The 144,179-nt window shown below is 43.1% G+C and overlaps 5 protein-coding genes and 2 non-coding genes across 11 annotated transcripts in view; 4 read left to right on the forward strand and 3 right to left on the reverse strand.

Annotated features, from left to right (window-relative positions):
* ncoa4 (nuclear receptor coactivator 4) overlaps positions 1-3,127 on the reverse strand; it is a 19,668-nt gene extending 16,541 nt beyond the window's left edge. The window contains exon 1 of one of the 2 annotated variants that reach the window (XM_023970409.2): positions 2,828-3,127. In XM_023970409.2, coding sequence (XP_023826177.1) covers positions 2,828-2,865 — 38 coding nt within the window. In that variant the 5' untranslated portion in view covers positions 2,866-3,127. Of the gene's footprint in view, positions 1-1,770; positions 2,119-2,827 lie in introns of those variants that run through there. The other variant, XM_070434888.1, reaches the window with a different exon arrangement.
* trnat-ugu (transfer RNA threonine (anticodon UGU)) lies at positions 1,419-1,491 on the forward strand. Its single transcript has one exon. It is a non-coding gene; the product is annotated as a tRNA-Thr (tRNA).
* Positions 3,128-8,715: 5,588 nt separating the features above from the next.
* Positions 8,716-10,992, forward strand: LOC111951698 (protein YIPF3). The gene is made up of 8 exons (XM_023969909.2): positions 8,716-8,975; positions 9,340-9,549; positions 9,765-9,871; positions 9,980-10,025; positions 10,158-10,250; positions 10,530-10,661; positions 10,769-10,885; positions 10,987-10,992. The coding sequence occupies exons 1-8, from the start codon at positions 8,904-8,906 to the stop codon at positions 10,990-10,992; spliced, it is 783 nt and encodes a 260-aa protein (XP_023825677.1). The 5' UTR covers positions 8,716-8,903.
* Positions 10,993-11,174: 182 nt separating this feature from the next.
* On the forward strand, positions 11,175-18,881 carry LOC111951909 (protein YIPF3-like). The gene is made up of 8 exons (XM_023970247.2): positions 11,175-11,409; positions 11,625-11,731; positions 11,840-11,885; positions 12,018-12,110; positions 12,390-12,521; positions 12,629-12,742; positions 13,327-13,450; positions 17,921-18,881. Exons 1-8 carry the CDS (start codon positions 11,224-11,226, stop codon positions 18,058-18,060), a joined length of 942 nt encoding a protein of 313 aa, XP_023826015.1. The 5' UTR covers positions 11,175-11,223; the 3' UTR covers positions 18,061-18,881.
* Positions 18,882-25,639: 6,758 nt separating this feature from the next.
* Positions 25,640-34,882, forward strand: lrrc73 (leucine rich repeat containing 73). Its single transcript, XM_023970471.2, has 6 exons — positions 25,640-26,734; positions 27,114-27,274; positions 27,754-27,876; positions 30,576-30,676; positions 33,890-34,088; positions 34,459-34,882. The coding sequence occupies exons 1-6, from the start codon at positions 26,463-26,465 to the stop codon at positions 34,527-34,529; spliced, it is 927 nt and encodes a 308-aa protein (XP_023826239.1). The 5' UTR covers positions 25,640-26,462; the 3' UTR covers positions 34,530-34,882.
* A 9,392-nt stretch (positions 34,883-44,274) lies between these two features.
* tjap1 (tight junction associated protein 1 (peripheral)) lies at positions 44,275-117,976 on the reverse strand. Of its 4 annotated transcripts, XM_070434886.1 has the most exons (11): positions 117,624-117,976; positions 82,450-82,582; positions 78,775-78,833; positions 73,150-73,286; positions 68,693-68,885; positions 66,134-66,162; positions 61,164-61,325; positions 57,059-57,125; positions 51,943-52,050; positions 51,601-51,684; positions 44,275-46,346 (listed from the first exon to the last, which is right to left on the reverse strand). In XM_070434886.1, exons 5-11 carry the CDS (start codon positions 68,849-68,851, stop codon positions 44,856-44,858), a joined length of 2,100 nt encoding a protein of 699 aa, XP_070290987.1. In that variant the 5' UTR covers positions 68,852-68,885; positions 73,150-73,286; positions 78,775-78,833; positions 82,450-82,582; positions 117,624-117,976; the 3' UTR covers positions 44,275-44,855. The 4 variants fall into 4 exon arrangements, with proteins under 4 accessions (XP_070290987.1, XP_023826307.1, XP_070290988.1 ...); XM_023970539.1 differs by lacking the exon at positions 73,150-73,286; XM_070434887.1 differs by lacking the exons at positions 73,150-73,286; positions 78,775-78,833.
* trnav-uac (transfer RNA valine (anticodon UAC)) lies at positions 58,614-58,690 on the reverse strand. The gene has a single exon. It is a non-coding gene; the product is annotated as a tRNA-Val (tRNA).
* Positions 117,977-144,179: the final 26,203 nt, after the last annotated feature.

Here is a 144,179-nt window from a genome sequence, read left to right on the forward strand (position 1 = left end):
GGTAGCGGTCCTGCTGCTGGGTTGTTGCCCTCCTACGGCCTCCTCCACGTCTCCTGATGTACTGGCCTGTCTCCTGGTAGCGCCTCCATGCTCTGGACACTACGCTGACAGACACAGCAAACCTTCTTGCCACAGCTCGCATTGATGTGCCATCCTGGATGAGCTGCACTACCTGAGCCACTTGTGTGGGTTGTAGACTCCGTCTCATGCTACCACTAGAGTGAAAACACCGCCAGCATTCAAAAGTGACCAAAACATCAGCCAGGAAGCATAGGAACTGAGAAGTGGTCTGTGGTCACCACCTGCAGAACCACTCCTTTATTGGGGGTGTCTTGCTAATTGCCTATAATTTCCACCTGTTGTCTATTCCATTTGCACAACAGCATGTGAAATTTATTGTCAATCAGTGTTGCTTCCTAAGTGGACAGTTTGATTTCACAGAAGTGTGATTGACTTGGAGTTACATTGTGTTGTTTAAGTGTTCCCTTTATTTTTTTGAGCAGTGTAGTAAAGCTGCATTTGGCTTCATAATTTCACCCGATCACTTCTCTGTTGCYGTCTGTTGGGTTCTAACTTGAAATATCCTTATTCATGTTAACATATTAGAACTGGCTATATGCAAATTTACTGAGTGAGAAAGGGGAGTGCAGAAAGTTTACATTCTGTCAGAACATGTTATGGTTAAATCTCATGTACCCTATGGAGTGGAGAAGGGCAACATCTGGTTTCAGTCACTGATAATGTATGACAGCTGTGAGTTAGGGAGGAGTGAGGAATGTGGGTCGAGGTCAGGTCAGATATTGTGAGGAGGAACAGTCCTATGACATACACACATAGGAGCCAGGGCCATGCCTACACCAATGAGAGGAACCAGTTCCAGTTCCTGCCTAGCAACATGGCTGTCTAGATGTGCAAGGAGTTGACTCTGACCAGTAGAGTGTGGAAATATGTGTGGAAACATGTTGAACAGTTTACTCAAGCCATTTCAGCTTTTGATTTTGAATTAATTTGTAAAAATTTCAAAAAACAGATTTACACTTAGACGTTATGGGTTATTGTCCATAGGACAGTCAATCTACTTCGAATTCAGGCTGTAACAACAAAATGTGGGAAAAAGTAAATGGATATGAATACTTAGTGAAGGCACTGTATAACAATCAAGCTGATATAGTGTATAGCTAGATAGCGATGTGCCCATGTGCCGCATACCCCTTTTCCCATTTTGTTTGACACCAGGCCTCAAACGATACCCCGATAAAGTTTTTTGGCTAATACTTTAGGTTATTACCCGCATGTYTTAGCTAGCTAGTATAATTAAACAAATGTAGTCTCCTGACTGCTTCATATCTCTTGAGTTTGTTCAATGAAGTATGAATACTTTTACCTACTAGCTAGCATTAGCGTAACAACAAGATAAGTCCCGTGTGGCTCAGTTGGTAGAGCATGGCGCTTGTAACGCCAGGGTTGTGGGTTCATTCCCCACGGGGGGACCAGGATGAATATGTATGAACTTTCCAATTTGTAAGTCGCTCTGGATAAGAGCGTCTGCTAAATGACTTAAATGTAAATGTAATAAGTATCTTCCGTAGGAAGGCGGAGGGGGGCAATTCATGAGTCTCGACATAGAACCCGTCGGGTGATTGGTTGAGCCTTCTTGAGTGCGTGACGTCTCACACATGCGCTATAGAGCCATCTGTTAAGCTAGCTCGCAATGCCGGTATGAGCAGTTAGCACCAGCCAAACAACAAGCCCACCAATTGTTATTTTTACCTTACGGTTGTGTTGCTTGGCGCAGCGGTCTAAGGCACTGGATCTCAGTGCTAGAGGCGTCACTACAGACCCTGGTTCAATTCCAGGCTGTATCACAACCAACCGTGATTGTGAGTCCCATAGGGGGGCGCACAATTGGCCCAGCGTTGTCCGGGTTAGGCCATCATTGTAAATAAGAATTCGTTCTAACTGACTTGCCTAGTTAAAAAAAAAAAAAAGTGAGCAAGTTAACCCAAATGTTTCAAAGCATAGGTCATGCGTCCACTGCCTGGCCAGTGATCTAGCTAGTTACACTTCAGTAATTAGTTATCCTCCTAAATACGGTCACTGGATACACTAGCTGAGTTGAACACATTTGGCTGAACACAAACTAGTAGCCAGTTGTTGCTGCCCATGGTGGAATCATATCTAACCCATTGGCTCCTGGATACTATGCTATGTCCACYTGGTCTCATWACTARGRGTATGTGACCAATACAATTGGATGAGCTCCTGAGTCTAGCTAACGTCGCGAATTAGCATTTTGCTAGCTGAGCTGTTTTATAAGAAAAACGGATGATATGAATTAATTAGTACAAATTTCAAAAAATAGAATTACACTTAGACGTTAGCTAGCACGCTCTCCTCTGCGATAATATATTAATGTCAGATTCGTATTATAATTAATGTTAACTGTAATTGAAGATGGTGGTTACTACTGGATTCAGATCCGATGGAGATAAATTGTCCGCCATGTTTTGGAAAGGGCTCAGCCTCAAAGAAGGTCAACCAATCACCCGACGGGTTCTATATCGACACTCATGAAACTCCCCCTGGTCATGGCTTTTGACAAATTAACGCCAGATTTGACTTTTTGTAGCAGGTTAGGAGAATAAGCTTAAAGCTAGGAGAAGGGTCAAATCTACTTCTGACGTTAATATGATAAAAGCTGGATCCCATCTAGGCATGAACATAACTTTCGTGCGCTAACGTGGTTAGCTAGCGGAGCTAACGTTAGCCAACTGAATATTTTCTAAACCTTTTAGCTAAATGTTCACATGCCACCGACCACACCTACCTTTTCCCCTTGTATTGCACTCTTGACTTCGAAGACATCGACGTGTACAGCTAAGTTAGTTAGCTGTTTTAAAATATAATTTTAAAAAAACCTAGTCAACTGCCCTTCTTCTCCCCGGATAAACCGTCCCGTGTCAGTGTCGTAACTAGTTAGAACAGCAACAAAGTCATACACCCAGCTATTTATACAATGTATCTTCTTAAAATCTGATTTTAAAACTAACATTAACCCTTACCATAACCACACTGCTGACCTGAACCTAAATTTAGACAAAACAACAAAAAAAGGTGTTTTCCTGAATTTAAATTTGGACTTTGTGGCTGTACTATCTAGTGGAAACCTAATGTCTGGGACAAAACGACAGGTTGTCTCGCACGGAAATCTCTCGCGATAGTTGTTCCACTACAAATAAGTGTTTATGCTTTGCTGCTATCTAGAGGTCATTTTTTAAAATTTAATATCTCTGCATTAGATCAATAAGTAGGGCAGGCTGACACGAATGAAAGCACTGAGCTACTACTATATAATAAAAACATCATAATATTTGCTGGACTATTGTATGTACCGGTATGTATGACATTGATAGTTATTTTTTTTGCCAATTGTCAGCCACTTCACCGAAATGCATTTGTGGAGATTATTATATGGATGAGGGTGGGATTATAMWAAGGATATAAGAAAAMAAAATACAATTTTATTTGTCACATGTGCTGAATACAACAGGTGTGGATTTAACCCCCTAGAATCTATGCCTGGTTCTACTAAGCTAACATATGGAATTGTTTTAAAATAGTCATAGACAAAGGAGATTATTGTGGACTACAGGAAAAGGAGCAAACCACCATTCTCATCGACAGGGCTGCAGTGGAGCAGGTTTAGAGCTTCAAGTTCCTTGGTGTCCACATCACCAACAAACTAACATGGTCCAAGCACACCAAGACAGTCGTGAAGAGGGCACAACAAAACCTATCCCCCTCAGGAGACTGAAAAGATTTGGCATGGTTTTTCAGGTCCTCAAAAGGTTCTACCGCTGCACCATCGAGAGRATCCTGACTGGTTGCATCACTGCCTGGTATGGCAACTGCTCGGCTTCCGACCGCAAGGCACTACAGAGGGTAGTGTGAACGGCCCAGTACATCACTGGGCCAAGCTTTCTGCCATCCAGGACCTCTATACCAGGCGGTGTCAGAGGAAGGTCCAAAAAAAATTCAAAGACTCCAGCCACCCTAGTCATAGACTGTTCTCTCTGCTACCGCACGGCAAGCGGTACCAGAGCGCCAAGTCTAGGTCCAAGAGGATTCTAAACAGCTTCTACCCCCAAGTCATGACACTCCTGAACACCGAAACAAATGGCTACCCAGACTATTTGCATTGACCCCCCTATTTTACACCGCTGCTACACTCTGTTGTTATCATCTATGCATAGTCACTTTAATAACCCCAAATGTACACTACCTTTCAAAAGTTTGGGGTCACTTAGAAATGTCCTTGTTTTTGATATAAAAGCACATTTTTTGTCCATTAAAATAATATCAAGTTGATCAGAAATACAGTGTAGACATTGTTAATGTTGTAAATGACTATTGTAGCTGGAAACGGCTGATTTTTAATGGAATATCTACATAGGCATACTGTACACTACATTGAAAGGTAGTGTACAGGAGTGATGGTTGCTGCACATTATCAGCAACCATCACTCCTGTGTTCCATTGGCACGTTGTGTTAGCTAATCCAAGTTTATAATTTTAAAAGGCTAATTGATCATTAGAAAACCCTTTRGCAATTAAGATCTCGCTTTTCTTTAAAAAATATGGACATTTTTAAGTGAACCCAAACTTTTGAACGGTAGTGTACATATTACCTCAACTAACCGGTTGAGTAATATATTTTACTACTGCTCTTTAATTACTTGTTACTTTTATTACTTATTCTTATCCGTATTTTTTAAACTGCATTGTTGGTTAGGGGCTTGTAAGTAAGCARTTCACTGTAAGGTAATACAGGTAATACCTGTTGTATTTGGCGCATGTGACTAATACAATTTGATTTGATTTGATACCAAGGATCATTTAGCCAGTGGCATAAAGTATTTAAGTAAAAATACTTTCAAGTACTACTTAAGTCGTTTTTGGGGGTATATGTACTTTAATATTTCTATTTTTGACTACTTTCACTTCACTACATTCCTAAAAAWAAAAAWAAACTTTTTACTCKATACATTTTCCTTGACACTCAAAAGTACTCGTTACATTTTGAATACTTAGCAGGACAGGAAAATTGTCAAATCACACACTTATCAAGAGAACATCCCTGGTGTCTCTGATCAATAAACACAAATGCTTAGTTTGTAAAGATGTCCATTTGGAAAATCTGACCATAATTCTATCCTCCTGATTCCTGCTTACAAACAAAAACTAAAGCAGGAAGCACCAGTAACTCGGTCAATAAGAAAGTGGTCAGATGACAGAGATGCTAAGCCACAGGATTGTTTTGCCAGCACAGAGTGGAGTATGTTCAGGGATTCTTCCGATAGCATTGAGGAGTACACCACATCAGTCACTGGCTTCATCAATAAGTGCATCGATGACATCATCCCCACAGTGACCGTACGTACATACCCCAACCAGAAGCCATGGATTACAGGCAACATCTGCACTGAGCTAAAGGGTAGAGCAGCCTCTTTCAAGGATTTGGGACTCTAACCCGGAAGCTTATAAGAAATCCCGCTATGCTCTCCGCCAAACCATCAAACAGGCAAAGTGTCAATACAGGACTAAGATTAAATCGTACTACACCGGCTCCGACTCTCATCGGATGTGGCAGGGCTTGCAAACTATTACAGACTACAAAGGGAAGCACAGCCACGAGCTTCCCAGTGACACGAGCCTACCAGACAAGCTAAATTACTGCTATGCTGGCTTTGAGGTAAGTAACACTGAAGCTCCATGAGAGCATCAGCTTGTCCTGGACGACTGTATGATCACGCTCTCCGTAGCCGATGTGAGTAAGACCTTTAAACAGGTCAACATTCACAAGGCCGCAGGGCCAAACGGATTACCAGGGCGTGTACTCTGAGCATGCGCTGACCAACTGGCATGTGTCTTCACTGACATTTTCAACCTGTCCCTGACTGAGTCTGTAATAACAACATGTTTCAAGCAGACCACCATAGTCCCTGTGCCCAAGAACACTAACCTAACCTGCCTAAATGACTACAGACCCATAGCACGCATGACTGTAACCATAAAGTGCTTTGAAAGGCTGGTCATGGCTCACATCAACACCATTATCCCAGAAACCCGAGACCCACTCCAAATTGCATACCGCCCCAACAGATCCACCGATCATGCAATCTCTATTGCACTCAACACTGCCCTTTCCCACCTGGACAAAAGGAACACCTATGTGAGAATGCTGTTCATTTACTACAGCTCAGCATTCAATACCATAGTGCCCACAAAGATCATCACTAAGCTAAGGACCCTGGGATTAAACACCTCTCTCTGCGACTGGATACTGGACTTCCTGACGGGCCACCCCCAGGTGGTAAGGGTAGGCAACAACACATCTGCCACGCTGATCCTCAACACTGGGGCCCCTCGAGTGTGTACTTAGTCCCCTCCTGTACTCCCTGTTCACCCACGAATGCGTGGCCAAGCACGACTCCAACACCATCATTAAGTTTGCTGTCGAAACAACAGTGGTAGGCCTGATCACTGACAACGATGAGACAGCCTATAGGGAYGAGGTCAGAGAACTGGCAGTGTGGTGCCAACCTCTCCCTCAATGTGAGCAAGACAAGGAGCTGATTGTAGACTACAGGAAAAGGCGGCCCGAACAGGCCCCCATTAACATCAATGGGGCAATAGTGGAGCGAGTCGAGAGTTTCAAGTTCCTTGGTGTCCACATCACCAATGAACTATCATGGTCCAAACACACCAAGACAGTCGTGAAGAGGGCACAACAAAATATTTCCCCCCTCAGGAGACTGAAAAGATTTGGCATGGGTTCTCAGATCCTCAAAAAGTTCTACAGCTGCACCATTGAGAGTATCCTGGGCGGTTGTATCACCGCCTGGTATGGCAACTGCTCGGCATCTGACCGTAAGACGCTACAGAGGGTAGTGCGTATGGCCCAGTACATCACCGGGGTCAAGCGTCCTGCCATTCAGGACCTATATAATGGGCAGAGGAATGCCCATAAAACTGTCAGAGACTCCATTCACTCAAGTCATAGACAAGTCATGTTTTATCTACTACTGCATGGCAATCGGTACCGGAGCGCCAAGTCTTGGACCAAAAGGCTCCTTAACAGTTTCTACCCCCAAGCCATAAGACTGCTGAAAATTTCATCAAATGGGCACCGGACTCTTTACATTGACATCCCCCCCATCCATTTGTTTTGTACACTGCTGCTACTCGCTGTTTATTATCAATGCATAGTCACTTCAACCCTACCTACATGTACAAATTACCTCTAACTAACTAACCTGTACCCCAGCACACTGACTCGGTACCTGTACCCCCTGCATGTAGCCTCATTATTGTTATTTTATTGTGTTACTTTTTATTATTTTTTACTTTTGTTTATTTGGTAAATATTTTCTTAACCAACAGTGCAGTTCAAGAAGAGTTAAGGGCTTGTAAGTAAGCATTTCACAGTGAGGTCTACACTTGTATTCAGCGCATGTGACAAATAATGTTTGATTTGATTAGGGATGGTGCCAGGTTTCCTCCAGCCGTGACGTTTGGCATTCAGGCCAAATAGTTCAATCTTGGTTTCATCAGACCAGAGAATCTTGTTTCTCATAGTCTGAGAGTCCTTTAGGCAAACTCCAAGCAGGCTGTCATTTAAAATGTTTAAATTGAACCTTTATTTAACTAGGCAAGTCAGTTAAGTTAAATTTCGAGTCTCATAGCAAAGGGTCTGAATACTTATGTAAATAAGGTATTTCTGTTATTTTTTTAAATAAAAATGTGCTAAGAAAATTGMTTTTCGCTTTGTCATTATGGGGTATTGTGTGTAGATTGTTGAGGAAAAACATTAATTTAATACAATTTAGAATAAGGCTATAACGTAACAAAATGTGGGAAAAATCAAGGGGTCTGAATATTTTCCAAATGCACTGTATATATACCTTATTTACATAAGTATTCAGACCTTTTGCTATGAGACTCGAAATTGATCTCAGATGTCTACCCTTACTAAGCACTTAAACTTGGCAATGACGTACTGTCCCCATGAGTGACAATACATTGCGCCAATTACGGCGCAATGCTCCTATTCTCTGCTGGTTCACCCCACCACCACAGAAATCACTGAGCTAGGCTGAAACACCTGCATTTTGGAGCGGCCTTATTCAAGAAAACAAAAAAGAGACCATGTGTGTATGCAGCTTTATTAACTGAATGATATATATTTTCTACATTGCTTGCAAACTAATATGTGACACGTATTAATGCCAAAATAACAATTTATTTATTTATTTTCTACGAAAATGTGGGTCTCAAAACAGCCCCACCTGCACTGAATGACYGATCGCCACTGGATGTTACCCACTGACGTATGATTCAAAATTCAAAAGGCACTCGCACATCCGAGCTATCTTTTTTGCAGGTGCATGGCAACAGTTGAATAAAATGAAAAAAATAAGAAACAGCAGCGTGCGGGTTTCTTCTTTTTTACCCAATGACATGAAAACTCTGAACACAAACCAGTCCAAACCAACTCTAAGCATACACCATATGCYCCTATGTGAACTAAGATCTGAAACGATTTGGTCACTTTGATTTGGAGCAAAGATATTTTTGCTAATTGTTTTGAGCTACATGCGATGCTTTCCATTACAAAGTCGCGCGATATGTTATGTTTACACGTAGTACGCACGACGTGTTACGCGTTGAGTCTGAGTGACGCACCCCCATCTGATTAGGRAGTGTAATGCATTTTTGGGAACAAATATTTATATTTAAAGCGCCCCTGATGCGGTAGTTGACACTTCATTGGTTGTATGTGAGATTGAAAGTGCAGTTTTCTTTTTAAAAGGGATCAAGAACACGTTCACCTGCTCTAAAAGATGGCTTCGTCTGATGGAAACAAAAACACGAACACGGAACCATGGGGCGGTTTTGAGGACAACATTATCCAGGTAACGTTAGCTAGCGAGCTAGCTAGGTAGCGATAGCCAAGAAAARWATTGCAATGTGTATATACTATTATTTTCCTAGCTACATCGCGGTATTGTTCTTTAGTGTTATTCATCTTCTTTAGTGTTGCCAAACTAATTTTTTTCTGTGCAGAGATAGCTAACGTTAAAGTTTGTCCGACAACAATGTTATGCTAGCTAGCTAGCTAATCATAAACTAAGAAACAGTTTTTTATTTTCTTAGCTAGCTAACTTAATTAATTTCACAGGTTGTGACTGTCTGATGAAAACAACATGAACAATTTGCGCGTGAAACAAATTTCACATACAAGGATGTACAGTAATGTAATAAACGATCTATTACTAGGGCACTGGGTCAGCAGTGATTGACATGGAAAACATGGATGACACATCAGGCTCCAGCTTTGAGGACATGGGGGAGATGCACCAGCGCATGAAGGAGGAGGAAGAGGTGGCAGAGGAGGCTGAAGCAACTGAAGAGGAGACTGGAGAGGATGGCGAGTTTCTGGGCATGAAGGGTATCAAGGGCCAGCTGAGGAGACAGGTGGCAGATGAGGTGAGCTGAGAAAGCTTTGTGATGCTGATGGGCAACAACTTGTCACACACAACATTACCTTTGTTATAAAAAGGGCTTTGCCGTTACCCAATATTGTAATTTCTATCTCAATAGCATTTCTATCTCAATTGTCTGGTTAATGTTGCTGTCATAACTTTGACTTTCATCACACCTTTGTCAGCTGATTTATAATGAACGTTCCCTCATCCTCTTAGGTGTGGCAAGCAGGAAAGCGGCAGGCTTCCAAGGCTTTCAACCTATATGCCAACATAGACATTCTCCGGCCGTACTTTGATGTGGAGCCTATGCAAGTTAGGAACAGGTGAGTCAGTACAAATGTGTTTTGTAATCACGACTTGTAGTCCTAACATGTATAGCATTTACATTTTATGACACTCTTCCTAACATGTACGCCTCTTTTCTACCCAAGGTTGATTGAATCAATGATACCCATCCGCATGATCAATTTTCCACAGGTGAGTGGGATTTTCTTTTCCCATACTATTTTCACAGGCTGGGGAAAGATTTAAATCTAGAAGTTTTCAGAGCTTACCTGGCCAATTAAAGGAAATATAAATGTTTTCACTGCTCTTCTTTTCCAACTGTAGAAGATTGCTGGGGAGCTGTATGGGCCAATGATGCTGGTGTTCACGCTGGTGGCCATCCTCCTGCACGGAATGAAGACATCAGGAACCGTTATTGTAAGAGAGCCCAACTTATACTGGCTTCATAAATGCATGTTAATATGCAGTATACAGATGGATATGGTGTATTAGGTGTAATGAACACTTTTCTACATACAACTGTAGTTGAAGGTAGCATCAACTCAACCATTTTGACATTAAGAAAGCAAAAAGCATCTGTTCAGAGTCTCAGACATTAGGTACTGCTTATTTAGTACTCTGTTCTGTTCATCCTGTATTGTTAGTTGTCTATCTGAACTTGATTAGGCCTAATAAATGTTTTTCCTCCCTGGACAGAGAGAGGGTACTCTGATGGGAACAGCCATAGGGACATGCTTTGGTTACTGGCTGGGAGTTTCCTCCTTCATCTATTTCCTGGCGTACCTATGCAATGCCCAGATCACCATGCTCCAGATGCTGTCTCTGCTGGTGAGTCAACAGTGACCATAACTCTCCTCACAGCATCCCTGTGTAATCCGTTTGCTATAAAAGCAGTGTGAAATCTCACCGTCTGTTCTACTATGTGCCCCCAACAGGGTTATGGTCTTTTCGGGCACTGCGTGGTTCTCTTCGTCACCTACAACGTCCACTTCCACTCCCTGTTCTACATCCTGTGGCTGGTCGTAGGAGGGCTCTCCACACTGCGGATNATTGCAATGTGTATATACTATTATTTTCCTAGCTACATCGCGGTATTGTTCTTTAGTGTTATTCATCTTCTTTAGTGTTGCCAAACTAATTTTTTTCTGTGCAGAGATAGCTAACGTTAAAGTTTGTCCGACAACAATGTTATGCTAGCTAGCTAGCTAATCATAAACTAAGAAACAGTTTTTTATTTTCTTAGCTAGCTAACTTAATTAATTTCACAGGTTGTGACTGTCTGATGAAAACAACATGAACAATTTGCGCGTGAAACAAATTTCACATACAAGGATGTACAGTAATGTAATAAACGATCTATTACTAGGGCACTGGGTCAGCAGTGATTGACATGGAAAACATGGATGACACATCAGGCTCCAGCTTTGAGGACATGGGGGAGATGCACCAGCGCATGAAGGAGGAGGAAGAGGTGGCAGAGGAGGCTGAAGCAACTGAAGAGGAGACTGGAGAGGATGGCGAGTTTCTGGGCATGAAGGGTATCAAGGGCCAGCTGAGGAGACAGGTGGCAGATGAGGTGAGCTGAGAAAGCTTTGTGATGCTGATGGGCAACAACTTGTCACACACAACATTACCTTTGTTATAAAAAGGGCTTTGCCGTTACCCAATATTGTAATTTCTATCTCAATAGCATTTCTATCTCAATTGTCTGGTTAATGTTGCTGTCATAACTTTGACTTTCATCACACCTTTGTCAGCTGATTTATAATGAACGTTCCCTCATCCTCTTAGGTGTGGCAAGCAGGAAAGCGGCAGGCTTCCAAGGCTTTCAACCTATATGCCAACATAGACATTCTCCGGCCGTACTTTGATGTGGAGCCTATGCAAGTTAGGAACAGGTGAGTCAGTACAAATGTGTTTTGTAATCACGACTTGTAGTCCTAACATGTATAGCATTTACATTTTATGACACTCTTCCTAACATGTACGCCTCTTTTCTACCCAAGGTTGATTGAATCAATGATACCCATCCGCATGATCAATTTTCCACAGGTGAGTGGGATTTTCTTTTCCCATACTATTTTCACAGGCTGGGGAAAGATTTAAATCTAGAAGTTTTCAGAGCTTACCTGGCCAATTAAAGGAAATATAAATGTTTTCACTGCTCTTCTTTTCCAACTGTAGAAGATTGCTGGGGAGCTGTATGGGCCAATGATGCTGGTGTTCACGCTGGTGGCCATCCTCCTGCACGGAATGAAGACATCAGGAACCGTTATTGTAAGAGAGCCCAACTTATACTGGCTTCATAAATGCATGTTAATATGCAGTATACAGATGGATATGGTGTATTAGGTGTAATGAACACTTTTCTACATACAACTGTAGTTGAAGGTAGCATCAACTCAACCATTTTGACATTAAGAAAGCAAAAAGCATCTGTTCAGAGTCTCAGACATTAGGTACTGCTTATTTAGTACTCTGTTCTGTTCATCCTGTATTGTTAGTTGTCTATCTGAACTTGATTAGGCCTAATAAATGTTTTTCCTCCCTGGACAGAGAGAGGGTACTCTGATGGGAACAGCCATAGGGACATGCTTTGGTTACTGGCTGGGAGTTTCCTCCTTCATCTATTTCCTGGCGTACCTATGCAATGCCCAGATCACCATGCTCCAGATGCTGTCTCTGCTGGTGAGTCAACAGTGACCATAACTCTCCTCACAGCATCCCTGTGTAATCCGTTTGCTATAAAAGCAGTGTGAAATCTCACCGTCTGTTCTACTATGTGCCCCCAACAGGGTTATGGTCTTTTCGGGCACTGCGTGGTTCTCTTCGTCACCTACAACGTCCACTTCCACTCCCTGTTCTACATCCTGTGGCTGGTCGTAGGAGGGCTCTCCACACTGCGGATGGTAAATAGGCAGATTAATTACTTAAAATCCAAAGAGCCCTTTGACACTCACTGTCTGCGTTTTGCGTGGTAAGGCTAAAGCAACTGACTAGACGAACGTCGAGGAGTGAAGTCYGACACTAATGTGGTTTTCCAACAGCAAGGCTCAGATTAACATGGCAGTGATGCCATTGTTTCTAAAAGTTCTTCTTTATAATGTTGAAATAAATATGTCAAACTGAAATCATATGTGTGTAGATTGTTCAATCAAATAGTGAGAGCCTAAAATATCACATTCATTTGTATATATCCACTGTATAGGCCTATATGAATCGRGGCAAAGTTGGTTCCTGTCTCAGTCATTTCTTTGCGTGGGTCAAACAAAAACACCCACATGACTGGTTGATAATAGAGCCTCCCACAATGCAGGCGAAGGCTGCAGGATGAAGTTGGTGAAGAGCAACTGTAGGTGCAAGTCAGACAATTTTTATCCCCATAATGCAACACACTTTGAAAGCCCTAGACAAAATATATCCGCTCGAATGCGCCCACTATGTCAGTGATAGTCAGTCTCTCCCCCTGGCTCACCTTCTCCCTCTCTCTCAGGTGGCTGCTGTTATRTCTCGGACCGTGGGCCAGACCCCACGCCTCATCCTCTGTGGAACACTGGCTGCTCTGCATATGCTCTTTCTGCTCTACCTGCACTTCGCTTATCACAAGATTGTTGAAGGTAAGATTCCCCGGAAGGCAAACCAGGACTCGTCTTCACAAAGCGTCTCAGAGTAGGAATGCTGATCTACACTGAGCAAAAATATKAAARGTAACATGGAACAATTTCAAAGATTTTACTGAATTACAGTTCATATAAGGAAATCAGTCAATTTAAATAAATTCATTAGGCCCTAATCTATGGATTTCACATGAATGGGAATACATATATGTATCTGTTGACCACAGATAACTTAAAACCAGTCAGTATCGTGTGTGACCACCATTTGCCTCATGCAGCGCAACACATCTCCTTCGCATAGAGTTGATCAGGCTGTTGATTTTGGCCTGTGGAATGTTGTCCCATTCCACTTTAATGGCTGTGCGAAGTTACTGGATATTGGCGGGTACTGGAACACGCTGTGTACCACTTCGATCTATAGCATCCCAAACATGCTCAATGGGTGACATGTCTGGTGATTATGCAGGCCATGGAAGAACTGGGACATTTTCAGCTTCCAGGAATTGTGTACAGATCCTTTGATATGGGGCCGTGCATTTCATGAAACATGAGGTAACCGGCGGAAGAATGGCACGACAATGGGCCTCAGGATCTCGTCACAGTATCTCTGTGCATTCAAATTTCCGTCGATAAAATGCAGTTGTGTTTGCTGTCTAGCTTATGCCTGCCCATACCATAACCCCACCACCATGGGGCACTCTGTTCACAACATTGACATCAGCAAACCGCTCGCCCCCACACGACAGACGTCTGCCATCTGCCTGGTACAGTTGAAACTGGGATTCATTCGTTGAAGAGCAGACTTCTCCAGCATGCCAGTGGACATCAAGAGGTGAGCGTTTGCCCACAGAAGTTGGTTACGACTACGAAATGCGTCTAATACCCTGGTGAGGACGAGAGCACGCAGCTTCCTTGAGACGGTTTCTTACAGTTTGAAATTCTTCAGTTGTGCAAACCCATAGTTTTACCAGCTGTCCAGGTTGCTGTTCTCAGACAATCCCGCAGGTGACGAAGCCGGATGTGGAGGTCCTGGGCTGACATGATTACACGTAGTCTGCGGTTGTGAGGCCGGTTGGACGTACTGCAAAATTCTCTAAAATAGTGTTGGAGGCGGCTTATGATGGAGATCTGAACATTAAATTCTCTGGCAATTGCAAGCCCCTCAACTTGAGACATCTGTGACATTGTGTTGAGTGGCTTTTTATTGTCCCTAATACAAGGTGCACCTGTGTAATGATCATGTTGTTTAATCACCTTGATTGCCACACCTGTCAGGTAGATGGATCGTCTTGGCAAAGGAGAAATGCTCACTAACAGGGGTGTAAACAAATTTGTGCATAACGTTTGAGAGAAATAAGCTTTTTGTGCCTATAGAAAAATTTGGGATATTTTATTTCAGCTCATGAAACATGGGACCAACACTTTACATGTTGCGATTATATTTTAGTTCAATGTAAGATCATTTTTGCCTTTTTAAATCTTTAATGAAGGGTGGGGTGACCAAGATCAGCACTCCTACTTTGAGACGCTTAATGAATACAGGCTCCCCTTGTCCAATTATAAACACATTTTAATTGCTTCTATTCAATGATCCTCCAAGTTAGGCTTGGGCAGTGTACCGTGGTATTTTTAAATACGTATAGTATGATTTTTCAATACCGTCAAAATAAATCATGTATAATAACCTCTGAGGTAGGGATAGGCATTTTAAATAATTTCACTATTCAAACAGTATCATACATTTTTGTCAGATATCCGGACATTCAAAATACACGTTTTCTTCACTGCTGCGCGTTGGAGAGGCTGGCGCTCTATTGCTGCAGCTACAGAGGGCTGTGTGTGTGGCAGTGAGCAGACAGAGGAGAGACGCAGTAGCTGACTCGGCCACATCCACGACTAGCTAACTTGTAGGAGCCACAATGTTATTTARCATCCCATACAGTGCATTCGGAAAGTATTCAGACCCCTTCCCTTTTTCCACATTTTGTTACGTTACAGCCTTATTCTAAAATGGATTAAATAAAACARAATCCACATCAATCTACACACAATGTCTCATAATGACAAAACAATTATTTATTTATTTTAAATTTTTGCTAATAYAAAAACCTTATTTACGTAAGTATTCAGAGCCTTTTGTTCTGAGACTCGAAATTGAGCTCAGGTGTATCCTGTTTCCATTGATCATCCTTGAGGTGTTTCTACAACTTGATTWGAGTCCACCTGTGGAAAATTCAATTGATTGGACATGATTTGGAAAGGCACACACCTGTCTATATAAGATCCCACAGTTGACAGTGCATGTCAGAGCAAAAACAAAGCCATGAGGTCAAAGGATTTGTCCGTAGAGCTCCGAGACAGGATTGTGTCGAGGCACAGATCTGGTGAAGTGTACCAAAACATTTCTGCAGTATTGAAGGTACCCAAGAACACAGTCGCCTCCATCGAAGTTTGTAACCACCCAAGACTCTTACTAGAGCTGGCTGCTCGGCTAATCTGAGCAATCGGGGAGAAGGGCCTTGGTCAGGAAGGTGACCAAGAACCCGGTGTTCACTCTGACAGAGATCCAGGTTCACCTTCCAGCAGGACAACGACTCTAAGCACACAGCTGAGACAACGCGGGAGTGGCTTTCGGGACAAGTCTCTGAATGTCCTTGAGTGGCCCAGCCAGAGCCCAGACTTGAACCCGGTCGAACATCTCTGAAGAGACCTGAACATATCTGTGCAGCAACGATCCCCGTTCAACCTGACAGAGCTTGAGAGGATCTGCAGAGAAGAATGGGAGAAACTCCCCAAATACAGGTGTGCCAAGCTTGTAGCGTCATACCCAAGAAGATGTGAGGCTGTAATCACTGCCAAAGGTGCTTCAACAAAGTACTGAGTAAAGAGTCTGAATAAGGATGTAAATGTTTTTTTATTTTTTGTACATTTTATAAAAATGTCTCAACCTGTTTTTGCTTTATCATTATGGGGTATTGTATGTAGGTTGATGAGGGATTAAAACAATTTCATCAATTTTAGGATAAGGTTGTAACGCAACAAAATGTGTAAAAAGTAAAGGGATTTGAATACTTTCAGAATGCACTGTATAACAGTGCCTGTCTTGACTGGCGTAGCCTAGAGAACCTAGCCAGCTATAGCTAGCTAGGCTAATTGAGGCCACYTTCTGCGCTTTCTCCCCAACCCCATTAGGATAAACAGCCTACCTGTTGGTTGCTCATTGTAGACTACTCCTTCTCATTTTGCTAACTTTTTAATTCCATAAACTTGCATCGCATTAGTGACCTGTCACTCCACTTGCTACACATTGAGCCMCTTTGATTGGCCAACCTAAACTTCAAGCTACACACCTGAAGGCTACCGGTCTTTTTATGGGCCGCACGTCATAAAAAAGTCATTGGAAAGTTTGTTTTATTATATTAGTAGTTTGAAACATCATGGTGTATATATATATATATACCCTTGTATGTAACAATGTCACATGGATATTTTAATTAAATTTTCCAGTGTTAAATAGAATACCCACACACAATACTCAGTATTGGAATACTATTGTCCGTTCAAATATTCAAATATCTGTGCACATCTCTACTCGGGGGCACACCTGCTTTGAAGGAACACGCCACTGCTGATAACTATAAGGTAACTATCTAAGGTGACAAATAAATGATCTCCAGCTCAGGGCTCCAGCTAGGCATTTGGTTTGCTAACTTGCTAGCTAAGTGGCTAGCTTGCAATACCAAGCTTCTTGGTTACAGCAGAGACAATCAATCAACTCCTGGATCAAGATCCCTGCTGCCTAAATTTGTTTTGTACGTCAATGTGTTTTGTGCTGGAGTTTTTTTTGTTTGGGAAGGAATAGCGCCCCTTGTGTGCCTGTAATACCGTATATCCTGGTATGGTACAGGGACGGTATGAAAATCTGGATACCGCCCAACCCTACGCCAAGGTATATTCCTAAAAGTCCAATGCAGAGGTTTTTTATCTCAATATCAAATCATTTCTGGGTAACAATGAAGTATCTTACTGTGATTGTTTTAAGTTAAAATGGTATAAAAATAAAGTAGCTTTTTAGCAAAAAGCTATTTCTCAAGCAATCAATTTTCTAGGATTGTCTTGGAGTGGTCTGAGGGAGCTAATTGGAGGGATATGTAATTTGAACTAGATGTTATTAGCAGAGAGGTTTGAAACTCTTTGTAATTGGTCTATTAACTTATGCCACCTGGTGATATCGCAGGACAAAACTCAATCCTACCAAAACAGGCTGAAATTCCATGTGTTTTTTTCCCAAACAGCTCTTGTACTAAAAGGTAGTTATCATAATTGTCACAATATTATTTCAACCTCAGAGTGGAAATACCATATAAAACACTGGAAACACTGGTTTTTGACTCCACTGACCTTTTAAACTGGGTCTTGAATTTGATTAAATAAAAATGAGACATTTGTTTTGCATTTTTTTGTCTGAAGGTATCCTGGACACATTGGAAGGACCCAACATGCCCCCCATCCAGAGAGTGGCCAGAGATTTGCCTGTGGTGGCCACCGCTGCTATGAATGCTGTGAATGCCACAGTGAAGACCCTTGGTGTTATCCTGCAGTCACAGTGATGGTGTGTCCAACATCAACGATGAGACCATAGGCTCATGAGAACCTGAATTCCATGGTGGTGGTGTTGTGTAGATAATACAGACTGATGTGAAGGTCAAAGACCATGGTGGTTACTGGTTATAGTTGACATTCATCATGATACATGAACATTGTCTCAACAAACAAATCATCATCAGTTCACAACAACTATTGGTTGTTTATATTGAACTAAATCAAAAAACTACATGGGAGTGAATCATGTTTGTGCTCTTCAAATGATTGACTCCCTTTTTCATAGGGATCTTGTATTTGTTAAAGCAGCTTGAGTGCATTAAGATTCCCAGCTGTTTGCATTTGTTCTCATGTTTAGACAAATTAATATTCAACTCGACACTCCTTTTTGTAGGCTTTGTTACACAGGTTTTGGTGATTCTCTAAAATTCTAGACGTTCAATGGGAGGACGGTTCCCTAAGGCTGTGTGGTGCCTTCTATAGTTTCTTCAAAGAAATTATTATTATTATTATCATGTATGATACGGGGTAAATTTAGAGTTTTATCTAGCTTGTTTTACACAATGCACCTCTCTTGTCTGATAACCTAATGAGAAAATAACCAGATATGCAGTTGGTATGTCATATGAGATACTGCATTAACTTATGAATATTGTTCCTTCTAATCAGCTTTTGTTTCACCCAGTCATTTGTGTTGTGCATTATTTGTACTTCCTAACATTTGGGTGGGATGCAAGGTAACCTCTCCTCCTTTTTATTTAAATGTGAAATTGTATTTATAGGGTTATTGTACAAAAAGATACAATGGAAATAAACTTTACGGACCTAAGACATAGTCTTCTGAAAAAAATCAAGAAGTTCTGCAATTAGATCCTAATATATGAATTTCACATGCTTGGGAATACAGATATGCATCTGTTTGTCACAGATACCTTAAAAAAAACAGTATCTGGTGTAACCACCATTTGTCTCATGCAGTGCAACACATCTCCATTGTATAGAGTTAATCAGGCTGTTGATTGTGGCCTGTGGAATGTTGGCCAACTCTTCAATGGCTGTGCGAAGTTGCTGGATATTGGCGGGAACTGGAACATGCTGTCGTACACATCGATCCAGAACATCCCAAACATGCTCAATGGATGACATGTCTGGTGATTATGCGGGCCATTGAAGAACTGGGACATTTTCAGCTTCCAGGAATTGTGTACAGATCCTTGTGACACGGTGCCGTGCCTTATCATGCTGAAAAATTAGGTGATGGCGGTAGATGAATGGCATGACAACGTGCCTCAGGATCTCGTCATGATATACTGTGCATTTAAATTGCCATCGATAAAATGCAATCGTGTTTGTTGTCCGTAGCTTATGCCTGCCCATACCATAACCCCACCMCCACTATGGGGCACTCAGCAAAGGTTGACATCAGCAACCCGCTCACCAACAAGGCATCATACACGCTCTGCCATCTGCCCGCTACAGCTGAAACCGGGATTKATCCGTGAAGAGCAGACTTCTCCAGTGTGCCAGTGGTCATTAAAGATGAGCATTTGCCCACTGAAGTCGGTTACGACGCCAAACTGCCYTCAGGTCAAGACCCTGGTGAGGACAACAAGATGASCTTCCCTGATACGGTTTCTGACAAGTTTGTGCAGAAAATCTTTGTTTGTGCAAACCCACAGTTTCATCAGCTGTCCAGGTGGCTGGTCTCAGACGATCCCGCAGGTGAAGAAGCCGGTTTTGGAGGTCCTGGGCTGGCGTGGTTACACCTGGTCTGTGGTTGTGAGGTCAGTTGGACATACTGCAAAATTCTCTAAAACGACGTTGGAGGTGGCTTATGGTAGAGATCTGAACATTAATATCTGGCAACAGCACTGGTGGACATACCCGCAGTCAGCATCTCAATTGCACTCTCCCTCAAAACTTGAGACATCGATGACATTGTGTTGTGTGACAAAACTSCATATTTTAGAGTCGCCTTTTATTGTCCCCAGCAAATCAAATCAAATGTATTGGTCACATACACTAATTTAGCAGATGTTATTGCGGGTATAGCTAAATTCTTGTGTTCCTAGCTCTAACAGTGCAGTAGTACAGTGGGGCAAAAAAGTATTTAGTCAGCCACCAATTGTGCAAGTTCTCCCACTTAAAAAGATGAGAGAGGCCTGTAATTTTCATCATAGGTACACTTCAACTATGACAGACAAATGAGAAGAAAAAAAATCCAGAAAATCACATTGTAGGATTTTTTATGAATTTATTTGCAAATCTTGGTGGAAATAAGTATTTGGTCATACAACAAAAGTTTCTCAATACTTTGTTTATTACCCTTTGTTGGCAATGACAGAGGTCAAACGTTTTCTGTAAGTCTTCACAAGGTTTTTTCACACCTGTTGCTGGTATTTTTGGCCCATTCTCCATGCAGATCTCCTCTAGAGCAGTGATGTTTTGGGGCTGTTGCTGGGCAACAACGGACTTTCAACTCCCTCCAAAGATTTTCTATGGGGTTGAGATCTGGAGACTGGCTAGGCCACTCCAGACCTTGACAATGCTTCTTACGAAGCCACTCGCTTCGTTGCCCGGGCGGTGTGTTTGGGATCCATATGTCATGCTGAAAAGACCCATCCACGTTTCATCTTCAATGCCCCTTGCTGCATGGAAGGAGGTTGTTCACCCTCAAAAATCTCACGATACATGGCCCCATTCATTCTTTCGTTTACACGGATCAGTCGTCCTGGTCCCTTTGCAGAAAAACCAGCCCAAAGCATGATGTTTCCACCCCCATGCTTCACAGTAGGTTGGTGTTCTTTGGATGCAACTCAGCATTCTTTGTCCTCCAAACACGACGAGTTGGAGTTTTTACTCAAAAATGTTATATTTTGGTTCATCCTGACCATATGACCTTCTCACCAATCTTCTTCTGGATATCCAAATGCTCTCTAGCAAACTTCAGAGCGGGCCTGGACATGTACTGGCTTTAAGCCAGGGGGACACGTCTGGCACTGGCAGGATTTGAAGTCCCCTGGCAGGCATAGTGTGTTACTGATGGTAGGCTTTGTTACTATTTGTCCCAGCTCTTCTGCAGGTCATTCACTAGGTCCCCCCGTGTGGTTCTGGGATTTTTGCTCACCGTTCTTGTGATCATTTTGACCCCACGGTGGTGAAGATCTTGCGTGGAGCCCAGATGGAGGGAGATTATCAAGTGGTCTTGTATGTCTTCCATTTCCTAATAATTGCTCCCACAGTTGATTTCTTCAACCAAGCTGCTTACCTATTGCAGATTCAGTCTTCCCAGCCTGGTGCATGGTCTACAATTTTGTTTCTGGTGTCCTTTGCCAGCTCTTTGGTCTTGGTCATAGTGGAGTTTGGAGTTTGACTGTTTGAGGTTGTGTACAGGTGTCTTTTATACTGATAACAAGTTCAAAACAGGTGCCATTAATAACAGGTAACGAGTGGAGGACAGAGGAGCTCTTAAAGAAGAAGTTACCAGGTCTGTGAGAGCCAGAAATCTTGCTTGTTTGTAGGTGACAAAAAACCTATTTTCACCATAATTTGCAAATAAATTAATATTACAAATCCTACATAAGTGATTTTCTGGAATTTTTTTTTCTCATTTTGTCTGTCAAATAGCTTGAAGTGTACTAACTGATGAAAATTACAGGCCTCTCTCATCTTTTTAAGTGGGAGAACTTGCACAATTGGTGGCTGACTAAATACTTTTTTGCCCCACTGTACACTATATGATACATTTATTAAACAAGAATGAGGTTGAGTTGTCATCACCACCCGGCTCGTGGGAAGTGACAAAGAGCTCTTATAGGACCAGGGCACAAARAATAATAATCAATCATTTTGCTCTTTATTTAGCCATCTTACATATAAAACCTTATTTGTTCATCAAATTGTGAATAACTCGCCACAGGTTAATGAGAAGGGTGTGCTTGAAAGGATGCACATAACTCCGCAATGTTGGGTTGTATTGGAGAGAGTCTCAGTCTTAAATACATTTCCACACAGTCTGTGCCTGTATTTAGTTTTCATGCTAGTGAGAGCAGAAAATCCACTCTCACATAAGTATGTGGTTGCAAAGGGCATCAGTGTGTTAACAGCACGATTTGCCAAGGCAGGATACTCTGAGTGCAGCCCTATCCAGAAATCTGGCAGTGGCTTCTGATTAAATTACATTTTCACAGAACCGCTTGTTTCAATGAGGCTCTCTTATTCAGATATTGGTAAGTGGACTGGAGGCAGTCTCTCAATTCATAAAAACATAAAATACTTTGCCCCTTGATAACCAGCGCACTTCTGTATGTTGTAAAAGCGTTACATGGTCACTGCCCATATCATTGCATAATGCAGAAAATACACGAGAGTTCAGGGGCCTAAGTTAACCATAAGTTAACCATTAACTAAGTTAACCATATTCACTGTAGTGTCCAAAATGTCTTTCAAGCTGGCAGGCATTCCCTTGGCAGCAAGAGCCTCTCGGTGGATGCTGCAGTGTACCCAAGTGGCGTCGGGCCATCAGTACAGATACCAACACATCTTGACCACCAAAGTCCATTTGATGTCACAAAGCTGTCCAGTACTTTAAAAAATATCCTATTCTGTTATCCTGGTTTCCAGAAGAGGATGTCTTCCTTAATTGACCCTCCATAAACGTAACGGGCATAGCTGGGCTAGCAACAAATGATGCTAGCATTGGATGTGCTTGTGGAAGCAGAACAACTTGTGTCGTCGACAGGTGCAGGTGTAGTACTGCTGGTAGTAGCAGTGCAACCAGTAGAGKTGGTATGTGTCTCTATGGACGCGGGCCTCACTTTTTTTGGACCATTTATCAATTTTCAAGCAAACGGAATGAGCAGCAGCTACGTTTGTCTACATACGGATCATTAGTGGAAATCCGCCGAGAGAGTAACGGTTAATGTGATTGGACGTTAATTATTTGACTAGGCTACCTGTATTTGACCTTGTGTTGTTGTTTCACTGAACACTAGATGCTTTAATTTTATTTTTGGCAGTGAAATGTGGCTACTCGGGCGAGAAAAAAACATCACCCAAATGTATAGCCCCGTTGGAAAATCTAAATGGACTGTTTGAAAATGTGAATCATATATTTATTTGGCATACCCCTGGGTATACCCAGTTTGGGCATAGCCGCCCTAAGCCTATGTGTTCTCTCTTTTTTGTTAAATTGAAACAATAGCTATGGATGACTTTGCAAATGCTTTATACTGTAGTCCTAAATAGCTAAATTGAGGATATATGAATGATAAAGTATGGTCAGATTTCATTTGCTCTGTTAAACCTACACTTTGGAATGACTTTGATAGCAACAGTAAATCTATTTAGCTTTTAAGTGGAGATCGCTCAACAATCATTCTCACGATAGCACATTGGTAATAGTCAGTGATAAATATCATAGCTAAGCTGGGCTGGGCTTGGCTATAACCTTGCTGCCCAGCCTATTGAATTTTATTCWGATAGTGGATCTAATGTTGTTTTAAAGGTACAAATTCAACATATTTTAGACAAACCTTGTATATGTTGAAATGTGGCTACCATGATGACAAAAACCTGTGGTTGAAATTTTACCCTCAAAACAACAGTTTATGTTGATTACTTTTTTCAAATCCAATGTATTTTCCACATAGATTTCACGTCACAATACGGTGAAAATTTTGGTTGAAAAGACGTTGATTCAACCACTTTGTTCCCAGTAGGAAGCGACGGAAAATATGCTTCAAATGAAAACCGAGATAACTGCGTTACAATTTAAACAGCAGGCTATAGACCTATTTCAATCATATTAAAATACATTTAATGTTCAATCAATTGAGTTGTATTTTGTTACTTGTAGGCTACTATCTGTAATTTGTCTCAATATATTTGATGATGCGTGTCCTAACATATGCACAATGATGTGCCGAATCAGTGATTAAGTGTATTTTTATTGGGTAAGCATTTAAATAAGCAGCCTCAATATTTGCAACCGTAGGTGGTAATATCTATCTAGGAGCAGATGGTTGTCAGTATTGTGAAATGTTAAGAAAAGATTTCAATGGAGACAGCTGATCTGAGAGTAGAGCTCCCTTTCTTTCGATGCTCCAACGCACTTAACGGCCGTTCTCTCTGCGTGGTGTTTGAGAAACGCATGTTACATCTTCGGTCATTGTAGGAAATATGCATTGTTAAAACACTCCTATCGCTATCGGGAAACCGGGCCCAGATCAAAGAAGTGGGGAATACTGAGCTGCTTCACAGCAGTAGCCTAKTTTTAATAAAGGACTTTTTTTTATAAAGAAACACTGCCCAGTCCAGGTGTTTTACCGTACTTTGTCAGTGGAGAAATACATTTCGGTGTTTGACTGTAGAATGTGGATCTAAATGTGAAGCATTTCCCATATTGAACTGAACAATGGAGACTTGAACGCAGCATAGCTATGCCCTCCACTAGTCCTCTCCTTTCACTCTCCGCTCACTAGGGGAACTATGGGATGTGACTGCAGTCTGCAACGAGACATGAGATAGGCACAGTGGAAGGATACTCAGCTGTCACACCCTCAACCTGGGTGACTACCAATGTGCTCGAGGCTATGGTTATTCAGTAATCATATATATATATAGAGTACCAGTCAAAAGTTTGCACACACAAACTCAAAGATTTTTCTTTATTTTTACTATTTTCTACATTGTAGAATTATAGTTAAGACATCAAAACTATGAAATAACACATATGGAATCATGTAGTAACCAAAAAAGTGTTAAACAAATCAAAATATATTTTATATTTGAGATTCTTCAAAGTAGCTACCCTTTGCCTTGATGACAGCTTTGCACACTTTTGGCATTCTCTCAACCAGCTTCATGAAGTAGTCACCTGGAATGTATTTCTATTAACAGGTATGTCTTGTAAAAAGTTAATTTGTGGAATTTCTTTCCTTCTTAATGCGTTTGAGCCAATCAGTTGTGTTGTGACAAAGTTACATTATTCAAGAATCAATGGCTATATATTAATACATTAAAAGTCCCTTTAATGGATTTAATAGAATTAATTCAATCTGATGCCAACCAGATGCCATCAAACAGGCACCAATTCACATCAACAAAACTCTCCAATCCATTAATATAGAACAATATCAACACAAACTCTCCTCGCACGCACACAAATACATGATTCATGTGATACAGATAGCCTAAACATATCTCATAACAATGTCTTACTATCTAATTATTAACAAGTTACTATCTCATAATAATGTCTTACTATCTCATAACTCTTAGTCGGATTTTATTGTTTAGTTGGCGGGAACGAGCTTCCATAATAGTGTGTTTGACCCAGAGAACAGTGTAATGGGAAGGTTAAGGTTCTCATGAGAGTTTATTCTAGGCCTATTGATTATGATGCTTTTTATTTCAAAACGTTTTTATAGGGAATAGTTATATAACAGGTCTATCTATTTGGTGATCATGTTAGATTATGCACTTACATTAATTTGAGGGGGAAAAATGTAAAGGCCAAGTGCTATCTATCTATGGGTGTGGTATAGACAGGTCAGGTGATGTATTTGGGCAGGGCTAGACCAGCACAGCCCCGGTCAGACCAACGCCAGCACTGCACGTGATCAATAGCAATAACCTACTCTGTACTGAGACCACAGCTATATATATATTCGCCCTCGACTTGCATTTTTTTTCTCCTGAAGAAACAGTTGCTCAGACCTGCAATATTTCCCGACGTCTGCAGCCACACATATTCTTCGAGGAGGCTGCACGCGCCCTTGACGACTAAGGAAAACGAGCATTAGTAAACTAATTAGAGGGCAACATGTGACAGTCAGAAAACGACTGATTGCAAAGATGTTTCTGATGACATTGAGAAGAGGGTGTCCATAGTAACCGATACCTGCTGCAAAAGGGGCAAACAAACGATCGCCTTTGCTCCAGTGCCAAGCTCAAAACATGACTGGAATGCAACCCGTTTGTTCTGCATGAGGACCTGGAAAACTGCACGACATTCGATTGTATTGGAGCCTGGCTAATATGTATCGACGAATGTATCCATTCATGGCCTGTGTAAGAAGAATCGCTAAGGGTTTAGCGAGCTACGTTGTAGCAGGAGGTTATGTCAGCGCTTGAAACGGCGCAAGGGGGTTTAGGAACGATTTAACTTCAGAACACCTTACCTCGTGTGCTCTTTTCCTATGCATAGCCTAATAAGAAATGCTCAATTAAACCAGCTACAATACAGACAGCCTCGCAAATATCGGATATCGTAAATAGCCTATTGAATTTGAAATGTAATTTAACAGCCTACCGACGTTGGATAATTGTATGCCTACAATGCATGTCCATCTCTGCTGGGCACAAACCTTGAATGTAATGTAGGCCTAGTAGACAAACATTTACCAAAATGCTACCAGGTTCTATTCAAATAACGGGAGAGGCACTGTCGGGAGCTGAGATCAAGGATATTTGTGAAAGCCTGAAAGAGAACAGTGTGAGGCTTTTGTCTATCAGGGGATGTCAGCTTTCAGACCGAGACTTCGGACGGGTGTGTCGCGGAGTGACGGAGTCCCACTCACTGGCGCAACTCAACCTGAACCTCGGTGTGGTCTCCACCATCACRCGAACCAAGCATCTCGCCGATGCACTCAAGACCAACAGATCGATCCAGACCCTTTTGTAAGTAGTATATCACAATTAATAAGTTGTCTGTCTGATTGAATGATTGATTGGTCTTAGTGGTTGATAATGATATGGCTACTGTCTATTCACTCATTGTAATCAGCATGGGTCCCTCAATTTGGGATCCAGTAAGCGCTGTTGCATGTTTTCACCATGGCATCACATGGGGGACCGGACCCTAATTACCATGAGGATGAGCATGAACTCAAGTCTATGTCAAGTTGATGCTTTATGTAGCTTGAAAGCGGTGCTCTGCATTAGGCTATATGTGTAAACATGAGTGAATGAATTGGATGGTCTTCACTGGCACTTTCATATGGAATGATATTCTGCATTTTTTTCCTCTTTCTCTCCTCCCATCTCTCATATGCCACAGTCTCCATGGAAGTCCCCTCCTGGATGCAGGATTGGTGACACTTAACACTGCTCTTTCCACTCACCCTTTACTGGTGTCTCTGGACCTGGGGGACTGTATGCTGGGGGACGAGGCACTGCGGCTAATCTGTGGCATGCTGCCTCCGGACGGGGCCAAATCAGGTAGAGCCACGCAACACTGCCCTCACTTTTACTGGAGGTATCGGACTCTGAACCTGCTTGGCCGGCCGAGGGACTGGGGCCTGGAAACAGTAGGCTAGTGTAGAGGTCCTCTCTTGTTAGTGTGTGTGTGTAGGGAAAATGGACGCAGAGAGATAAACACATATTTTAGTATAGAAAATACAGTCCAGACAAATTGCCACTTCTATAGGCTTTATAGAGCATTCATAAAGTTGTTATTAACACTACATAGCTCTGTCACAATTATCTTTTTCCATCCTATATGTAGCATGACATTAGCTTATGAGTGATTTCTGAAGCATCTTTATAGGCTTTATGAAGGCATTATGTTTACAATTAGACTCATTTGACATAATGGAGAAAACACACACTAGCTAGTCAGTGCCTTTACTATATGGCTATATTCGGCTCTGGCTATAGCTAGTTGGTCATTTGATGGTGATAGACTGCCTGTCCCACAGGTCTTAGGGAGCTGACTCTGAGTGCAAACCCCAGCATCACCACAAAGGGCTGGGCCCGCTTGGCCATCGCTGTGGCCCACAGCTCCCAGCTCCGAGTCCTCAACCTGGACTACAACCCCCTGGGTAAGAACCAATCACGAGGACACAAAACCAATTACAGTACTTTATATCAGGGAATTTCTTTATATGGAATCAAGTTCTTAACATTTTAAAGGAATATTGCACTCAACCCAAAGTGCTGCAATAAAAATACTTCAATATTAACTATTGTGAACTTCAAGTGTTGGAACAACATGAATGTGTCATCATGCGTAATGGGCCTGTTTCAGAGGTGAAGCACTCTTGAGTTACCGATGATGTCCATTTTATGGGCCAGTTGCCTCCTGCATTACCCAATAATATTTGTTATCTCCATGACATCCACCTGGCTGCTTGCACTAGAGAGAAAGAGAAATAGGAAAGGAGGTCATCTGAAGAACATAATGTCCCAAGTTAACTTAAGGTTACATTTTAGAGGGCATAGGCCTACTTGATACACAATTATAGGGCTATGGTCATTTTGGGTTATACAGGGTATAACATTTGGGTTCCATTTCATCCATCTGAATTATGGAGATCAATGACACTCCTAATGACTGGCACATCAAAATCAATCAAATGTATTTATAAAGCCCTTCTTACATCAGCTGATGTCACAAAGTGCTGTACAGAAACCCAGCTTTAAACCCCAAACAGCAAGCAATGCAGGTGTAGAAGCACGGTGGCTAGGAAATGCTGTAGCAAATTGTAGGGGTAGCCCAGACCAGGACTCAAACCTAGGTTCAGTGACTGTCAGCCCAACACCTTAGCTGTTACGCCAAGAGATCTGAATCCCTTGACGAGGTGTTGGGTTAAGGTGGTTACACTATAGCAAGTCCCTCGTGTGAACTGCCCCTCCCCCCGCCTCACGGGCGCTATCCCACTTCTGACACCAATGTAGTGAACACCGTGGGTAGCCCCAACTGGGACTTGTTTGGGCTCCCGAGTGGCGCAGCAGTATAAGGCAGTGCATTTCAGTGCATTTCAGTGCTAGAGGCGTCACTACAGACCCTGGTTTGGTCACGGGCTGTATCACAACCGGCCGTGATCGGGAGTCCCATAGGGCGGCGCACATTTGGCCCAGTGTCGTCCTGGTTAGGGGAGGGTTTGGCCGGGGTAGTCTGTCATTGTAAAATAAGATTTTTTTCCTTAACTGACTTGCCTAGTTAAATAAAGACAAGAGATCTAAACCCCTTTATGATGTCGCTAGGTGTTGGGTTAAGGTCACAATACTTATACTGTTGAAAAGATGTGCATACGCCTGATGGTGAAAGCCGAACCGTACACTCAGTGGTCAGTTTATTAGGTACACCCATCTAGTACTGGGTCGGACCCCCCTGTAGCCATGAAGGGATGCACCTGGTCAGCAACAATGTTCAGATACGCTTTGGCGTTCAAATGTTGCTCAGTTGGTATCAAGGGACCTAACGTGTGCCAGGAAAATATTCTCCACACCATTGGCCTGTACCGTTGACACCAGGCAGGATGGGGCCATTGACTCATGCAGCTTAAGCCAAATCCTGACTCTGCCATCAGCATGACGCAACAGGAACCAGGATTCGTCGGCCCAGGCAATGTTTTTCCACTCCTCAATTGTCCCGTGTTGGTGATCGCGTGCCCACTGGATAGGAGTGGAACCTGGTGTGGTCGTCTGCTGTAATAGCCCATCCGTGACAAGGGCCGACGAGTTGTGCGTTCTGAGATGCTGTCCAAATTTTTTTTGTTGCCCTTTTTCTCCTCAATTTCGTGATATTCAATTGGAAGTTAGTCTTGTCCAATCGCTGCAACGCCCGTACGTAATCGGGAGAGGCGAAGGTCGAAAGCCATGCTTCCTCCAAAACACGAACCTGCCAAGCAGCACTGCTTCTTGACACACTGCTCGCTWAACCCGGATGCCAGCCGCACCAATGTGTCGGAAACACCGTACACCTGGCAACTGAAGTCAGCGTGCGTGTGCCCGGCCCGCCACAAGGAGTCGCTAGAGAGCGATGGGGCAAGGACATCCCGGCCGACCAAACCCTCCCCTAACCTGAACGACGCTGAGCCAATTGGGTCTCCCCCGGCTGCGACACAGCCTGGGGTTAACCCTGGGTCTGTAGTGATGCCTCTAACACTGCAATGCAGTGCCTTAGACCTCTGCGCCACTCGGGAGGCCTGAGATGCCGTTCTGCACATCACTGTTGTACTGCACCGTTATTTGCCTGTTTGTGGCCCGCCTGTTAGCTTGCATGATTCTTACCATTCTTATCAACAAGCTGTTTTCTCCCACAGGACTGGCTCTGACTAGATGGTTTTTGTTTATCGCACCATTCTCTATAAACCCTAGACACGGTCGTGCGTGAAAAGTCCAGGAGGCAGGCTATTTCTGAGATACTGGAACCGGCGCGTCTGGCACCCACGATCATACCACGCTAAAAGTTGCTTAGGTCACTCGTTTTGCCCATTCTAACATTCAATCGAACAGTAACCAAATGCCTCGATGTCTGTCTAGCTGCTTTATATAGCAAGCCACGGCCACATGACCTACTTTCTGTAGGAGCGAACCATTTTCATGAACGTGGTGTACCTAATTAACTGTATATCAGTTTATGCTGTTGGAATAAATTAACTATTTATGCAAATACTAATGTGTGTGGTCCTAATCTGTTGTTCTGAGTCAATGGCACCAATCAGATTTCTGTAATTCTCAAATGACAAACTCACCTTCTGAATTCACTCACGTTTTGGCTGTGTTGGGATTCCAGGGGACCAGATTGCTGGTATGCTAGCAGTGGCTGTGGCGTCCAGCAGAACTCTGGAGGTGTTAGATCTGGAGGGAACAGGACTCACAAACCAGTCAGCACAGGTCTGTAGTGTCACCAACATCACCACTAGAGCATAGTCATCTGCACCACTGAGTGTGTGGAAAAACATTACAAAGAAAGTGAGAAGAAATCTGATGAATACTGAACAAAAATATAAACGCAACATGTAAAGTATAAGCTTATTTCCCTCAAATGTTGTGCACAAATGTGTTTACGTCGCTGTTGGTGAGCGTTTCTCCTTTGCCAAGATAATCCATCCACCTGACAGGTGTGCCATATCAAGAAGCTGATTAAACAGCATGATCATTACACAGTGCTGGGGACAATAAAAGGCCACTCTAAAATGTGCAGTTTTGTCACACAACGCTACAGATGTTGAGGTAGCGTGCAATTGGCATGCTGACTGCAGGAATGTCCACCAGAGCTATTGCCAGATAATTTAGAGAATTTGGCAGTACGTCCAACCTGCCTCACTACCGAAGACCACGTGTAACCACGCCAGCCCAGGACCTCCACATCCGGCTTCTTCACCTGCGGGATTGTCAGAGACCAGCCACCCGGACAGTTTATGAAACTGATGAGTAGTATTTCTGTCTGTAATAAAGGCCTTTTTGTTTGGAAAATCTCATTCTGATTGGCTGGGCCTATGCCGTCCCAGGCCCACCCATGGCTGCACCCCTGCCCAGTCATGTAAAATCATTAGGGCCTAATGGATTTTTCAATTAATTGATTTCCATATATGAACTGTAACTCAGTAAAATTGTTTATTTTTGTTCAGCAGTTTCATTATGATTTAAAGCTTCCACCCCTGAAATGAAACATTTTGGTCATTTAGCATACACTCTTATCCAGAGCGGCTTACAGGAGTAATTAGGGGTCAGTGGCATGCTCAAGGACACAGACTGATTTTTCAGCTAGTCGGATAGGGGATTTGAACCAGGGACCTTTCGGTTACTGGCCCAACGCTCTTATCCGCTAGGCTACCTGTCGCCTTGTCATGTGAAAATGTGTATTTCATATCATTGGAAAAGACACCGGATTCACATGGATTTGCACCAAGTGAGCAGTTCGGATGTCACTTCAAGCCCAAATATCATACTTTGACTAAAACGATGACTTGACCTAAATCGTTGCGCAACATCATGGGTAAGCTCTGGCCATCGTCTTTCAGCTCGAAAAAGGATTTCTACTGGTGTGGCCATTTGACTTCCATGCCTCTTCTCAAAATGTGGTGCCCATTTCCAGCATTACTAATGCCAATCATCAATTGAAAAATAACTCATTTATTTTCATTTAATGTTATGGAGGTAGCTTTTCACATCCCTTATGGTTCCATTATATTTAATGACCTTTAATGTGAATGTAACATTGTTCTATTTCAATCCCACCTATTCTGTAGATTGTAAATTGATTTTATGGTTATATCCACTAGGTGGGGCTGCTGTATATCAAATCTCCCAATTTAACTGTCATCATACCAAAGCCCTGTTCCTCTCATGGTCTAATTTCAAAGTCAGTCTGTTTTCTTAGGAGACGAAGGGGCTTTCATGTGCATGCATATGAGTGTGGAACAACAAGGGTGGGAGTGCTGAACAGAGCCTTGGGCTAGCATACCAAAGTCACCGTCTGGTGGCTGCGAGGCCTCCCTCAGTCTTTGATCAAAGTAAACTTCATCTGGACAGGCAGCTCCTTCTGGTATTGACCCATAACCCTGAGTCTAATTTGCTGTGAAGATGTGCTTACCACACTCAGTGTGTTGTGAGAAAAGACTTCGCCAGCTGTGGCCTGGCAAGTGCAAATGAAAAGTGCTCAAGGCTTTTGGACAATTTATCAATTTCAACAGACTTTCAATTCATTTTCTAGCTACTATGTCTCTCTCCTGTCTAAAGCTAACTGATTTATAGAGACTAGCCTTGACATGCACTTCACACTAAGAAGAAACTTCACTGCTTTTGAGACGAAATACTATAAATCTGAAATATTTTTTGTTACGTGCCGAAGTAAAAAACAAAACCACATACTGAACAAAAATAATCGCAACAATTTCAAAGATTTTATTGAGTTAGAGTTCATTTAAGGACATGTAAATTAATTAATTTGGCCCTAATCTATGGATTTTACATGGGAATGCAGATATTCATCTGTTGCTCACAGATACCTTTAAAAAAAGTAGGGCATGGATCAGAAAACCAGTCAGTATCTGGTATGACCACCATTTGCCTCATGCAGCGAAACACATCTCCTTCGCATAGAGTTGATCAGGCTGTGGAATGTTGTCCCACTCCTCTTCTTCAATGGCTGTGTGAAGTTGCTGGATATTCGCGGGAACTGGAACACGCTGTCGTACACATCGATCCAGAGCATCCCAAACATGTTCAATGGGTGACATGTCTGGTGAGTATGCAGGCCATGGAAGAACTGGGACCTTTTCAGCTTCCAGGAATTGTGTACAGATCCTTTCGACATGGAGCCGTGCATTATCATGCTGAAACATGAGATGGTGATGTCGGATGAATGGCACGACAATGGGCCTCAGGATCTCGTCATGGTATCTCTGTGCATTGAAATTGCCAACGATAAAATGCAATTGTGTTCGTTGTCTGTAGCTTATGGCTGCCAATACCACCATTGGGCACTCAGTTGACATCAGCAAACCGCTCACCCACACGACGCTATACACGTGGTCTGAGGTTGCGAGCCCGGTTGGACGTACTGCGATATTCTCTAAAACGACGTTGGAGGCTTATGGTAGAGAAATTAACATTTCAGTTCTTTGGCAACAGCTCTGGTGGACATTTTTTGCAGTCAGCATGCCAATTGCACACTCCCTCAACTTTAAACTTCTTTGGCATTGTGTTGTGACAACTGCACATTTTAGTGGCCTTTTGTCCCCAGCACAAGGTGCACCTGCGTAATGATCATGCTGTTTAATCCGCTTCTTGATGTGCCACATCTGTCAGGTGGATGGATTAACGCTCACTAACAGTGACGTGCACAAATTTGTTTACAACATTTGAGAGAAATAAGCTTTTTGTACGCACGGAACATTTCTGGGGTCTTATTTCAGCTAACGGAAATTGTGACTAACACTTTACATGTTGCGTTTTCATATTTTTGTTCAGTGTAAACGTACGTTCGCAACCTAGAATAAAAATCCCCACTGGCATGCAGAACTCTACCTACAAAGTCCTCTTATCAACCTCTACTGTAGCCTATCAGTGCTCCATGACAGCCTCCCTCCCCTGTGCCCCCAGGTATTCCTGGACGTGGTGGAGAACTACCCCACCTGTCTGCGCGTGCTGGTCCTGGCTGAGAACGCCATCAACCCCGAGCTGCAGCAGAAGATCTCAGACCTGCTCTCCGAGGGAGAGGAGGACGACGACAAAGAGAGCGAGGCACGATGCAGCGCTGGCATCCCCACCAGGGAGAAAACCACCTGGGTCCCCCACAGTAGTAAGGGCTGACCTGGCCAACCAAAACACTCTCCTTCCCTGTCCCTTCTTAGTCATAGTCTAGACAGTTCCACTGGGGTGTTCTGTTCAAAATAAATCATTTTCWATAATAAGCTGCTATAAACCCGAAACGTCGGTATAAGTGATGACCTAAAATAACTCTACTAACTAACCATTTTGCTGAAGAATGAGGCCTGTTCCCGTTTCCGGAGTGCTTTAGAGTAGACTGGTAGTCAGATCTGTTTGTGCTTTGGCCAACTTGTTCATTGTCTTTCCGTCTAAGGCTAAAGCACCCTACAGATGTGGCGACCAGGCTAGCTGTGGTGTTATAGAAGTCCTAAACCCGTTTCCGTTGTCTCTGCCCCTTGCAGACTCCCACCCCCAGAGGGTCCTGCTGACGTCAGGTCTAGGCGAGAGCCTACTAGCTGAGACTGAGATGTGATTCCACAGCCTTCCTACCTTTTTAGTTTTTACCTCTTTTCTTTTTGCTAGTCTGCACATCATTGCGTTTAAGATCACCTAGTAGCCTGCAACCAATTACACTTTTTGCATGACCTGTAGCACTTTTACATGACAGAATACATTTTGGAGCAGGCACAAAATCCTTAAAACCCACACCAAGTGACTTATAGGCAATAGTGAATTATTTATTTTAAACATGCACAGTCTATTTATAGTTCCGATTTTGAAGGTTATGTAACCAATACAAGTCCGTATGCTCTGATATATCGACTATATATGATTGTTGTGATGGTCTGATGTCAGAATAAATCTGTTTGTTTACATCTTCTTAAAGACGTTTGGATTCGTGTTTCCTGATTGGAATAGCTTACTTAATAGTGTACAATAGCTCACTGAACACGGGTTTCCTTTGATCTTAATGTACTTTTCTCTCTACTAAATGGTTTACTAATGTTTCATATGAACATTTATTTTGAAATTGTAGTAATAGCCCTAATAACAGGATGATCCTGGGGTCAGCACTTAAACGTCACATACAAAATTATCTGTAACGAGCATGTGGTAATTCAGTATCACACTATGACAATGCAGCAGTGTTTCATCATCCCTGTATACAGTGAGCCCTACCCCCACCACCATCATCATCATCCCCCACAACCGCCAGTCAAAGCTGATTACTATGGAGGAAAGGCATTATCCCCATCAAATCCCCTTGTTTYAYGCCTTTGTGCCTAAATGAATTTCTAACTGGGCTATATCCATCCATGTTATGACATTCTATTGAGAATTTTTTGCAAACCTCCACATCAATACATTTTAACGCCTCTCCAGTGTGCTTAGGGATGTTATGGACAGAGTACCAACCAACATTATCCATATTGTGACATTCTATAGGACATTCTTTCTAACCTTGTCTTAACGCCTCTTTCTTTGTGATGTTGTGGATTGAGGGTACAACAAGCCAACGTTAAAGGCACAAAGTCTTAGCCACAGAATCTCTGCATGACATGTCACAGAACGAAAAATAGAGAGCAGGAATTAATGCCCATTCCGGACCAGCACATTCTCATGTACGGTAAGCATAAACCAATCACTCGTACAATTCACATTCAGTTTCGTTGGTAATCAGTTTCCAAGGAGACCATAATCTTATCTCTCACTGATCTGAGTAATCCAGTGAGGCAGGTTTCTGATGTTGGGGTGCATAAATGAAAACAGACATTTACTGTTACCCCCTTTCAGTGCTCCATTCCCATAGGACAGCTAAATAATGAGTGGAACCAGGGATGGATATCGCGATCAATCTCCCGAGTTGCTAAGTGACAGGGACAACAGAAGCCTGTTTTTCCAGTGTATCTCCTACATCTACTCCTGTTACACTTGAACCCCTTGCTGGATATATACTTTGAGGGCATGAAACAATAGTTTAGGGCACAGTCCGTTTCAATGTTGATTAAATGAATTATATCATTGTGACGGCAACTGTAAGTAGGCTACTTACACTTTTCATAAGCAGATTGCTGACCCTGTTAGTCATCATTGGATGCCACAGAGGACAATGGAATGCAGGCTGGTGGACCATGCCAAACGAACGCTGCATTGCTGGCAATGATAACATCTCGTCTGCTATGCAATCCGATGACGTAGAGAATCTCTAATGCCGGCATCTAATTCAATTAGGGTTCCTTTTTTAATCGCCGTCCCCTTTCTCTGGCAATGAAGGCATTTCAGCCATGAAAATCTAATTTGAGCTGCAACAGGATCTTTCGATGGAGCTCCAATTTCCTAGGTTTTACTATTGTGAGAACATTGGGTGGTGTGATATTGAAAAGGAATTGTGCATACCTCATGGAAAAGTACTTTCAATGATTGTCAACGTCCACCAAATGAATACATTAAATCATTCACAAATGTAAAAGTATTTAGGCTTTTCTGTTTGTATTCATATCAGTTAATCATTGGAGGGGAAAACTCGAGGTGGACTAACATTTTAAAAATGATCCTGAACTGCAAGTCCAGGATGAGTCTTATCAGTAGGGGGAACCCTTAGGTAAGAGCTACTGTTCTAATCTTCCAAGGTAAATGTGGCTGAATGTTTAAAACGGAGCTGAACTTCCTGATTTAGCCTCGTTTTCCGGCTCGTTCATTAAGAAATGCAGCTTGTTTGACATCAAATAGCCCATCTCTGTAATTTGTTGGTCCCTAACTAGCCCCAATGTAAATGGGACACTATTTTAATGTTGCACATCTTTTAGTTGTCTCATACAAGTATTTATTATGAATTTCTACAATTTATAGTTGGTTTGAGGTTAATTCGTTGAAGTTTGGAACTATAACGTTAGGTGGGTTGGTTGTTTAGCAACAAAACCAACGCGTGTGCATCTTTGGGGCAAAACAGACAGGGTTGGCTTGGATGGTTGACAACATGTAAACGATACTTAGTCTCCAATGTTTATTGAAAACAAATACATTTGCACAATGAGGAATTGTCTCATACATCGTTGCAGTTGTTAGTTAGCTAGCTAGCAAATGTTAACCATATTAGCATTGACGTGACAAAACACCTCAACTACATGGTATCAAGAACAAGATAAAAACTAGCTTAAACGAGCCACCTACGATTCCCCACATTGCCGCTTCTTTTCATTGTTGCTGGATATCTGGCCATCTAGTCACAACACAGACTTCTGCCCCATTGAAGCGTGCGCATCGTTTGTGACGTTGTCAGCTAACCAGTCTACGGACATTTTGAAGGATTGGCCCATTTACTGATGGTCCCTAACTAGCCCCATAGGGATACCAAATTGACCATTGTCCTGACGATAGGGTCGCGAGCAGCTGCACTGCAGCTTGGGTTATATGGGCAGGTTTGAAATCTACCCAACCCAAGGAAAACTGTTTCAGTACCCTTCATTCACTGAAATAATTTTTTCCCCTATCTCGCAAATCTCTGTTTTGGACGAGACTAACATCAATTATCGTATTTACACTTTGTAGTCAATTTTGTCACTAGAATACATGTTTGACTCGGATGCCATATAGGCCGTTTTCAAAACAAGAAGTTTATTTTTAGGGGCAGTCGCTCTTTAACCTCTTATAAAAGGAACAAACCAAGTAAAAATGTTGAGGTAACATTGCTACATAACCAGACCACAAATTAAGTTTAAAATATTTAATTTGTTTTAAAATATACATCAGTTAAATTCAGAAAAAAATGTTCAGTTTTAACAGTCTTTTGTATAATTCTGTCCAAGTAATTTTTCTGAAGAAAAAAAAATCACATGATACATATACATGACCATGGAAGCATACACTTACATACAAATCAAAGGAAATCTACAAAGCTACGAATGAACAGACACTACATCAGGAGAGCGATAATATGCAACCAAAGAACTCAACGGAGCACACTTTTCTTAGTATGAGAAAATAATCTGATTGACACTCTTAACTCCATGCAAGACTGGTAGACAGGGTTTGGTTTGGGACCAACAGTTTCCTCGTAATGGAAAACATCAGGTACCACAGACTGCAGTGTGTCCCCTAGAATCAAATTATAGGTATAACAGTATTAATCCCCAATAAGCACACCATATATTTTAAATGGCACCTGCAGCCAAATAAAAGTCCTGAATTAGGCATGTGTATTTGAGAGTATTTAACATGTATTTCATTCATGTCAAAGGGATCATTTGACAACTGAACACCATAAAAGGAGACGTGGTGAATAATAAACAGCAATGGATGCATACGTTGATGTGWCAAGACAGCATCTTTATTAGTATTCATGAACCATCTCATTGCAATAACACCACCCTTGGGCAGGGACTGGCTTTGTCACCTGGCAGAAATGAATGCTGAGAGCACAAATGCAGCTCAGAATGTATGATTACACTATAAAACCTGCTTCTGTATTCATATGTAGAGCCGGTGTTTTCTAATTGCATAATGTAATACTTTACGCTCCAGTTAGTCAAATATCAATATTTCCAATAAACCCTTGGCACTGTGTAAATATTGCATTGGAGACAAGGCTCCTATGAACAACTGTGACTGGCTGTTTAAGTCATGCTCTGACTAAAATTAACTGTGAGCTACCTGTTAACGGTTACCGTCACAGAGGGATTATCAGTGTGTTTATTCCACCGCATCAGATAGAAGAGGAGCGACGAAGCTGACATTTTTCAACATTTCAGACTAAATTTTAAAAAGCTCCACATGACTGGAGCATCCTGGGAAGGTGACCTTGGATCAAAGAAGAGATGTGTCGGACGGAGATGTGTTCAATTATATTCTTGAAAGAGGAGTCATTAAAGTTGCAGGAGACCAGATGTAAAGGCCTATTTATAATGCTGGGTACATTAGAGCCCCGCACATTTTATCCTCCCCCCCRCCCCCCATTTGAATTTTTGTATTTGCACAAAACCTTGTCTACAGCACATCTGATGAGACCATTAAATATTAAAAATGTACATTTCCAGTTTCAAGACCATGACAGACTACCATTCCTCCTTTCTCTTTTTGAAGTATTAGAGACCTATTTCTGAGTGTAATAAAACATGAATAATTTAGCCAAGGGTTGTTACAACTATTAATTACGGGCTATTAACAGCACATCTAGACATAACGGAAAGACCAATAAGCAGACTAGGCAAAATCAAATAGCTAAAATAAAAAATAAAATAAATGTTTAAGGCTGTAAATGGGTGGTGACATGAACTGTGTGGATTTGTGAGCCCTCAGTCCCACGTCCCGGCCCGTCACACAACAAAATGGAGTTGAATTATTCAGGGTTCAGGAGTGAAAGCTTCCAACATATTGGATACATTATGTGGAGAGCCTTTTATACCGGAATATGGGGACTCATCTCACTCAGGAGGGAATACAGCTCTCAAATATGACCCCAGTGACTGGCAGCGGCACAGTACTATACAGAACAATGTTACCATTTCCTTGATATGTTATGTACTTCTTGGTCTAAGAACATAGATTTTAGGGGGGACTGAAACTCACATCTACAGGTACAGGGAGATGGCAGGCTCAAGAGACATCAAGGAGGAATCTTTTTCCCCCAGGTGGTTTCTGTGTTCCAGCATGCACTGCCTGCCAATGGACTTGAAATGATATTACACCATCATCAGCCCATAGACGGTGGCATGAACATATAATACCAGACGGATTAGAGTCTGACTGACACCATGTGGACACAAGAGCATGTCTGAGGGTTGAGAACACTGCACCAGGCGTGCAACTGTATCCTGGATTACTGCCTTATAACGAATGCAACTGCAGAGCTCCCACTGTGAGCGGTCAATCTAGGATCAATAAAACAACAGGACTGTATCATAGACTTCATAACCACACAATCAAAGAGCTGTTAGAAAGGTCAACAAAAATATATCACTTTTTTTCCCATCAGTAAATCATCCTTGTGTACTAAAGCTACATAGTTGAGTGTCTGATGCTGAACAAATGGAATTAAAATGAACACATTAATTCAACATGGCTGAATGCAGAACGCTAAGTCAATTGAATATAATGGACCCAAATGAAAAAGAAAAAAAAAAGTACACAAAATCAATTCATAAAATCACAAAAATAATAAATCTCTTGATGAATGAATAAATATTCCCTATCCATATAAAAGCATGTGGATGAAAAAGTAACTACAGTGAAAGTAAACATTACATACTGCATGCCATTTATCAAATCCAGTTACAAGTATGACATCCTCGGTGAACTCCCACAATGGAGACTGAGTAATACACCAATCAAAATACTTTCCTGGTTAGGATATTGTCAACGGTAGAATTACCTCAAATCTCATCAACCAGCTGTCATACCTTTTGCCTTTGATTATTCCTTGTCACTTAGATGTTCTGGACACATGTACTGTAGCTGTATGAGATACAAATACAGTTGGGCAAAAAAGTATTTTAGTCAGCACCATTGTGCAAGTTCTCCCACTTAAATAAAAGATGAGAGGCCTGTAATTTTCATCATAGGTACACTTCAACTATGACAGACAAAATGAGAAAAAAAAATCCAGAAAATCAACATTGTAGGATTTTTATGAATTTATTTGCAAATTATGGTGGAAATAAGTATTTGGTCACCTACAAACAAGCAAGATTTCTCGGCTCTCACAGACCTGTAACTTCTTCTTTAAGAGGCTCCGCTGTCCTCCACTCGTTACCTGTATTAATGGTACCTGTTTGAACTTGTGCAGTATAAAAGACACCTGTCCAAACCTCAATTCAGTCACATCCCAAACTCCACTATGGCCAAGACCAAAGAAGCTGTCAAAAGACACCAGAAAACAAAATTGTAGACCTGCACCAGGCTGGGAAGACTGAATCTGCAATAGGTAAGCACTTGGTTTGAAGAAATCAACTGTGGGAGCAATTATTAGGAATGGAAAGACATACAAGACACTGATAATCTCCTTCGATCTGGGGCTCCACGCAAAGATCTCACCCCGTGGGGTCAACTGATCAGCAAGAACGGTGAGCAAAAATCCCAGAACACCACGGGGGGACCTAGTGAATGACCCTGCAGAGAGCTGGGACCAAGTAACAAAAGCCCTACCATCAGTAACACACTACGCCGCCAGGGACTCAATCCTGCAGTGCAAGACGTGTCCCCCTGCTTAAGCCAGTATATGTCCAGCCCGTCTGAAGTTTGCTAGAGAGCATTTGGATGATCCAGAAGAAGATTGGGAAGATGTCATATGGTCAGATGAACCAAAATAGAACTTTTTGGTAAAAAACTCAACTCGTCGTGTTGTGGAGGACAAAAGATGCTGAGTTGCATCCAAAGAACACCATATCTACTGTGAAGCATGGGGTGGAAACATCATGCGTTGGGGCTGTTTTTCTGCAAAGGGACCAGGACGCCTGATCGTGTAAAGGAAAGATGAATGGGGCCATGTATCGTGAGATTTTGAGTGAAAACCTCCTTCCATCAGCAAGGGCATTGGAAGATGAAACGTGGCTGGGTCCTTTCATAGCATGACAATAGATCCCACACACACGCCGCGGGCAACGAAGGAAGTGCGCTTCGTAAGAAGCATTTCAAGGTCCTGGAGTGGCCTAGCCAGTTCGCAGATCTCAACCCCATAGCGAAATCCTTTGGAGGCGAGTTGAAAGTACCGTGTTTGCCCAGCAACAGCCCCAAAACCATCACTGCTCTAGAGGGATCTGCATGGAGTATTTGGGCCCAACAATACCAGCAACAGTCTGTTGAAAAACCCTTTTGGTTTTGGGAAGAACCCCCTTTAACAAGAAAACACCTGTTGACCTCTGTCATTGCCAACAAAGGGTATATAACAAAGTATTGAGAGAACTTTTGTTATTGACCAATTACTTATTTTCCACCATAATTTGCAAAAAATTCATAAAAAATCCTACAATGTGATTTTCTTGGATTTTTTTTTTCTCATTTTGTCTGTCATAGTTGAAGTGTACCTATGATGAAAATTACAGGCCTCTCTCATCTTTTTAAGTGGGAGAACTTGCACAATTGTGGCTGACTAAATACTTTTTTGCCCGCACTGTACGTTACCAACAGAAGTGGTACACAATGAGAATTGAAGGCATCTTCAAAGAGAATTACTTTCACCCAGAGCCCAATGAATACTTGAAAAACACATCCACAAAAATGCCTGGAGATGGATGTCTTGGTTCTTCCAAAAAATACTGATGCCATATGGGTCTTCCATTGTAATACCCCATGTACAGTAGAGTTACCAATAGTACTACCGGCCTGTTTGTTTCTTGAAATGAAAATACAGCGTTGACAAAATCGAATGACAGAACAAAAGTGAAATGATCTTCGATTATAGAGCCAATGTTATTTCTCCATTACTAGTTATGCAAATAATATTTACACACAATGACATAAGTTGCACTCTGAARACAGAGCTTCAGGTTATAGGGGTGTAACGGTTCACCAAACCCAAGGTTTGGTACGTATTGCCGTTTTGGGGTCATGGTTCGGTTTTACAGCGGGGAAATGAAATCAATTGTTTATTTAAGAAAATATAAAGTTTTGGTATTCCTGATTCCATATATGATCATGAGTCATAATACCTAATGAGAGCACAATCAGGAATAACACTTTGTATTTTCTTAAATGAAAACACACGATTACTCATCAACACTAAAATAAAGTGCAATATGCATGTAAAATCAATATGTAAACATGGCTCAGACATTGTATAGGCCTATGCTATAAGGTTTTCTTACAAAGAGAAAAATATGAACACTTGTGTGACTCTCATAAAGGAGGGCCTGTCTGTAGCACGGTACTTGTCATTTGCCACTCCGGGGTAATGTGATGGGCTGTCACTTTATAAGTAGCGCTCTGTAGCCCTGGAGGTCCCTCAATCTGTAGTAAGCGCAACACAGGGTGGATTGACCAATTCATTTACAACTTCGGTTTTAGCTTGCTTATATAGAGCGGGTACTAACTACCTGTTTGCTGAAATGGGTACGAGAGGGCGAAGATCGTAACGTTGCTCTTGCACTTTTACAAGGTGCTGAAACCCCTAATTTCCTCAACCACCGAAAATGGGCGCATATCCGCGGCTATAAACATACCTATCGCCCTTGTAGTTTCTTTGGCCGGTCAGAATCAGCTGTGAAGGGTTTCTTGAATGTAGAGGGGAGACAAAGTTTTTTTTTTTGTGGGGGGGGGGGGCGTTTCCGTCTTGCTCCGGTGGTAGGAATACTGGAGTGATGTTGGCATAAATGTGTCAACATGTTTGAGACGTTGGCAGCTGCATAGGCTCTTCTCGTTGAGCAGTGGCGACATACTCTCCCTGTCCATCGCTGTTGTAATCTACTAGGAAGCAAACATTTTCCAAAACTGGAGATTTAAAGGATGGAGAATCCTCTTGGTTTATCGACCACACCACTCGCCATACAGAACTAGTTCCCGGCTGCGCCTCACAAAAGGATGGTTTGAAATGCAAATTAAGATAAGAATTTTGATTGCAATTTTGAGATATAATATATATATATACAGTATATATATWTTTTTTTAAATGTATTCATTTGTGTACACAGTGCGGATCGAACCCAGGTCCCCGTACCAACCGGTTCAGTACAAATACGTGTACCGTTACACCACTAGTAGGTCACTCTAGCTCAGAGAACACAAATACATTGTCTGTTCTAGATTATCATTGTCATAATATCTCTATAAATAGTTGAATTAACACCTCTGGCATAAAATGGTTGCTTAAAAATAAAAAGGCCAAAATGTAAATGATTTGAATGAAGAAGTGATTGAAGAAATAATAAAAGTGAACACTTTAGGATAATAGAAAGACAACAAAAAAATCTATGAAAACTGTATTTTTGTTATCTAGAAAATAAACTTTGGAGTGAGACCTAGAATTCCTGGAATCAAGGGTGACCTTCCTAGTTGTTGTGTGGTGGACCAATTCCAGAGAAGAGAGCCCTTAAGAGTGGGTGCTCAACAAACCAGTGCACACTGCAGGAGCTTCAGAGGGGGATCAGAACAGATCCTTTCTAGGCATTGGGGGGGTTACAAACCCCTCAGACAGAGAGGGATAGGCACTGAGAGTCTGTGTGGGGGTCCGGGCCACCATCCACACCAGACAACAGCATGCACTTGCAAGTGCTCATCCTCTCCCCCATTCATCGATGGAGGAAAAGTTCACATGTTATCAGATGCCTGCATGACATAACATGGGGGGGGGGGGGGGGGGATTCAGAGCAAAAGAGAACAAAGGAGGGAGAAGGCAACGACTCCATCCATACTGTCTGTTTTCCAGTCCTGCATATCAACGATCATCTCAAATGATGAGCTGAATCGTAGCTCCATCTGGGCTGTTCCATGAAAACACACTGGCTGGATGTTTACACACAGGAAATGACACGGTATGGCTATATCCTGGAGTCGCCCTTCTCCTCCGGCAACAGTTCGGAGTGTTTGAGACAGAAAAACTAACCCTCTGTAGGACCCTTTGTTCTGCTACTGGAGGGGTTTGCAGCTCACAGTGGCAAGAGAAGAAACGCTATGAACTTTGCCGTTCAACTGGCAGGCAGGCATTGCACAGATCTCCAAAGAATCAGCTCTTGAATGTGGTTATTAGAGAATGTGCATATTTCCTGACGAAACTCATGAGAGACAGCAGCACGGACAAAGGTAGGACCAACACGTAGGTATGTTGGTCGACTCGAATCATCCTTCCTTGCTGGTAAGATAGAGTCCACAGAGCAGAGAAGAGTTAGTCTGTCAGACGACATATGAAGTGAGAGGAAAAAGTCCCCTAGTCTCAGTCCAGCAGGTTACCATGCTCCTGTGCCCGGGTCAGGCTGTCTTTGCGGTGCAAGTGGTGGACTCCCATCCTCTTTGGGCTTTTCAGGGGTCGGCCGGGGGTGGTAGTGGAGGAGTTGCCGGGGAGGGGAGGGGTGTTCTCTGTGTAGTCCTCTAGCCCTGCCAGGACCCTGGGTACTATGACAGGGAAGTCCTGGGGCAGGATGTCTCTCTCCTCTGCAGAGCTGCCTACAGACCCTGTCTCTTCCACAAACTCATTCATCTTGGCCTCCGCCAGGCTGGTCTCCACAGTGATGGCTGTTGACACGGTGTCGCCACTGGCGTGGTCTTGGTCGTTGTCCAGGGCCATCAGCAGCTGCTCGCTCTCCTCTGTAGAGAAGTCTGCTCCGTAATGCCCCCTCCTGGTGCGGAGGTCAGCCATGCTGCTGGTGTCAGTGTCCAGGCTGGACTCTCGGCTAGCAGTCCAGCTGCGAGTGGAGGACCCCTCCTCCCCGTCCGAGTAGGCTCCCCGTAGTGCCCCCCTGTGGGATCCCCCGCCCCCTGGCTTGCTGGTCCGGGTCCTCTCCAGGTCCTTGACCGTCTCGCTGCTGAAGGAAGTGCGGTTGACCAGGGTGCCCTCAGAGGATGGTGCCATCTTCTCCACAAACATGCGCTGCCAGTTGGCCAGCAGGTCCTCCTCAGAGCTGCCTGAGCTGGCGAAGGCGCTGGGGGGCTGAGGGGGGCTGCTGAAGGGGCTGGACTGACTGGAAATGGGGTCTCCTGTGTCCAGCTGAGTAGGTGTGCGGCAGGGGTCACGCTGCCCCCCTCCCCCTGAGGAGGAGGAAGCCCCAGAGCGCCAGCCCCCGTCCGACACAGCGGGGCTGTTGGGCACAGTGCGCTGGCGCTCGTTCTCCTCGTCGTTTTGCACCAGGCTGAGGGAGATGGCCTGGCGCGTTGCGTAGGTGCAGTTGGGCAGGGGGCTGTTCTTGGGGATCTTCACCTTGTCGTCCGAGGAGAACTCGATCACCTTGCGGCCGGGGTAGAGGGGATGGGGCGGAGGGGGGGCTGGGTAGGGGTTGAGCTTCTCAAAGGCCCCACCACCCTCCTCTCCTGGCTGGGCATCTGCTGACAGGCTGCTCTGGCTCCGACACATTCCGTTCTGCTGGAGGAGCTCTTGTGCCTGGTTGCTTTGGGCTGGGACTCTGCTGCTGTGGCGGGGACCCCCATTCTCTCGACCCCCTCTTCCTGCCTCGGCCTGGGGCCCCGTCATGTCCACATGCACAAACACATCCTCTGCCTGGGGTCGGCCTGCGCTGCTGCTGGACTGGGCAGAGTTGAGCACCAGAGGCTCAGGCTTCTCCAGTACACGGGCGATGACGGAGGTGGGCACCACATCGGCAGGCGTCAGGCTCATGGTGTCGGAGTCCTGGCCCTGGGCCCCCTGGGAACTCTTATCCGGCAGACTGGCCTTCATGTGCTTGTTCACCATGTCCTGCAGCTCATAGGGCAGCTGGAAGACAGAGGAGACACAAACATAAAAACGTGACATGTTCCACAGACAGGCAAAAAAGACCATGTCAAAATCAAAAAGTTGAAGGCTATTTTAAACTAGAGTCCTGTGGTACACTAAAGTACTACATATTACAGACGTAACTTGTATAAAAAACATGGTAACAAATAATGAGAACAACTCCCAACTGCAGTATCTCCCAATTCCCTCCATTAAGTGGAACGACTTTAAAAACCTGCATCTCACAAGGGCTGACAAATCTTTCTCGACTTGCGCTTTTAAAACAGCCTGTGAAGCCACTAAGAACTCACAGTGGGAGTATTTACAACCTCATGTCAAATGCAATAAGCCTTAAAACTTTTCCTAATAACCGAGTAGCAAAAACGTAGCACTCATATCCCTCCTATGCAGGGACTTTGTGCTCCGATCCAAATTAGAAAGCGGCACATCTCAGTAGCATACGAGTGGAGTCAGTATTGTCAATAGTTCCAGATTATTTATAAAAGAGCTGCTATGATCCTGTAGTGGATCAGTCTCCCTGTGTAAAAGCAGTGAGTGACACTAACACATGGCAGCCAGATCAGACATGACACTGGGCTGTCTGATGCCGAATATGTGAATGGAAGAGAACGATCTATCTGGTGGGTTACCTTCAGAGAGGACTATCTCAACCTCAATCAGCGCTGTGAAGGAGACTGTCTCCTGTTGCCTTTCTTCCCTGGCCACCAAATGTCTCCTTGTCCCCGACTCCCCATTCACAGGAAATGAATAGCAGAAAGAATGAAAAAAAAAAAAAAATCTCTCACCTCTAATGAGATAACTGAAGGGTGGCGAGAAAGAAAGAGAAAGTGAGTAGAGAGAGTAAAGGAAAAAAAAGGCAGGCATCTAGGGCCCTTCTATCACGSTAATACTGGGTGTGAAGAGGCAGGGCAGAGATATTGATTTGTGGAAAATGGGCAGAGAGAAGAGGTGATTCCACAGCACCCACTGCCTGATGCCCTAACGATCCTGGTGAGCAACGATCGGACAGCCCGCCCTCCTCCCGTTCACTTCCTCTGGTCACCCGGTCGGGGCCGGATCAATAAAACAGCACAGGGCTGCCAGGATGACCCCTGAATTTTATATGACATACCCCTGACCTCTGGGCCAATTACGTATAGAGAGCTAACAGGCTGCCTAGAGTTACAGGTCATAACCAATGATGTATATACACTAGATGACTGACAAGGAGCGCTGTGTTGAAGCCACTGCGCCTCCATCTTGGCACTCACATTTGTAAAAAAAAAAAAAAAAAAAAAAAAAAACATTTTGGAAGGTATAGAAATGCATTTATTAATGTTTACATTTGTTTTTCCCACGTTTATTGTAATAGACACATTAATGCATACTTTCAAATTTTATAGTTTGAGCTAAACATATACAGTGCATTCGGGAAGTATTCAGACCCCTCTACTTTTTCCACATTTTGTTACCTTACAGCCTTATTCTAAAATGGATGAAATTGGTTTTTCCCCCTCATCAATTCACACACAATTCCCCAAAATGACAAAGCTAAAAAAGTTTATATAAAAAATAAATAATTAGATGTCACATTTACTTAAGTTTCAGACCCTTTACTCAGTACTTTGTTGATGGGGAGCATCACTTCAGTTATTTTCAGTTCTCTCCAGAGATGTTCGATCAGGTTAAAGTCCGGGCTCTGGCTGGGCCACTCAAGAACATTCAGAGACTTGTCCCGAAGCCACTCCTGCATTGTCTTGGTTGTGTGCTTAGTGTTGTTMTCCTGTTGGAAGGTGAACCTTTCCAAATCATGTCTAATCAATTGAATTTACCACCAGGTGGACTCCAATCAAGTTGTAGAAACATCAAGGATGATCAATGGAAACAGGATACACCTGAGCTCAATTTCAAGTCTAATAGAAAAGGGTCTGAATGCTTATGTAAATAAGGTCTGTTTTTTTATTTGTAATAAATGTGCACAAAAATTAAAAACCTGTTTTCACTTTGTCATTATTGGGTATAGTGTGTAGGTTGATGAGGATTTTTTAAATTTATTTAATCAATTTTCTAATAAGGCTGTAATGTAACAAAATGTGGAAAAAGTCAAGGTGTCTGAATACTTTCAGAATGCACTGTATGTAAAAAAGATTATCCTAAAAGTATACTTTTTCCAAAGGTTCTAATGTTAATGTCTCCACTACAACAACAAATACGTTTGTCCTTTAAACATTTCATTGAAATACTGTTGATTTACGTTAATTCTTATGCTGTTCCTTCTGGGGAGTGACAATATGGCCGACCGGTGGCTTCAAAGCCTCATTGGCCAATACATAGCATCAGCAATCCAAGGTTTATATACAGTACCAGTCAAACGTAAGGAAACACCTACTCATTCTGGGGTTTTTCTTTGTTTTTACTCATTTCTACATTGTAGATTAATAGTGAAGACATAAAAACTATGAAATAACACATATGGAATCATATAGTAACCAAAAAAGTGATAAAACAAATCAAAATATATTTAAAATTCTTCAAAGTAGCCACCCTTCGCCTTGATGACAGCTTTGATTTGTTTAACACTTTTTTGGTGACTACATGATTCCATAGTTGTTGTCTTCACTATTATTCTACAATGTAGAAAATAGTAAAAATAAAGAAAAACCCTGGAATGAGTAGGTGTTTCCTAACGTTTGACTGGTACTGTACATCACTGGTCATGACGAGCTAACAAGCAGCTACGCATCACGTCCATGGTACTGTGTTTTAGAGCCTTAACTAAAGACACGCAATAGCTGTAGCAAAAAGTGTTACATTATTCAGTGAGTTAGAGACCTTTTTAGAGACCATTCTTTCCTATAGAACACTGGCTGTATTATTACAGGCACTGCAGGCAATCACCGTGACGTAAATCCACACGGGCCCATTGATGGCCACAGTCATGGTCATTTTACATGCTTTTGTATTAACTGCTTGTGCGCTGAAAATGTTATCAATTAGCATAAACGCATCAATAGAGGGCCAGTTTGAGGCAAAGTGGGCATACTATATATGGCATAATGCCTGGGTAGACAAAAGCTGAGCTTTCTCATAGAACAATTACATGTGCWGCAGTGTGAATTGGTGCTCACAGACAGCCAATCCACTCTAGCGAGTAGCCTCAGGACTGGGCTGCTGGGCAACTTCTGCAATGCTGTATAATTGACTTGTTTCCTTAGGCAATCTTCAGAATTCATTAAATCTCCCACAGATGGCTGCTGCCCGCCTGATAAGATGATTTGTATACACAGCTTCGTTTCAGACCACCTCCCAGGGAGCAGCGCATCTGGACACAGGATAACTCAATGCTGTCTGTCTGCCCTCCTGTCTGTCTCCTTGCCTGTCCTTGTCCATTCTGCAGGATCTTTTCCCAGGAGGACGCCGTAACCATGGTTATCCATGTTGCCCTTTGGTGTGCTTTTATCGGCTGGTGTCATGCTTCCTCTCCCCCTTTCTGATTCTCTCCTAATGGATGATGACTGTCAAGGGGAGGTTCCCTAATGGTTAATGCTTTGATTTTCGAAAATGCGTCCTCGTCTTCCAAGGCACTTTACTTGTTTTGCGAAAAAGAGTTTGCTGCAACAATTAGACTTAGATCTCAGTCGGTAGACCCAGTACAAGAACTACCAAGTTCTGCTCACTAGTTTCTTATAAGTCCTAAGTAGCTAAGTTGGTCAGAGGGTGATGCTGGAAACACCAAGATATTTGAAATTCCAAGATGCTTCAAATGTATGCACTCATTGTACCTTAAGTCGCATGTGGGGGGGTGGGGGGCATCTGCTATGTGGCATATAAATACACAAAATCAGTCTCGCAAGCTCAGACAAAACATGGGGGGGAAATTGCTGGCTCACTAAGGGAAGTCCATAAAATCAACAAGTGTTTGAACAGGCTGCACAACGTGGATGCCTTTGACTACTTGAGCAGTTTAAAAAAGATCATGTGAAATGTGTGTTTAAGTACTAAAGTTACCTTTGGTATAGAACCACCAGGTAAGCAAAACACTCACTCTTTCAATTAACACATGACAAATATAGGAGAGCATAAAATAGTTCCCTCAAAGCACAAATAAGCTGATCACAAAACAAGGGAATAAAATCAGGCGTGTGAACAGATCTGCAGTTTGAGGCAGGGTGTTACGTTCCCCAGCAGTAATACTGGCTGCCACACATCCTGTAATGAATTACGGCAGGACTGGGAGATATATTTCTGCTCAGATGAATTATACTTCTCCTAAAAATAGCCCTGGCTCCTGGCTGCCTGTCACGGCCCTGCGGCGACAACCTGGCTGGCGCATCGGTAGTAATAGTCCTCCGGAGACCAGAGTATCAGTTTATTCATCTACAGTGCTGTCTTAATTCCTAACTGAAGGTGTTCGAGCCGGCAGGTAGCCCTGTGCATCAAATGGACTGGAGAAAAGACCCTAAAGTCACTAAGCCGCACCTCCAAACACTGTCTCTCATTTAATAAGGGATTGGATTGTTAGAGCACAGGTAGTGTTGGACTTTGGCACTAAAAGGGAAGCTGCTCATACTAAATGTATTTATTCAAGAGTCTCAGGGAGTGAAATAGGAATCTAATGGATTGTACACCTGAGAAAAACTTCATCTAAGAGAAATTCATAGCACAACACTGATTGAGATGGATTTGTTTATTCATACTGACTTCAAGTCCGTTGTTAGCTGATGTGTTGATTACCCAGCAGTCTGTGGTTTAATAGCTCTGATGAAGCCAGTGTTGAACTCAGTGGCTCTTGATTTAGTGGAGAGACATCACTGATCACATTATGGGCCAGAACCCAGAGGTGAGAACAGCGACTGAGGTGCTTCAACTTTTCATTGAAGTCAATGGCAGGTCCAAACTAAGAAGGTATTTCTGGTACTGTATATCGTCCACCTCATAGAGTTTGATTGGTCAACACTCAAAAAACACACAAAGGCCAGGAGCTGTGATAAAGCGGCCAGGCAAAACTCTGTTTTCTTTTACCCTCTCCCTCTTTCTACTCTCTTTGTTTCTCTCTCTGCCTAGTCCTTTCTGACGCCAGGGTCAGACAAGTCACCCAGGCGACCGTTCTCTCCCACTCTTTCTCTCTCCCATGTCCAAGAGTGTCACTGCGGAGGGCAAAACACAAAGATCTAACAGTGCCACCATGACAAGTGAAAGGCGTTGCATATATGAGACGTAATCATTCACATCATACGATCAGAGCTGTACTTACATCTGCAAACTTGTGGTTTCTGAAATGGGACTTATTGCACTTCAAAAGCTGCACGGCCAAATTGCAATCTTGCCGATAGCGCTCCTGTCAGGGAGAAGAATAGAACAAAGGGGTGAAAGGGTCGGGGGTATAGAGAGAGAAAAGGATAAAAAAGACAAAATGTTAGAGGTATACTGGAAACGTCCATTTCTCACAAAGCACTTGGACTTTGATTCTCAGAACTGTGGTTGATCTGTTCAAGGTCTCAATCTTACACCCCCCCCCCACACACTGTGGTTCTATACATCTAACTTCATATCTGGTATGAGATAACTCAAAGAGGGACAGTGTGACAACACCCACGTTCAACTCCTCCAGCTTGTCGATGGTGTTCTTGGCGTCCAGGAGTTTGTTGGTGAGCTCCACTATCTCCTGGTCCGTGGTCTTCTTGTCCCTCTCCACCTTACGGAGCTGCAGACGGATAATGGTGGTGGGATGCATAACATTAGAGAAGCAGCGCCATGCATCACTGGCGGATGGATAACCATAGCCAGCACTAGCTGCAGGACTCTATGTTTAAGTAAGCACACATAGGGATTTCCTTATTGATTACAGCTAATGCCTGTCACCTCCTCCAAAGGCTGTTGCTAGCCACTCAGCTCAGCGGTGTGTTGAGAGAGAAAAACCCCCCAAAAAAGTACAGCCGCAGAAAATGTCATAAAAAACGATCGATGGCACATTATGAAGTGACAAAGTGTGAGCTCAAAAAGGACTCTGGGTCTGAGTCTGTGCCGAGTCACCCTAATAATGCGGTTACTCCCTCTCGCACTCACGCCATACGTTTGGGGAATACAATAACCTAGAACTGCAGTCAAACAGCTGGGCAGGTGACACGCTGTTGTATCGTTAAGAGAGCCAGTGAATCGCTTCAGTTAACATCCAGCTATGTGAGTAACACTAACAACAGGACAGATGGGTTATGCAAAAATCCATAATAGGCAACAATTGATCAAATACTCTGTAGCTTCAGCACTAATATTATCTGATGCATCACTATAAATCAGGATTAAAGGGATTTTCTAATATAACAAGATGTCTCGGATTCCAGGGGTACCACAGGAATAGCTTGTGGTCCTGATTGGCTATGGTGACTGTTTTTTTAAGTAACCATGACTTAGCCAACAAATTGGGATTGCTACAGTAGGGACTTCACACTATACGTGCAATATTTCTCAAGTTTTAACAGGGGAAGGGGGAAAAAAACAGTTTCTCTGGGCTTCGGTACGTTCTCTCGCAGAAAACAATCCCTAAACCGCTGAGCTGGAGAACTTCCAGACCAATTAATAGTGCGTGCGGAACCAGATGCTGTGACTCCTCTGTGTGTGTGTGTGTGTGTGTGTGTGTGTGTGTGTGTGTGTGTGTGTGTGTGTGTGTGTTAGCGAGCAAGCACAGGCCCAGATCGGTGCATTAATATTCACCACAGGCTCATTATTTGTTATTTTTTAATTGAACCTTTATTTAACTAGGCAAGTCAGTTAAGAACAAAGTCTTATTTACAACGACGGCCTACCGGGGAACAGACTGCCTTGTTCAGGGGCAGGACGACAGATTTTTACCTCGTCAGCACGGAGATTCGATCGAGCAAACTTTTAGTTCCTGGCCCAACGCTCAAACCACTAGGCTACCCGCCCCCCCATTAGAGCCTCCAGTGAGCCCACTGCGTGGGGTTTGGATCTGCACTGTCACCCTGTGAACAGCTGAGAGAGGCCTGGACCACGGCTGCTGTTCTGACCATCTGCTAACACAATATCAACATCATTATTGGTGAACACACCAAGCACAATGTCTTAATCTGGGGGGGTGGTCCTCCCTGCATCTTCTATCTGACATTGTCCATTTACGAGCTAGATGTTAACTGAAGCCTGCACGGAAGTCAGCACTGAGCAGCTCTGTCCAGTTGTTTTAGAGGTCGTGATCGATCGCGCAACATGATTGGACTATGAAAATAGCAAGATCCAATCCTCAGAGGGAGAGGGTGTGGTCACCACCGCTAAATCACACCTGGTAGAAAAGAGGAACCGTCATCCTTCTGTCCATAGAGAATCAGTGAGAAAGGGAGTTACTCAGAGACGTATAGACAGAATGGGACCCAGACTATCTCCTGCTCCACTGGCTGCCGTGTCAATAATTAACCAATTCGCTTTATATATGCTAAACTGAGGAGGCTTAGGAGGAGAAATACAAAATGCACACAGAAATAAGCCAGCCAGCCATTGTGATGCAGAGAGACAGTTTGACTGGGCAATGCCACATCCATAAAACACCATAGTGATCTCTTCTACAGCACTTGTGCTGCAGAGCGTAACACGCCTATGGTAAAGGGGATATACAGTCTACACCGTCCTAATATTGAGTTGCACCACCTTTTGCCCTCGGAACAGCCTCAATTCGTCGGGGCATGCACTCTACAATGTGTCGAAAGCTAATCAACAGGGATGCTGGCCCACGTTGACTCCAATGCTTCCCACAGCTGTGTCAAGTAGGCTGGATGTCCTTTGGATAGTGGACCATTCTTGATACACACGGGAAACTGTTGAGCGTGAAAAAACCATCAGCGTTTCAGTTTATGACACACCGGTGTGCCTGGCACCTACTACATTACCCCGTTAACAAGGCACAAGTCTTTCGTCTTGACCTCTGCATGGCACACATACGCAATCCATGTCTCAATTGTCTCAAGGCTTAAAAATCATTTTTTAACCTGTCTCCTTCCCTTCATCTACACTGATTGAAGTGGATTTAACAAGTGACATCAATAAGGGATCATAGCTTTCACCTGGTCAGTCTATGTCATGGAAACAGTTCCTAATGTTTTGTACACTAAGCGCACAGAGAGGTGGGGGACTTGAAAACTAAAAGTTTCAATCACTGGGCACACCCAGAGATACACATATCGCCCAGCCCCTCATGCCCAACGCAACCCCCATGCATAGGGACCATAGCAGAGCTACACAGACAGGATGATCGACTGCAGGACATCTAGAGCAGTTTGCCAGGACAAGACAAGAGGATGGAGAGACTTTCCTAGTTCAGAGGCGACAAGCAGAGCAGTAATGAACATGACAACTGCAATAAATGCTCAGGGGGAGGATGGAGGGAGGGAGACGGGAGAGAAATAGAAATGATAACGCAACTGCGTAGACCCAGGTTTGACTGATAGCAGCCTGATGATGATGAGACAGCCCGTCACGAAGCAGCAGCATGAGAGAGAGGGAGCGAATGAGAGAAACAGACAGAGAGAGAGGGGGGGGGGGAAAGAAAAGAGACGGATGGTGAGAACAAAGACAACACAGAACATTTTGGTCTCTTCTTTTGGACACTTGGCGAGATCTCCCGTGCGTCATCGGCTAATATGGTTTCTGATTGCGAACTCCTCTAACGCAGCACGTCAGAATAGGTTGAAACAGGCCTGTCATTTAAGCCTCGACTGTTAGACAGTGGTCCATAGGCCTATTCCCAAGTCACACAATCAACAGAACCGGGAAAATTGCATCAATTTAGGCTTAACACAAAAATAATGGAATCAACAGGGATGAGGAAGGATTTGAAAGCTGTGTGCTAGGGATGGCGGCGAGTACGCGATAATTTGATTCAAGGTTTGCAATTCATTTAATAATTGAATCCAAAAATGTACAAATGCAACCATTGTGCAGGTTAAATTAAGCAGTGACCGACAAAAATGTCTAACTGTCAAATGCTGTGAAAACGCGTAAAGTTTTGTTTTCCGTTGTGCATCAGAACAACCAGTAATTGGAACAATTACCGCAAACTTTTCCCCTTCAACCCCGTTTCACGCTAAGATGCGAGTATTCAAAATTATTTTAGGCCAGCAACACAAAACACCGATACTCTTTCAACTGCCCATCCCCTGGCTAAAGGCCACCTTTGACCGAGTGAGTGTGGGGACAGAGCATGTTTTGGGCAGAGTAATCCTCTGGCCAGTTAAAAGAGATTACCTCACATCAGGGCCAGCCACACACACACACACACACACACACACACACACACACACACACACACACACACACACACACAACACACCACCTGTGCCCAAACACAAAGCTCCAACTGGCCCATCAGTCCTCGATCGTCTGTTTTCCTAAAGCTACCTCCTCTACAATGACAATTAACAGGGCTGGACTGAAGTCAGAATTAGACAGTAGAATGTTTGTAGATAATTCCACAGTACATCTGTGGTGTGAATCCAGTCTGGGGAGGGCTAGCCTGTGGGTAATGGGCAGTCAAGGGGGGTGGCTTGTAGTTGTGCTCAGATCACTTGCCAGGCGGAGAGTTGGCAGTTACACACTACACCAAGCAACATCCTTTATTTCCCTGTCAGTGTAAAACAGAGCAGCTTGAACTTTGATTTTGTCACACAGCTATCACATAGGGCAGGGGATCGTACCACAGCCACCAGCAAAGGATCACAGCGAACTATTTCGACATTAGTCAATCTACATATTTATGGGAAATTAATATTTGGCCAGTGGGAATGTTTTCTTTGACTAAACGTGATTGGATTAGAAAGAATAGACACAGTATGCACACGCAAACACATACCACCAACATACACACACAGAGACGGGCTAATCAAACAAACATCACGCATGTGTAAACAGCAGCATACATAGAGAGAACATAGATGCATACTTGATGTCCTGACACACAATATCTGATTGGTGGTTGTTAGGTTGTATGGTTGATGAGTCGTATTATAATCATCCAATAAATGTACAGCATCATACATAGTAACCTATGTTTTAAAAAGGGACAGTCTGGGATTTGACATTGTGGGAAAAGAGTCTCTTTGCACATAAAACCCCTGGTTGTCACCTAGTGTGGTTGGGGAGCGTGTGTGAGCTCGCGCACACAGACACACGTTTGCCTGGCGTGCTACCTGGGGGAATAGCAGAGCTGTGGACCTTCCCATCTCCCAGAGGGGCTAGCAGAGACATGGGTGATCGAGAGAATTGACTTCAAATGAAAGGCCAGATCATTCTGTGCTAATCCCTTGCAGCACTCTGCACCACAGAACCTTCCAAAAGAGACCCTGAGGCATAATTAGCTGACAGGTGTTGGATAATGGCATAATGAGTGCTCTTAAATTATGTATTTTTTTAAACACACCGCTGTATAGGAAAGGTTCTTTCCCAATAAAGAATAACTCCACTGACCTGGCATGCTGGGAAACTCCTTCGACATAGAAACCTTTGGACATTGTAGTGTTTGCAAATCTACAATACTTTTGACCAGGGAAAGGTCAAAAGGAAAAGCAGTATTTTGGGAAATGGAGTGCAGGTTAAGTTGTGTGTAAATGTTTCCTTTAAAAAAGGTAGTCACCAGAAGAACATGAAATATTTATGGCCAATGAACACCTATAGATAAGCAAAGAGGGCAGGTGGGAGAGGTGAAAGGTTACCAGGGAATGAAGCTTCTCCTCCAGGTCCTGGTTGGCCCTCTGGGAGGCGGTGTAGCTGTTCTGCAGTCTGTGGAGGACAGAATGTGTCTCAGTTAATAGTACCGTGTCTACAGAGCTGAGCCCCATCCAGATAGAACACGTATTGGAAACCCACAGATGTTATGCTGCAGAGACTGAGACACAGAGTCCACTGGTACAGAACGTAGCACTGCAGTAAAATAACAACTCAACCCTTTTCTTTTTCAGTGCAATCGCCTCCCATCATAGTTCAAATTACACGGTTGTCTTCTCTTGTACGTCTTGTCTGGTTGTCAAATGAATAATTCAGATTGCCATATAGACCAGAATTATCTCCACAATGAGGCACCAGAAAACGGGCAAATCCTGCAGTACAAGTATGCATGCAGTTCTCTTGGCAGTCACATCCATGCACATTTAGTTCACTTTATTTCCATTGCTACTCAACAGCAGCGCGGTATGAATCCTCTCAGACTTAATGAAGCCATCAGAGTTTTACTCGCTCCGGTTTTCAACAGGTTAGATATTCGGAACAAATTACGAGAGATGGGAGGAAAAGGGAGAGAGGGGACTGTATTAAAACCATTTCAATAGGACCAATAGCAATTACTTTCCCACTATCCACTGCCTCCTAAATTGGCTAGATAAATTCCTCCAAAAAATGAGAGGTTGTGTATTTCATGGAATGCAATTATGGAGAAAATTTAAAAGGGCTAAAATGGCAACATACTGATTTTCCACATAGCTTTGCAGGACATGTTTGAGATGGGCCCTGCAGTCATGTACTGAATAGGTATTGACGTTCCTGTTGTATAGAACTCCTGATTGTGCACCACCTTCATCATCAGTCACGCTCACAATGTGTAATGGTGAGCAACAGTAAAGAGGTGTGGTAGTCCAGAAGTTCAGGGCACTAAAGTACGCCACACCTTAAGATTTCAGTAGGCGTGAATCATGATAAACTATGCTCAAGTCAACTCCCTTTGAGACTTAAAAAAACAAACAAGAAACAGATGTTTGGAGAAAAAAATCGAAAAAACAAACAAATATTGCCTTTGTATGGGTTCAAACCCCATCTCACAGAAACCCGAGGGTATGAACGCAGGACTGTCGTCTGAAAATCCAACACCTGAAATCCAATCGAAGTCTAAGAAGCACACAAATGATGCTCACAAAGCACTCTGCCCGTCACCCTTTCCACTGAGAGCGGATTACAAGGCCAGAGTCTATCAGCCTGTGATCCTCTCCGTGGTAGTCAGGTCTGCACCAGGGCCAGGCTCTAGCCTACTAGTTTCATTTCCTCTTTCTGCCATGAGCCATGCTGGGTGCTCATTTGACCACGCAGACGTGAACGTGTCACAATAACTGCTGTCCCCGGGCCAACTGGCCTCGTGATTGATTCATTGATCGAACAATATTGCAGATGGACACGCGCACTGGTGTAACCTTACTTATATTACATTTAACATTTAAGTCATTTAGCAGACGCTCTTATCCAGAGCGACTTACAAATTGGAAAGTTCATACATATTCATCCTGGTCCCCCCGTGGGGAATGAACCCACAACCCTGGCGTTGTAAGCGCCATGCTCTACCAACTGAGCCACACGGGACCTTACAACCCTGATGCAATGACACTAAATAGCTATTGTAGTGTCCAGGGTGATACTCATGTGTATCGAATGGATTCATAGTACAAAACCTCTGGCTTTTTAAGACATATTTCCCAAAGGGCTGTCCTTCCCAATAACACCAGCATCTCTCATTACCCTCTGGACACATCGGTCGCATTCCTCTCTAATCAAAAAGGCTTCGCTGCAAATCACCGCCAATGACTTTCACTGTCTTTTTCCCTAATCAAAATTGAAAAAACATTTGAGCAAAGCTCACCGATTCCCACCGAGACCACAGCGGTACCCATTTACATTTGACATTCAAGTCATTCAGCAGACGCTCTTATCCGGACTTACAGTATTGAGTCCATACTTTTTGCTCACACTCCCGCTGCATTTCAGGGTTTCAGAGGCTAGACATTGATCTGACTAATGTGCTGATGGACTTCAAATTGGGGAGAGCAATTACAGTCACCTGATGACTCCACTAAGAAGTCAGATTGAATAGTCTGCAGCCGTAACTTAATCAAATGAAGCCCTCAGAGTCACATGTGAATGCTGCTAATGGGTCTGGTAAACTAAATAAAGAGCTAAATAAAAAAATTGTAGTCGTAATTACAACAATTGGCTTTTCATTCCCAGAGCCTTTTCAGAGATTGATCTCTGAAAACATCTGTGTAACGGTGCTGCCCGGTGATAATCAGATAGGACATACGAGTGGAGCACACTAGTTAACTGATGGTAATCCAATTGAACCCTCATCTTTGCTGAGGCTGCATTTGAATGTGTGATCATCTAGTACGGAAATGCAGATGGACCATCGCATCCCACATAGGCATGTAGCCTCATTCTGTGACTTATTGATGGAAACACTGCAGGGATAATTGAAAGTGACTGGTTGCTCAGAGCGAAAAACAGGAAGATGCCTCTTGATTGGAGATAAACTGGGATGATTGCTTTTGAATGTGACACACACAACACACACACGGGATTTGAAATGAGCAGCCACGTGGTTTTCCCTGGAATCTTGACTTAAATGTGCATTTTCACATTACCGCAACACAGAGCCAAAGCATTCGTAACAGTAAATGAGCAAATCTATTTCTCCACATACATGTGGACAGCGAGATAAAAATGAAATGGTACATTTACATATAAAGCTATTGGAAATGTATTAGAAAATAATTCAAAAGCAAGCAACATATTTAACGATTAAAATGCTTAAGAAACAAAATGGCAACCATTATCACCCGACAGCAGATATGGGAAAATGTGTTGCCGCCAAGTCCCATTTACCAGCTTCAGCCCTGCGTCCTCCCTCTGGAGGAGTTTTAGTTTCCTCAGTGTGGTGGCGGGAAACGCATTGATCATTACCATGACACTTCATAATAACATAAGCTTTACAATCTCATTAAAATGAGAGAGTTTGTCTCATTAAAAAGGTGGATTATGCATACCGACCATTTTTGCCTCTTTACCTGCACTTAAACTCACAAATTAGGAGCAAAAAAATATATACTCAAATCTATTTTAAATTGTTAGTTTTTTTAGGAATCAAAGCGCGCATTTTCCAGGCTTTTCAAGACCAACTTCCGTTAATAAGCTTTTTAGTTATCGCTAAACTGTGAACATTTTAAATCTTTATTCAACAAGCTACAAAGTTGTACACAGATGGGACTGGGCCTGCCTTTTACTTCAGAAGTAACTTGATTGACAAGCAGATGTGTAGAGATTGATTTCTTAACCAAAAACTGAGAGGCGGGTTTGCAGGTGTATTGCCAGGGAAAGCAGGAGACGCTTTTAAATCAAGAGGTTCTTTAACACCGGAAAGATTGAAGGAAAGACAAATGATAGAAGAACCATGGTTGTGTGCCCGTAATGTGGTATAGAACGAAGAACATAAACAACTAAAACGTCGTTCTGGCTCAACATTCAGGCTCCGAGTTCCAACTCTAAAAAGGACTGGTGGTCATGTATTGTAGAGGAAGGCCTGACGTTGTCACTAACTAGGGCTGACAGAGGAAGTGTGGTCGGGCGCTGAAGAGTCCTATGGTAACATCCTCCCATTGAACAACGTTCTGAAATATAGATAGATACATCATAGATAAAACAGCATAGACTTCCTGGCATCTACATTTTTTCCATGTGGCAGAAACTTAACCCCCCCCCCCCCGCCTCGCTCTCAAATAGACGATCCAACATGCCCAGAGGTTGAAGAAATTAAAGTAACAACTAGCTGCATAATCAGATGCCTAAGCTCTCATTAATTCAACAGCTTTGATCAGATTCATTAAAAATGGATTGCAGGGGAAGGTATTCATTTCATCTTTCGGTTTCCGAAAAAAGTGAGGTTGGGAGAGGAAGTGAGTTGTGCGGTGTAACGGAGTGAAATATTATCCGTGTCACGAGGTGGCAAGAGTGCTTCCCATATCATTGATAATGGGCTCAGGAAATGAGGGAGGTTAAACTCGTCACCTGCGGAACTTGTCTCTCATCTTCTCCAGGTCGTCGCGCGTGCGACCCATCTCCCCCTGCATGTAGTGGCGGCTGGTCTCAAACTCCGTCTCCATGGCCTCCATCTTGTGGGTGGTGTGGGAGAGCCGCCGGCGAAGGTCTTCATTCTGCTGCTGCAGGATCCTGGAGGAGAGAGGGAGTGGTAGGGAGGTGAAGGTGGAGGGGGGGGGCAGTCAGCCCAGGTGCAGTGGAATGACTCACAGACAGTACTGTATTCACACATAGTGACTAGACTGACAAGACAAACAGAGAGCCATGGGAACTTGCTTCAGCCACAGAACTCACCCAAAATTCAGGGACACAGTTTATTCACAGTTTATTGAAAATAATGTCAATGGGAATAGAGAAAATTCATAATTAACAACTACGATCAACATGAGGGAAAATTGGCATATGTGAAAGAAAGGTCCATGCATATGAGTGAGTGCATATTTATGACAGAAAGTGTGTGTCTTTTCGCTGTGTGTATGGGAGAGAGCGAACGCATGGTTGTCCACAGCACTCGTGTGTGTGTGTGTGCGTGTGTGTGTGTGTGTGTGTGTGTGTGGGGTGGCTGCCTGCCTTTGTCTTGGTGTGTCTGTGGAGTTTAATGGGAGCAGCTGTTAGGATGCTGGGGGGACGGAGCAGCTGCCATGGGACAGGACACATCTGCCATCTGCCACAACCCACAATCCTGTCACCACACCGTGTGTCGTACTATGCCACATCCAGCCACCCACTCACTCACTGCTGGCTGCACACTGCGATTAAAACCACTGTTTTCAGGGTCTCTGTCCTACTGGCTCAGACAGACCCCAATACCTAGGGGACCGCTCTGCTGCATGACAGCAGTTAGCAGCAAAAAAATCTCCTAACTACAGTCCACCGACGTATGTTTAAGTAAGACTTCCAGTGGGCTCAGATTAGGTTGTGAGAGCCAGGCAATTGATTGGGCAGACAGGGGACCACAACAAGAGCGTCCAGGTGCGTTACGCTGTCACAGGGTGTGATTGGGTGTGACAGGGTGGAATGAAATTAGCCTTCGCACCGCTATGTTTTCCCCGTGTCTGCAATAGTCAAATGGGACATTTTCCCCACCTAACAGCTGGCAGACACAAAATCTTTAAAAATCGACAAGCTCCCGTCCAAACTTCCAGAGCAACAGGTTAGTCCTCTTCACTAAGTCGACAGCTCCAGAGGGGAAGGAAGGAAAATGCCCACGTGTATCCTACACATGCAGACACACTTGCCAACCAAAACCAGAGCGGCTCAAGAAAAGAGAACATCAATAATTAATGGTATGTTACGGTTGGTGGGGCGGCAGCCAATGTTTTATTCTATAATTACACACAGGATTTCACTGTTTCTGCACGGTTCTGTTCTGTTTTGGCTCTTTCAGGGCACGGGTTTGAGTAAAAAGGCAGATTGGTTTTGGTTTTTGGCACAGTCTGTGGGTACTACCCTGTACAAGTTTACTTGAGCTAAGTATGTGTGCGCATACACAAACAACACATATGTTGATGTGGATTGTGACATGAGGAACATGAGCTCAGCTCCTATTCAGATCACGGAGAGTGGGTGTGTATAAGAAGCCAAGCTTACGCCTTACGTTAAAAAAAGAAGAAGAAAAACAGCAAAAGGAGCATTATCCACTCTGCTATGCTGTAAATACACGTAAGCAGTGAGGAAAATTGTACATTAATTATACGGTAGAATACACGCTTTCACAGAGCTGCTGCTGCTAACCAATGCACAGTGTGTATAAAAGCAAGGCGAGGCTACCATTGGATCTAACCTGGATGATTGAGCATTACGGTGCAACAGCAAAAGMCAAAATGAGCTTGTCACAGCATAAAGACGTCTTGCAATTACAGACTACCCAGAACCTGAGTGCACTGCGGTTAGGGTACTTTTTAGGCTGTTACAAACACCTCTAACAGCCTTGCACATCGAGATGCTCCCCGGGAGCCAAACAGGAGGAGGAGGAGTGGTAAATTAAGGCGCAATGGAAAAATAACTGTGATAAGAGAAAATAGATATTCCCAAGCTTTCAGAAAGTATTTTGAAAGACTGGGATTGGGAAACGGTCTTTCAATTCACTTGTAAAACACATCCTTAGAGGTTCAGGGGTTTTACAAGCATTACACCAGGGTTTCCAAACTAGCGGCCCGTCCCAACTTTTCTAACTAACTACATTCTTTCCTTTCTTGTTTTAAATTCTTGGACATAAGACTAAAAGCACCAAAAGTATTCCCACACACAAGAGAGATATACACCGAGTGTACAAAACATTAAGAACATCTTTCTAATATTGAGTTGCCCTTTTGACCTCGGTATCGAAAGCGTTCCACAGGGATGCTGGCCCATGTTGAGTCCAATGCTTCCCTCAGCTGTGTCAAGTTGGCTGGATGTCCTTTGGGTGGTGGACCATTCTTGATACACATGGAAAACTGTTGAATGGGAAAAACCCAGCAGTGTTGCAGTTTGACACAAACTGGTGCACCTGGCACCTACTACCATACCTTGATCAAAGGCACTTAAATATTTTGTCTTGCCCATTCACCATCTGAATGGCACACATTCACAATCCATGTCTCAATGCTTAAAAATCCATCTTTAACCGGTTTCCTCCCTTTCATCTACACTGATTGAAGTGGATTTAACAGGTGACATCAATAAGGGATCATAGCTTTCACCTGGATTCACCTGGATAGTCTGTCATGGAAAGAGCAGGTGTTCTTAATGTTTTGTACACTCAGTGTATCCATATGTAAGCAAGGTTTGAAATGATTGTTTTGGTCAAATATTATATCAGTTTGGGCTTCGAGCTCAATTTGCAGTCTACAAATGATTTGTAATTATGTTCCAGGCCCCTTGACCATCCGTTCAAAAAAAAAAATTGTAAAAGAAAATCGGCCCGTGGCTGAATCCAGCTTTTCATCCCATTAGACTTTGTCCTTGTGATCTTCYAGATGTGAGAGAAGCAGGTTTGCGCATCATAGTGAGGTGAAGAAGAGCAAACTGCTACTAAAAATGACCGCCTTCCCTAGGCCTCTGATGTCTATTTCCCTGACGGCTTCATGGCAACAACATGGTCAGTCATCTTATCACTGTGGCCCTGACATCGTGTGACATCTCTGTCTTTCATAGGGGCCATCCCATGGTAGTCACAAGCCTGGAGATAAAGGCTGGAGGGATGCATTTGTGTGTTATGTCTAGTCAGCCATACATACCGACAGACACGGCATAGGAAGAGAGGTACGGCATAGGAAGAGAGGTAAACAAAAAAAAAATATGCTAAAACACAACGAGCATGGTTGAGCATGTTTGGTTGAGGCTGTTTAAAACTCAGTGAGGCACAGCAAGGTATAGTGGAGAATGGGAAACCATTTCTGACAAAAAACTATTGTGACTTTAGTTTGACTTTTCGGACCTTTTCCCATTCAGAAGAGTATGGTGGAAACAACGGGAGGGAGAGAGGAGGAAGGTCTGTCTGTCAATCGATGTATTGGGAATCCCATTCATCTGAGAAACAGTCCTCTGCAGCATACGCAGTAGACAAACAGCCAACATTCTATAGAACAGCATGACAAAACTCCACTACCGCTGGGGAGAAAGACTCAGCTCTGGCCTCTGTGGAGACTTGGTGCCTTGAGTAACTCTAGGGCAAGAGTGGCTGACTGGGCGGTAATGATTAACAGTGGCACTCAGCTCAGGTCCAGTTGTATTCAGTTAGACACAGAATCATTCAACATCCCACACCAGCGCAGGGGCATCTAGGCCAATCAGTGACATCGCTTGTGTGCCACAAAGCAGCTTATCAGCATTTACCACCACAGGGAAGAGAAGGGGGGGGGGGGGGYATCCAACAGCAGCTACGTCAGCGGCAATTCATTAAGCATTGCTGCCTGATGATGGCCATACATGTGGATAGTAGCCTGACTATATTTACCCTTTACATCTCGTTCACTGACACCAAAGGCCACTTCACTGTAGTGCACCAGAGACAGCGCTGGGCTAGACTTTACTGCGAGAGGCTAAAATGACACATCAAACATGCAGTGTCACACACGCAATTGATAGATTTGGAGGTAATTAGCTGACTATAGGGATTATTTTGGAAGAGGAAGTGCAGCGGAGGAGGACAGCAGGACTGATGGAGGTGAAAGTTTGAGCTGTAATTACAACTAGTGTTCCGTCTCTGTACTAGTGGTCAATCCTGCACGGCTGGTGGTAATGGACTCCCCCACATACTCAGAGCTGCTTTCTCTCATCATTAGCTGTGTGGAGTTTTCACAGCTGGGGGGGGGGGGTTCCAGCAGGGAGACGCCACTGATTACATAGATTCACTTTGAGCCCAGGCTGGGGTGGGAGAAGTAGGAGGCAGGGGGGTGTGGGTGACGGATGTTGGTGCTAACAGCAACCTGCTCCTCTTCCACTCTCGCCCACCTGCGCAGCACCCTTCCCACCACAGGGCCTTGTCATCATAGCACCATCTGGAATCAGCCATGTCTCTATGAACCCTCCCTCCACTCAGTGTTACTGACGCAGAAGCTGGGCGTCTGCGTGCGGCCTCCCTCTCCCCAGGAAGTGTCTAGACGGGAGCAGCTGGGGCTCCTGGGTAGGGCTGGCTGTGGCTTGGTGCCAACCTGGCCATCTCCTATAAGCAGTCCATCTACCCAGTGCCATTCAGGTCGCGCCACCCGGGGCTACAGCTTCCCACACAGTAGACTGATCTATACAGTACACACTAAGGTGTCAAAACTGGGCTCAAAGTGAGGCAGGCAAATAGACACAGAAACCCAAAGAAGTCATGCTGAGATTCACTGTTTTCTGTTTGTTTAAACTGTAAGTCAAATTTAGTATTTTCAATCCTGTGGCTGAAGCATTTCTCACAGAAAACACAGCACATATTTGTCAAACCATAAGGAGATTATAAAATAATGACTTACTTGATCCTGTCTGCATCTGATAAGGAGTCCTGCAACAACATAAACATCCTATTAGTTTGGCCATTGTAGATATGTTTGCAACAAAACAGACATTTTGCTGGACCAACAATCAATTCTGGCTGTAATTAGTCATTTCTTTTAAAAAGGCTCTCCATCTACAACCTTGAGGCATTGAGCTAGACAGACAGTGAACAGACCTGGGAAACATTGGAGATGCACTCCGTGACAACAATACACATTTCAAAAACACTCACCAGCTTTCAAGGACTGAACTAAGCAGAAATTGTACAAAAAAGATTTCACATTTATATTAACCAATTTCGCGCCGCACAGAATTCAGATTCCTTGGTAGTTTTCAGTGTTAGCCACATTTCTGTTGAAGCCAAAGGGTTACAGAGATAAGCAGCCAGGGCAGAATTTTACATGATGTCTCTTAGTTGAACAGGCCAATACGTACGCGCCTCACGGAGCTATGAAATCAATTTGACAGCCCCTGTCATTCTGCAAACGAAAGAAAGCCTTCAGTTTACACAGAAGAGCAGCCTGCGCATCTACTGCACTTAAGTGGCTAGTTATCAGCACCACATTTATGAATATTGTATTCTCTTCTCTGTAGAATAATTGCACAGTATTAAATCAAGAATATCTTTACAACATAATGGCCAAGTCTCAACAACGGCTATACACCGAGTGTACAAAACACTGTCATGATCTTTCCACTGACCAGGTGAATCCAGCTGAAAGCTATGATCCCTTATTGATGTCACTTGTTAATTCCACTTCTAATCCGTGTAGATGAAGTGGAGGAGACAGGTTAAAAGGTTTTTTTAAGCCTGGAGAACTCAATATTTGGAAGGTGTTCTTAATGTTTTGTACACTCAGTGTAGCACTATAACAGAATGCAGTGCATTGAAATAAAAATATCTATAAGCTTAAAAAAGGATGAACTAACATGACAGCTGCACAACACTGACCTTTTCAGTTTGGATTGGACTAGAAAGCTGGCTAGTGAATACCACTTGATTGTTTGTACAGTACGTTTCTACTCTCGAGCCATCTAGGGAAATGACTTACCTTCAGTTATTGGCGAATGTAATTTCAATTTATAATATGACGAGAGTTGTAGCTAAGCAACTCGCATGTTGAATCCGCTCGACACAAAACACATTTGTTGAGAAGGCTTCCAATTATTTTTCTGGAAGGCGTACAACAATGGAGGGGGGGAAGAAAGAACTTCTCCTCACATACCTTGACCTGTGATAAAATAGAAAAAGAGAGGTGTTGTGATACTGTTTCAGAGTGAGGAGGCTGGGGCACGTATTTAGTTGTGGGTTTATCCATAGTGTCCTTGTGCTGTGTTCTGGTGTCCAGCTGAAAGGACTGGTGCCGTTTTTGCTGGTGGTCTCTCTGCCGACTCTTATCCTCGCAATCAGTCTCACTGCAGCGTCGAGAGCTGGAGTCCCCGCCACCCCCCACACGGCTGTAGATGGGCCCCTCAGCTTTGGGCCTCGCTCCCTCCCTAAGGGGGCCTGTCCTGAGGGGGTCTGCCCTACGCTTCTCTGCATTCTGGTTAGGGATGTCCTTCGGGGGGGGATGCCAGGTCGTTGGTCGACCTTTTTCCTTCCTGGAAGGCCTGTCCCTGTCCAGCGCCGAGGACCACTCGTCCCACGGCCGGCTCATTGCAGACTTCCTCTCGGTTCCTCGCTTCTTCTTCGCTTCGGGAGTCAAGGGAGAATTTTGTGCCTGGTGCTGAGGCTGGTTTCCCTTAACCGGTCTTGTGTCCTCTTGCTGTTTTCCACCCAGTATTTGCATTCTGGCAGGGCTGATGACCCTGGTGGTAACATCATCCAGGAAGTTGGAGAACTTCAGCTTATTTTCTAGGAATTGGATCATTCTTTCTGAGGTTGCTGAGCTTTGCGAGGTGGAGGATGGGATTATCTGTCTGGTTGAGGTGGTCTTGGCCAGAGACCTCCTCTGGGGCTTCCGGCCACGGCCTCGGCTCTGGCCAAGCATCTCGGCAGACTTGGACTTCCTGAGGTCTGAGAAGTGGACGCCCAGCTGGTTGGGCTGCTTTAGGATCCCCTTAGGAGGGAGGGCTAGTCCCTGGAAGGAAGTCTGCTGGTGGTGCTGACCTCCTCTGGGAACCAGGATGTCTGCATTGTCCTTGAAGACCAGCGAGCGCTCCAGGCTGCGACTAGACTGGGCTGGAGAGGTAGAGTAGCCACCTCGCTGGGAGTCATCTGAGCGGAGGTCTTCGTCTCCAGAGAGAGCGAGTAGGCCCTCACTGCGGCTCAAGAAACGTCTCATCCCCTGCAAGTCCCTGGCTGCCTGGTTGGCTGTGACGCCCACTTTGATGCCTCTATGGCTGAAGATTTGGGGTGGGGGCAGGACGGTAAGATCCAGGCTGGACAGGCTGGAGACGTCCAGCTCACTGTCCGAGAGCAGAGACCAGGAGGAGGAAAATATATTGCGGCCCTCAGGACTAACTGGGCATTTCAGGTAGGGGTCTGTGAACCGTGTTCGCTGAAAACCTGGAGTATGGTTTGGAATGCGAATTACCTGGCAGGGGTCAGGAGGGTTGGGGCCAGCGGTGTTGGCAGGCGCAGGCGGCGTGCTCCCACTAAGGTCCTCTAGGAACGAGGGCAAGCTGTTGCGCGACTCGCGGTGCTGAGGCGGAGCCTTGCGGTACGGCTTCCTGGCCGGGGTAGCGCTCGTCATCCTTGGTGCTCAGCGTCTGTCCGGTCAGTTATTCCTGCCAGGAGACAAGCATTAGATGTGGTAGAAGCGCCACCAGCCCTGAGCCCTGCCCTGTGCAAAAAGCCAGCTGTAAAGGTCTGTGTCCAGTTCCCCTCCCTCCCTTCCGACCATGCATACTCTCTCCCTGGCTCTCTCTCCACTCTCCCTCTCTCCTAAAGCGGCTGCAACAAAAAAGTGGTTTGAATCAATAGGCTTTGATGAGAGCAGTAGCAGTGGGCAGTAAAAGAAACGGCTGCCTGGTGCAAACTGTCTGTAGTGGAGAGTGGAGGGAGGGGTATGGGATGCCACTTCAAATAAACATCAAACACAATTCATGTGTCGTGATGGAGTTTGTTTTATTTTAAATATCTGCTCTCAGAATTCTGCCTGCAGAGTATGTGTGTGCATACGTGTATGTGGAATAGAATGAGAGAGGAAAATCTGAGCATGCCCTCAAGCCTACAATTGATTACAAGCAGAAGTGTGTTTCCAATAGAGAAACTCTTAAACTACAGTCCACTGACTGGAAGCATTGTGGGCTAAGTTTAGAATGTAAAAACTAGGCACATTCTTTAGGAAAAGAAGCCACACCCCCCACCAAAATCGAAACCATGGACCACACACACACACTGATGCTCCGGAAGGCACTTTTAGGAACACAGGCACACCCACACACACTAGTGGCCGTAAATGACTAAGAAGCTGAACAGGAGAAGAGCCTGTCACTATATCTATTCTGATTGATGACTTGGCTTTTGCTGAGTCACTTTGTAGCCCTGTGGATCCAATTGCCACAGGGAGTGGAGAAACACCAGAGAGCCGTCTATCCTTCCTGCACAGAGATGGGTACCGTAGGTCTCTCTATATCCATTATACATGTTACTTATGCCGCAGTCTGATGCACTCATTGCACTGTAAATGCATCCGTATGCTTTCCAGCCGAAACAGTTCTGAAGAGTTTGTGCATATATCATGACATTTTGGTCTTTGGCAAGGTTTTTTCCCCAGTTGTCCGTGCACACATTTTTTAGAGGCAAGCTGAAGTCGGTAGCCAAAGTCTACGCCCCTTCATCAGTCAACATTAGGGATTCTTCAATTAAGTGCAGCAAACATCTTAGCTGGATGTAATATAGCGCGACAGATCTCCTTGGCAAAAAACGTGAAAAGTAAATGAAAGATTTGAGTTATCTTGAGGAAGTGTATACTGGCTACGGCATCTCAAAAATGGACAAACAGTACTATTGCCGCGGTTTTTCTAGCGAAGGTCTTTTAAGGGAGTATGCGAACACATACCCGCCAGCCGAACTGAAAGTATGCCGACAACTTAAGCTATAGAAATCCTCTTAACTTCTTGAGGGCAGGGGGCAGCATTTTTACTTTCGGAAAAATAGCATGCCAAAATTCAACTGCTTGCTACTCATCCCCAGAATATAAGATATGCATATTATTAGTAGATTTGGATAGAAAACACTGAAGTTTCTAAAACTGTTTGAATCATGTCTGTGAGAATAACCAAACTTATGTAGCAAGCAAAACCCTGAGGACAAACCATGCAGAATGTATTTTTTTGATGTCACTGTCTTGACAATGAGTTTTCTTAGAGACACCAGATTTCTAATAGACTTGCTTGCAGTTGCTACCGCTTCCACTGGATGTCACCAGTCCTTGGAAATCGGTTGAGGTTATTCCTTTGTGTAGTGAAGTAGGGCTATCATAAATGACGGTCACATGAAGTAAATTTTTTGAGAGAGTCACGTTACGAAAAAAGTTGCGTCAGTTTGTTTTCTTTTTGTATTGAACACAGATCACAGCCAAACACTTCAAATTGATCAATTATTAACGTTTAAAAATACCTAACGTTGTATTACAAAAGTAGTTTGAAATGTTTTGGTAAAGTTTACATGTAACTTTTGATATATTTTGTAGTGACTTGGCGAAAGTTGGAAGCTGTGTTTTTCTGGATGAAACGGTCCAAATAAATTGACATTTTGGATATATATCCACGGAATTAAATCGAACAAAAGGACCATTTGTGATGTTTATGGGACATATTGGAGTGCCAACAAAATAATTTCGTCAAAGGCATGATTTATATTTTATTTCTGCGTTTTGTGTCGTGCTTGCAGTGTTAAATTATGCTACTCTCTTTGTTTACTGTTGTGCTATCATCAGATAATAGCATCTTATGCTATCGCCGAACAGCCTTTTTGAAATCTGACATGTTGGCTGGATTCACAACGAGTGTAGCTTTAAATTTGGTATCTTACATGTGTGATTTAAAGAAAGTTTGATTTTTATATCATGTTATTTGAATATGGCACGCTGTATTTTCCCTGGCTATTGGCCGGTGGGACGCAAACGAGAAGTTAAGAGGTTCAGATACAATAAACCAGATTGAAGATCAGCACTAGAGATACCCTAAGAACATGCCACTTCGATACAGCTAAGACCAGAAGTGACTTCTTCATGGCAGGTTAGGAGAATTTACACAGAAGGTTAGGAAAAATAACATAGCAGGTTAGAAGAATTATGATAAGGTTTGGAAAAGGGTTTGAAGAYGTGTGTTTTTAGGGAGTCCCATCAGCTATGTATCCCTGAGGAGAGCATTCTGAGAAATCTGAATGATTAGGAAAACATTATTATGGAATAAAGGAAGGTCTAACCACCTCTGGCTTGGTTCAAAGATTCCCTTCATTCAAAACAGTGCATAATTGCACAACTGGATTATGCCCTGGGGGGACCAATGAACATAAGCCATCGATCAGTCCACCGCTTCCTGGGTCACAGATGCCCCCTCCACCCCTGTTCTCTCTCATGTCCCACAAATACCCCAGCAGCACAGGGGTGTTCATCATGTTGCTATTTTTACAGCGCGTGAACCACCCGGGGATGGGTTCAATGGGGAAAATAAAGGGAGGGAAAGGCTAGTGCGTCACAGCGGAATTCCAACGAAAGATCAATGACCTTCCCTGTGACATGACAGCAGCTTGTGCAGTGGGGTGGGGCCATATGGTCAGAACTAGTGTATGCGACATCAGAGCAGAGTGCCAATCAAATCAAACTATGTGTGTCACATGCGCCGAAAACCTTACTTACAAGCCCTTAACCAATAATGATGTTAAGAAAAATAAGAGTATATTTTTTGGGACTAAATAGGGGGGGGGTTACAGGTTAGTCGAGGTAATATGTACATGTAGGTAGGGGTAAAGTGACTATGCATAGATAATAAACAGCGAGTTGCATCAGCGTAATGCAAATAGTCAGGGTGGCCATTTGATTAGGCGTTCAGCAGTCTTATGGCTTGGGGGTAGAAGCTGTTAAGGAGCCTTTTGGACCCAGACTTGACGCTCTGGCACCGCTTGCAGTGCGGTGGCAGAGAACAGTCTATGACTAGGGTGTCTGGAGTCTGACAATTTTTAGGGCCTTCCTCTGACAGAGGTATAGAGGTCATGCTATAGAGGTCCTTGATGACAGGAAGCTTGGCCCCAGTGATATACTCGGCTGTACACACTACCCTCTGTAGCTACCCTCTGGGCATGTGCGGCCCGTCTTTTTCTGTAGTCCACAATCATCTCCTTTGTCTTGATCACGTTGAGGGAGAGGTTGATGTCTTGGCACCACACGGCCAGGTCTCTGACTTCCTCCCTATTGGCTGTCTCATCGATGTCGGTGATCAGGCCTACCACTGTTGTGTCGTCTGCAAACTTAATGGTGTTGGAGTTGTGCTTGGCCACGCAGTCATGGGTGAACAGGGAGTACAGGAGGGGAATAAGCACGTACCCCCGAGGGGCCCCGTGTTGAGSATCAGCGTGGCAGATGTGTTGTCTACCCTTACAACCTGGGGGCGGTCAGTCCAGGATCCAGTTGCAGAAGGAGGTGTTTAGTCCCAGGGTTCTTAGCTTGTTGATGAGCTGAGGGAACTACGGTGTTGAACGCGGAGCTGTAGTCAATGAAGAGCATTCTCAAGTAGGTATTCCTTTTGTTCAGGTGGGAAAAGGCAGTGTGGAGTGCAATAGAGATTGCGTCATCTGTGGATCTGTTGGGGCGTTATGCGAATTGGAGTGGCTCTAGGGTTTCTGGGGATGATGGTGTTGATGTGAGCCATGACCAGCCTTTCAAAGCACTTCATGACTACAGACGTGAGTGCTGTGGGTCAATGGTCATTTAGGCAGGTTACCTTGCTGTTCTTGGGCACAGGGACTATGGTGGTCTGCTTGAAACATATAGGTATTACAGACTTGGGTCAGGGACAGGTTGAAAATGTCAGTGAAGACACTTACAAGTTAGTCAGCACATGCTCGGAGTACACGTCCTGGTAACCCGTCTGGCTCTGCGGCCTTGTGAATGTTGACCTGTTTAAAAGGTCTTGCTCGTCTGGAACAGGTGGTGCTCTCATGGATGCTTCAGTATTGCTGGCCTCGAAACAACAATAAAATGRATTTTATTGGCAGCAGGTAGCCTAGTGGTTAGAGCGTTGGACTAGTATCCGAAAGGTTAGCAAGATCGAATCCCCGCGCTGACAAGGGAAAAATCTGTCGTTCTGCCCCTGAACAAGGCAGTTAACCCACTGTTCCTAGGCCGTCATTGAAAATAAGAATTTGTCCTTAACTGACTTGCCTAGTTAAATAAAGGTTCAATAAAAAATAAAATAACAATTTTGCCCATCTGGTAGGCTCGCGTCACTGGCCAGCTCCCTGCTGGGTTTCCCTTTGTAGTCCGTAATAGTTTGCAAGCCCTGCCACATCCGACGAGCATCAGAGCCAGTGTAATAGGATTCAATCTTAGTCCTGTATTTTCGCTTTGCCTGTTTGATGGTTCATCTGAGGGCATAGCAGTTGTTTTTATAAGCACCCAGATTAGTGTCCTGCTCCTTGAAAGCGGCAGCTCTAGCCTTTAGCTCGGTGTGGATGTTGACTGAGGTGGTACACTCCTCAATGCCATTGGATGAATCCCGGAACATATTCCAGTCTGTGCTAGCAAAACATTCCTATAGCGTAGCATCTGCATCATCTGACCACTTACGTATTAAGCYAGTTACTGGTTTAGTTTTTGCTTGTAAGCAGGAATCAGGTGAATAGAATTATGGTCAGATAATGGAGGGCGAGGGAGAGCTTTGTACGCATCTCTGTGTGTGGAGTAAAGGTGGTAGAGTTTTTTTCCCCCTCTGGTTGCACGTGACATGCTGGTAGAAGGTAAAAGGAGGTAAAAACTCTATGAGGTAAAACAGATTTAAGTTTGCCTGCATTAAAGTCCCTGGCCACTATAAGCGCCGCTTCTGGATGATATTTTCTTGTTTGCTTATGGCCATATACAGATCGTTGAGTGCGGTCTTAGTGCCAGGATCGGTTTGTGGTGGTAAATAGATGACTACGAAAAATATAGATGAAAACTTGCTTGGTAGATAGTGTGGTCTACAGCTTATCATGAGGTACTCTACCATGGGCGAGCAATACCTCAAGACTTCCTTAATATTAGACATTGCGCACCAGCTGTTATTGACAAATAGACACATACCCCACTCCTCGTCTTACCGGACGTAGCTGTTCTATCCTGCCGATGCACGGAGGGTGAGGAAGAGCTTTATTTGAGTCTCTGTGTGTGGATTAAAGGTGGTCTAGAGTTTTTCCCCCCCTCTGGTTACACATGTTGTATGTGTCGAACTGCTTTGCTTTATCTTGGCCAGGTCGCAGTTGCAAATGAGAACTTGTTCTCAACTAGCCTACCTGGTTAAATAAAGGTGAAATAAATAAAATTAAAATGTGACATGCTGGTAGAAATTAGTTCAAACAAATTGAAGTTTTCCTGTATTAAAGTCCCCAGCCACTAGGAGTCCCGCCTCATTCACCCTTTTGTKTTTTCCTATAGCCAACTTTGTAAAACAAAATTTGGCATATACTGTAGAAAACATTCTCTAAATTCTATAGCATGTATCAAGTTCAACTAGACATTAAAATATGACCTTTGTCCATGGAAACTGCAACACCCACCTAACTGATGCTTTTACCATTTACTTTTCAGTGGTTCTCATAGAAAGAATGACTAGAACGTGCATCCCCATCAGAAGTTTCAAGCCTGTTCTAGTCATTCTATTTCTGTGGTTCATCTATCCTCTATCTAGATTGCGAAGGACTTTAACAGTACGGTGGAAAGGGAGGAATTTGGACTTAACACGAGATGTTAAATCGTTGTACTACGTAACGGTTTGACTCATCCTCCAGAACTCTATTTCCTTGCCACACTGAATTTCTCATGCATGGTGTAGTCAGTGACTCAGACCTCCGTTAAACATTCATTCAGTTATAACAAGGGAAGAGAAAAGAATGTTCTGAGTCTGGAAATCATAAATGTTTTGTGTGTTTCTTCTTCACATTTGAGTGATGAAGCCTAGAGTGATGGCCTACACTACAAGTCCCCATGTCACGCAAGGCATGGTAACCCCTGCACTGGAAAGGAAAGTTGCCTATACTCTTTGCCACCGAACCTGCTTAAATCAACTGCATAATGGGCACCTATTGGCCTGACTAATATTTCAGTTTTTCTGAGCTGTTGCATAAGATGCTGGGGTCAAATAAAAGTTGGCAGATATAGAAAATGTCAGCCAATTTGTCCCTGGTCACTAAAATAACCAGATCAATGAAACACCACATGGATGTACCGCCTGTATTAATGCCCTGCCTATGTTTTACCAATAGGAATCTCTGTCCCCACGTCTCTATCTCTGCCTGCGTGTGGATTTGTGAAATCGACCTCTGTTAAGAAAGCAAATTAAGGCTGGATTTCTGTCACTTTACAGCACTGCGGCTCTTTACGGAAATACACTTTACAGCTGTGTGGCAGCTTTTCTCAATAACAGCGCAGTGGAAAATAGCATAGTGATTTTTCGGGACTTGATGTTTGCCTGGGATTTAAGTGGCAGCACGAGGGGGTGGCAAGTTGTGTTCTATCAGTCATGAAAGAATTGGTTTCTACTCTCAGTTCTCAGCCGCACTCACACACAGGGGGGTCTTTTCAAATGTTCCGGCAGTTAGAAGCATTAGTTTGTGGCATTTTTAAACGCGCAGGCAACAAGTCCCATTTAATGAACTTCCCTAATGGTTATCCCTGCCGTGTCCTTTTCTTCACGTCAGAAGTGTCTTAAAGCTTCGCCTGAAAAACAGCATTATTATAACTGACTACGGCCCAGTTTACGAAATCTTATAAAAAGGAAGTCAAACTTCAGTCAAGGATTTTTCTGCCATTGAAATGCTTGGGTGAACCACCTACAGTAAGTGTTTTTTTCGGGTTGCCCAAGTCCTGACAGTGTAAAATAAATAACGCTTTCGGTGTAAACGACTAAAAACAGATAAAGTATGTAGGGAAGACAATGGACCTAGATATGGGCGGCAGGTAGCCTAGCGGCTAAGAGCATTGGACCAGTAACCGAAAGGTTGCTGGTAGAATACCCGAGCCGTCTAGGTGAAACATCTAGTGATGTGCCCTTGACCAAAGCACATAACCCTAGTTGCGCCTGTAAGTCGCTCTGGATAAGAGCATCTGCTAAATTTCTAAAATGTAATATAATCTTTGAGAACTAACAATCACCTAAATAGAATTACAGGAAATTAGCATAACTGCAAAAATCTGAGATTTTGGGGGAATTGTAGGAAATTTCTCTAAAATGCAGCTGACCGCACCCCTTGCCACGCCCACCACCTAAGCCCCTTTTTGATTCAGAAAAAACCCTGACTTCAACTGATTAGAAAGATGGAATTACTTATAGTGAATCTGTAATGAAAGCCCTTGCTTGGGACATGAAAGTGTTGGAATGCCATTTACCTAAAGACAGTGTATTTGAATGAGCCACGGGGGGGGGTCTTGGTAAATGAGGGTGTGAGTTAAATCAGCCTTGGAATGAATGATCAGACGCAATTACAGTACAGAGATAGGCAGGCAGAGGAACCATGAGTGTATGAAATTACAGCACATCAAATGAAGGGATTCTGATTAGGCAATCTGAGGTAAAGGAGGAAGACATCTCAATACTAAAAGGAACAAAAATATAAAATGTAACATGCAACAATTCCAAAGATTTAACTGACTTGTTCATAGAAGGAAATCAGTATTAGGCCCTAATCTATGTATTTCACAATGGCACAGCCAATTCGTTTTCCCCCACAAAGCCAGAATTAGTTTTCCCCCAGAAAAGACGCCAAACTGCAGTCAGATTAAGACCCTGGTGAGGACGACGAGCACGCAGATAAGCTTCCCTGAGATGGTTTCTTACAGTTTGTGCAGAAATTCTTCAGTTGTGCAAACCCACAGTTTCATCAGCTGTCCAGGTAGCTGGTCTCATACGATCCAGCAGGCATAGAAGCCGGATATGGAGGTCCTGGGCTAGCGTGATTACAGGTGGCCTGCGGTTGTGAGGCCGGTTGGATGTACTGCCAAATTCTCTAAAACAACGTTGGAGGCGACTTATGGTAAAGAAATTAACATTAAATTATCTGGKAACAGCTCTGTTGGACATTCCTGCAGTCAGAATGCCAATTGCACACTCCCTCAAAACTTGAGACATCTGTGGCATTGTGTTGTGTGACAAAAATACACATTTTAGAGTGGCCTTTTATTGTCCCCAACACAAGGTGCACCTGTGTAATGATGCTGTTTAATCAGCTTCTTGATATGCCACGCCTGTCAGGTGGATGGATTATCTTGGCAAAGGAAAAATACTCACTAACAGGGATGTAAACAAATTTGTGCACAACATTTTATAGAAATAAGCTTTTTGTGCATATGGAATATTTCTGGGATCTTTGATTTCAGCTCATGAAACATGGGACCAACACTTTACATGTTGCGTTTATATTTTTGCTCAGTATAGATTGCTAGTGGGTACAGCAGTACTTAGAACATAGAGCAAAAWTGACAATAACATACTTTAGAATAGCAAAGCCTAGTCAGTGATTTAMCTTTACTTTTGTGTACATGACATGAAATCTAACAAGCTATTCTGAGCTGACACTGACATGAACAATGATATGCTGCAAGAAGGCCTGAAATATCTCTTAATGAAATGGCACAATCCAATAGCATTACATTTGATACAATTATCACACCACACGATCCCAGTTCCTAAACCTACTGTAAAAAAACAAAAACGGCATCATCATTATGGGAAACCGTACAGCTCTTCCACCTCAAAATAGTCACACAGGAGCAAACATATCCTACGCTTTCTGCAATCAGTAGCATGAAGAACACAGTATCTTCTAGAGCCTTCTGTACGTACTTCACAGGGGATCTTAGTGGAGCTCTGTGGTTCCCCAATGGCGAATGTGCATAAAGGCAGAATCTTGAGGAAACCATTGTTTTAGCACTATCCACCAAGTTTTTAAACTACAGCACGCAATTTGGTTCAATGTGGCAATAACATTTGCACATTCTAAAATTTGGATCATGTATACTCTGCTAATGACCATAGAAAAAAAGAATAGTGGAGAGCAATGTACAATATGGCAAACTTAGCAAAACAAGGAATTTGTGGTAGGCCGCTATTACCAGGTATTTAAAAAAAAATATATATATATACACACACGTTTACCTTTATTTAACTAGGCAAGTCAGTTAAGAACAAATTCTTATTTACAATGACGGCCTAGGAACAGTGGGTTAACTGCCTTGTTCAGGGGCAGAACGACAGATTTTTTTTTACCTCGTCAGCTCGGGGATTCGATCTTGCAACCTTTCGGTTACTAGTCCAGCACTCTAACCACTAGGCTACCTTCCGCCCGTCTGGTGACTTATTATACCAGCAACATTTCCCCATGTTAAACCCACACACCTAAACATAGCAATATACTGTACAGAAACAACCCTAGGTATATCATTATTATAAATAGAACATATTTCTATAAAAACCACCATACCCAAATTCTGAGGTATTCCAGCGATGTCCTCATCCACAGGTTCTTAAGTCACAGGCATTCTGAAGAGATACAAAGGAGCAGGCTGAATTTAGATCAAAAGGTTTCCAGTAAAATAGCTATTAGCTAGTGACTTCATTTTACCCTCCGTGATAGAAAGGATTCAGTGCACGTGCTGCTATGCTGGGTTCCCTCCTCCAGAATCGTGATACACCAAGGGGACCTCGCTAACCTGAGACAACCCTAAAAACATGTGTGGAACCGCTACTTTATCATACCCAGTTACCTAATGATGTCCACTGGGATTTGAGTGACATAGCTCACAATGATACCAGGTTTCAAAATTAGGTCACTGAAAAAAAAAAGGGGAAAAAATMTACACACCCAAAACTGTTCCGAGGCACTCTACCTAAAATGTTAAATCAAATATTGAGAGTTTCATGTTTGAGTGGAAATTCACGTGAGGCTGATTGCACAGCAAGAACACTTCATACAACATTCAGCACCCCACTTTCACAATCTTCAATTACCTGGATTTGGTGGCAGTTATAAATTAGGCTACCATTTAAAAAAACTATTTTTACGAAACAAAGCAGGCATATGTTTAAGCAGAATACTGTAATGTAACACAATGGGTGTTTGATATTCCTGTATCAAAGAACTCTTGAAGGATATGTATATTTTCAAAATAAATTATCCTTAAAAATTGGCTAATACAGCTTTCTGGTTTCCAGCTATAAATTTACCACTCTCTCTCTCGGTGTGTTAATCTGCCTTGAGCTGATCACACACAATATTATTCAGTGTAAAAGCGGTCTTTTTTTGTGCTGCTCAGGGCCGTGGATAAGCAACCTTTGCAGGAAGATGTGGCAGAGAATAACAAATGTGAACGCCTGTGCTGTAGTCACCAGCAATGTGTGACAATCAGCTGGTGGTGCCCTGGATTACAGAAACACCAGGGTTTTTTTCTGGATCAAAATGTGGCTTAGTTGGTGGGTGTGGCAGGGGTGTGTTAGGGGTGTGGCAGGGGCATGGCCATGTGCGTGGCCAATGGTGTGCTAGCCAACTATTCTTTTTTTAAGGCACTCCTGTTGGCCGCAGAGACAAAATATAGCTGTTTTAAAGCTCATATCCTGCAATTCTACACAGATAACATGAATCAGTTTTAACACACAAGATAGATAACATTTTTTTTTTTACGGGTGTTCATTTTTTCTGGAATAGAAAAAAGTTGTAATTTAATAAAAGTTGCCATTTTGACAAATTAGACGTGCGGAAATAAAAGCAACTTCTGAAAATGAATACTCGGATTATAGTGATGTGTCTGATCTCGCCAACAATGTCAAGCGTGTTTAGATGGGTGAATTCTAGAGCCAAGTGTGTTGATTTTTAATCCAAGGGTATCTTGCGATTGACAAACATGTTGAATTATGCAAGTCAACAACAGTAATTAATGAGGCAACCTAGACAGTGATTGAGTGATTGAGTACAGATAGGGTAGTGTTTAGGTCTTGCAGCCCTGTTCCACCCATTTATGTTAATGTGTTTAATATATGCAAATACAATGTATTTATACAAATGAGGCACAATTTTCTTTATTTTGACCATTTCTTTTGACAAAACCTGATACAAGAACATATTGTTACATTTCACAATAAATTGAATTCCCACCAAAATCTCATTTGTAAAATGGTCTGTGTGCTATAACTGTTGCATTAAAAACATACTTTGATGACTGTTGCTAATTGGAAAGCTAATTTCCTGAAATTCTACACATCTTGCCATGGCTTATCCTATCGGAGTGATTCAAATAGTATAACAAAATCAATGGGGGCCTCCTGTCATGACAAAAATACTCCTGAATGCATAATGACTGTCTAGCTTTTATTTGAGTGATTGTTCATTCTCAAAAGATATAAAAATAGATATTTTTTCTACATACATTATCTTACACAGAATTTCTTTCCCAGTCCAGAAAAACGGTCCAAAAAACAGTTACGTGGTCCGCCCAAGACTTTCCCATGCAGAAAAAAACCTGCACACACAAGTCCACAAACGTGTATGCACATGCATACACTTCAAACAGTCTCAGCACTGTTTGACATTTAACTTAATTTAAAATCATATAATTTAAGCCATAAAAATAATGTAATCATGTAATTTAAGCCAGAAAATAATGGAACATAGTGTTTTCCTCACGGAGGTCACCCAGTGTTTTAGATAGAACACTCTTATAGGGCTCATTTACTATAGAACAAGCCAGTCAACAGTAAGGGAATCAAATCATAAAATAAAAAAAAGATCTAAATTAGAAAATGTACCTTTTTAGCCTGGGGCTTACAGCATAAGGGCACAGCTATGGGAAGAGCTTGACCATAGAGCTTTATGGTCGTCATGAAGCAATCATAGAATTTCTATTTTAAGAGGCATCCTTACGGTCACTCCTGAACAGTGGGTTGGTGTAAGAGTACCCCTTATTGTGATGTGTTTCTCTTGCCACTGCCCTGGTAGCACTCGATTAATAAACTGCTGGGATGTTCATGTTGCTCCTAATCTGTGCTCCCCCTGCTGTCATTCTGTGCTAATGTGGCTATTTAGATGCCTCTCTACTCTATGTCCAGCATCCTGTTACCTGGGCTTTCTTTAACTTTCTGTAACAAATGAATTCGCAAAAATTGATTGATTGATTGTACCGCCATTTTTGCCTCAACCCAATATAGCSACCAATTAGAGCAGCTGTTGGTGGCGGGCTGTAAATGGGTGGTGTTAGGGGGAGATGGAGGCACACAGCTGGTGTACTCAAGGTCACCTGAATTGGTCCAATGAAAAAGCATCTGCATATAAAGTGAACCTAGCGAGAGTTGTTTGCAAAAAACCCAAATGAACTAATGTTTCCACTGAGGTGATGGAAGGACAGTGCTCTGTTATTAACAAGCACCTGGACCGGGCGGTGGTGTGCTCTCCCGGGCCATGTTCAGTCTTGTTTGGGCTAAGCTTGAATCATTTCAACGGCGGTAGAGAAAGCTACGGTCCATATAACTGAACCCGTGGAAAATAGTCATTATTTTCCAGGGACATTGAGTATGGGAGAGAGAATAATAACCCGAGTCATTATGTTACACTTAGGGCTTTTGATTTGGTGGAACCTAGGTGGCTGGCTCTCCTTCGCCCCGATTATGGACGCATGTATTATGCGTCTGGAGCTACTGTACTAACAACAACAAAACACTAGACATTTACTACAAATATTGTGGCTCTTCTGCCTCATTTACATTTAGTCAACAGAAACATTACCTTCTTGTGTCAATGAATAAATAAACATGTTCAAGCAGGCTCTATTTCAAGCTTACGAGTGAAAAGCATTCTTCACTGAGGAAAAACATTGGAGAATATCCCAAACAGCAGGAGGTCCAGTGTGCCATGCAAAACTTAACTGACAAGCAATTCACAAAAAACAGTAAGGCCACAATGTAGAGAAGGGACATGAATGTGTATTTTCACACTATAACAGGAGTGATTGTGTGCATTTTCCATACACAAGAACAAGGGAAACTAAGGACAGAGAGTAATGGATGAAAAGCATACTTTGTGTGTGTGTGTTGCATGTCTGTGAGGGGGAAGCGAGAGAGAAGGCGGTAAGGCAGGATGATAGAGAACGGTGTATGAATAGCCACTCACCTTTAAGAGCGTATGCTACGTGTTCCAGACTGATCGCCCTGGGTGTGTCCCCTTTGGCTCCTCTTCCTGCCCCTCCTCCTCCTCGTCCTCCTCCTCGCTTTCTTGGCATGTGAACCTCTGGGCTACTGATAACCTGAAACAAAAGAAGGTGGATGGAAAAACACGGTCGTGTCAGTACCTCCGAGGTGTCAATCTCCCGACTCGTCGGATATGTAACAAGCCAGACAGAGCTGGGGCTCAGGGGACAGTGTGCGAGGCAAGCCTCATACTGGAGTCTTTCATTCTCTGTCCTTGACATTCACTCCCACACCGTCTGACTGCCTGAATGACTGCTGCCACACATTAGCTCCCTCTTCTAAGCACGGTGATGCTATTGAGAGAAAATAAGGCCTTGATAATACATTTCTACTTCGATTGAACCATCGGTCTGGAAGAGAGACCGTAGTCCTTTTCAAACAGAGATCCAGTGTTTCTAATGTGAGCATGATTAAGTGACAACTTAATTACTTTGTTTCCTTGGATGAGCCCTGGAGTTGAGTGCGTGAAGTCATTTGTTCAAAGTAAGGTCACAGGAGCCAAACCGCCCTGTCAAGAGCGTGACTAAAACCCCAGGCCCAGCCAAATAGATACAGTAAACGTGACAATCTCTCACCTCCAATTTATTAAGGCTTACCTTAGGATGTACTGGGATTTTGAATCCTTCATTTGAATAAAATAAATGAAAGAGAGAGTAGCCGAAGACCCGACACATTTGTTGCCTGGGGACGAGAGCCAGTCAGTTTACAGCTCGACTCTGGCAAATCAGGGCTAACTTACTGACTTGTCTCTGCCAATCAGAAAGTCAATGAGACGAAGCTATGAAAGTATTTCCAGGGTTAAAATGTGTGCTACTGCGGATTGGACAAGGTTCAGAGTACCCCTTGGTTGCTGCGTAGATTAAATACTGTAGCCCACAGGTTACCTCAATGACATATTTTGCTTCATGCTCAAGTCATGAACAAAAAAAATGTAAGTCTTAGAAAATAAAATGTTCAGCACTGCAGTGGGCCATAGACTACAGCAGGGTTCTCTATCTGGTGGTCTGCGTTTTTAAATGTATTTCTCTATTTTCATTGGACACAAAAGATAGTAGAAACACCAGGAAATCAGCTCAGAGTGATTTTAATTTAATACATCTGTTCCCAAGTATTCCCAAACATAAGAGACGTGATCTTATACAAACTGTAAGCAAGGTTTGAACATTTTTTGGGGGGGTCAAATATTATATCCGTTGAGTCTTCTTGCGGTCAATCTGCAGTCTACAAATTATTTGTAATTATTTTCCGACCCCCTGACCATCCACTCAAGAAGATTTTCCCCTCATTCTCCAACTCAGTCTTTCAGAATTATTTACAGACAACACGAAACACTGTTCATCGTCAGCCTAAAACATCTTGATTATTGTCCAGTCATATGGTGTGTGCAAAGCTGTCAAAGGCCGGCTACTTTGAAGAATCTCAAATATATTTTGATTTGTTCAACACTTTTTTGGTTACTACATGATTCCATGTGTTTTTTCCATAGTTTTATGCCTTCAACAATGTAGAAATTAGTAAAAAATAAAGAAAAACCCTTGAATGAATAGGTGTGTCCAAACTTTTGACTGGTACTGTAGTTAAGCTGCAGCTGGCCCAGAACAGAGCACACATCTTGCTCTTCATTATAACCAGAGGGCTAATATTAATACTATGCATGCCAGTCTCTCTTGGCTAAGAGTTGAGGAAAGACTGACTGTCATTCTTGTTTTTATAAGAAACAATGTGTTGGAAATTCCAAATTGTTTGCATAGTCAACTGACACACACGCTTATCCCACCAGACATGCCACCAGGGGTCTTTTCACAGTCCCCAGGTCCAGAACAAATTCAAGAAAACGTACAGTATTATACAGAGCCATGAGTGCAAGAAACTCTTCCATCTTATATAGCACAAGTGAACAGCAAACCTGGTTTCAAAAGACAAATAAAGCAACCTCAAGGCACAACGCCTCTCCCCCATGTGACCTACTTGTTGTGTGAATGTACTGACATGTATGTGTAACTGATAGACGCACGCGTCCTTTGTAATGCCTTTTCTTTTCCTGTCCAACCCCGGTAATATTAACTGGCGCCATTGGTGTCGGCTAATGGGGATCCTAATAAATCAAAAACACCCGAAGCTAGGATATAATTAAAAACATCAGGTGGAATGTCAGTTCAAATGTCAGCAGCTGTCTTCTGACTGGGAGACACTGCTCTGTTCACAGTAGGCCTACATGGATAAATCACAGATCATAACGCAAYAGTGAGAGGGGAATGAACTGTACTGTGCTATGCATGTGGGMGAGTGACAAGAAAATATGCAAATCCCTTTAAGTATCATCAACAAGACACCACAAGAGAGAACAAAATGCATTTCAGTCATATTGGATGTYGAACTAAGTAGTGAGCAGGAGGATRGGATCTAGTTTATCCATGTTGCTTTATATGAGACATGAAGAAGAATTGTAAATATCATACATGTGATGGATCAATCTGCATCGAAACGGATCCATTTTTTCTGACTGCTCTTRGGTAGACTGCAGAGAGAAGTCAGCAGCCACTTAAAATGGGGCCTGTCAGTGAGAGCTGCCATGGGCCTATTCCTCCTGAATGCACCATATTGCATCACCTTCGTAGAGCACAGGCTCAAACAGATGGACAGACCGGCCTGGACGGAGACAGTGGACACAGCCGAGAGATGACTGACAGTCTTCCATACTACAGTGACATTAGTTCCTCGGCCAGGGCTCAGGACATGTTTGAGTTATGGGGGCCTGAGGGCTGAGGTGCAGAGGGAYKGTCCGGCTGGGTCTGGGAGATGTCAGATCAKTGTGTGGCAGCCTCCTCACTCTCAGGTCATGGCTTCCTGTCTCCCCAAGGAACATACAGTATGGCACCAGGCAGCAGGCTCCACACAGGAACCACACAGTGGCAAAGAGCGGAGTCACTGGCTGACTGAATGACTGACTGTACAGCACATTTCGAGAGAGCGGCATCCTTAGTACATGCTAGATGAATTGAACTATTCTTTAATTGTATTTTACCACAATGGAACGTCTKGAAATGACCTTGGATTTCATATTCTGTTCAAAACTACCACGCAATCAACTGTGAGGATAGAAGTGTGATTTTCGAGATTCAAATCAACTTRGAAATCCTTTGTCATTTGTAGGAAATAGAAAATAACATGTATAAAAACCACAAACGAGAACAATGAATCAAACACTGTTTACCGGGGAAACTATTACCAAGAGGCTGACAGGTGTGTTTAATTACTGCCGCGTTGGCGCTGGTTGGAGGAAACTAATGCAGTTTGCAGCTTTGAACCATGGTAATTATTTTCCTTTGCCTATTACATTGAAGCTTAAAGGGGCAATCTGCAGTTGAAACGATAACAAAGCACTTTCCCCGTCTCTGTTCTGTTAAAAAGCTGAGGGATGGGCCTGGAGAAATGTAACCACTCTCAGATTCATAGACAGAGCTATGGATGCAAGAATTGACCATCCATGATATTAACATGATCGTTTTAACTATGTTTTCAGGCTATATAGTGTTTGTTTACATTTGCTTATAAGCTTGTTTTACTCCAATGTTTGTATTTTGGGTTCTCATGGAGCYTGACAGTTGAACTAAGCTCATGAGGCATTTATAAAAATTATATTCTTCAAGAATCAAATGGGTATTAGGGATGCAAACGTCGGTACATTTTGATGCCAACTAACTGACCCTCATTAACCGGTCACATTTTCCCCAAACAGTAAAATGATGTGAACAACAGAAAATACTTGTATGCTTACAAGGAAAGGACATTTTTCATTTCGAGCTTAATGTAAACATGCAACAATAGCCAGCCTATCGTATTACAGTCAAAATGCTATAGCCTATTATTGAACATTCAACTCATGTAATGAAGCAGGAAATAGTCCCGTGTGGCTCAGTTGGTAGAGCATGGCGCTTGCAACGCCAGGGTTGTGGGTTCATTCCCCACGGGGGGACCAGGATGAATATGTATGAACTTTCCAATTTGTAAGTCGCTCTGGATAAGAGCGTCTGCTAAATGACTTAAATGTAAATGTAAGCAACTAATAAACACGGCATTTTCATTTCTCAAAATGCAATTTGCGGGTTCTAAACAGGGCACCTAATGCAAGCGGTGAGAGATGAAAATCTTAGTTAGAAACTTAGYAAGATGGGGAATCTAATAGTAACAACTAGGATGGGTTGCTAATATGACTAGGATTGTGCCTTTSGCTTCTAGACAACAAAGTTKATATGAAAACCAGTAGAACAGGAGAGAAATGCTGGTTATTGGCATGAGGGAGTCTTGCATTCACGTTTCTATGGATGGATTTTGGCAAGGCTACTTTGAAACAAGCTAATGCCTGATTATTTGAAGTCAAGTAAAATGTTCAGGTTTCAAACAAGTACACTGCCTCAAGCTCCCATTGGAAAGTGGTGGGTGATGTGCCGATAGCCTGACTACTGTTGACTATAGCCTATGCCAGGGGTAMCCAACCTTTTCTAGCATGAGAGCAACTTCAAAAGAAATAAAACATGTCGTTAGCTTTCAAATTAGGCTCATTCTTCTCTTCCCCGGATCTTTAGTGCACTACTTTCTCTTGTACACTGTTTTCTGTCAATATACCTAGTAAAATAAATGGTTCATAACAACTATTTATTTATTATCTAGGCAAGTCAGTTAAGAACAAATTCTTATTTACAATTACGGCCTACCAAAAGGCCTCCTGCGGGGACAGGATGTAATTAAAAAATAAATAAATATAGGACAAAACACACATCACGACAAGAGAGACAACATAACACTACATAAAGAGAGACATAGCATGGTAGCAACACAACATGACAACATGGTAGCAAACATGGCAGCAGCACAAAACATGGTACAAACATTACTGGGCACAGACAACAGCACATAGGGCAAGAAGGTAGAGACAACAATACATCATGCAAAGCAGCCACAACTGTCAGTAAGCGTGTCCATGATTGAGTCTTTGAATGAAGAGACGGAGATAAAACTGTCCAGTTTTGAGTGTTTTTTGCAGCTCGTTCCAGTCGCTAGCTGCAGCGAACTGAAAAGATGAGCAATCCAGGGATGTGTGTGCTTTTGGGACCTTTAACAGAATGTGACTGCTGTACGTGGAGGATGAGGGCTGCAGTAGATATCTCAGATAGGGGGGAGTGAGGCCTAAGAGAGTTTTATAAATAAGCATCAACCAGTGGGTCTTGAAACGGGTATACAGAGATGACCAGTTTACAGAGAAGTAGAGTGCAGTGATGTGTCCTATAAGGAGCATTGGTGGTGTAACAGTATAGCTTCTGTCCCTCTCCTCACCCCTACCTGGGCTCGAACCAGGGACCTTCTGCACACATCAACAACTGCCTCCCACGAAGCTTCATTACCCATTACCCCTCTGCAAGGGGAACAACTACTTCAAGGTCTCAGCGCGAGTGACGTCTCAGCGCGAGTGACGTCACCGATTGAAACGCTATTAGCGTGCACCCCGCTAACAAGCTAGCCATTTCACACRGGRCACGGTGGCAAATCTGATGGCCAAATGGTAAAGAACATCTAGCCGCTCGAAAGCACCCTTACCTTCCGATCTATAAAATACGCCTCCGTAATCTAGCATGGGTAGGATGGTCTTCTGAATCAGGGTTAGTTTGGCAGCTGGGGTGAAAGAGGAGTGATTACGATAGAGGAAACCAAGTCTAGATTTAACTTTAGCCTGCAGCTTAGATATGTGCTGAGAAAAGGACAGTCTACCGTCTAGCCATAATCCCAAGTACTTGTATGAGGTGACTACCTCAAGCTCTAAACCCTCAGAGGTAGTAATAACACCTGTGGGAGGTGCATTCTTACCAAACCACATGACCTTTGTTTTGAAGGTGTTCAGAACAAGGTTAAGGGCAGAGAAAGCTTGTTGGACACTAAGAAAGCTTTGTTGTAGAGCGTTTAACACAAAATCCAGGGAGGGGCCAGCTGAGTATAAACTGAGTATCATCTGCATATAAATGGATGAGAGAGCTTCCTACTGCCTGAGCTATGTTGTTGATGTAAATTGAGAAGAGCGTGGGGCCTAGGATCGAGCCTTGGGGTACTCCCTTGGTGACAGGCAGTAGCGGAGACAGAAGATGTTCTAAGATTATACACTGCACTCTGAGGTAGCTAGCAAACCAGGCTAAAGACCCTTAGAGACACCCGATACTCCTTAGCCGGCCTACAAGAACAGAATGGTCTACCGTGTCAAAAGTTTTGGCAAAGTCAATAAGAATAGCAGCACAACATTGCTTAGAATCAAGGGCAAAGGTGACATCATTGAGGACCTTTAAGGTTGCAGTGACACCAGATTGCATACCAGAGAGAATACTATAGACATCAAGAAAGCCAGTCAGTTGATTATTGACAAGTTAACACTTTTGGTAAACAGGGCAAAATATAAATAGGCCTATAACAGTTGGATCAGCTTGATCTCCCCCTTAAAGGATGAACCGTGCCTGCCTTCTAAGCGATGTGAACTTCCCCAGAGAGGAGAGACAGGTTAAAAAAGGTCAGAGATAGGCTTGGTGATGATAGGGGCAGCAACCTTAAAGAAGAAAGGCTCTAATCCATCTGACCCAGATGTTTTTGGGGGTCAAGTTTTAGGAGCTCCTTTAGCACCTCGGACTCAGTGACCGCCTGCAGGGAGAAACTTTGTAGCGGGGCAGGGGGAAAATAGGGAGGAGCATCGGGGGCAGCCGCATTAGAAGGGGTGGGAGATGAGGAAATGTTGGACGGGCAAGGAGGCATGGCTGAGTCAAATTGTAATCCTGACTTAATGAAGTGGTGATTAAAGAGCTCAGCCATGTGCTTCTTGTCAATAACAACCACATCATCAACATTAAGGGACATGGGCAGCTGTGAGGAGGAGGGTTTATTCTCCAGATCTTTAACGGTTTTCCAGAACTTCTTGGGGTTAGACCCAGAGAGAGAACTGCTTCTGAAAGTAACTAACTTTGGCCTTCCGGATAGCCTGAGTGCACTTATTTCTCATTTGCCTGAACGAGAGCCATTCACCGTGAATATGCGTGTGCCGAGCCTTTCGCCAAACGCAATTCTTAAGGTGGAGTAACTGCAAGATCACGATTGAACCAGGGGCTGACCCTATTTTTAATTCTCATTTTCTTTATGGGGGCGTTTGTTAACAATACCACTGACAATATCAAAAAAGAAGGTCCAAGCGCCTTCGACAGAGCATCTACATCGAGAGCATCCTGACTGGTTGCATCACTGCCTGGTACGGCAATTGCTCGGTCTCTGACCGCAAGGCACTACAGAGGGTAGTGCGTATGGCCCAGTACATCACTGGGGCTAAGCTTCCTGCCATCCAGGACCTTTACACCAAGCGGTGTCAGAGGAAGGCCCTAAGAATTGTCAAAGACCCCAGCCACCCCAGTCATAGACTGTTCTCTCTACTACCGCATGGCAAGCAGTACCGGAGTGCCAAGTCTAGGACAAAAAGGCTTCTCAACAGTTTTTACCCCCAAGCCATAAGACTCCTGAACATATAATCAAATGGTTACCCGGACTATTTGCATTGTGTGCCCCCACCCAACCCCTCTTTTTACGCTACTGCTACTTTCTGTTGATCATATATGCATAGTCACTTCAACTATACATTCATGTACATGCTACCTCAATCAGCCTGACTAACCAATGCTCCTGCACATTGGCTAACCGGGCTATCTGCATTGTGTCCCACCACCCGCCAACCCCTCTTTTACACTACTGCTACTCTCTGTTCATCATATATGCATAGTCACTTTAACCATATCTACATGTACATACTACCTCAATCAGCCTGACTAACCGGTGTCTGTATGTAGCCTCYCTACTTTTATAGCCTCGCTARTGTATATAGCCTGTCTTTTTACTGTTGTTTTATTTCTTTACCTACCTATTGTTCACCTAATACAGGCTCTAACCAATAGTGCAAAAAAGGTAAGTAAGCATTTCACTGTAAGGTCTACACCTGTTGTATTCAGCGCATGTGACAAATAAACTTTGATTTAATCAAGCTGATTCTATACCAATTTACAGAGGCCGGGTCATGAAGGAAGGCTTGCTCATTAAAGTTTTTTAGCAAGCGTCTATGACAAATCAGGACAGGTCATGTCACTGAGCAGCCATTACGAACACAGGCTGTAAAACAGTGATCACTAAATTCAATCCAGAAAACACGACTGATACTGATCAGGATTATTTGTGAGGATAACATCAAGGAGAGTAGCCTTTTCTGGGTGTTTGGAGTCATACCTTGTGGGATTGGTAATAATCTGAGAAAGATTTAGGAGTCCCAGTTTAGGTCACCTAGCAGGACAAATTCAGACTAAGTGTAGGGGGCCAGGAAAGAGCTTAGGGCAGGTAGGGTACAGGCCGGTGCTGATGGAGGACGATGGCACCCAGCAACCGTCAACAAAMAGCTACTTGAAAGTTTAATACTTAAAACCAGCAAATCAAATTGTTTGGGGACAGACTTGGTGGAGACAACCAATCACCGAAGGTGATTGTTGGTAAAGATTGCCACTCCCACCTTTGGAAGATTTGTCTTGCCAAAAAAAGGTTATAACCAGGAAGGTTAACATCAGTATTCAGATCACTCCACCTTAACCACGTCTCAGTAATGACCAACACATCTGGATTGGAGCTGTGAACCCACACTTTCAATTGATCCATTTTAGATAATAAGCTTCTAGTGTAACATGCAGAAAACCCAGGCTTTTACGAGAGCAGAAATCAGTGAAGCAGATAGAGTCAGAATTGGGGCTAGCAGCTATAGATGGGCCAGGGTGTACATGGACATTTCCAGATATCATCAGCAGCAGTAACACAATCAAGGCACGGCAGACGATAGGGAGAGCTCTCCAGTGTTGATTTATGACATGTGCATTAGATGGCCTTATTAATTCAGATTATTTCCCCCAAATTATGTTCTCAGTTTTATTTTTCATGATTTTGGATTTATTTTGTTTTATTCATAAAGAAACAACGAAATTGGATGRTCTGAGTCCATGTCAACGCTTAAATCACATTAACAACAAAAAGAAGTATGCATCTGGAAGAAAACGTAAACATTTATTTGAGTGTAATTCCCCTTTAATAGCACATCTAGCATGTGAGGAATGTGCCGGTCTAGCGATGGTTTTGTACTTGTCCTGCTCACTTCATGGCAAAGTTTGTAAATAACAAATAGATACAAATGATATACTTCCTCATTATATACTTCTGCCAGGTAAGCCTACTTTGCAGTTTACATTTAATTGAGGTTTTGGGGGTAGTATTTCTGTAAGCCCACAAAATGGTTATCACATCAACTGTCGCGCAACACAAAGACAGACAGGGGCCAATATTGCTGGAAATTAATTGGCAGATATTGTGTAAGGTTTGGCTTTTTAAGCCAATAGTTGCTAACCAGGGGTGAGATCATGTCAATGTTGATTAGATAGTAGCTGGGAGCTTGCGGTGTCTGATACTTGTGAGATTTGTTTATGACAGTTTGCGGTGGAACACATGAACATTGCATGTACACTGAACAAATATAAAACGCAACATGTAAAATGTTGGTCCCATGTTTCATGAGCTGAAATAAAAGATCRTAGAAATGTTCCATATGCACAAAAAGCTTATTTCTCTCAGATTTTGTGCACAAATTMACATCCCTGTTAATGAGCATTTCTCCTTTGTCAAGACAATCCATCCACCTGATAGGTGTGGCATATCAAGAAGCTGATTTAAAAGCATGATCATTGCACAGGCGCACCTTGTGCTGGGGACAAAAGGCCATTCTAAAATGTACAGTTTTATCACACAATGCCACAGATGTCTCAAGTTGAGGGAGCATGCAATTGGCATTCTGACAGCAGGAATGTCCAACATAGCCGTTGCCAGACACTTTACATTTCTGTACCATAAGCCATTTCTGTACCATAAGCCAACTCCAACTTTATTTTAGAGAATATGGCAGTACGTCCAACTGGCCTCACAACCGCAAACCACGTGTATGGCGTGTGGGCGATCAACGTGTACGACAGCGTGTTCCATTCCCACCAATATCCAGCTACTTCGCAAAGCCATTCAAGAGGCCACAATCAACAGCCTGATGAACTCTATGCGAAGGAGAGTGTGTCGCACTGCATGAGGCAAATGGTGATCACACCAGATACGGTCTGGTTTTCTGATCCACACCCCTAACTTTATTTTTTGGGGCTATCTGTAGTGTAAGTCATGTGAAATCCATAGATTAGGGCCTAATGAATTTATTTCAAATTGACTGATTTCCTTATATGAGCTATAACTCTGTAAAATCTTTGAAATTGTTGCATGTTGCGTTCATATTTTGGTTCAGTATACTTTCAGAATTGTTTGGCGAGCTACACATAGGTGGGCTGCAAGCTACTGGTAACCCCTGACCTATGCACTCGAATAGCGAATGGGAGGCGCGCTTTAATTACGAGTTGAGTTTAATAAATAAAAAGAGGTCCTTTTTAAATCTTGGACATCAAAACAGTTAACACGCTATTGCATTTATAATTGCTATTTGTTGCGCAATAACTGGGCTTATAAAAGCATGTTTCACTCCAGTACCAGCTTGTGCGCTATATAAAACAGGTGATATTTTACATTAGTAGCCTAAAACATATCTTGACTTGATTGATTCAGGGGGTTGAATACCCGTGTCAGAATCACCTTTGTCAGAAATTACAGCTACAAGTCTTTCTGTGTAAGTCTAAGAGCTTTTCACACCTGGATTGTACAATATATATTTTTTTTTATTCTTCCAGCTCTGTCAAGTTGGTTGTTAATCATTGCCATTCAACCATTTTCAAGTCTTGCCATAGATTTTCAAGCCGATTTAAATCAAAATTGTAACTAGGCTACATTCAGATCAGTCTAGGTAAACAACTACAGTGTATATTTGGCTTTGTGTTTAAGGTTATTGTCCTGCTGAAAGGTGAATTTGTCTCCCAGTGTCTGTTGGAAAGCAGACTGAACCAGGTTTTCCTCTAGGATTCTCTCTCTTCCGTTTCTTTTATCCTAAAGAAAAACTCCCTAGTCCTTGCCAATGCGAAGCATACCTATAAAATCATGCAGCCACCACCATGCTTGAAAATATGACGAGTGGTAATCAGTAATGTGTTGGATTTGCCCCAAACATAACACTTTGTATTCAGGACAAAAACTTTGTTTCTTTGCCACCTTTCTTGCAGTATTACTTTGTCTTTTTGCAAACGGGATGCATGTTTTGGAATATTTTTAGTCTGTACAGCCTTCCTTCTTTTCACTCAGTTAGGTTAGTATTGTGGAATAACTACAATGTTGTTGATCCATCCTCAGTTTTCTCCTATCACAGCCATTATACTCTGTAACCATTTTAAAATCACCATTGGCCTCATGGTGAAATCCCTGAGTGGCTCCCATCCTCTGTGGCAACTGAGTTAAGAAGAGCACCTGTATCTTTGTAATGACTGGGTACATTGATACACCATCCAAAGTGTAATTATTAACTGCACCCATTTACCAATAGGTGCCCTTCTTCGCGAACCATTGGAAAACCTCCCTGGCCTTTGTGGTTGAAATTCATTGCTCGACTGACCTTAGGTAGTCACTCGAAAAGTATGTTAAACACTATTACTGCACACAGAGTGAATCCATGTAACTTATGTGACTTGTTCAGTACATTTTTACTCCTGAAAAAAATTATTATAATAAATGTCCATTTAGGCTTGCCATAAGAAAAGAGTTGAACACTTATCCACTTTGACATTATGGGGTAGTGTGTAGATCAGTGACACGAACTCTGAATTTATTCAATTTTTTTAAAAATGTGTTGTGATTACTTTCTGAAGGAGCTGTACATACGCACCAGTTTAAGAAAATGTACCTATAGACTGATAAGCATGACTGGACAAATATTTTTTCGGCGGTTAACCGATTAACGTCCCTAACTGGGGTCGCATTAGCTTTCAGAAATCAAAACACAGACCATCAAAACATCTAAGTTTTAAACCATTTCACCTGCGTTTTATATTGAAAGTCAACTGTTTCTTGCTTCAATAGAGTGATGAGGCGTGCAACTAAAGTTTTTAATCACACAAAATACATTAGTGCAACACATTCGGCAGAAACTCGTTTTAAATCAGATGACAACAGACAGAAATGCAACGCTATTTGGCTAGCAGCCACACGAGTAAATTAGCTTACAACGGAAAAGCAAGGTATTGTTTTGCAAAAAGGATGCATGGCCATCATATTTCTAGTGTTCATCATAGAAAGTAGCCAGCTTCATTTCCTAATGTTTTGCTTGAAGTTAATCTTCGCTACTAATCGGAGAAAAACTACACCTATGATTCAATGAGGAGCGCAAATATATTTAATCCGAGTGGAGAAGTGCAATTATTTATTACTRCTTTTACATACATAATTTGGAGCGAAGCCGACTTAAACCGGGCAGAATTTACAATAAGAAATGTTTACAAAACACAGCAAGATAATATTTTCTGCGTTTTATCTTTCCTTCTCTGAGTAAAAAAATGCATAATCCTGCATTAACGTGACCCCTGCCCTAAAGCGTATTGTATTCACTTATAAATCAAGAAATGGGATGTAGCAACTGAAGACTGTCCCTTTAACTTTCTCACATTAAGACTAATAACTATGCCTTAGAATTAAGCTAAGCAACATTTGCAATTATGAAACCTTCTTGACCAGGGAACTTTGTATAATGTAGCCTACAAGTAGAAGAAGTGTTTAAACTGTTCTGAAAAACAAGGTTCYTAGTCAAGTCAATGTACCAAAATGAAGTGTAAAAATCATCGAGATGGATATTAGGCACTAAGTGCCTTAGCAGCTGAAACAATGATTCCTCCTAAAAAGATTCAACACTAATGCAGGAAGAGTGTACAAAGAAAACATGTCTTATACCGAATAACAGATCTGTCAATGTACAGTATATTTCTAGCTAGATTTAAAATTAGGCCATTGTCCAAAATTGGATCGAGTTTGCTCAAATACAAACGCTTCACATTTCAATATTCTGCTCAAGAGCCCACTCACTWCAGATTGAGCCATCTGATCACATTCATTTGTGAAAATCTTAGCATTTCTACTCCGTTAAGGTTAAAGACCAGCAGAATCTTAAACGCGACCAATCCAAATGGACAGTTGAACAAGTCTATCAACTCAATGCTTTGTCTGTGAAGCTCAACAGACACTTGCTCTTTCATCCAGTGAAAATATACTAGTGAATTAAGAAAGTATTCAGACCTTTACTTTTTCCACGTTGTTACGTTACAGCCTTATTCTAAAATCGAATAAATTGTCCCCTCCAATCTACACACAATACCCCATAATGACAAAGAAAAAACTGATTTTTAGAAACYTTTGCTAATTTATAAKAAAWTTACAATTATTGAAATATTACATTTACATACAGTTGAAGTCGGGAAATTTACATACACCTTAGCCAAATACATTTAAACTCAGCTTTTCACAATTCCTGACATGTAATCCTTGTAAAAATTCTGTCTTKGGTCAGTCAGGTTCAYCACTTTATAAGAATGTGAAATGTCAGAATAATAGTAGAGAGAATGATTATTTCAGCTTTTATTTCTTTCATCACATTCCCAGTGGGTCAGAAGTTTACATGCACTCAATTAGTATTTGGTTGCATTGCCTATAAATTGTTTAACTTGGGTCAAACGTTTTGGGTAGCCTTCCACAAGCTTCCCACAATAAGTTGGGTGAATTTTGGCCCATTACTCCTAACAGAGCTGGTGTAACGAAGTCAGGTTTGTAGGCCTCCTTGCTCGCACACGCTTTTCAGTTCTGCCCACAAATTTTCTGTAGGTTTGAGGTCAGGGCTTTGTGATGGCCACTCCCAATACCTTGACTTTGTTGTCCTTTAGCCATTTTGCCACAACTTTGGAAGTATGCTTGGGGTCATTGTCCATTTGGAAGACCCATTTGTGACCAAGCTTTAACTTCCTGACTGATGTCTTGAGATGTTGCTTCAATATATCCACAATTTTCCTCCCTCATTATGCCATCTATTTTGTGAAGTGCACCAGTCCCTCCTGCAGCAAAGCACCCCTACAACATGATGCTGCCACCCCTGTGCTTCAAGGTTGGGATGGTGTTCTTCAACTTGCAAGCATCCCCCTTTTTCCTCCAAACATAATGATGGTCATTATGGTCAAACAGTTCTATTTTTGTTTCATCAGACCAGAGGATATTTCTCCAAAAAGTACGATCTTTGTCCCCATGTGCAGTTGCAAACCGTAGTCTGGCTTTTTTGGGCGGTTTTGGAGCAGTGGCTTCTTCCTTGCTGAGCAGCCTTTCAGGTTATGTCGATATAGGACTCGTTTTACTGTGGATATAGATACTTTTGTACCCGTTTCCTCCAGCATCTTCACAAGGTCATTTGCTGTTGTTCAGCAATTGATTTGCACTTTTCGCACCAAAGTACGCTCATCTCTAGGAGACACAACGCGTCTCCTTCCTGAGCGGTATGACGCCTGCGTGGTCCCATGGTGTTTATACTTGCTCTTATACTTGTTCTATTGTTTGTACAGATGAATGTGGTACCTTCAGGCGTTTTGGCTGATTTCTTTTGATWTTCCCATGATGTCAAGCAAAGAGGCACTGAGTTTGATGGTAGGCCTTGAGATACATCCACAGGTACCCCTCCAATTGATTCAAATTATGTCAATTAGCCTGTCAGAAGATTTTAAAGCCATAACATCATTTTCTGGAATTGTCTAAGCTGTTTAAAAAGGCACAGTCAACTTAGTGTATCTAAACTTATGACCCACTGGAATTGTGATAGATTGTCTAAACAATCGTTGGAAAAATTACTTGTGTCATGCACAAAGTAGATGTCCTAACCAACTTCCCAAAACTATAGTTTGTTAACAAGAAATTTGTGGAGTGGTTGAAAAATGAGTTTTAATGACTCCAACCTAAGTATGTAAACTTCTGACTTCCAACTAAGTATTCAGACACTTTACTAAGTACTTTGTTGAAGTGCCTTTGTCAGCGATTACAGCCTCGAGTCTCCTTGGGTATGACGCTACAAGCCTGGCACACCTGTATTTGGGGAATTTCTCTAATTCGGATACAAGTCCGTGCTCTGGCTAGGCCACTCAAGGACATTCAGAGACTTGTCCCGAAGCCACTCCTGCGTTGTCTTTATCCTGTTGGAAGCTGAACCTTTGCCCCAGTTTGTAGGCCCTGAGTGCTCTGGAGTAGGTGTTCATCAAGGATCTCTGTACTTTGCTCCGTTCATCTTTCCCCTAGATCCTGACTAGTGTCCCAGTCCCCGTCGCTGAAAAACATCCCCACAGCATTATGCTGCCAGGTTTTCTCCAGARGTGACACTTTGCATTCAGGCCAAAGAATTCAAACCTGGTTTCTTCAGATCAGAGAATCTAGTTTGCCATGGTCTGAGTCCTTTAGATACCTTTTGGCAAACTCCAAGCGGGCTGTCATGTGCCTTTTACTAAGGAGTGGCTTCCTCTGACCATAAAGGCCTGATTGTTGGAGTGCTACAGAGATTGCTGCCCTTCTGGAAGGTTCTCCTATCTCCACAGAAGAACTCTGGAGCTCTGTCAGAGTGACCACCGGGTTCTTGGTCACCTCCCTGACCAAGGCCCTTCTCCCTCGATTGCTTAGTTTGGTCGGGCAGCCAACTCTAGGAAAAGTCTTGGTGGTTCCAAACTTCTTCCATTTCAGAATGATGGAGGCCACTGTGTTCTTGGGGACCTTCAATGCTGCAGAAATCTTTTGGTACCCTTCCCCAGGATCTGTGCCTCGACTCAATCCTGCCTCGGAGCTCTACAGACAATTCATTCGATCTCATGCTTTGGTTTTGCTCTGATATGCACTGTCAACTGTGGAACCTTATATAGACAGGTGTGTGCCTTTCCAAATCGTGTCCAATCAATTGAATTTACCACAGGTGGACTCCAATCAAGTTGTAGAAACATCTCAGGGATGATCAATGGAAACAGGATGCACCTGAGCTCAATTTCGAGTCTCATAGCAAAGGGTCTGAAAACTTATGTAAATAAGTTCTGTCTGTGCAAACAAGTCTAAGAAGCAGTTTTGATTCTTAATCCATACTTAAAATCAATTTTAGAATAAGGCTGTAACTTAACAAAATGTGGAAAAAGGGAAGGAGTCAATATTTTCCGAATGCATGCGTGTGTGTGTTTGTACGTACACGCACAAGTGTTGGGCACCCCTTCAAAATTTGTGGACTCGGCTATTTCAGCTACACCAGTTGTTGACCGGTGTGTAAAATCACACACAGTCATGCAATCTGAAGAGCTGAAGAGCTCAGTGACCTTCAACGTGGCGCCATCATAGGATGCCACCTTTCAAACAAGTCAGTTCGTCAAATTTCTGCCCTGTTAGAACTACCCCGGTCAACTGTAAGTGCTGTTATTGTGAAGTGGAAATGTCTAGGAGCAACAGCGGCTCAGCCGCGAAGTGGTAGGCCACATAAGCTCACAGAACGGGACCGCAGAGTGCGTAAAAAGGAATAATGGTCTGGGGCTGTTTTTAATGGTTGGGGCTAGGCCCCTTAGTTCCAGTGAAGGGAAATCTTAACGCTACAGCATACAATTACATTCTAGACAATTCTGTGCTTTGTGGCAACAGCTTGAGAAAGGCCCTTTCTTGTTTCAGCATGACAATGCCCCCGTGCACAAAGCGAGATACATACAGAAATGGTTTGCCGAGATCGGTGTGGAAGAACTTGATTGGCCTGCACAGAGCCCTGACCTTAACCCAATCGAACACCTTTGGGATGAATTGGAACGCAGGCAGAGTCAGGCTTAGTCGCCCAACATCAGTGTACGACCTCACTAATGCTCATGGCTGAATGGAAGCAAGTCCCTGAAGATTGGATGCTGTTATAGTAGCAAACGGGGGACCAACTCCATATTAATGCCCATGTTTTTTTTGTTCTTTTTATGAGATGCTTGACTAGCAGGTGTCCACATACTTRTAATCATGTACTGTGCCATCCTTTAATCATGGATAAAGATTCATAAAAAGTTAGACACTCCATAATTTCTGTAGCCACAAAGCGTGAATCTGATTGTACCATTCCACGGATTCTGGCAGGGGTTCAAGGTATGGTTATCTAACTGGCTCAATGCAGGTTGGCCACAAAGGCCAGGTGATTCATCCCCTCTTGGACAACCTAATGCTTAGTACGTTTCATTCTTTCTGAAAGATTGAAACTCAGTCATTTTGAAAGTGTCTGAAATCCAATCTCTTCAAAACGATCATGTTTTGAAAAAACACCAACGTTAAACAATAAAGCCAGTATTTGATGTGTCCGGCATAGGTCTGGCTGCCTATGAATCCTGCGGCTCCCTCTGCTTTGGTCTGCTGCCGCCGCCGCTGCTTCCATTCCTCATTATTTTTAATGAGAACGTGGAACACACCTGTAGAGCCCAGTAAGCTCAGACACAAATGATCAGCAGCACTTCACCTTGGGATTAACATTTATCACATATAACTTCTGAATCAGAGACAGCTAAATTATTCACAATCCTTCCATTAAAGGTCAATGGAGTCTGAGACGGAACCTGAAGGCGGACGTCACTACTGACTAAATGTACTTTTTTCTCCTCCCAAACTAGATCCGGAGATTACCAGACTGCCATTTCCATCCCAATATTGTGCTCAATCTCCAGTGCTCCACAAATGGACAGTCTAAAAAGGGGTTATAATGGCACAGCTTGGATAACAAAATAGCGCCCCTTGTGTGCACTTCTGGTAATACTCTATACCCCGGTATGGTACAGAAACGGTATGACGGTATGAAAATATGGATACTGCACTGCAGCCTCACAAACAAGTGACACTCGGTCACACAGGGCAATTTGCACAAGCAGTGCTTAAGCGCATGAATGGTAATTCAGCTCTCAAGTTTGTGACAGCTAATAAAAGAGAGAGCAGTCCTAATTAAAATCAGTAACACCCTCTGTTCATCTCTCCTCTGCACCCCTATCCCCTTTGGGCAAAGACAGAACATTCTAATTGGTCATGGGCAGCACAGGCAAACAGAAAAAGCTGTTAAAACACATACAAACTTCTTGGCACATCAGTTGGTTACGGTCTACTATTCTGATTTAGTTATTCTCCATCTTTGACCTTCGAATGAAATTCTCTTAGACTGGCAGCCTTTCAGTAAACTATGTCCTGTGTCAGTAAACTGCTAACCGCATAACCTAGGTTGAGAGAGGATAAGACTGCAGGAAGGAGAAAAAGAAACGTCTGAGACGCCAGCCTGGTGTGCAATCCATCACCCACCCGAACGAAGTGCCCCGTCATTGAAATAAATATGAAGCACAAATGTCAGTCAATAATGAATAAAACCTCCATCCTTGTCATTACCTGTGAGTACTAACACAGTGACACCATGATATAAAAGAATGGAGAACTAAAAAATAAATATACATGTTTTTTTTCAAAAGGGCATTTGAGTATAGCCTAATACCATGGCTGTCACTCCATCTCATTCTCTATGCCAGCCAAATAACCCCTCAGAGCTTGACGGGCACGCACAGTGGTGTACATTTCACTAACTTAGTCTGCCTGTCACCAGACACAAAAATATTAGAAATGTCAGGGAGAATCTGCCATTGGWCTTTTAACTTGCACACATTTACACACACACACTATTTATTCACCACTGACCTAGGAGTTTTGAAAATACTGTTCACAATCACTTGTAGCAGACAGTGTATTGTAATTCAGCTTTTTTTTTTTTTTATCAAAAGGAATCAGCAATGTGCATTCATTTCCACACTGTGGATACAATCCCTGAGCAGAATAGGACAGAGTAACACAGTATCAACATTACCACTCTATCCAGCACATGCTCAACAAATCGCAGTATCATATGAATTGGAACTAAACGCTTAGGTATCCTTTTCATATCTTTTAACACCTGATTTACTTAWCAAAAGGCACATCTCAATAAGTGGTCCAGGTAAGTCATGACATGGCACAAGTAAGGAGGTGGGCCTTTCCTCTGTTGTTCATCAAGCAAGCTGGGAGCCCAATGACATCACAGATTCCATTCAGACCAACTCCTTGAACGCCCGACTCCTTGTAGTTTGCAGTTGTGTCAACAACAAAAACTTCTTTACTCAAATTGTTTTTTACCCTTTAGTATGCGTGTACTTTACTGTATTGATACTTGGGATATCACTTTAACAGTAAAAGTTCCAAATTAAACAATAAACAAAGGCTATCAGAGCCTGGTGAATGTGGTGGTCTGTGAAGAGAGGGGGGGGAAAAAACACACAAAAATCATTATGGCATGGAAGAGTACACATTTATAGGGATATTACAGCAGCAGCAACCAGCCCAGAGGAGCCCTGCTGCTGGAATGCAGTGGGGGAGAAGACGAGGCGGCTGTATTACCTCTCAGAAAGGCAGTGGAGGGAAGCCGATCCACCTGCTTAGCTGAGCAATGTTACCCAAAGCCCTCGGAGGACAGATTGTGGCTCTCATCCAGGTGTGACCTCGTGTTTCTCTTTCATTACCCAACACTGAATGAGCAAACACGTACGCACATGAACACACACACACACACTGCCTACCTGCACCGGCTCATGCCAATTATCTGGAAAAAGCATGGAGGCACACACACAAGTAGACCCAGTACCTTTTTAACTACACACCATACACAGCACACCCACACACTGCCTTCAGCCCAATTAGGCTAGGCCTACAGTATGTTGAGTTCTGTCGCCATTTCTCATCTTCTCCTTAAATCATTAGTYGGAACAGGAGAAATGTCAGTGTCTGCTCTGAGCAAGGAGGGTATTTTTCCTCAAGACGTTCAACAGATGTTACAACAGCTTGTGATGGAGTCTAAAAGAGACACTCATACTTTGGAAACGAGACATTTGGATTCAGATGAAAAGCGGCTAAAAAGATCAAGTTAGAGAACAGAGAAGAAGAATGAGAGAAAGTGAGACACGATAAGAGAAACCGATGAGCTGAAAGACTGGTTGAAAAGCTTCAAAGAAGGATGGAATCAAAAGGAGGAGAAACATAAGTCAGTCTAACGTTTAGGCTATGGCTCAGTGCATGAGAGAGCCAGATGAATCACCTAATTTCCTTAGAGGAAGAAATCAACGGCAGACCACACCCCTGCCATATTCAAATAGGCCTACCAACCAGGTCCAAACACAAAACTACACATACTAAATGGGACAAGTGAGAACATGATGGGGAATGGGAGCAGGTAGCCTAGCGGTTAAGAGCGTTGGGCCAGTAACCGAAAGCTCGCTGGTTCGAATTAGGGCTGGGTGATATATCGAAATAATGTTTTAGCGCAATGTTCCAAATGCCTGTATCGTTTTTAATGAGTGTTTGTCTTTTTGGTCTTCCAACTCGCAAAGACACCAAGCCTCTCCCCCTGCCCCTCACATCAACGAAAAATCGTCTTCCTCTCTGACAAGCCGTTCCAACTCACTATTTGCAGTTTGGTCCAACATCGGTCATATGGACACCGAAACATTATTTGACCGTAATAGAGAACCTAACCTTTGTAACGATACCCTTTTTATGTCTCAACTCCCAAAACTTAGAGCAGAGCAGACCTTACTAAGACGGGGGTATCAATGAAAACATTTGTGGAAAATGAATGCTCAGTTTGTCACATGCGGCATTGCGCTAGCAGTATTTTTGCCATACTTACATGCTAGCTGTCTAGTCGGTGTTTAATAAATGTGCAATGATCATAAAAATACATCTATATAAAGAATTGGCAACTCGTTCTGAGAAATATGCATCTTATCCAGGTAGGTCACTTGATTTCAACATCTAAACAAAGTGAACAGGCTGTTGTTCAAACAGTTGGAGACAGACAGGAGGGTGTATTCATAACAGCTGTACTAACTTGTCAGCAAGCAAATAGATCCAAATTGMCTAGACTTAATACACTGAGCAAAAACATAAAAACGCAACATGTAAAGTGTTGGTTAAATAAAAGACTCCAGAAATGTTCCATACGCACAAAAAGCTTATTTCCCTGAGATTTTGTGAACACATTTGTTTACATCCCTATTAGTGAGCATTTCTCCTTTGCCAAGATAACCAATCCACCTGACAGGTGTGGCATATCAAGAAGCMGATTTAAAAGCATGATCATTACACAGGTGCACCTTGTGCTGGGGGACAATAAAAGGCCACTCAGTTTTGCCACACTATAACAATTCCACAGATGTCTCAAGTTGAGGGATCATGCAATTTGCATGCTGAATGTTAATTTCTCTACCATAAACCGCCTCCAACGTCATTTCATAGAATTTGGCAGTACGTCCAACCAGCCTCACAACCGCAGACCACGTGTATGGCGGTTTGCTGACGTTAACGTTGTGAACAGAGTACCCCATGGTGGCAGTGGTATGGGCAGGCATTAGCTACGGACAACGAACAATTGTATTTTATTGATGACAATTTCAAATGCACAGAGATACCGTGACGAGGTCCTGAGCCCTGTTGTCGTGCCATTTATCCGCCGCCATCACTTGTACGACAGTGTGTTCCAGTTCCCYCCAATATCCAGCAACTTCGCAAAGCCATTGAAGAGGAGTGGGACAACATTCCACAATCAACAGCCAGATCAACTCTATGAGGAGATGTGTCACACTGCATGAGGCAAATGGAGATCTACTGACTGGGTTTCTGATCCATGCCACCATCTTTTTAAGGTGTATGTGACCAACAGATGCATATCTGTATTCCCAGTCAAGTGAAATCCATAGATTAGGGTCTAATGAATTGATTTAAATATTTCTGATTTCCTTATATGAACCGTAACTGAATAAAATCTTTGAAATTATTGCATGTTGCGTTTATATTTTTGTTCAGTATATAGAGATTAGCTACTCACTATGTGTAACCTTTATTTAACTAGGCAAATCAGTTAAGAACAACTTCTTATTTACGTCCTACCCCGGCCAAAACCGGACGACGCTGGGCCAATTGTGCGCCGCCCTATGGGACTCCCAATAACGGCCGGTTGTGATACCGCCTGGATTTGAACCAGGTACTGTAGTGTCATCTCTTGCACTGAGATGCAGTGCCTTAGACCGCTGCGCCACTTGGGAGCCCCAAGTGCTTGAGAGATTGTTTAGGAGTTGTGTTAATGTTAGTCATTATCAGTGGATGTGCATGGTTCTGGTTACATTTAACAAAAATGGCATTTTCATAAACTTCAAAGCCAGTGATTATTGCAACAAAAACAAAGCAGGTTAAACTATTTTGATAAAACAATACAATTATTAGTGGGTCTTATGGATGAAGGCTTATATTTAACCTAAGTATAATTTTACAAGTCCTGCATTTATTCGATTTGTCCCAACTGTTTCAAATGCAGTCTATTGACCTTTTAATAATGCAAAGGCAATTTGTTTATATATATWTTTTTTTWAATAGATAACGTGATATGATTTTTAGGCCATATCGCCAAGCCCTAGTTCGAATCCCAGCACCGACTAGGTGAAAAACCTGTCCATGTGCCCTTGAGCAAGGCACTTATCCAGAGCGACTTACAGGAGCAATTAGGGTTAAGAGTGTCTGCTTGATGACTAAAATGTTCATGTAAAATGGGGGAATAATCTGACAAAATGATTAGGCGTAGACTGCCTTTTGGGCATGTGGGATAATGGAATAGAACAGATTCAGGGAAAAAGATTGTAGGGGCATGAATACTGGGGGCGGAGACCAGAATAGGCATTGTTTATTTTGACACACTGTAGAGTACAAAATACACACTAAAATATAACATTGTCAGACAGCTTGCTGTGCCTGCCAAACCCCTGCTGGTGCAAACCCACATGTTTGTTTGGATATTTGGGTATGTAGGCCTATAAACAGCTCTTTCATAAGGTTATTAATATTATCATCAGGGAATGGAATGTGCATGCAAATGTTTTTCCTCCGGCAATCCTTTTTATCCACCTCTGAATCAAAATAAAAGCAAACTGTACCATTCAACGCTGATTCAAATGGGTTTTCATACGTTTTGACAAGACCTGGGATTTCTGGGATTTATCTGTGCCTCTGGTGCATCTTAGGAGGAGACGAACCAAGGAAGTTAGTGGATGATCTCGAACGGCATAGAAGCTCTGCTCTTCCAAATAAACTTCCAACATTATTCCACAATCCAAGAGACACTACCAACCTCTGTCCTGGAATCAGTCAGGAGACAGGACTAATTCACAGCCACTGCAGGGGACAAAAGACTGGAAGAGCAGACAAAAAGACAGCTACTGGCAGTTTCTCACTCGGACGCGCTCCCTCTAGCTGAAACTATCCCATGGTGCCATCGGAGTGCGGCTCTGTTGAGACATGCCAGTCCAGCCTCCCCATACAAAGRCGTCTGTGCAGTACAAGACCGAGCTCCTTTTATTAGTAGTCCAATATCATAGGCAAACCCCCAGGAGGCATAATGGCTTTACCGCCACTTCATATAGGAAGTAGGGGTCTGAAAACCACTTGGAGGCCACCAAGAAAATTGGACACGGACACTTCTAATRCAGAGCAAAGCACTAAGGCTGTTGCTTTTATTGCTTTGCAGTTGATTTTCCTTTTTATTTTTCTAACCCGGAGTCAAACCCCATGCTTTGCCTGTCACAAGGCACCGTTTCAACAAAACAAGTCACACACGCGTACGTAACTAGGCGATAAAAAGCAAGGGAGTAAACACTGAACAGTATAACATTCTGGTTAAATCATAAAGGGTAATAGCTGCCAACTGGCCTAAAAAGGCCGATAAAAATAACATCCTCTAATTGCGGTATTCTTTTTCATTACGAGGCAGGCTCAACAAAAAAACAAACACATGCGGAGTCTTTCATTAAAAGTTCATGTTGGCCAGCTCTCCCTCTATACATAATAAAAGACCAGTTTGCACACACAAAGTGCTCCCACACACTCCAGGGAGCTGGAAATCGTTAAAACCACGTGTGTAGCAGGGAAAACAAAAAGGTGGACCTGGCCAATCATATTCATAAAATATTGAGCTATAAATGATTCAGCCATATTAGTGGTAGCAACTGTGAGGATGTATGTCCTGCTTGTCTGAATAATACTACCGGAGAACACAGTGCCTGGCAGGATTCAGGGCTGTAGTAGAGGAAGAGATGGACTCAGGAAAAGACTGCACTGTCCCTAGGGAGTGTCAATTCTCATTCTCTCTCTGTAAGGCCAACAACTGCTGTAGGCGACTGAATGAAACAGGAGAGGAAGTATATTCACTATGGAAACAGGGACATTCCCTGAAGAGAGAGAGTGTGTGTGTGCGTGTGTGTCTGTACATCAGTGTACCATTGCTATACACTAGTGAGAGAAAACGGTAATCACTTTAAGTTTCTTTTAGAAGGACTGACCTCTGCTTTAATGCAATGGATCCAGAGGTCAGTACAATGCTGATGTGGCTGTTTCAGCCCTAGTGATTCACTGGGCATGCAGGGGTTCCGATAATGTGCAATCAGCGCAAATCACTGGAATCACTCGAGCCTGGCGCAACCTTGGGAGCGCTACYGAAATCTTCAAACAGTAGAAGAGACAAAACAGTGACATTAGAAATGCATATATGCTGCGTGCTTTGGCCATTGTTCAGTAACACTTCTTTCCAAACCAAGCAACGGTCGTTTTTTTTAGTTTTTTTTGATCGTTCAGCCAAAGCACGACTGGTTATATGGGTTTTGCTTCATCATTTATTTTATGAGTCGCTTATAGGTAGTAATAGAGCCAGGCTCAGACCAGGATTACATTTTTCATCAGTATCTAACTCATTCACAGGACACATTCCACACAGGGATGTGTAATGAGTGTATACAGTGTATGAATGAATAAATGGCAGAAAGACTCAACCTTCAGAGAAGAGCTTGAAAAATAAAAACTGTGACCACTTGTTTGTCTGGATGTCAGAGGTTAGAACACTACCAGACCGTGATGCCAAAAACACGGCACAATAGTAGGGCCCTGTTCACCATATCTGGAACAGTGTGTCCAAAGGGTTTGCTGGGAAATCACAGGCAAGGACAGCCACTGGCGCTGACGCAAGTACGACAGCGTGGGAGGAGGTGGTGAAAACGAGTGAAAAGAGGAAGAGACTGGGCGAGAGTGAGAGCGCCTGGGAAAGGAGTCAAGAATGTCCTGGCATGAGCTCGGAGGACTGTCATGACGAGTGTGACTGCAGATGATCCTCAACTAAAAAAAGGACAGCGCCAGATCCACTAGAAAATAAGCATCTGACCAAATTACACGAGAACCCCTAATCAGATCCACTAGAAAATATGCATCTGACCAAATTACACGTGAGAATCCCTAATGCAAAAGGTTACCGTCAAAAAAAAGAATGCCATTAAAATTAAGGAGTTCGACAGTATTTCTTCTTCCTGAATAAAGATAGGCTGTAGTGGAAGGGAAAGTTGCTATGATAAGGGGTGAATGATAAGCAGTGGAGGATGTAGGCAAAGAAGTAGTTCTAGTGGCAGCCAGAATGAGAGGCCTATAGCCTAATGAGCCAGGCCAGTCAGAAGTGAAGCTACGCTCCTCATCCCGGTGTTGCCGCCAGTAGCAGCTGGCCACACAGGCAGTCACACCTGGAGAATCCCAGGATGCAGGGAGTTAAGCCCCAGCCAGCAGAGCTGGTAGCAGTGGGAGGCAGGCACAGAGAGGTAGGCTGTTAGGTTCGGTTTGCTCCTAGCAGAGAAAAAAGCGGCAATAATACTGTTTTGCCCCTCGAGACGCTGTAGCCAGTATACCCTTAGATCCATTCTAACTAAGACAAGAAATCTGTAATTAATTGACGTAATTCGCATGAAAACGAGTCACCTCCCATTGAATGACAAACACTCCCTACTGTTGACCAATCACTGTCGAAGGGGTTTGCCACAAGAAAATAAAAAAATGTGTGCGCACGAACAGCCGAAAAACCCTTGGCGAAGACCAATATGAACAAAATATATGCACAAACTGTTCCGAACTCTTCGGATASGATGCACCCGATGTCTTTAGCCTAGCTAGCTAAGGCCTTCAAGACTTTGTGCTGAGGAGTACGGTTTCCCAGCCTCTGACTGAGACACAGCAAGCCAGGTCTAACAAGGGAAGGTAAGCAACAGGAATAAGTTAGGGAAGGAAGGTTTGATGGAGTGGGTATGGAGGGAGGGGAGAGGCGTTTTGATTGGCTGTGGTTGTATGCCATTGTAAAAATACCGCAGCAGGCTGTCACGGGCGACAATTCATTTTAAATACTCACAAAATGTGCAAAACGCCTAGATAAATGATTCAATTTGAAAACTGGATATACCGGGATCCATCAGATTAAGAGAGAAAGAAGGTGTTTGTGTTGGAGGACATAAAAGGGACTGTGCAACTTCTCCCAAGGTTACTTTTCAAACTGTTTAATGTCGTCTTGAGGGATGGGTGTATAGCCTAGATCAGTTATTCTTACCAGTAAATGTAGCCATTGGCAACACTAGTGAGGAGAAATCGACTAAAAAGACTATGGCCTCAATTGTTTTACTTTGAGTTAACGGAGTTATAAAACTGTCCAAAACATATATATATATAGGCATATGCTTATTAAAAGCTCAGTGGTAGCCAATGTTCAACTGAATTGTTTGGTGTGACCTACCAAGCATGCACCTGACARGTCATGATGATTGGTTTCAATAATGCCTCAAATGTACCCTAATCAATTCACTGTCACAGTGTCATTCATCCCCTTTTCAAAACATTTAATTAACACTCTGAATGTACRTATGTTCAATGATACTAATTAGGTTGGATTACTTTCTAAGAGAGATGGAGTCCACCGCCTCTTCTCTGAAGCAATGACCTTCCACTTAGACATCTGAACAGGTTATAATGAGGAAACAAGTAACTTCATTAACTTCCAATAATCCCTGAGAAGCATTTAAGATGTGAATGAGGTAGGGAGGGAGCTAACAGATAAAATAATAAAGAGCATGGTGAAAAAAAATAATTGCTGMTTAAGTAAGAGATGGCCAAACATCTAGCGTATAGACTGTATAAAATAAGCTTTGGTGGAGTTCGGTTGCAGATTCAATCATTTAGAGAGACGATTTGTCTTGAACTGCCGGCAAACAAACACTATAGTGCAGGTTGTTTATATCCACCTCMGTTTGAGACCAACCGGAAAGTATGTGGCGGGTCACAGATAATTGGAAACGGCCAACTAAACAAACAGAAAGAGAGTCCTGACAGGATGGCAATGGGAGCATGTGGCTGAAGGGTAAATTTGCATAAGAATCGCATGGTGCTGCTTTCTGAAGTGCATTCCACCAAAACGGGGGCACTGAAGGACAGCTCGCGCCCCACGGCTACGGGTTTCAGAGAGCATCCTCCCTTTCACCAGCCCCCTGGCTCTTCCCCCTCCACACACACAGATCAACAATTGTCTGCTGAGCTCCCTGGTAAATGGTAGGGACTGTCCTGTGTTCACGTCACTTCCAAGCGCTAGCAGCAGCTTTCTGGATACTCAGCAGCAGGGATAATGAACAGTCACGCAGTAGCCGGGCTGGCTCGGATTCAGCTCAAATCCACTGCCCCAGACATTCCGCTTCCGCCCAGAGGATGATTAATATCTCAGCTACAAATCAGTCAAGTTTTATTACCAGGTCCAACCCATGACGGTGAGTGTCAGGTTTATTGCAAAGCCAGCCCCCACAGACTTGTTTTTTTTGCAACAAATTTTCTTCAATAATAAAAAAAAAAAGGAGAGGTGGCATCATGGTGAAGAGCACAGGCTTCCGGCACAGCTCTCCTTATTAAAACACAGGTGCAACAAAGATTTAATTTCCACATATTGGTGAACCATTTTATTTTACAAGCTCCAACATCAGCTCTATTCAATCTCACTCTGATCCATCAGCAGCCAATACTCAAAAGTGTAATCTTGCCACAAATCCTAACGTCTCTTTCCTAATTGACAAAACCCAAAGAGAGCTCTATATTACCAAACCACACTCATTCTGATTAGATTTTTTTTTTTTAAACTCCTTTCTCTCAAAGCTGGATTTATCGGTCTCTAAACTACCAAGCCAAGCTCATCATTCCACCACTACACCCACAAACCTCATGAGTGTGTGCCTACCACGTGGGCCCCAGAGTGAGGAGAACTTTCTGGGACTGGTGGCAGAGGCTCCCTCTCAGGGGAGACAACGAGCAGAGCAGAACAGCCTAGCTCTTTAGGCTGCTGAACCAGTGTAGAGGTGCCCCTCCTGCCCGGAGCAGACACATAGAACAACAGAAGAGTGCTGTCCACACTGCAGTTAGGACATACAAGTTTGCTGTAATATTTTAACAAGGTCCACTTTTTTTWCTTCTCTCTGCTCGTACTTCTCAAAAAATGAAATCTCATTAAACATTTAAGGGGATATTTTACTCAAATTACAAAATTACATATTGGTATGACAGGAATCCKTGCTTTAGTTTAGTTTCCCTGGCACCGTCTCCAAATGCTTACTTTTGAGCATTTGTGGCACAAATCCCATTCAAGTCATGGTACCGATATTAGCATTTTTCGTATATCATGTTTAAATCATCTATAAATGACAGATTCAGAATCAATTTGAGATACTTTCYGATGATTTGGACAAGATGCACAAAAAATGCTAATATCAGTACCATGATGAATGGGATGTGCCACACACGCTAAAACATTTGCATTTGGAAACAGTGCCAGGGACATAGGGTAATTAAACCAGTGAATAATTTTGTAATTTGTGTGAACTATCCCTTTAATAAAATGCGGATTGCCTTAGCCTAGTTATCCAGCTGAAATCACACACTCAGCTACATCTGTCAGCACACCACATGGAGTGTGCATTATAGGTCTTCACGGGTCCCAAAAATTTGACCTGGGGCTTTCCCACCCAGACCGGAAACACATACATTTATTTTTTTAAACGTAGAGACCTGTTCCGAACAGACCCGAGGACATATAGACCTGGTCAGATCCAGTGAGGGAAGCAGCAGAAAAGTAATTTAAGCTACATTATTAACCAGAACTGATAAAGCCCGAGGAGGGAGAGAAGTGCCGCTCTAGCAGGCGGGGAGGGGCCGTACTTTGAGCGAGTGACACAGGGAGGAGGCAGCAAGAGACAGTAACCAACCAAGACACACGTTACTGTAGATTAATAGCTGCCATAGCTAGGTTATTTATCATCAAATATGATTGTAGTACCAGTCTTAACTGCTAGTTAAGCTATCTAATGTTAGCTAGCTAGACTGAGGCTGCAGTGCAAGCGCTTTCTAATCCGACAAATAACTCTTCATAATATTAAGTTGCACCCTACCTGTTGGTTCTTTTAGTTTCGTCATTTTAATTCAATTTTACATTGACGAAGTATCTATTTTCTGCCACACACAGAGCAAGGCTCTGACAGTAGCCTATTGCCGCTTTGATGACTCACGATGGGCCAACAACAAGCTACACTCTCGTGAAAAGCAAGAGCAGCAGCATAAATTATGCAATTTCTCTCTCTACAGCAGCGTTCGGGTCTGTACAGGCCCTTTCCGGACAAGTCAGTTAAAATGTACACATATCCGAGACAATCATATCAGATCCAACCCAGGCCCGTGATATTATTTAGAATTCTGGATCGGTCTCGGGTACAGGTGGAGCCGTGAAAACATCTAGTGTGCATCCCGTCCATGTTATAACAGCGTCAGTAAACTAAATGTTKTCAGTGTAGTGGGGGAGGCTGGGTTTGCCTTTTCCCAAGCATCAATTCCAGGGAAATGTAACTCATTATGACCCGAGATGTTTTGCAATACAGACAATGGCATTCTGGTTCGACCACAATTCAAGTAAAGTTCTRTACAAAAGACACATTTGTACCACAAGTCAAGAAACACAAGAAGGACAAAAGACAGTATGGCTACAAAACCAGAAGCAGGGAACACATTTGACTGCGTGGAAGTTTCAGTACACTATATTTCTGATGAATGATTGGCCAACAAATACATTGACCACTAGTAGTCTTCTCATAAAACACTGGCAGCCCACTGGTGTGTGGGTAAGTCTCAATGGAAAAGCACCACTAGACMWCTGCTAGAGCTAGACTACTGCTCTCCCTACAGAGACAAGCATGATGGAATAAATGTACCACCCACATATTTTATAAAGGAAAAATACAAAAAGCACTTAAAAAGTTCATTTCAAGTTGACATAAGAACACAGAGTGAAAAACTGGGGCTACAGTGAAGCCTAATTAATTACCAGGCTACGTTGGATATAGCTTTCAAACTCTAGGTGGCATTCTGCAGTCTCCCTATAGTTTTCAGCCATTAGCTTTGCCCACGACTACCTCATGTGAACTACAATCCCAACGCTGTGATGTAACGTTTAGAAACAATAATCAGCGCTTGCGATACAGCTTTCGAAATACACGGCCCTCATCTTTCATCAGCGAGAAAGAATCCTTCAAATAAAAAATATACACTTACTGTAGCAGTTTTGCACAGATTCATACAGCCATGGGTGTCTCCATCCGATTAAACGACACTTCTGCTACCCTTTGAGTTCAAATCAAATTCTATTAGTCACATGCGCCGAATACAACAGGTGTAGTAGACCTTACAGTGAATTGCTTACTTACGAGCCCCCGACCAACAATACAGTTTAAAAAAAATACAGACAAGAATAAGAGATAAAAGTAACAAGTAATTAAAGAGGGCCTTCCTCTGACACCACCTAGTATAGAGGTCCTGGATGACAGGAAGCCTGGCCCCAGTGATGTACTAGGCCGTTCGCACTACCCTCTGTAGTGCCTTGCGGTTGGAGGCCGAGCAGTTGCCATACCAGGTAGTGATGCAACCAGTCAGGATGCTCTCGATGGTGCAGCTGTAGAACATTTTGAGGATCTGAGGACCCATGCCAAATCTTTTCAGTCTCCTGAGGGGGATAGGTTTTGTCGTGCCCTTTTCACAACTGTCTTGGTGTGCTTGGACCATATTAGTTTGTTAGTGATGTGGACACCAAGGAACTTGAAGCTCTCAACCTGCTCCACTGTAGCCCCGTCAATGAGAATGGGGACGTGCTTGGTCCTCTTTTTCCTGTAGTCCGCAATCATCTCCTTTGTCTTGAGCACGTCGAGGGAGAGGTTGTTGTCCTGGCACCACACGGCCAGGTCTCTGACCTCCTCCCTATAGGCTGTCTCATCGTTGATCAGGCCTTCCACTGTTGTGTCATCGGCAAATTTAATGATGGTGTTGGAGTCGTGCCTGGCCGTGCAGTCATGAGTGAACAGGGAGTACAGGAGGGGACTGAGTACGCACCTCTGAGGGGCCCCTGTGTTGAGGATCAGCGTGGCAGATGTGTTGTTACCTACCCTTACCACCTGGGAGCTGCCCGTCAGGAAGTCCAGGATCCAGTTGCAGAGGGAGGTGTTTAGTCCCAGGGTCCTTAGCTTATTGATGAGCTTTGAGGGCACTATGGTATTGAACGCTGAGCTGTAGTCAATAATTAGCACTCTCACGTAGGTGTTCCTTTTGTCCAGGTGGGAAAGGGCAGTGTGGAGTGCAATAGAGATTGCATCATCTGTGGATCTGTTAGGGCGGTATACAAATTGGAGTGGGTCTCGGGTTTCTGGGAAAATGGTGTTGATGTGAGCCATGACCAGCCTTTCAAAGCACTTCATGGCTCCAGACGTGAGTGCTACAGGTCGGTAGTCATTTAGGCAGGTTACCTTAGTGATCTTGGGCACAGGTACTATGGTGGTCTGCTTAAAACATGTTGGTATTACAGACTCAGACAGGTGTTCGGAGCATGCGAGATAGCTAATTAGCACAGGTGGTCGCATCTTGTCTTCTGTAAACAGGCGCTGTAACATGGAGATATGGCCATGGGGGAACACTAACACACATCAGTAATACGATTTGAAGTGTACTCATTCCAATTACAGGGACTTGAAAGAGTCCTGTATTGTTATTTTTCGTCACTATCTCCCCGAGTCGGGAGTGAATAATTTGCATGCCTACTGCCTTCCTTGGATGTGGTAGCCGTTTTAGGCAGCCTCTCCGGAATCGAACCCTGATTCCCCGTTAACCCTGGTCACCATGGTAGGCACAGAAACTACCATCAAAAGTTGATAAGGCAGAAATTCGAATGAGACGCCAGTGCTGCGAAGGATTACCAAAAGCAGGTGGGGAACCCGATAGCAACCCGTATGGGTTTTGGGTCTGATAATTGCCCATGTCCCCGAAGGTCAGCACTTGTTGGCACGTCTTAGCACTAGAACTGCCACAGTTACAAGTAACATTGGAGCGATCAATGGAACCATAACTGATTTAATGAGCCATTCACAGATTCCCTGTACCGACCATGTGCACTTAGACTTGCATGGATTCATCTTTTTTTGTGAAAAGAATATGGCAGGATCAACCAGGTAGAGCATGAGGGAACAGTCTCTAAAAGAGGCACAGTTGATGAGGGCCCTCCCAGGATGCATCACGTATGCAAATTGGTCAGGAGTGGGACTGATAGACCATCCTCTCGGTGTGTCCTAATACAGAGAGTGAGAACCAGGAATGGAAGTACTACAGCCAGACCCCAATATCTGTCTGCACTATCACTACGGCCAGGTAAAATAACTAGACCCTCCCCAGATGGCAGAGACAGACCCAGAGGATGCTGAAACAATGTTCACCTGCTGAGTGAGAATCCAGGCGTGGGAGAATGAATACATAAAATTTCAATCAGAACCACTTAAAATGATAGAAATTGCAACAGAATATAAATAGGTCTAACGCAAATAAGTGTTATTTGATTAACAATAAGTTTAAAAATGTCATTATAGAAGTTTATTAACAGGCTAAGTCCCCTGGAGTGACACCATCTTCATGTCACACTAACAGTCTGACCACACCGCTCATGTCGTGTGCGCGTTGCAAAATAAATMTAGAAATCTGTGTTATTCAATTATTGCTCCCACACTGCTCGTGTTGCCAAGGGCTAAAATAGAAGTCCTTTCTATTTCTGATGCAGATCGCGCTGCAAGTCCTGCCTCTCCCATCTCCTCATTGGTTTATAGAAGCAGGTACCCACGTGCCATCTCCTCATTGGTTATACCCACGTGGGTGATTGAAAGACGAACTGTGTTGCTGGTCAGTGTAGTAATACTATGACAGTTTAGATGCCAATCACCATGTTAGTTCAAAGATGAAAAAGCCTGGAAGGAGGAGAGATGACTAGAAACGATTCGGTTGACCGGTTTATTTGTGGATTAATTGTCAGGAGTAGAGGACCTTGTGCATTTCAGGTAAAATAACAACTCAATGTTTATATCCCAGGACAAATTAGCTAGCAAAAGCAAGCTAGCTAAATAGGACAAATTAGCTTGCAAGTGCAAGCTAAATAGCTAAATTATCATAAATGTTTAATGCTTTTCGATGTGTCCCCAAATTAATGTCATTGGTTCAGAGTTTGTTTTGATATTTTAACCTGCGTGTTGGTGATAGCGTTTGGTGTAGGTGAACAAAATAAATGTATGGACGATGGCGCACGCGCGCAGCCGGTTTGGGTTCTGTGTAAGGGGGGAAAAAAGCTCTCACTCCATTGGAAATCTCAAACTGTTGGTCCATTTTGGGCCTTATTGTTAACAGTAAGCCTAACACTTCACCACAACATGTTTTCATTGCTTTTTTTCCTTAATTGTACAAATTATTTGCATATATAAATTCAAAAGGCATCACATCAAAGGACTAAGAAACAGACCCCTTTTATGGCAATGAAGTGCAATATTTTGAGAAATATTTCTGATATAAAGCTTACAAATGTGTTCAAGCCATGTCTGTACTTCCTTATTGCAGAATCCTGCACAGCACAATGGTGCCCAAATGCTGGTTCATTGTTTAAATCACAGAATTGTGTCACACTAAGTGGACATTGATTAAATGTTGGCCCTAAAAGCAATCAAAACTATTTGGAAATATCATAAATAGACTGGGGCGGGGACTATTCTTTCTTGAAATACATTTCTGTTACAAATTAAATTGACTTAAGTTCAAAGTTTCACTACCTTACCTGGGACAGTCACACCATTGAACACTTGTCACGGTTGGTTCATTGTAAGAAAACACATTATACACTGCATGAATTGACTCATGATTCAAGTAAAAATAAAAATAAATAAAAAAGCTTTTAGTATTGTATAACAATTTTGCCATTATGGATTTTTTTTTAAATGGGCGTCTAGTCAACTACCCATATCAAGTTTTGATTTCAACTTTTAAAGAAGGAATTGTCTCCCGACCTCGAATTTCATGAGGTTTTCTTGAAAGTGAAAAATGACAGGTGCTTAGATCAAACGATATGGACGAATCAGAGTTAGCAAATCTGAGGCCATATTACTTTAGCAYTCGAGATAGTGATGCATTGACAGCATACTGGCATACTCATTATGCAGATTCGGTTGCAAAACGTTTCGTCAATCGTTTACATTACTAAGCAAACGAGTTTCTATTGGACAAATTCAAGTAGGTCCCTCCCCATTTCGTTCCGTTTACCTTCGTTTGGTTTCTTACACCGTAAACGTTTTCTGATGCAAAACGTAATGAATCCACCACTAGCTCAGTGCCATCAATATCAGTCAACGGTGGATTTATCGGTCAGATCAAATCATAAAAACATTGAGTAGGCTTTAAATACAAACGGGCACCTCTGTCGATACTTACTCACACGACATAGCCTGCGGCAATGTCCGACTCAATGATTCACAGTCGATGCAAATGACTTAGCCAGTTAAAACAAATGCAAAATATCTCCGATATCTATGTTAACAATTTAGCTAAAATTAATAAAAATAAGCCATCGATTTGTTGTCATGATTAACCGGTCACGCGATAACGAAAGTACATCCCCATCGAAATCGGTTCTGTGGCCCACTTCAAAAGGTATTGTATCGAATTKTGTTCAAAAATAACACATCTACAAACGTTAGCTTGTTTAGATTATTATAAATATAGACAGCTAAACTTAAATCTTACCTGTTTAATGTCTGCTGTTATAGTTACCCCAAATAATAAATTTTWAAAAATCAGTGTCAGAGGGCTGAGTCAGATCCGTAATAAACTTTATCCGCTCTTCTTAGGACGGACGCTGTCTGCAGTTTGGTCGCAAGGAAGGAAGCTCATGCGCTGTAATTATTCGATCACGTTGCGTAGACTAGACTCACGAATGACAATTATATAAGTGCCTAACCATCAAGCACTTACACAAACGATAACAAATGGTTTATTCTCTATTAAACCGAAATTCAGCTATGGTTGTTCACGGCCAAAGTTGATCTCCTACCCTCTTCATCTATCGCCATCTTTACCCGCGGGGTACGCTGGGTAATCCTAGGAATCCCCACGCAGTGCGCGTCCTGACGTTCATGATATTCTGGAAATGGGATGGCAGGTGGGCTCTTCCAACTTTGCGCTAGCTGCAGCACTTCATAGGCCACTAGTTTCATGGTAGACATAATAAGTGAAGGTGCTATTTTTTATATCAATTGAAGTACATTAATTTAATAATAGGCTAAAGGGTTAAAGGTTTAAATGTTAAACGTTTATAGCAAAGTGCCCAATAATCTACTTCATGATGTCAATTAAATTAGGCCTACTGCCCAACATAGGCCATTTAAGCAATAKGGCCTGAGGGGATGTGATATGGCCAATATACATACCATGGCTAAGGGCTGTTCTTAAGCATGCACAACACAGAGTGCCTGGAAACAGCCCTTAGCCGTGGTGTATTGGTCATATACCACAAACCCCTGAGGTGCCTTAATGCTATTATAACCTGGTTACCAACTTAATTAGAGCAGTAAAAAAATACATGTTTTGTCACACCCATGGTTACTCTTTTTTGTATGGGCATTAGCACKGTATACCTGATCCCAATTCTAGTTCCAAGACAGCAGCAATTAGAAAAAACTAAAAAGTAGTTTTTGCTGATTTGTTGGTTCATTGAACCATGTCGCGCGCTGTAGTTTAAAAACTCTGTAGATAATGCTGAAACGATGGCATCATATCTGAATTTCTCCATCTTTATGCATCTTCACCATTGATCCCAAGTGGAAGACAAAACAATAATTCATAATTGTATTTACAGGATAGGAAATCCCCAAATATTTCAAGTAATATCTGAAATGTAGGCTACTGCAGGAATCTTTGATTTTTGGACAAAATGAGCCAGAACAAAGCGTTGGGAGAAAAGAGGCTGCCCAATTCTGATATTTTTTCCACTYATTGGTCTTTTGACCAATCACATCAGCCCTTTTCACACCAGATATTTTTCTGATCTGATTGGTCAAAAGACCAATTAGTGAAAATAAGATCAGAAATGGGCTGCCATTGTAAACACAGTGAGGGTCCTCTGGGCTCCTGATGTGTTACACATAGAGGCTGAGCAGCAGGTGGCAGTCTCAGATCCTAGTTGACACATTTGTGGCTCCATGAGCAAAGATGAGCACTCCTCAGAGCAGAAAACCAGTTCAGTTAACTTCATCAATGATTGCTCATTCCAGGCGTCCTGCCATTTTAAACTGAATCAATTATTACACAGGGGTTGGCAATGGTATAGGCTATATTTGGACAAATAAAAAGTGTTTTAAAATTGTTATTTTACTCAGCAAGTTAGTTAAGAACAAATTCTTATTTTCAATGACAGCCTATGAACAGTGGGTTAACTGCCTTGTTCAGGGGCAGAACAACAAGTTTTTACCTTGTCAGCTCYGGGATTRGATCTTACAACCTTTCATTTACTAGTCCAACGCTCTAACCACTAGGCTACCTGCCGCAGAATGATTAACCACTTTAGGATTATATAAGATTAAAGTAGGTAAATGATATAAGGCACTTATGGTTGTCTCAGACGTCATTGTTTAGAATCACTAGTTCTACAACATTTCAAACAATGTTGTCAACAGCACCTTGCCATACCCTCTAGTAAGACAATTAATTAACCTGCATTCATCTTTCAACAGCACAAAACAATGCTCCTGCAGTTGCATATCTCTCTATATTCTAATGTGCTGGTTGTTGTTTGGTTTCATCAGGTGAGGAGGCCCTTTCCTGTCAGGCCCAGCAGGAGTTTGCATACTAATGCTCTACCTGCCTGTTAGAAGTGCAGACAGCTGACCTGAGAACAGAAGGTAGAGAACACGTGTCACGCCATAGGGGTCAGAGTCCACTGGCCCAGCACTTCAGCAAGCCTCACATCATGACGGGGAGCAGGCTGGTGAGTGAGTCATTTGCATTTTAGGTGGAGGAGCTAGAAAAAATTTGAATGAATTAAAAACAATGAGTCATCATGAATAATTTCCCCCAACACATGAGAAAACCAGCAAACCAGAGCGTTGTGATCACTGTCTCCTCATCAAACAAAATCCTCTCAAATCTGCACAGGCAGGTGGGTGGGGGGGTGGGGGGGTGAGCAACAGAGAGAAGCGGATTACGGTAGTTGAGATATTGTTTATTTAGGAATAATTAAGAGTCGCATGAAAAGGTAAGTGCTTTCAAAATACAATATGCAATTTCATGGTAGAACATGCCCAAAAACCTTRCACAAAGCTCTGTAGGCATATTACTGAAAACATAAACTGCAAGGTCAAAGAAAACTTTTGGAAACACGGCAGTTTGGTAATTCCGTTTTTTTGTGTTAAAACAGCAGAGGAAACCATTGTACCATCACCCAGGCTTTGTTTTTACCGGTGGTGGAAAAAGTACAGTTGTCATACTTGAGTAAAAGCAAAGATACCTTCATAAAAAATMACTTAAGTKAAATTGAAAGTCACCCAGTAAAATAATACTTGAGTAAAAGTCTAAAAGTATCTGCTTTTAAATATACTTAAGTATTATAGATAGCCAGGGGCACACTCAAACACTCAGACATCATTTACAAATGAAGCATTTGTGTTAAGTGAGTCCACCAGATCAGAGGCAGTAGGGATGACCAGGGATGTTCTCTTGATAAGGTTGTGAATTGGACCATTTTCCTGTCCTGCTAAGCATTCAAAATGTAACAAGTACTTTTGGGTGTCAGGGAAAATGTATCTTTAGGAATGTGGTGAAGTAAAAGTAGTACTTTAAAGTCTTTTTACGTAAGTACTTTAAACCACAGATTTTTACTACAACAACCTTTTGGAMACATTGAGGATGTAAGCATATTATGTGTAAATACACTAAGATGCTAAAATGGGGATTCATCTGTTTTTTAAATATTTTTCTTTATGTTTAAAAGAGAATCTAAATTATAATCAAACTAGACCAAACCTAAACTAGAATCCATTCCACAATAGGCAACTTTGGTTGTTTGTGTTAACTAGATGGGAAGGGTTATATTAGTGTGCCACACATAAAAGTATAAACATGTTTTGATTCTAATATTCTCATGAAGAGGCAGCATGAACCTTGAGAGAGCCACCGTTTCCCCTTTTCACACCAGCAGGTTCAGCCCCCGGCTATGTTTGTTTTCCTTGGTTGGAGAACGTTCTGGCTTGCTGGAAAACCCATTCGTGGCACAGCGGGAAAATCTGCTCCTCTTCCGCTGTAGTGTCGCAGAGCTTCATGTCACTAATGTGGGTAAGGCAGAGTGACAGAGCCTGCCAGATCCTTTCCCCTGTTGTCTTCTGATGGAGTGTCATTATGGTTTACAAAACCGACATGCCTGTTCCGCTCAAGTGGTGGCAAGGCCCCTAAACAACTATTTACAATTCTCAACATTTGAAGTGTTACAAATTGTTATTCACCGACATAAACAATGACTGATTGGCTGTATAGCTTGTTGAATGGAGGTTTCAGAGCTCTCAGACATTACATTTCACAGAAGAGTGATTGAATGTAACCCCTGTGTCGCTCCTGTACATCTCTAATAGGATGAAATGAGACAACAGTTACATGCTGCCTTCAAATAAATGAGAGGGAAATTCACTATATTATCTCTATATCTAGCATTAACAGACATAACCACAAGGGGAGGATTGGTAGCAGAAATMACGCTCCTAATTGTCGATGAGCATGGAGGGGGGGTCGGTTGGGCTCACTTAGGGTGACGTGACGATGTCTCATAGGGATGTTTTTGAAGGTCTATGTCCCTAGAGGAAAATGTGTGATAGCAGTGCAGCAGCTGGAGCTTTCTCCGGTTATCACTCATTCTTTCATACCTCCATCCCATTCATTTTTCCCATAGGGATTTGACCCTATTATAAACACTGTGAGTATACAAGTTATTGCACATGTATACCCTTTAGTCATGTGTCATTGGAAAACTTAGATTCACACCTATCCATCAGACACATTTTCGGAATGTTCAGATGGACAGTACTTTGATTTTTGACCTCTAGGGTACATATCAGAATTACCTGTATAAATTGCTTTAAAACGGCAATCCTGTTACATTTTAAACTTTGTTTGACATGTGATTCTGAAAGCTCATGAAATTACCTTTCAAATGATATATAATATACAGTAACCAACTTTGAAAGCACCAACTACAACTATTGTTTATAAATCCCCCATATTCTGCCATTGGCATTAGGATGTTGGAAGCTTAGCCATATGTTTTTGGATTGTAACTTTGGTGATAGAGGCACCAAATTTCACACAAACAGATAAAACAGGTTTTACAAATATTTGTAAATACAGGGCTATCACAGGATTCAAACATTAACCACACAGAAGCCTTTTTCCAATATTGCCGACTTATTGGATGAATTTTGCATGACCATACCWGTATAAAATATAATTGTAGTATGCCCAATAATATAGTAAAATGTTCATAGTGATGTAGAATACACAACCAAATGAGCCAGGAGTGCCAGATTTACAAAGATGTTAAATTATTCACACAAATGTGGTAAGAATGTGCACAAAAAGCTGTCCGAATCGCCGATTTCTGATTTCTGTTTTGATCCTTAATTGAAATATTTAATATTCAAACATTTACAATATATTTATACATGTAAATAGTCAGGAATTTAAGATGATTAAAACGATATACAATGTTGTCCTATCAACTGTTTTCATTATGAGAACTATAAACCTTCTACGTATATTCCGTTACCATGTAGTAAATCTGATGTTGGACCTGTTAAGGCCAATTATATTACTTTTAGTATTCTATTAACAGACCAATCTGCTATGGCCTCAAAGTAAGAATAGATCTTAATTTAGACTATGTAATGGTTTGCTGCTCTCATCATAAAGATATTAGGTTAAAACGTATTGGCATTCCAATTGAATTTTACATTGTAATGTATGCAGTTTATTTTTTTATGAAAACAGTTAATAGGACAACATTGTATATCATTTGAATCAGATCACATGCATGACTTTTCACATGTACATATCCATTTTAAATGTTTGAAGATGAAATATTGCAATTAAAGATACAAAAATATCACATTCTTCCCAAAATTCTGTGAATAATTTAACATCTCTGGCATCTCTGGAAGATTTTAAGATATTAATGGGCATACTACAGTTACATTTCATACAGGTATGGTCATGCGAAATTGATCCAATAAGACCCCATTGGGTTGTTTGGCGGCCATATTGGAAAAGGGCTTCTGTGTGGTTAATGCGTTAATCCTATGATGGCCCTGTATCTACAAATAATTTTTTGAAAAACTGTTTTAGCTGTGTGTGGGAAATTTGGTGCCTCAGTCGCCAAAGTAACAATTCAAAAACATACCATAGTTGATTAAGCGGAACTCCGAGGAGAAATATTGGATGATCAGTTATCATGGTCAAATCATATTGACAAAGTTGTGGAAGTGGGGTGAGGTACAGTACCTTCAGAAAGTATTCACACCCCTTGACTTTTTCAAAATGTTGTTTTGTTACAGACTAAATTTAAAATGGATTCAATTTAGATTTGTCACTACACACAATAACCCATACTGTCAAAGTGGAATTATGTTTTTCGAAATTGTCACAAATTAATAAAAAAGTAAAAGCTGAAATGTGACGTGACCCTTAAACGAGATGGCCGAATGAACTGAGAGCTCAGCACAAGTAATGCCCAATTCTTAATCTTACCTCCACTTCAAGTTAAACCCATTAGCTTTAGTCAAAAAAAGCCATGGCGGCTACAAAAGGCGACATTATTTGTGATATTTTCACCCGGACTCGAGCAATTGCCGCGGGAAAAGTCTCCAAGAAACAGCTAGCTTCAGAAAAAGCATAACCATCAACCCGGGGCGAATCTTATCCATGGAAAACTCACTGACTGTCACGTTCCTGACCTGTTTTCCTTTGTCATGTATTTGTTTTAGTTGGTCAGGGCGTGAGTTGGGTGGGTTGGTCTAGGTTTGATTTTCTATGTTGGGATTTTGTGTTCGGCCTGGTATGATTCTCAATCAGAGACAGCTGTGAATCGTTGTCCCTGATTGAGAATCATACTAAGGCAGCCAGGGTTTCACTTGTGTTTTGTGGGTGTTTGTTCCTGTGTCAGTGTTTGGGCCACACAGGACTGTTTCAGGTTAGTCACGTTTGTTGGTTGTTGTATTTTGTAGTGTTTGTTGTTTTCCCATTAAAATATGAATACTTACCAATCCGCATCTTGGTCCGATCCATGCTCCTCCTCGTCTGAGAGGAAGAAACGACTACGACAGCCGTTACAGAAACACCACCCATAACAGGACCAGCGGATTGGAGAGGAAGACAAGAACAAACAGCAATGGGGAAGAGAGAATGGACTTGGGAGGAAATCCTAGACGGTAAGGGGACCCTGGGCAGAGCCAGTGGGTGTCGCCGCCCCAAAAGCGGAGCTGGAGGCAGCGAAAGCGGAGAGGAGGTTTTATGAGGCGAAAGCAAGGCAGAGCGGCTGGAAGCCCGAGAGGCTCACCCAAAATTTCTTGGGGGGGGGGGCTAAAGGGGATGTTGGCGAAGCCGGGTTGGATACCCGAGCCAACTCCCCAGGCTTACCGTGAGTGAGAGGGCGTCGTACTGGTCAACACCGTGTTATGCGGTGGAGCGCACGGTGTCCCCAGTACGCGTGCTTAGCCAGTGCGGGCTATTCCACCTTGCCGCACTGGGAGGGCTAGGTTGGGCATCGAGCCGGGTGCCATGAAGCCGGCCCAACATCTGGCCTCCAGTACGTCTCCTCGGGCCGGCGTATATGGCACCAGCCTTACAGGTGGTGTCCCCGGTTCGCCTGCATAGCCCAGTGGCGCTATTCCACCTCGCCGCACTGGCAGGGCTACGGGACCATTCAACCTGGTAGGGTTGGGAAGGCTCGGTGCTCAAGAGCGGTGTCCTCCTTCACGGTCCGGTATATCCGGCGCCACCTTCCCGCCCCAGTCCAGTACCTCCAGTTCCAGCACCCCCACTCGCCTTATGGTGCGTGGCCCCAGCCCAGTACCACCAGTGCCTACACACGCACCAGGCTCCAGTGCGTCCCCAGCCCTGTTCCTCCTCCACGCACTCTCCCTGTGGTGCGTGTCTCCAGCCCAGTACCACCAGTTCCGGCACCACGCACCAGGCCTACTGTGCGCCTCAGCAGGTCAGAGTCGGTCCGCCGTCTGCCCAACGGCGCCTGAACTGCCCGTCTGCCCAACGGCGCTGAACTGCCCGTCTGCCCAACGGCGCCTGAACTGCCCCGTCTGCCCAACGCTGTCTGAACTGTCCTCTGCCAAGCGCCGCATGAACTGCCCGTCTGTATTGAGCCTTCAAAGCCGCCCGTCTGCCATGAGCCTGCAAAGCCGCCCGTCTGCCATGAGCCTATAGAGCCGTCCGCCAGCACGGAGCCGCTAGAGCCTTCCGCCAGACGGAGCCGCTAGAGCCTTCCGCCAGACAGGAGCAGCCAAAGCCTTCCGCCAGACCGGTATCAGCCAGAGCCTTCCGCCAGACCGGATCAGCCAGAGCCTTCCGCCAGACAGGACTCAGCCAGAGCCTTCCGCCAGACGGATCAGCCAGAGCCTTCCGCCAGACAGGATCAGCCAGAGCCTTCCGCCAGACAGGATCAGCCAGAGCCTTCCGCCAGACATAGAGGATCAGCCAGAGCCTTCCGCCAACATGACAGCCAGATCGTCCAGCCAGCCATGAGCAGCCAGATCCTTCAGCCAGTCCGAGCACACTGAGCATCGCGCCAGATCCGGTCCGCCAGCCATCGAGCCGGCCAGCCAGGATCCGCCAGGCGTCCAGCCAGATCCGCCAGAGCCTCACCAGCCAGGATCCGCAGAGCCAGCCAGCCAGGATCCGCCAGCCAGCCAGGATCCGCCAGAGCCAGCCAGCCAGGATCCGCCATCCAGCCAGGATCGTCCCTCAGTCCGGAGCTGCCCTTATCCTGGTGCTGCCCTTATCCTGGTGCTGCCCTTATCCTGGTGCTGCCCTTATCCTGGTGCTGCCCCTTAGTCCGGTGCTGCCCCTTAGTCAGGTGCTACCCCTCGGTCAGGTGCTACCCCTCAGTCAGGTGCTACCCTCAGTCTGTTACTGCCTTTGGAATAGTGGGATTGACATGGAGGGTGAATATTGGAGGAGGCCACGGAAGCGGGGGTTGACTATGGTGGGGTGGGGACCACGACCAGCGCCAGAGCCGCACCCAGGTGGACAGACGCCCACCCAGACCCTCCCTAGACTTTGTGCTGGTGCGCGCGGAGTTCTCACCTTAAGGGGGGGTTCTGTCACGTTCCTGACCTGTTTTCCTTTGTCATGTATTTGTTTTAGTTGGTCAGGGCGTGAGTTGGGTGGGTTGGTCTAGGTTTGATTTTTCTATGTTGGGATTTTGTTGTTCGGCCTGGTATGATTCTAATCAGAGACAGCTGTGATATCGTTGTCCCTGATTGAGAATCATACTAAGGCAGCCAGGGTTTCACTTGTGTTTTTGGGTGTTTTGTTCCTGTGTCAGTGTTTGGGCAACACGGACTGTTTCAGGTTAGTCACGTTTGTTGGTTGTTGTATTTTGTAGTGTTGTTGTTTTCCCATTAAAATATGAAAACTTACCAATCCGCATCTTGGTCCGATCCATGCTCCTCCTCGTCTGAGGAGGCGCCATAGAACTCGAGAGCTCACCGAGCACTGAGGCCCCCACCAGCAGGGAGTCAACACCCGCGCCCAGTCACCATACCTTTCCTGAGATTCACCAACAAGGAACAAGTCCTATAGGCGGCGAAAATCAACACCATACAGTGGGAAACGCAAACTCACTTTACACCAGGACCTGTCAGCTGGAATACTTAATTGACCGTGGCATCTTCAGGGGATTCAAATACCCAAACGAGCTCAGGATTCTTCACCAAGGASCCCTGCGACACTTTCAAATTCCAGAAGAGGCTAAATGTTTTTTGAAGGACAATCCTGGCCACTGAGAAATGGACCAATGACTAAAAGCGATTACTGTTATTACTAATGGAGGTAAGACAACATATAGCCGTAGTCCAATGACCCACCCGCCCAGCTAAATGTCATTATAGTCGTSTATTTCTTATTTATTTTAGCTGAGAGAGGGATATGCCCTATAGGCTAACCTCGGCCTACTAACGTTTTAGCCTACTTGTATTTTCTCTTTTATTTCAAGTGAGAAAATTATCAATTTACGGCTTTTCATCTTGTCTGTAGAACATAAGCTAATTGGCAGACAAAGTGATCAGATACTGTCAATTTATATTAGTTCTATAGCCTACTTTTTTATTTGTATTTATCACATAGGCCTTCACAATTGAGCGCCTGTCGATTACGACACATCTACAGACCTAACGAGAGGCTGTGTGTCAATTTTATGCCAATGTTTATGACCGCCTTATGCTGTCGATATTTTGTTTTAATAATAACAAATAACTTATCCTATTCCCTCTTAGTGATTTGCTCCCTCATGTCTGTTTTATTTAGTCCAAACGATTAGGCGTATGTCCTTTGGGGGATGTATTTGTTYGCTGGTCTATTGATTTTATTTACGTCATTTCTCACCATTTTTTTTTACTGTGGTCTGGATGTGGGTGACGTTGTTACTTACTTACTGCGGGGCAGAAAGGATGAGGCCTTTCGTTCTCTCTCGGGAGATGTTGGGCGTTGCGAACTAACGGGAACACAGAATTGTGACAGAGTGGGGTTAACAGATCCAACAGGATATGTCGAGTTGTTTGGGAACTCGGCTGGGGCGTTCAGAGATTGTTATTTTATGTACACCGTTTCTTTTTCTTTTATGTGATCGGAGCAGTAACTATTATCCACCTATACCCAGAGATGACTTGCACTAGAGTTCGATTACTGTTCGAAGACGTTGACTAGTACCTTAACTCTACTGACATGGAACTGCCATGGGCTAGGTCATGCAATAAAACGGAGAAAAAATACTATGTGCTCTCAAAAAGGAAAAAGCAGACAAGAGACACACCTCTGTGATGCTGAACATGCTAAACTCCACAGAGCGTGGGTGGGACAGGTGTATTTCTCATCTTTCAAATCAAACAGTAGAGGCACAGTCATACTTATCCATYAGKATGTTCCATTCATAATTGACAAAAACATATCTGATCCYGAGGGGASATTTATTRTGATAACTGGGTSACTGTATGMGCAATCAATTACTATCTTAAATATATATGCCCCTAACACTGATACTTCTGCTTTCATGTTGAAAATGATAACCCTGTTCAATGAGCATTGTGTTTCCTTTGGAGTGCTGGCTGGAGATTTTAATTGTACCCTCAATTCAACTCTGGACAAATCATCTCAAGTCCCCACCACAAACCCTAGATCGGCAAAGATGTTGAATTCTCTTACTAAAGAGATGGGACTGATAAATATCTGGAGAGCGACTAATAGCTCATCTATGGACTATACATACTTCTCCAATGTCCATTATACCTACTCTCGTATAGATTACATTGTTATTCCAAAGATTTTCCTAKATTTCCTACAATCGGACCCATAGCTCTTTCAGAGAACGCCTTTGTCCACCTCTGCTTTGACCTCTGTAAACACATCCCGATGTCAAAGTGCTGGAAATTCTACACCTCCATGTTATCAAACAAAGCATTCCATACATTGGTTACTACATGGATAGACAACAAAGACTCTCCTGTTTCTCCGGCCACAATGTGGGACGATGCRAAAGCCACAGTAAGAGGTCATCTAATTGCATATGCTTCCTTTAAGAAAAAATAAATGGAAGCACACAGGTTAGATCTTGAGAGGGAGCTGAAACGCTGTGAAAAAGTACATAAACAACCCCCAGACAGCGCCTCCTGGAGTCAACTTAAAGCAGCCAAACTAAACTAAACTTGGACTATTCTTGGGAGATAAAAAAAAAAAAATTCTTTACCAAACAGAAATACCATWAGTATAGCAATAGGCCTAGCAGATTGCTTGCTTACCAATAAAAAAAATAAAAAAAGAGCAGTAGAGCGTACAGTCATGGCCATCCGAACAGCAGATGGCGAGGTCACATATGATCCAAATGAGATCAATTTAACTTTTCATGATTTTTACTGCAAATGATATACATCTGAGAGAAAAGATACGGATGCAGAACTCCCTTCCTTTCTAGAGGGAATCTCGCTACCAAAACTATCAGAGACCGACCAAGAAGATCTCAACTCCCCCTTCACTCCTGAGGAGGTCCTAGAGGCAATTATCTCCATGCCACCTAACAAGTCCCCAGGCCCAGATGGATTTCCCAGAGAGTTCTACAAAGCTTTTTGGCCCCAGCTTAGCCCTATGTTCATGCCAATGCTGGCTGYTTTTTGCAAAAACTGAGCTCTCCCAGATTCTATGTACACAGCCCACTTTACAGTGTTGCTCAAAAAAGACAAGGACCCTCAAAAAAGACAGGTACTCTTCGATAACATTCACCGTCTTTCAAATAACATTTTATTGGTCACATACACATATTTAGCAGATGTTATTGTAGGTTTAGTGAAATGCTTGTGTTCCTAGTTCCGACAGTGCAGTAATATCTAACAAGTAATCTAACAATTCCCCAACAACCACCTAATACACACAAATCTAAAGGGGTGAATGAGAATATGTACATATAAATATATGGCTGAGCGATGGCCGAGCGGCATAGGCAAGGTGCAATAATATATACATATGATATGAGTAATGTAAGATATGTAAACGTTATTGAAGTGGCATTGTTTAAAGTGACTAGTGATCCATTTATTAAAGTGGCCAGTGATTGGGTCTCAATGTAGGCAGCAGCCTCTCTGATTAGAAGCTGTTTTTCAGTCTCTCGGTCCCAGCTTTGATGCACCTGTACTGACTTCGCCTTCTGGATGGTAGCGGTGTGAACAGGCAGTGGCTCGGGTGGTTGTTGTCCTTGATGATCTTTTTGGCCTTCCTGTGACATCAGGTGCTGTAGGTGTCATGGAGGGCAGGTAGTTTGCCCCCGGTGATGAGGGCGGTGCAGTTGCAGTGCCAGGCTGTGAAGAAGGCGCTGTTGCGCCTTCTTCACCACACTGTCTGTGTTGGTGGACTATTTCAGATTGTCAGTGATGTGTACGCAGAGGAACTAGAAGCTTTCCACCTTCTCCACTGCGGTCCCGTCYATGTGAATAGGGGCGTGCTCCCTCTGATGTTTCCTGAAGTCCACGATCAGCTCTTTCGTTTTGTTGACATTGAGGGAGAGGTTGTTTTCCTGGCACCACTCCGCCAGGGCAGTCACCTCCTCCATGTAGGCGGTCTCGTCATTGTTGGTAATCGGGCCTACTACTGTTGTCGTCTGAATTCATGGGTGAACAGGGAGTACAGAGGGGGCTGAGCACGCACCCTTGTGGGGCCCCTGTGTTGAGGATCAGTGAAGTGGAGATGTTGTTTCCTACCTTTACCACCTGGGGTTGGCCTGTCAGGAAGTCCAGAACCCAGTTGCAGAGGGCGTGGTTCAGACCCAGGGGCCCGAGCTTAATGATGAGCTTGGAGGGTACTATGGTGTTGAAGGCTGAGATATAGTCAATGAACAGCATTCTTACGTAGGTATTCCTCTTGTCCAGATGGGATAGGGTAGTGCAATCTAGGTTGTCAGGTAAGCTAGAGGTGATATGATCCTTAACTAGCCTCTCAAAGCACTTCATGATGACAAAAGTGAGTGCTACGGGGCGATAGTAATTTAGTTACCTTTGTTCTTGTACCGAAAGTGGGGACAGCAGACTGGGATAGGGAGAGATTGAATATGTCCGTAAACACTCCAGCCAGCTGGTCTGCGCATGCTTTGAGGACGCGGCCAGTCAGTGCACGTGATCAAAACAATCTTGAAGCATGGATTCCTATTGGTCAGACCAGCATTTAATAGACCTTACCACAGGTACTTCTTGTCTGAGTTTCTGCCTATAGGAAGGGAGGAGCAAAATGGAGTCGTGATCTGACTTGCCGAAGGGAGGGCGGGGGAGGGCCTTGTAGGCATCTCGAAAGGGGGAATAGCAGTGGTCGAGTGTTTGTCCAGAGCAAGTACTACAGTCAATTTGCTGATAGAACTTCGGTAGCGTTTTCCTCAAAGTTGCTTTGTTAAAATCCCCAGCTACTGTCACGACTTCCGCCGAAGTCGATTCCTRTCCTTGTTCGGTCGGCGGTCGACGTCACCGGCTTTCTAGCCATCGTCGCTCCATTTTTCATGTATCCATTTGTTTTGTCTTGTTCCCTGCACACTTGGTTTTCATTTCCCAATCAAATCATATGTATTTATTCCTCTGTTCCCCATCATGTCTTTGTGTAGGATTGTTTTGTTTTACGTGGTGTATGTTCGCATACGCTGGTTTGTTACGTGTTTTTTTGTTACACGAAGATTGTTACTTTGTTAACTTTATTCAAGCTGTATCTATTTTTGCGCAATTARACTTTTGCCTAGTTTTGGATGGAGGTTTTTGACACAGTTGCGTCCTACTGTTATTCTCTCCTGCCAAATAAAGTGTGCGCCTGTTCACAACTCTCTGCTCTCCTGCACCTGACTTCTTCACCAGCAGCGCCCAGCCTTAACAGCTACAAGAAATGCGGCCTCAGGATATGTGGTTTCCAGTTTGCATGAAGTCCAGTGTAGTCCCTTAAGGGCCGTCATGGTATCGGCTTGAGGGGGAATATACACGGCTGTGACTATAACCAAAGATAATTCTCTTGGGATGTAATATGGTCGGCTTGATTGTGAGGTATTCTAGYTTGGGTGAACAAAAGGACTTTAGTTTCTGTAAATTATCACAATCACACCATGAGTAGTTAATCATGAAACATACYCCACCATCTTTCTTCGTCCCGGAAAGATCTTTATTCCTGTCTGCGAGATGTACTGAGATCCCAGCTGGCTGTATGGACGGGGACAGTATATCCCGAGAGAGCCATGATTCCATGAAACAGAGTATGTTACAGTCCCTGATGTCTCTCTAGAAGGAGATCCTCGCCCTGAGCTCATCTACTTTATTGTCCAGAGACTGAACATTAGCGAGTAATATACTCGGAAGCGGTGGATGGTGTGCATTCGTCCTGAGTCAGATTAGAAGTCCACTCTGAATACCTCTTCTCGCGTCTTGGAGCAGCCTTTGGGATAAGTTCAATTGCCCTGGGGGGGTTACGAACAATGGATCCAATTCGGGAAAGTCGTATTCCTGGACGTAATGCTGGAGAGTTACCGCTGCTCTGATATCCAAAAGTTATTTAGGGCTGTATGTAATAACGCAAAAAAWAAAAATTGGGCTAATAATGTAAGAAATAACACACAAAAAAAAATACTGCAAAGTTGCTTTAGAGCTAGAAGCAGAGCTGTCATGTCTATCGGTGCCATCTTGCCAATGATATTATGGATCAAGTAAACTAACAGAAGACCACTGTCCTGCTGTCTTCACTGGATGCTGAGAAAGCGTTTGACAGGATGGAGTGGAGTTTTCTGTTCTCAGTCTTAGAAAAGTTCAATATGGGCCAAAACTTTATTAAATGGATTAAGTCCCTATATTCTCATCCAAATGCCATGGTGACTACTAACGGTCTGAATTCTGACAGATTCCCTTTGGGACGTGGCACAAGACAAGAATGCTCGCTGTCCCCCCTGCTCTACTTATTGACGGGGAGTTTTTGGCTGAGTTGATAAGGAGCAATCCAAGTATTATGCGTCTGCAGCACAAGATTTCGCTCTATGCGGTTGATGTCTTGCTTTACATATCCAACCCTCAGAAATCCCTCCCATTTTAGACACAATTGCTCAGTAKGGCAAGTTTTCAGGATATAAGATACATTTTAACAAATCTATTGTTTGCCCTCTCAATCTTACACTCACCAGCTCTATGAAGACACTCTGTCTGTTCCAATGGAAGACACAMGGGTTTCAATACCTTGGGATCTTTGTAATATCAGATTTTAATTGCCTTTTCAAGGAAAATTATCTTCCACTCCTGGATCGATCAAGAATGATCTGCGAGGGCTCCCGAGTGGTGCAGTGGTCTAAGACACTGCATCGCAGTGTTAGAGGCATCACTACAGACCCTGGTTCATTCCCGGACTGTATCACAACCGGCCGTGATCGGGAGTCCCATAGGGCGGCGCACAATTGGCCCAGCGTCGTCCGGGTTAGGGGAGACTTTGGCCAGAGGGGCTTTACTTGGCTCATCGCGCTCTAGCGGCTCCTTGTGGTGGGCCGGGTGCCTGCAGGCTGACCTCGMTTGTCAGGTGAACAGTGTTTTCTCCGAKACATTTTTGCGGCTGGCTTCCGGGTAAAGCYGGCGGGTGTTAAGAAGCGCGGTTTAGCGGGTCATGTTTCGGAGGACGCATGACTCGACCTTCGTCTCTCCCGAGCCCGTTGGGGAGTTGCAGCGATGAGACAAGATCGAAATTGGGGAGAAAAAAGGGGGTAAAATACACAAAAAATCTTTGAACCTGGATCTTCCTCCCAGTTAGCTTAGTCGGAGGAATCAATGTTATCCGTATGAACATCTTCCCTAGATTGAACTATTTATTTCACATGCTCCCATGCTATCTCCCAGTTTCWTTTTTCATCACCAAATTGATATGGCGCAATAAAAAACCTAGGATCAATTTCCCTTTCCTGCCTTCAATTGTTCTACTGTCCTGCCCAAAGATGCTACATGCTAACATGGATCACAAAGAGACAAGACTCAATGTGTATTCAGATAGAGGCCCAATCCTGTGGTTCATTGCCGCTAAGCTCAATTATATTAATTAATAACTTTAGTGAGGTGGGCAACATATCAAAAACCTTTGTGATTTACAGAACCCTACTAGCATGGAAGGACTGTAGGAAATATCTTGGCATTTCCTCCCAGATATGCTCCTACTCGCCTATAGTATGCAACCTAGACTTGCCAAAAGCCCTGAGTGATGCCAACTTTAGTCTTTGGCATGCTCTAGGGATCAGGACCTTTTCAGACGTGTTTCAGCAAAAACACCACTACACTGAAATTCTTTCAAGAGCTCTCAGTGAATTCAATATCGTCAAATTAGACACGTAATTTCCTCATTCACTTCCAAGGGGAGGTTTAGAGCTCAGCTGAATAGGTTGAGACCCTTCTTGCTACAGCACAATCCATCAAAGGCAAAATATCTATAGACTCCTTTCTGAGAATGTTGGCTCCTGCTTTACTCCTTTGAAAAGAATCTGGGAAAAGGACCTTTGTCTGACTATCAGTGATGAGTTATGGGCGGATGTTTGCGACAGGGTATACTGSTCCTCTACTAATGAAATAATCTAACTATACATTTTTGTACTAAAAGTGGAACCTATATGCATGTATTGGAGTTGTAGAGAGATTACCAGATTTTGGCAATCTATATATACTGCTGCACAGAAAATACTAGATGTACAGTTTGATATGAACCTGTGTCTCTATCTTCTTAATGCCCAGCAGGACTTTGTTCTTGATCCCGACAGAGAAAATGTGTTTATGACTACCATATACTTTGCTAAGAAATGTATTCTCCTACTGTGGGCTTCTAATTCTTCTCCTACATTTAAAATGTGGATTGACCAGATTGTTAACTTTCTTCCTCTTGAAAAGATCACTTATGACATCCACAAGAGACAGCCCAGGTTTGATAAACTCTGGTCTCCATTACTCAACTATATTTCAAATTGGACAGAGTGAACGGGGTGATTAGGGAAATGAGTGTATATACATGTTGTGTAAGGTGCTGTAAAAACGAATTATTTGCTCGTTGTCTCAGCTAAAGCTGGAAATAGCTAACATGATCACAGCACTTAGCTAACATGATCACAGATAGTGCTGCTGCAAATGTTTTTGTTTTGTTTTATAGTTTATTCTATTATTTATGTATGCCACATCTGTGAATGTGGAATGTGTTTTGGGTGTTGATTGAAAAACAAAAAAACGGAATGTTTAATTGGAAGAAGAAGAAAAAAGGTAAAATGTCTTGAGTCAATTATTCAACCCCTTTGTTATGGCAAGCCTAAATAAGTTCAGGAATAAACATTTGCTTAACAAATCACATAATAAGTTGCATGCTCACTCTGCAATAATAGTGTTTAACATGCTTTTTGAATGACTACRRCATCTCTGTAACCCACACATACAATTAAATGTAAGGTGCTTCAGTCGAGCAGTGAATTTCAAACACAGATTCAACCCCATAGACCAGGGAGGCTTTACAATGGCTCGCAAAGAACGGCACCTATTGGTAGATGGGTAAAAATAAAATAAAAAGCAGACATTGAATATGGTGAAGTTATTAATTACACTTTGGATGGTGTAGCAATACACCCAGTCACTACAAAGATACAGGTGTCCTTCCTAACACAGTTGCTGYAGAGAAAGGAAACCGCTCAGGGATTTCACCATGAGGCCAATGGTGACTTTAAAACAGTTACAGTTTAATGGCTGTGATAGAAAACTGAAGATGGATCAACAACATTGTAGTTATTCACATAAGTATTCAGACCCTTTGCTATGAGACTTGAAATTGAGCTCCGGTGCATCCTGTTTCCATTGATTATCCTTGAGATGTTTTACAACTTGATTGGAGTCCACCTTCGGTAAATTTAATTGATTGGATATGATTRGGAAAGCTGTCTATATAAGGTCTCACAGTTGACAGTGCATGTCATTGCAAAAACCAMGCCATGAGGTCGAAGGAATTGTCCGTAGGGCTCCGAGACAGGATTGTGTRGAGGCACATATCTGGYGAAGGGTACCAAAACGTTTCTGCAGCATTGAATGTCCCCAAGAACACAGTGGCCTCCATCATTCTTAAATTGAAGGTTTGAAACCACCAAGACTCTTCCTAGAGCTGGCCGCCTGGCCAAACTGAGCAATTGGGGCGATGGACCTTGGTTAGAGAGGTGACCAAGAACCCGATGGTAACTCTGACAGAGCTCTAGAGTCCCTCCTTGGAGATGGGAGAACCTTCCAGAAGGACAACCATCTCTGCAACACTCTACAAATCAGGCCTTTATGGTAGAGTGGCCAAGCGGATGCCACTCCTCAGTAAAAGGCACATAACAGCCCACTTGGAGTTTTGCCAAAAGGCACCTAAAGACTCGCAGACCATGAGAAACAAGATTCTCTGGGCTGATGAAACCAAGATGGAACTCTTTGGCCTGAATGCCAAGCTTCTCGTCTTGAGGAAACCTGSCACCATCCCTACGGTGAAGCATGGTGGTGGCAGCATTATGCTGTGGGGGGGGGTTCAGTGGCAGGGACTGGGAGACTAGTCAGGATCYAGGCAAAGATGAATGGAGCAAAGTACAGAGAGATCCTTGATGAAAACCTGCTCCACAGCGCTCAGGACCTTAGACTGGGGCGAAGGTTCAACCTCCAACAGGGAAGGTTCACCCTCCCTAAGCACACAGCCAAGACAACACAGGAGTGGCTTCGGGACAAGTCTCTGAATGTCCCCCAGCCAGAGCCCAGACTTGAACCCGATCGAACATCTCTGGAGAGACCTGAATATTGCTTTGCAGCAACGCTCCCCATCCAACCTGACAGAGCTTGAGAGGATCTGCAGAGAAGAATGGGAGAAACTCCCCAAAKACAGGTGTACCAAGCTTGTAGTGTCATGCCCAAGAAGACTAAAAGCTGTAATTGCTGACAAAAGTMCTTCAACAAAGTACCGAGTAAAGTGAATGTGTCATGCTGGAGCGTCATGTCAGGATGAGCCTGCAGGAAGGGTACCACATGAGGGAGAAGGATGTCTCCCTGTAACGCACAGTGTTGAGATTGCCTGCAATGACAACAAGCTCAGTCCGATGATACTGTGATACACCGCCCCAGACCATGACGGACCCTCCACCTCCAAATCGATCCTGTTCTAGAGTACAGGCCTCAGAGTAACGCTCATTCCTTCGACGATAAACGCAATCCGACCATCACCCCTGGTGAGACAAAACCGCAACTCGTCAGTGAAGAGCACTTTTTMCCATTCCTGTCTGGTCCAGCGACGGTGGGTTTGTGCCCATAGGTGACATTGTTGCCGGTGATGTCTGGTGAGGACCTGCCTTACAARAGGCCCACAAGCCRTCAGTCCAGCCTCTCTCAGCCTATTGCGGACAGTCTGAGCACTGATGGAGGGATTGTGCGTTCCTGGTGTAACTTGGGAGGTAGTTGTTGCCATCCTGTACCTGTCCCGCAGGGGTGATGTTCGGATGTACCGATCCTGTGCAGGTGTTGTTACACATGGTTTGCCACTGCGAGGACGATCAGCTGTCCGTCCTGTCTCCCTGTAGCGCTGTCTTAGGCGTCTCACAGTACGGACATTGCAAWTTATMGCCCTGGCCACATCTGCAGTCCTCATGCCTCCTTGCAACATGCCTAAGGCACATTCACGCAGATGAGCAGAGACCATGGGCATCTTTCTTTTGGTGTATTTCAGAGTCAGTAGAAAGGCCTCTTTAGTGTCCTAAGTTTTCATAACTGTGACCTTAACTGCCTACCGTCTGGAAGCTTTTAGTGTCTTAACGACCGTTCCACAGGTGCATGTTCATTAATTGTGTATGGTTCATTGGGAAACAGTGTTTAAACCCATTACAATGAAGATCTGTGAAGTTGTTAAATTTTTACGAATTATCATTGAAAGACAGGGTCCTGAAAAAGGGACGTTTCTTTTTTTTGCTGAGTTTATAAATGTGTTATTTCGTTATTTTTTATGAATTAGCAACCATTTWAAAAAACTGTTTTTGCGTCATTATGGGGTATTGTGTGTAGATGGACAATTTAATCCATTTTAGAATGAGGCTGTAACCTAACAAAATGTGGAAAAAGTCAAGGGGTCTGAATACTTTCTGTGGTTGACACTACACTCCAAAAAGCAAGTCTTGCAGGCTCTAGTTTTGTCTTATCTTGATTATTGTCCAGTCGAGTGCTGCAAGGAAAGACCTAGTTAAGAACAGAGCAGCGCACGTCTTGCTCTTCATTATAATCAGAGGGCTGATATAAATACTATGCACGCCTGTCTCTCTTGGCTAAGAGTGGATGAGAGACTAACTGCYTCACTTCTTATTTTTATAAGAAACATTATTGTTTTGAAAATCCCAAATTGTTTGCATAGTCAATTTATACACTGCTCTGACACACACATGTACCCTACCAGACATGCCACCAGGGTTCTTTTCACAGTCCCCAAATCCAGAACAAATTAATTTCAAGATGGCTGCTACCTACATTCCGGTTAGCAATGTGAAGCATAAACGAAATAAACGTGGAATACGTTGATACACACCGAAAGCCGGGACTCCACAGATCATGAGGATATCTTATTTGTCTGCCTGTAACCTACCGTTATTGATCACCAGCCTCGAGAGTCAACATTTTTATTTTACACGTTTTCACCAAACAGAAAACATCTTATAAGGTAAGCTTCGATTTGGTCTGTGTTTGAGCTATAYCTACATGGGGGGATCAAATTGATCCTTAGGTTGGTAGGAACACATCTGGCCTATTGCCATCCGATGATGTATGACTTAATGGCAACATCGAATGTCCACCGAGTGACAATATCTTTGCGCATCAAAAAAATGTTTGAGAGATGTTGGTGTTGCACAAATGTTGTTTTTATAGTGAAAAATATATTTTAGGCACATCCAGTGTGCAAAAACAGTGCAATTACCACATTCGGACACTTTGGAATGGTTGAAAGGACTCTAGAATGTWTCTTGGATTCCCCATAACACCACCACAATGCTTGAATGAGGTTGATATAGAATATATTGTGTTTTTATACTGAACAAATAGAATTTAGGGATTGCAAATATGTAATAGCACTGGAATTATCTCATTTACAGACATATGCCACTTTGGAGAGGTTTAGGGACACTTGGAAACGTCCCGTGACCACACCTGACACCATTTACTAAAACATATGCCCGTTTCTAGTTGTTAGGTCTATCAATCCCATTTTRTTCTGATATTGTTCACATGTTGTGGGAGCCATCTGATGTGTTTCCAGCTCTAGTCATCAATAATTCACTTATAGCTTGTCAATGAAAGATGACTTTCAAAATAAAGAAAATGCGAAAACGGTTATTTTGTTTGTGCTTGATCTTGTGTATTCTGAACTATGTAACTCCTATCTTCTGATKATTTCCTCACAATCTSCCAGATGTCTTTCCAAATATACCAAGTTTTTGCATATCAGAATCATGTAATTACARATGAATAACAGTTATTTTGGGGTATGGTCTATTTAGGCGGAAATCTACATTTTGCCGTTACATTTACGAGTTAACACCATGCCCGTGAGTGTGCCAAAGTGCCATTCCCTCAGAACCCTCCACCCCACAGACAATTCAATCACATCTTTGACTGCCCTGAGGACACCCTCACCCTTAATAGGTCATTATCCTTGCCTCAATTACAAGGGAGTAATCAGCAATCTGCTCCTAATTTGCCCTTTATTGTCCTGTCTGATTAAGGTTTTAAGGTCCCGTGTGGCTCAGTTGGTAGAGCATGGCGCTTGCAACGCCAGGGTTGTGGGTTCATTCCCCACGGGGGGACCAGGATGAATATGTATGAACTTTCCAATTTGTAAGTCGCTCTGGATAAGAGCGTCTGCTAAATGACTTAAATGTAAATGTTTTACAGCTGTGAGGCAGCTGGTTTGTGAGGACCACCTGGTGGGCTATAGATTATGTCCATTATTCTGATGTAGGAAGAGACAATGCCCAGTCCCAGCCTCACCCCAGCTGCTTCAGAAACAGGGCCAAAGCCCATCTCCGCTCTCTGGAGCATTGGGAGCTATGGCAAGTATGTGCATTAGTTTGGTGAATGACTCCCAACTTTAGCAGCTGCTCTTGTCWTTATGGTTTCTACAACACTGTTATTTTAGATTGTCTGCAGTGCTGTTTTCTTTCTAATGCTCATGTTAATGATGGAACAGCACATTAGGGAGTTAGCCTACATTGAGTATTGGTGTAGTTTAGGTCAGGGTGCTGCATGCTGCATGTGTCGCAGCGTGTGGAGTGGTAGAAGATGACAGCGCGGGTGAAAGTGTAATCTCAGGGAAGTTCAYACTTCCAAGTCTGAATTMAAATAGTGACAGATCTCATCACCTGACTGAGCTGGTGCCTCCCCTGCTGCAGAATGCAGCCGATTTCATGAGACAGTGTGAAGAGCAAGAGACAAACTCTATGTCATGAAAACACAACACCAGTCCCACATCTAGGTGACAGAATATAGAGATATATAAAAATAGCTGTTTTATGATCGACTCATGTTTTGCATTACGATAATATTATTTTCTACACACCCCATTATCCASCTCTTTTTCATGTTTTTTCAACCTCATGTCTTCTGAGATAATTGGTGGTKCATGTAGTCTTTGGGGATGTGTTGTTTTTCACACATCAGGTGTTTATAGGGGAGWGGAGACGGAAATCGTTTTCTCACTAGAGTATAAAGTGACAGTTAATGCTAGGTGTGTGATGAACACTGACTGAGTCARGCCTGCTTCATCGTTTATTGGAGGCAAGAATAGACACAAACTATCACCTAAACGATGATATGATCAGAGCATTCAAGAACTGCCTTCGTTTTGMACAGGGCTCTGTTAAAGGGAATATTTCATATTTGTGTGGTTAATGCTCATGGACCATTTTGGTATTCTCATCTAAATAATTTCTGGGTAACAATTAAGTACAGTTGAAGTCGGAAGTTTAACATCACTTAGGTTGAAGTCATTAAAACTTGTTTTTCAACCACTCCAAAAATTTCTAGTTAACAAACTAAGTTTTGGCAAGTCGGTTAGGACATCTAGTTTGTGCATGACACAGTAATATTTTCCAACAATTGTTTCAGACAGATTATTTCACTATAACTCCTGTATCACAATTCCAGTGGGTCAGAAGTTTACATACACTAAGTTGACTGTGCCTTTAAACAGCTTGGAAAATTCCAGAAAAGGATGTCATGGCTTAGAAGCTTCTGATAGCTAATTGACATAATTTGAGTCAATTGGAGGTGTACCTGTGAGTGTATTTCAAGCCTACCTTCAAACTCAGTGCTCTTTGCTTGACATCATGGGAAAATCAAAGAAATCAGCCAAAACGCCCTCAGGAAAAAATTGTAGACCTCCAAAGTCTGGTTCATTTTGGGAGAAATTTCAAATGCCTGAAGTACATGTTATCTGTAAACATTAGTACGCAAGCATAAACACCATGGGTCACACAGGCGTCATACCTCAGGAAAGAGACGCTTCTGTCTCTAGAGATGAACATACTTGGTGCGAAAAGTGCAAATCAATCCCGAAAAGGAGGACCTTGTGAAGATGCTGGAGGACAGGTAAAAGTATCTATATCACAGTAAACGAGTCCTATATCGACATAACTGGAAGGCCGCTCAGCAGGAAGAAGCACTGCTCCAAAACAGCATAAAAAGCAAGACTATGGTTTGCAACTGCACATGGGGAAAAGATCGTACTTGTCCTCTGGTCTGATGAAACATGCAAGCCTCACCTTTTTCCTCCAATAACGATGGTCATTATGGCAAACAGTTATATTTTTGTTTCATCAGACCAGAGGACATTTCTCCAAAAAGTACGATCTTTGTCAATGTTGTCACGCCCTGGCCATAGAGAGGCTTTTATTCTCATTTTGGTTAGGCGGGTGTGACTAGGTGAGCCTTCTAGTTTCTTTATTTCTATGTTTTCTATTTTTTGTGTTTGGCGGGTGTGGTTCCAATCAGAGGCAGCTGTCTATCGTTGTCTCTGATTGAGACCGTACTTAGGTAGCCCTTTTTTCTCTCTGTCTTTGTGGGAAGTTGACTTTGTTTAGGGACAATAGCCTTTACTTCACGGTTTGTTTTTGTAGTGTTATTGTTTTGTCGGTAATTTTATTAAATAAAAGAAAATGTACGCTCACCACGCTGCACCTTGGTCCACTCCTTCTTCATCAGACGAGCGTGACACATGTGCAGTTGCAAACCATAGTCTGGCTTTTTTATGGCTGTTTTGGATCAGTGGCTTCTCCTCACTGAGTGCCTTCACTTATGTCGATATACGGACTCGTTTTACTGTGGATATAGATACTTTTGTACCTCTTTCCTCCAGCTCTTCACAAGGTCCTTTGCTGTTGTCTGAGTTGATTTTCACTTTTCGCACAAAGTACGTTCATCTCTAGGAGACAGAACGCGTGCGTCTCTTCCTGAGCGGTATGATTGTGCATGGTACCATGGTGTTTATGCTTGCGTACTATTGTTTGTACAGATGAACGTGGTACCTTCGGTGTGTGAAATTGCTCCAAGGATGAACCAGACTGTGGAGGTCTGCAGTTTCTTCTGAGGTCTTAGCTGATTTCTTTTGATTTTCCCATGATGTCAAGCAAAGAGGCACTGAGTTTGAAGGTAGGCTTGAATACATCCACAGGTACATCTCAATGATTCAAATGATGTCAATTAGTATCAGAAGCTTCTAAAGCCATGACATTTTATGGAATTTTCCAAGCTGTTTAAGGCACAGTCAACTTAAGTGTATGTAAACTTCTGACCACTGTAATTGTGATACAGTGAATTATAAGTGAAATAATCTGTCTGTAACAATTGTTGGAAAAAATTACTTGTGTCATGCAAAAAGTAGATGTCCTAACCGACATGCAAAACTCTAGTTGTGTAAACAAGATATTTGTGGAGTGGTTGAAAAACGAGTTTTTAATGACTCCAACCTAAGTGTATGTAAACTTCCGACTTCAGCTCTACCTCTGCTGCAGAGGATAAGTTCATTAGAGTTACCACTCAAAAATTGCAGCCCAACAATGCTTACAGAGTTTAAGTAACAGACACATCTCAACATCAACTGTCAGAGGAGACTGCGTGAATCAGGCTTTCATGGTCGAATTGCTGCAGAGAAACCACTGCTAAGGACACCAATAAGCAGAAGAGACTTGTTTTGGCAAAGAAACACGAGCAATGAACTTAGACTTGGAAATCTGTCCTTTGGTGATGAGTCCAAATTTGAGATTTTGTGTTCAACCACTGTGTCTTTGTGAGACAAGAGTAGGTGAACGGATGATTCGCGTGTATGGATCCCACCGTGAAGCATGGAGGAGGAGGTGTGATAGTGTGGGGGTGCTTTGCTGGTGAACTGTCTGTGATTTTTTAGAATTCAAGGCGCACTTAACCAGCATGGCTACCACAGCATTCTGCAGCAATACGCTATTCCATCTGTTTGAGCTTAGTGGGACTATCATTTGTTTTTCTACTGGACAATGACCAACACACTTCCAGGCTGTGGTAAGGGCTATTTGACCAAGAAGGAGGTGATGGAATGCTGCATCAGATGACCTGGCCTCCACAATCACCCGACCTCAACCAATTGAGATGGTTTGGGATGAGACCGCAGAGTGAAGGAAAAGCAGGCAACAAGTGCTCAGCATATGTGGGAACTCCTTCAGACTGTTGGAAAAGCATTCCACGTTAAGCTGGTTGAGAGAATGCCAAGAGTGTGCAAATCTGTCATCAAGGCAAAGGTTGGCTACTTTGAAGAATCTTGTTCAACACTTTTTGTTACTACATGATTCCATATGTGTTATTTCATAGTTTTGATTCTTTACTATATTCTACAATGTAGAAATAGTAAATTAAGGAAAATCCCTTGAATGAGTAGGTGTGTCCAAACWTTTGACTGGTACTGTATTTACAACTCAGGAAAATAACCTTTTTGACTGCACTGGGTCTTTAAGCAGCTAGGCCATTCCACTAATTCGGAGCCTTTTGAGAAGTGTAACTTGGTTATTTCACCTTTAAAAAATTATGTCATAAAGAGCAAATGTTCAACTTAATAAAAAACATGTTTTCCCATGCTATAGTAAATACCTTTTAAGTGCCAAATAAAGTAACAGGGTTGACCATAAGGTTGACGAGTTCATGTTAAATCAGCCATAAATCCCCTTGTGACAGGGTGAATGGACCTTGTGTGCKWCAGGGAGTGGTAATTAAATGCAAGCTTCACAAAAAAAAWAWWWTTMTTWAAARAATTGMAGCCTGTCTASAGTAGGTTGGTTGAATGTATTAATTATGATTAAATATCCTCAATTCATAGTATTATCTGTGTAAGAGTGATGATCTAGCTGTCTACTGTATATGGTTTTGGGGGAACTGGAGAGTTCACCCGGTTGCTGTTCTGTGTATCAAGTGTCATCTTTAGTCATCCAAATTCCCTCTTTTCGGCCCCCTGCCCTTGCTC

The sequence above is a fragment of the Salvelinus sp. IW2-2015 genome, linkage group LG25 (assembly GCF_002910315.2).
Source record: "Salvelinus sp. IW2-2015 linkage group LG25, ASM291031v2, whole genome shotgun sequence".
In the NCBI taxonomy this organism is placed as follows: Eukaryota; Metazoa; Chordata; class Actinopteri; order Salmoniformes; family Salmonidae; genus Salvelinus; species Salvelinus sp. IW2-2015.

Bases quoted from the DNA above. Each gene is read 5' to 3' on its own strand.
- tjap1 (XM_070434887.1), bottom strand. From the start codon at position 68,851: ATGACGAGCGCTACCCCGGCCAGGAAGCCGTACCGCAAGGCTCCGCCT. The intron at 52,051-57,058 runs GTAACCTTTCAC...ATCCGTCTGCAG, and splicing joins AGGAGAAGCTTCATTCCCTG to CTCCGTAAGGTGGAGAGGGA. The intron at 46,347-51,600 runs GTAAGTACAGCT...TCTGTCTTCCAG, and splicing joins GAAACCACAAGTTTGCAGAT to CTGCCCTATGAGCTGCAGGA.